The sequence below is a fragment of the Somniosus microcephalus genome, chromosome 11 (genome assembly GCF_052327205.1).
Source record: "Somniosus microcephalus isolate GS21.2 chromosome 11, FLI_Smic_1.0, whole genome shotgun sequence".
In the NCBI taxonomy this organism is placed as follows: Eukaryota; Metazoa; Chordata; class Chondrichthyes; order Squaliformes; family Somniosidae; genus Somniosus; species Somniosus microcephalus.
In genome coordinates, this window is record NC_140997.1 from 93,799,507 (window position 1) to 93,919,607 (window position 120,101).

Sequence of the window (120,101 nt, forward strand, 5' to 3'; positions counted from 1 at the left end):
GGTAAAGGATAACAAACTGAGAAGAACCTTGACAAGGTACAGACTTAGCGAACATAGCCTAGCGATCGAAAAAGGCAGACACAGGCAGACCAGGCTGCCAAGAGAAGACAGGATATGCTCTCACTGCAGTCAGGGAGTAGTGGAGACAGAGATGCACTTCCTCACAGCCTGTGGAAAATATCAGGACATCAGGGAGAATTTCTACCAAAAATTCTCACAAATATGCCCTGAATTCAGAAATCTGAATGACAACCAAAAACTCCCATTCCTACTGGGAGAGGAGAGAAGCTGTGTAACACTGGCGGCACACTATGTTACAGCTTGCCATGAACAGAGGGACAACCAGTAAACGAAGAAATGAATATATATAAAGAATGCGAATGTATATTTATACACTCAGGGATATATCTGTTTATACACTGTATGAATAGAACTGCGTTTATGTGCTCAACCATAAATGTATTTTGATGCTTTGGCAACATAAGATGTAACTTATCATGCCAATAAAGCGATTTGAATTGTGAATTGTGAATTGTGTGTGTGAGGGAGGGGGGGGGGGAGTGTGTGCGTGAGGGAGAGGGGGGAGTGTGTGTGTGAGGGAGGGGGGAGTGTGTGTGTGAGGGAGAGGGGGGAATGTGTGTGTGAGGGAGAGGGGGAGTGTGTGTGTGAGGGAGGGGGGGAGTGTGTGTGTGAGGGAGAGGGGGGAGTGTGTGTGTGAGGGAGGGGGGGAGTGTGTGTGTGAGGGAGAGGGGGGAGTGTGTGTGTGAGGGAGGGGGGGAGTGTGTGTGTGAGGGAGAGGGGGGAGAGTGTGTGTGAGGGGGGGGGAGTGTGTGTGTGAGGGAGGGGGGGAGTGTGTGTGTGAGGGAGAGGGGGGAGTGTGTGTGTGAGGGAGAGGGGGGAGTGTTACAGGCATGTTTAGTTTTTAAAAGTGTTCAAAAAAACTGACTAAACAACCTCATTAGCCTCTCTTCCCCCTCCAGTCGCTCTCTCTCTTCCCCCCCGTCGCTCTCTCTCTTCCCCCGCAGTCGCTCTCTCTCTTCCCCCCCCAGTCGCTCTCTCTCTTCCCCCCCAAGTCGCTCTCTCTCTTCCCCCCCCAGTCGCTCTCTCTCTTCCCCCCAAGTCGCTCTCTCTCTTCCCCCCAGTCGCTCTCTCTCTTCCCCCAAGTCGCTCTCTCTTCCCCCCCCAGTCGCTCTCTCTCTTCCCCCCCAGTCGCGCTCTCTCTTCCCCCGCAGTCGCTCTCTCTCTTCCCCCCCAGTCGCTCTCTCTCTTCCCCCCCAGTCGCTCTCTCTCTTCTCCCCCCGGTCGCTCTCTCTCTTCTCCCCCCGGTCGCTCTCTCTCTTCTCCCCCCAGCCGCTCTCTCTCTTCCCCCCCCCAGTCGCTCTCTCTCTTCCCCCCCAGTCGCTCTCTCTCTTCCCCCCCAGTCGCTCTCTCTCTTCCCCCCCAGTCGCTCTCTCTCTTCCCCCCCCAGTCGCTCTCTCTCTTCCCCCCCAGTCGCTCTCTCTCTTCCCCCCCCAGTCGGTCTCTCTCTTCCCCCCCCAGTCGGTCTCTCTCTTCCCCCCCCAGTCGGTCTCTCTCTTCCCCCCCAGTCGGTCTCTCTCTTCCCCCCCAGTCGCTCTCTCTCTTCCCCCCCAGTCGCTCTCTCTCTTCCCCCCCCAGTCGCTCTCTCTCTTCCCCCCCCAGTCGCTCTCTCTCTTCCCCCCCCAGTCGCTCGCGCTCTTCCCCCCCAGTCGCTCGCGCCTTCCCCCCCAGTCGCTCGCGCCCTTCCCCCCAGTCGCTCGCGCCCTTCCCCCCCAGTCGCTCGCGCCCTTCCCCCCCAGTCGCTCGCGCCCTTCCCCCCAGTCGCTCGCGCTCTTCCCCCCCAGTCGCTCGCGCTCTTCCCCCCCAGTCGCTCGCGCTCTTCCCCCCCAGTCGCTCGCGCTCTTCCCCCCCCAGTCGCTCGCGCTCTTCCCCCCCAGTCGCTCGCGCTCCTCCCCCCAGTCGCTCGCGCTCCTCCCCCCCAGTCGCTCGCGCTCCTCCCCCCCAGTCGCTCGCGCTCCTCCCCCCCAGTCGCTCGCGCTCCTCCCCCCCAGTCGCTCGCGCTCCTCCCCCCCAGTCGCTCGCGCTCTTCCCCCCCAGTCGCTCGCGCTCTTCCCCCCCAGTCGCTCGCGCTCTTCCCCCCCCAGTCGCTCGCGCTCTTCCCCCCCCAGTCGCTCGCGCTCTTCCCCCCCCAGTCGCTCGCGCTCTTCCCCCCAGTCGCTCGCGCTCTTCCCCCCGTCGCTCGCGCTCTTCCCCCCCCGTCGCTCGCGCTCTTCCCCCCCCGTCGCTCGCGCTCTTCCCCCCCGTCGCTCGCGCTCTTCCCCCCCGTCGCTCGCGCTCTTCCCCCCCGTCGCTCGCGCTCTTCCCCCCCGTCGCTCGCGCTCTTCCCCCCCGTCGCTCGCGCTCTTCCCCCCCCAGTCGCTCGCGCTCTTCCCCCCCAGTCGCTCGCGCTCTTCCCCCCGTCGCTCGCGCTCTTCCCCCCCCAGTCGCTCGCGCTCTTCCCCCCCATTCGCTCGCGCTCTTCCCCCCCAGTCGCTCGCGCTCTTCCCCCCCAGTCGCTCGCGCTCTTCCCCCCCAGTCGCTCGCGCTCTTCCCCCCCAGTCGCTCGCGCTCTTCCCCCCCAGTCGCTCGCGCTCTTCCCCCCCCAGTCGCTCGCGCTCTTCCCCCCCAGTCGCTCGCGCTCTTCCCCCCCCAGTCGCTCGCGCTCTTCCCCCCCAGTCACTCGCTCTCCTTCCCCCCCAGTCGCTCGCTCTCCTTCCCCCCCAGTCACTCGCTCTCCTTCCCCCCCCCAGTCGCTCGCTCTCCTTCCCCCCCCCAGTCGCTCGCTCTCCTTCCCCCCCCCAGTCGCTCGCTCTCCTTCCCCCCCCCAGTCGCTCGCTCTCCTTCCCCCCCAGTCGCTCGCTCTCCTTCCCCCCCAGTCGCTCGCTCTCTCTCTCTCTTCCAACAACATGCCCTCGAAAAAGCCTCGGCACCACCGGGCACTCCAGCTAGTTATTTATAAACGGTGTCTGAATGCGCTTCAATAATGTGACGTCACATCCGCAGTAATTATATGCACGTTATTTGGGAACACCATAACCTCCAAGTTCCCCTCCAAGTCACACACCATCCTGACTTGGAAGTATATCGCCGATCCTTCATCGTCGCTGGGTCAAAATCCTGGAACTCCCTACCTAACAGCACTGTGGGAGTATCTTCATCACACGGACTGCAGCGGTTCAAGAAGGTGGCTCACCACCACCTTCTCAAGGGCAACTAGGGATGGGCAATAAATGCCAGCCTTGCCAGCAACGCCCACATCCCAGGAATGAATAAAAGAAAAAATTTGATTTGCATTTGTAGTGTATATGTGCAACTGTTAAAATATAGGCTGCTAAAAAGTCTTGCCTTGCTACGCGGCCTACATTTTCCATTCTGGCTACTTTGTTGTGCTCCCACCCCATGTGACCCCGGATTCGGTTTAGAAAATATAGTCACCCTAATCTCATGTTACTATCTGGTCTCTGGCCACAGAAACTGATGACTAATAATGTATCTCCCAATTTAATGGCTTTAAATTAAAATAGCAGCCATCCTGGTTCTATTATAATAGCAAAATGCTGCGGATGCTGGAAATCTGAAATAACAACAGAAAATGCTGGAAATACTCAGCAGGCCAGGCAGCATCCGTGGAGAGAGAAACAGGGTTAACGTTTCAGGTCTGGGACCCTTCATCAGAATTGGAAAAAGCTGGAAATGTAAGAGATTTTAAGCAGGTGCAGAGACAGGGGGGCCTCCCCTGGTGAAGGGTCCCAGACCTGAAACGTTAACCCTGTTTCTCTCTCCAGGGATGCTGCCTGGCCTGCTGAGTATTTCCAGCATTTTCTGTTGTTAATCCTGGTTCAATTGTTCCCTCCCTCTGCTTCACCATTGGCAGCCGTACCTTCAGCTGTCTCGATCCCAAGCTCTGGTATTCTCTCCCTAAACTCCATCTCTCTGGCTTTATGATGTCATCAGTGCCTGACTTGCGTATTTAAAGATGGACCCCGCCAGCTTTTGGGGATTCTGTTGGTTTAAGAGGAGTAAAACAAGGTTACACTGCAGTAGGAGTAAATTGGCACAGCAGGCAGTGGAAACCAGTTTTCTAACCAATCAGCAGGGGTGACTCATTTGGCTGTAAACAAACAAACAGTAAAAAAAGACAGAGCAAGCACTGAGTGCTAGTCAGCAGAGAGTGCTGTGAGTTTGGGTAAGTGTGAGTTAGGGTAAGTGGGGTGTTAGGTGCTCTTTACAAACTTTAACTCTGTGGGTTGTAGTTAATAAGGCCTTTCTGGTGCAGAGTGACTGTTGGTAAACCAGTTAACTGGTGTAATTAGAGGGATTGATTTAATTTAAATCCAATTAATTAAAGGGGATACTAGCATCTAAAATCAGGCAGAGGGTGTCCATAACTAACAATAAAAAATGTAATTAATTACATAGAATGGAGCAGGTGATGTGTTACTGTTGCGAGATGTGGGAGCCGGTGGACCCCATTGAGGCTCACGGTGATTGCGTCTGTGACAAGTGTCTGCTGCTACAGGAACTCCAGCTCCGTGTTGATGAGCTGGAGTCTGAGCTTCAGACACTGCGACACATCAGGGAGGGGGAGAAGTACCTGGACTCTGTGTTTCAGGAGGTGGTCACACCTATGAAGTTAATTAATTCAGATGTAGCCCATGGTCAGGGACAGAACGGTGTGACTACAAGTGAGGCAGGTACGGGGATCCAGGAGGTAGTGTTGGAGGAGCCACAGCCCTTGCTCTTGTCCAACAGGTTCGAGGTTCTTACTCCCTGTGGGGACAGGAGCAGGGACTGCAGGGAGGATGAGCAACCTGGCCACAGCACCGTGGAACGGGGGGCCATTCAAGAGGGGGGAGTAAATAGAAATGTTGTAGTGGTAGGGGATAGTATTATTAGGGGGATAGATAGAGTTCTCTGCAGCCAAGAGCGAGAGTCCCGAAGGCTGTGTTGCCTACCCGGTGCCAGGGTTAAGGACATCTCCTCTGGGCTGGAAAGAAACTTGCAGTGGGAGGGGGTGGATCCAGTTGTCGTGGTCCATGTTGGTACAAACGACGTAGATAGGACTAGGAAGCCGGTTCTGTTAAAGGAGTATGAGCAGCTAGGGGTCAAATTAAAAAACAGAACCTCAAGGGTAATAATCTCTGGATTATTACCTGAGCCACGAGCGAATTTGGCTAGGACAAATAAAATTAGAGAGTTAAATGCATGGCTCAAAGACTGGTGTGGGAGAAATGGGTTTTGCTTCCTGGGACACTGGCACCAATACTGGGGCAGGAGGGAGCTGTTCCGTTGGGACGGGCTTCACTTGGCCAGTGCTGGGACTAGAGTCCTGACGGATCATATAACTAGGGCTGTAGAGAGGGCTTTAAACTAACTAGTGGGGGGGAGGTTCCTAGAGAGCAAATAATAAAAATGACAACAGAGAAGGTCATAGACTTAGGTAGCAGTGGGGAAATTAAAAACCAGAGCGTGTCAGGAAGGTATGGAGTAAAAGGTAAAGTAATAAAAAGGGCAAAAGCAGGAACTAAGTGGCACAAAACATATTTGAAAGTTCTCTATCTGAATGCACGTAGCATTCGTAACAAAATAGATGAGTTAATGACACAAATAACTACATATGGGTATGATCTTGTGGCCATTACAGGAACATGGCTGCAGGGTGACAATGCCTGGGAATTAAACATACCAGGTTATTTAACGATCAGGAAGGACAGGCAGGAAGGAAGGGGAGGCGGGGTGGCTATGTTAATAAAGGAAGGAATCACTGTAATACAGAGAAATGATATTGGGTCAAAAGATCAGGATAATGAAACAGTTTGGGTGGAGATAAGGAATAATAAGGGGAAAAAACCACTAGTGGGTGTAGTCTATAGGCCTCCGAACAGTTGCAACTCTGTTGGACGGAGTATCAATCAGGAAATAGTTGAGGCTTGTAATAAGGGAACATCTATAATTATGGGGGATTTTAACTATCATATTAATTGGACAAATCAAATTGGGCAGGGCTGCCTTGAGGATGAGTTCATTGAGTGTATTAGGGATGGGTTTCTTGAGCAGTATGTAACTGAACCGACCAGGGGGCAAGCAACCTTAGATCTGGTCCTGTGTAACGAGACAGGATTAATTAAAAATGTCCTAGTAAAGGCTCCCCTTGGAATGAGTGACCATAACATGGTTGAATTCCATATTCAATTAGAGGGTGAGAAGGTTGGATCTCAAACAAGCGTGCTAAGCTTGAATAAAGGAGACTATGAAGGTATGACAGCAGAATTGAGTAGAGTGGATTGGGAAAATAGATTAAAGGGTAAGGCGATACATGATCAGTGGTGTACATTTAAGGAGTTATTTTACAACTTCCAAAAAATATATATTCCACTGAGAAGAAAAGGGTGTAAAAGAAGACAGCCATCCATGGCTAAGTAAAAAAATTAAGGATAGTATTCGACTAAAAACAAGGGCATATAAGGTAGCCAAATCTAGTGGGAGGTTAGAGGATTGGGAAAACTTTAAAAGACAGCAAAAAATAACAAAAAGATTGATTAAGAAAGGGAAGATAGATTATGAAAGTGTAATGAAATCTGTTTGTCTTGCCTGTATTCGTTCTTGCCTGTATTCGTTCTTGCCTGTATTCGTTTTGCACTCATGTATATTACCCTCCCCCACATGGTGTATAGTTTCACTTCCTCTTTCCTGACTAACCTGGAAGGTTCCAGGTCTTGGCTCTTGGCTCCACCCCTGACTTCTCTTACATAAAGATCCCTGGATCTGTATGACTCATTCCTGCGAGCCAGTCAGTGTGTTGAGATGTTAGCTCTGATCTTAGTGATTAAAAGCCAACTTGTTAAAGTCTATAACTTCTAGTTTTGTGGTTATTGAAGGCACATCAGAAAGTAAATTAGCAAAAAATATAAAAACAGATAGTAAGAGTTTTTATAGTTATATAAAAAGAAAAAGGGTGGCTAAAGTAAATGTTGGTCCCTTAGAGGATGAGACCGGGAAATTAATGGTGGGAAATATGGAGATGGCAAAAACACTGAATGAATATTTTGTATCGGTCTTTACAGTAGAGGACACTAAGAATATCCCAACATTGGACAAACAGGGGGCTATAGGGGGGAGGAGCTAAACACGATCAAAATCACTAAGGAAGTGGTACTCAGTAAAATAATGGGACTCAAGGCGGATAAATCACCTGGACCTGATGGCTTACATCCTAGGGTCTTGAGGGAAGTGGCAGTAGGGATTGTGGATGCATTAGTAATAATTTTCCAAAACTCCCTGGACTCAGCAAAGGTCCCGGCAGACTGGAAAACTACTAATGTAACACCCTTATTTAAAAAGGGCAGTAGACAGAAGGCTGGAAACTATAGACCGGTTAGCCTAACATCTGTGGTATGTAAAATTTTGGAGTCCATTATTAAGGAGACAGTAACAGGACATTTGGATAATCATAATTTAATAGGACAAAGTCAGCATGGTTTTATGAAGGGGAAGTCATGTTTGACAAATTTGCTGGAGTTCTTTGAGGAAGTAACATATAGGGTGGATAAAGGGGAACCAGTGGACGTAGTGTATTTAGACTTCCAAAAGGCATTTGACAAGGTGCCACACAAAAGATTATTGCTTAAGATAAAAAATCACGGGATTGGGGGTAATATTCTGGCATGGATAGAGGATTGGCTATCTAACAGAAGGCAGAGAGTTGGGATAAATGGTTCATTCTCAGACTGGCAATCAGTAACTAGTGGTGTTCCGCAGGGGTCAGTGCTGGGTCCCCAACTCTTTACAATCTATATTAACGATTTGGAGGAGGGGACCGAGTGTAACATATCAAAGTTTGCAGATGGGAGGGAAAGTAGTGAGTGAGGAGGACATAAAAAACCTGCAAGGGGACATAGACAGGCTAAGTAAGTGGGCAGAGATTTGGCAGATGGAATACAATACTGGAAAGTGTGAGGTTATGCACTTTGGCAGGAAAAATCGTAGAGCAAGTTATTATCTTAATGGCAAGAAACTGGAAAGTACTGAAGTACAAAGGGATCTGGGGGTCCTGGTGCACGAAACTCAAAAGGTTAGTATGCAGGTGCAGCAAGTGATTAAGAAGGCCAATGGAATGTTGGCTTTCATTGCTAGGGGGATAGAATATAAAAATAGGGAGGTATTGCTTCAGTTGTACAAGGTATTGGTGAGACCGCACCTGGAATACTGCATACAGTTTTGGTGTCCATACTTAAAAGACATACTTGCTCTCGAGTCAGTACAAAGAAGGTTCACTCAGTTAATCCTGGGGATGGACATATGAGGAGAGGTTGAGTAGATTGGGACTCTACTCATTGGAGTTTAGAAGAATGAGAGGCGATCTTATTGAAACATATAAGATTGTGAAGGGGTTGGATCGGGTGGATGCGGGGAGGATGTTCCCGATGATGGGTGAAACTAGAAGGCATAGTCTTAGAATAAGGGGCTGCTCTTTCAAAACTGAGATGAGGAGGAACTACTTCACTCAGAGGGTGGTAGGTCCATGGAATATGCTGCCCCAAAAAGCTGTAGAAGCTACATCATGACATAAATTTAAAACAGAAATAGACAGTTTCCTAGAAGTAAAGGGAATTAAGGGTTACGGGGAGCGGGCAGGAATTTGGATATGAGTCTAGGTTCGGATCGGACATGGCCCTGTGAGTAGCGGAGCGGGCCCAGGGGCCGTGTAGCCTGATCCTGCTCCTATTTCGTGTGTCTAATTCTGTTAGATTCAGGAGATGGTTCTGTGATAGTAGATTGGCGGTTAGGATCAGATCAGCCATGATCTTATTGAATGGCGGAGCAGGCTCGAGGGGCCGATTGGCCTACTCCTGCTCCTATTTCTTATGTTCTTAGCTTCAGGCGGGTGTCCTTAGTGCCTGCAATTTAAAAAAGTTGTATTTATACAGCGCCTTTCACAACCTCAGGACACCCCAAAGCGCTTTACAGCCAATGAAATACTTTTTGAAGTGTAGGATCTGTTGTAATGTAGGAAATGCGGCAGCCAATTTGCGCACAGCAAGCTTCCACAAACAGCAATGTGATAATGGCCAGATAATTTTTTTTTTTTTTTTTTTTTTTAAAAGAGATGTTGATTGAGGGATAAATATTAGCCAGGACACCAGGATAACTCCCCTGCTCTTCAAAATAGTGCCATGGGATCTTTCATCCAAAAGATGGCACCTCTGACAGTGCAGCACTCCCTCAGCACTGCACTGGAGTGTCAGCTTAGATTTTTGTGCTCAAGTCTCTGGAGTGGGACTTGAACCCACAACCTTCTGACTCAGAGGCAAGAGTGCTGCCACCTGAGCCACAGTTGTCATCCCATTTAAAATTGCAGTTGGCCAGATCAGACAGGAACGGAGTGGGTAAGACCCACACTTCATTTTAACTGCTCTCCCCGTCCAGTTTCCGTTGTGCGGGCGGGAGGGGGTGGGTAAAACCCCCCCCATTAATGTCATCTTTATTTTTGAGGTAACCCAGTCTTTGGTACTTTCTGTTATGAAAGAATAAAGATATTTAAATAATTCAATAGTCAAGAGATTCAAAACAATAAAAATAATTTATTCTTGCCAAGCACATCCACATAGAAACTGTGTAAAGCTTCTCCCTGCTGAGATAAGTGCCTGCCGATTTGCACTGTAATCATTGTACAACCCATACTGGTGCCAAGCTAAGATCATGATGACATTTAACATTAAAGAGACAACATATTTCATGGAAAATGTTTGTTAAACCGTAGTTTTTTGTTGATTGCATGAGGAGAGAGAAGTGCCTTGTGTCATCACCATCTGCCAGTGGCCCAGAGCTGCATTTCAATCAGTTGTGCATTTGTAGTTGGGCAAAGGCAGTGCCTCTTTTCATTATGTAAAAGACTGTTTTTTCCATGGTTCAGTAAAGTCTGCAGGCTTTCTTGGGATATGGTACTTTAGTTACACATTGCATGGTACTTGTACTTAGGCAGTCAGGATCATACAGAGATGAATACATTGTGTTCACACTAGGTATTCAGATTTGTCAGGGTCATTCAATGATGGTTTGGGATGAGCAGGTTGAGAGTGTTACTGCAAGCAGGATTTGGACGGTATGCAGCGTTTTGGGCTACTTGGGCCGGGCAGGAGACTTCCTCAAACAATGGCCCTGAGATCTCTTCAGCTACTGAGAGAGGAATTGACACCTCAGTGCCTTGCACAACCTGTGCATTAATTGCTGGAACTGGCAAAAGTTGCCTTGTCCACATTTGCGGTACTGCACCCCTGCAGTAGGTTGCACCTTCTTGGTGCTGGGTGAGTTTATGGCCCATGAGGGGACCTTTCTGCTGTTGGGTGGAGATCGTCAGGTGAATTGTTAGACTGAGGCCTCGCCTGCCTGTTGACATTAAAGAGCCCACGGCACCATTTGAAAAGAAGCAAGAAAGTTCTCTCAATGTCCTCCCTCAACCAATAGCACCAAAATGGTCATTCATCAATGTGAGACGCTGATCCCACAAAACTGCTGCATACCTAACAGTCATTGCACCTTAAGGTCATTAATTATCTAGAGTGCATTGAGATGCTTTGGTGCGTTAAGGTGCGAAAGGTAAGTATTAAGCAGACGTGGGGTGGGGTCTGAGGGGACAGCAAGGCCCATCATGGGCCTGGTAACCTCTTGGTCCTACGTCCAGAGGCACTGGAGGCAGCTATAAACTAGTGACACGATGCTGCTATTCAGTCAGACGCGTCACTGTGTTGTGCGTTTGTAGGCAAGATCAAGTTCGACAAATATGTTTTTGCAACGGCAGTGCCCCTTTGACTTGTAACTGTCCTGCACATATTCTCCCCACCTCCGTGCTTTGTAAACATAACTCAAGTATCCGAGTATGCTGTACCGATGTCTCCTTTTGGTGAAGGACAATGCAGTGAAATAGCATGAAGCTGCTTTTCTTAAACCCATAACCATAAAACGGCAGAATTACATGCAATCAATAATTATAATAAAAACCCACATTGTCTGCAAAAAATATAAAAAGTGCTATTAAACTCAGCCAGGTGCCTGCGATAATAGTACCACAGGCAGCCGATGCAGATTAACACAGACCCGCTACATTATCATTCACAAAGGGCATTCACGCAATGATAAAATAAGGAAGAAGAACTCCCAAGCATTCTGCACAGACACTAAAGGAAGACATTTGACATTTAGTAAACAATAACTGTCTTTTTTTTTAAATGACTTTGACAATGGGCCGTGTGTAGGTCGAAGGTTCATTCCTCCATCATGGCCCAAGCTTCCTCTGCCTGCTGGTAATACTGATTGGCGAGTCTGCCCTTCATGTCCGCCATTGCTGTGTCGGCTGCTTCTGTGAAGAGGTCTCCTGCACACAGCAGCATGCAAAGCACATGGTTAAACGGTGAAACCGGTGAAATATTCACTTACAGCCACTTCTCCTCCCCAGCCCAATTAAATTCACCATGTGTCCCCTGATCGTCATCGCCATCAGTTGTCATGACCCCTGTGGCCTAATGCCCCGCCCACATCCACTGTCTGGGTTCTGGTAAAGAAAGGCCACTGAGGTGAGAGCCAAGCGAAGGGTCAGCGCCTGTGAAACCACACCCCGGCAACACTTAGAGTGTTGATGAGAGAAAGAGTCAGGCTGTGGGGGAAGGGGAAGAGTCACTCAACAACTGCGGTTTAACACACAACTATTAACAGTCCCAGCAAACAGTGGCTGTTGCATTCAGACATGAATGAGGTGACAACAGTAACATCAGGAGCCTGAACAATGAAACACAAGGTTAATTTGACCACAAGCAGGTTAATTTGATCCAATAACACAACCTATTCTTCTGTAACCATTTACACCTCCTCTGGACCCATCTTTTCTTTCTTTACCTGTCCCATTACCTCTCACTTTTGCCTTGTACCATCATTAGTTTTGTCATTTAATCTCTCCTGCCCTCCACGCTATCACAGACCTTCCCTTTGGTTCTAGCATCTTCTGGTTCTGGTGAAAGGTCATCGCCCTGAAACATTAACTCTCTCCACAGATGCTGCCTGACCCACTGAGTGGTTGTAACACAACCTGTACATCGCTAGAGGCAAACGAGGCCCTCTACCTCCCACTGCTGCCGGCAAGAATCAGACAGACGCATAACCCTCGCCAAATATACAGCCAGCCAGCAGGAACCACAGGCAGTTGCCCGGGCAACACCAGGAATGCAAGAGGGACGAGGCAGAGGAGCAGGGATGGGGCCTCGCGTTTTGGCCAGCTCTTCAAACTTGCGTTCTACCGGGTATTGATTACGCGCACTTTTACAGATCTGCAGGTTGGGGCCACCAGCAAGGTTTGTTACTTCAAGAAAAACTTCATGTTCACAACAAAGATTATAATCTCCAATATAAAAAGAACAGCAAATGCTGGAACTCTGAAGCAGACAGACCTTGCTGGAAATACACAGCATCAGGAAGGTGAATGGAGGGGGATCACCAACTAAGGAGGGTCTACAGCAGAACCTGGATCTGCTAGAGTCGTACTGTCAGACCTGGGCCCTGACAATAAACCCCCAAAAAACCAAAGTCCTTGTGTTCCAGCAAAGATCCAGACATCAGGGACCCAGAATAAATTTCACACTAGGAACAACTAAAATTGAACAAACCACTAACTACACATACTTGGGCTTAAAAATCAGTTCTACGGGAAATTTTCATCTGGCTGTGAATGAACTGAAAGAGAAAGCAAGAAGGGCTTTCTATGCCATTAAAAAATCAATCCAAATAGAAATCCCAAATAGCATTTGGCTCAAAATTTTCAAATCAGTAATTGAACCAATTGCACTCTATTGCAGTGAGGTGTGGGGACCACTAACACAACAAGAATTTGCAAAATGGGACAAACACCCAATTGAGATCCTACATGCAGAATTCTGTAAAAGTATCCTCCGGACTCAAAGGAAAACCGTAAACAATGCATGCAGGGCAGAACTAGGCCAATATCCATTAATAATTACTATCCAAAAAAGAGCCACCAAATTTTGGAAACACCTAAAAATGAGCAACCCCCACTGCTATCATTACGAAGCCCTGAAATGCCAAGAGAGGATCATAAAGAAGAATACCCTCAGTCAACTAGTCCTGGGACTCAGTGAAGTAACTACTAACACTACTAACAATAACCAGCCCCAGGACAGTAACATCATAGCACAGAGAATTCGACCCAACACAATTGTCACTAAGCAAAAGGAAAAATATCTGTCATATTGGGCAGAAACAACAAAAACCCAAAACAAACTCAATTGCTACTTGGCCCTAAACAGACAATACAACATGGCTGAATACCTGACCACGGTAAAAGATAGCAAATTGAGAAAAACCGTGACTATGTACAGACTTAGTGAGCATAGCCTGGCTATCGAAAAAGGCAGACACAGACAGACCTGGCTGACAAGAGAGAACAGGATATGCTCTCACTGCAGTCAGGGAGTGGTGGAGACAGAGATGCACTTCCTCACAGCTTGTGGAAAATATCAGGGCATAAGGGAGAATTTCCACCCAAAATTCACAAAAATATGCCCTGAATTCAGAAATTTGAATGACGACCAAAAACTCCCATACCTACTAGGGGAACAGAGAAATTGTGTAACCTTAGCGGCACACTATGTTACAGCTTGCCATAAACAGCGGGACAACCATTAAATCTAAGAAAAGAGTATATAAAAATTATATGAATGTATATTTATACACTCAGGGATATATCTGTTTATACACTGTATGGATAGATCTGCGTTTATGTGTTCAACCATAAATGTTTTTCGATGCTTTGGCAACATAAGATGTACCTTGTCATGCCAATAAAGCGATTTGAATTGAATTGAGAGGGATCGCTTTGGGTGTAGACTCTGCTGCAGAGCTCAGACTGGTTCTGAAGACAGGTCCAGACCCTATACCTTACTGCTATCTGGTCAGGAAAGCTTCTCTTGTAATCCTAAACTGGGCTGGGACCTCTGCTGATATTGTCAAATACGTACTAGGCCGCACAAAGTCCCAATGAGCCCCACGTTTGACGACAACTTGCATTTATGTAGCATCTTTAACGTAGTAAAATGCCAAAGGCGTTTCACAGGGGCGATTATCAAATAAAATTTGACACCGAGCCACCTAAGGAAATATCAAGACAGGTGAGCACAAGCTTGGTCAAAGAGGTAGGTTTTAAGGAGCGTCTTAAAGCAGGAGAGAGAGGTAGTGAGGCAGAGAGGTTCAGGGAGGGAATTCCAGAGCTTAGGGCCCAGGCAGTTGACGGTGCGGCCGCCAATGGTGGGGCGATGGATGCGCAAGAGGTCAGAATTGGAGGAGCGCAGAGATCTCGGAGCGTTGTAGGGCTGGAGGAGGCCTGTAATCTAAGTTTAAGATAAAGTGTCTTAAGAGTACAAAATAGCAGTCAGACAGACACACAGCTCTGATTCTATGACTGAAATTGTTCGTCATTCATTAAAACGAACCAGGTGTCAGTCAGTGGCTTTTTTTAAGATTATTTCCTGCTAGCTTTATTTGGTAAATGTGGATTTATTTATTCCACCTGCTTTCTGTGGGTCTGGCTCCACACCAAACCCTCCTGTCATGTGGATCTCTGCCTCTCGAGCAAGAAGGCAATACTTAGGTTCGTCCCTTGTGCCATCGTACTCTCCACCTTCATCGTAATCGGACATATTCAGAGCAGCGCTGTACCAGTGTAAAGCTTCCTTCCAGTCTCGAGTCCTGCAATGCCAATGGGGGAAAGCTGTTACATTTACACATGGATAACAACATAACATAAGAAATAGGAGCAGGAGTCAGCCATTCGGTCCCTCGAGCCTGCTCCGCCATTCAATAAGATCATGTCTGATCTGTGACCTCAACTCCACTTTCCCGCACTATCCTCATATCCCTTGATTCCCTTAATATCCAAAAATTTATCGCTCTCTGTCTTGAATATCCTCAACGACTGAGCCTCCACAGCCCTCTGGGGTAGAGAATTCCAAAGATTCACCACCCTGTGTGAAGAAATTTCTCATCATCTCAGTCCTAAATGGACGACCCCTTATTCTGAGATTGTGACACCTGGTTCTAGACTCCCCAGCCAGGTGAAACATCCTCCCTGCATCTACCCTGTCAAGCCCTGTAAGAATTTTGTATGTTTCTAAACTCCAGAGAATATAGGCCTAGTCTACTCAATCTCTCCTCATCGGACAAACCCCCATCCCAGGAATCAGTCTGGTGAACCTTCGTTGCACTCCCTCTATGGCAAGTATATCCTTCCTTAGGTAAGGAGACCAAAACTGTACACAATACTCCAGGTGTGCTCTCACCAGGGCCCTATATAACTGCAGTGGATATGGAGGCTGTGATGACCAAACGGACCCTAGAGTTGCCCCCCAACCAGAGCACTGTCCAGTGTGATGCTGACCCAAAGGCCAGGAAGTTCCTGGGCTTCAAAGAATGTTACAGCACAGAAGGAGGCCATTCAGCCTGTGCCAGCTTGTTGAAAGTACTATCTAATTAGTCCCACTCCCCAGCTTTTTCCTCATAACCCTGCAAATTAATCCACTTCAAGTTACATGTCCAATTGCCTTTTGAAAGTTCCTATGGAATCTGATTGCACCATCCTTTCAGGTACTGCATTCCATATCTTAACAACCCCGTGTGAAAAAAATTCTCCTCATTTCCGCTCTAGATCTTGTGTCAATTTTTTAAAATCTATGACCTCTGGTTACTGACTCACTTGCCAGAGGAAACAGTTTCTCCCTGCTCGCTCCATCAAAACCCCTCATGATTTTGAGCACCTCCATTAAATCTCTCCTTAACCTTCTCTGCTGTAAGGAGAAAAATCCCAGATTCTCCAAGGTTTGATGCCCAATTTGTGGTGAGTATTTAAATCCCTCCATGGCCTCGCCCCTCCCTATCTCTGTAACCTTTTCCAGCCCTACAAACCTCCGCGATATCTGCGTTCCTCCAACTCTGGCCTTGTGAATTTACCACTTCCAACGCTCCACCACTGGCGGCCGTGCCTTCAACCGTCTAGGCCCCAGGCTCTGGAATTCCTTCCCTAAACCTCTCCGATTCTCCCCTCCTCCCCCACCATTAAGACGCACCTTAAAACCCACCACTTTGACCAAGCTTTTAGTCACCCCATCCAGTATCTCCTGCTTTGGCTTGGCATCCATTTTTGTCATTATGCCATGGGAGGTTTTATTGCATTAAAGACACTATATAAATGCAAGTTGTTGCATTAACTGATCCCAGGTGATGCTGTAGTTAAGAGCTATGAATTGCTGCAGTGCCCCTGGTCTAGGGGACAGGACAGGGGGGGGGGGGGGAAATCAGCCTAGGCTCATGTTTTTGATTGCTGTTAAGCAGCCCCAGCTGACAAGTGCACGGACATGAGGAGAGGAGAGGATCAAGTTTGCCTGTTCGCTCTCTGTGGTAAACCACTTTTATCGTTCACTATCGTTACACTATAGTTATCACTGTTATATTGTTATCACTGTTCTCACTGTTGTATCACTATACGAGGTCGCCTCTTGTCACACTGTTATACCTGGGCTGACCATCACTGACTCCGCCCATGGCTCCACCTACCTGCCCAGGTATAAAGGTAGTCGACTGGCTGGTATTCCTCCTTGCTGGATCCGATCACCCATGAGGGTGGGCTCTGTTATTTAGTCAATAAAAACCTATAGTTACTTTCCTAACTCGTCGCTTTTCATTGGACGAATTGATAGGTATATCAATTTTATTGACTAAATTTTAAGATGTCTCATCCAGATGCCCCGCCACAACAGCCACAGCAGCCTTCAGACGCCGAGCCGCAACAATCACAACAGCCGGCTTGGCTGCGAGCCCTCAGACCACCGTACCTGGATCTAAATCCACGGGCAGCGAACGCAGCCCTTGACTTCGATCACTGGCTGGGCTGCTTTGAAGCCTACCTGGAAGAGTCCAACGTGCCTCAGAGATCCAAGCTAAGAGTTCTGAACGCCCAACTGAGCCCTAAAGTATTCGCGCTCATCCGGGACCTTAAAACATACGAGGACGCCATCAACCGGCTGAAAAGACAGTACCAAACCCCGGTAAACCCCATGTATACCAGGCACCTCCTAAGGTCCCGCCCGCAACTGCCAGGGGAGCCGGTGGAGGAATTTTTACGGGTGCTACAAGCACTCGGCAGAGACTGTAACTTTAAAGCAGTAACGGCGGCAGAAAATACGGAAGACAACGTCCGCGATGCCTTCGTGAAAGGCCTACGGTCCGACTACTCACGGCAGCGATTACTGGAAGCAAAGGACCTCGACCTGGACAAAGCTGCAGCCCTCGCTCTCTCCCTGGAGGTGGCCCATCGGGACCAGGAGGCGTTCTCCAGGTACTGTTCGCGACCCTGGGACTCGGGCCCGACCCCTACCGCAATACCCTTCACCGCGCCGCCCCCGGGACCTACCTCAGCGTCGGCGTCCCGGACCCGATCGGGACCGCCACCCCCGGTACCGGCTCCGACATCGGACCCCCGCGGCTGCTTTTTCTGCAGCCAGGAGAAACACCCGAGGTCGCGCTGCCCAGCTAGGAACTCCACCTGCTCAACCTGCAGGAAGAAAGGCCACCTTGCTAAGGCCTGCAGAAGTGGATCTTCAGAGGCCAGCAGTGCCTCATGCGAACTGTGGGGGCGGCCATCTTCCTTCAAGGCAACAGAGGCCAGCATCCCCACACGTGAGTCATGGGGCGGCCATCTTTGATCAAGGCAACCGACCCCAATAGTGCCTCATGTGAGTTATGGGGGCAGCCATTTTGTCCAACCTCGTGGGAGACGCCATTTTACCCACCACGCTCGACTGCCACTGTGCCTCCAGACCCGACGACCGCCTCACCCGCAGACGACAACGACTCGCTCAGCTACACACTAGCCTCCGTCACTCTGGATCAAGCCCGCCCGCATCACCTGTCCAAGTCGATGATGGACATCAAAGTAAACGGCCACGCCACGACCTGCCTGTTCGACAGCGGAAGCACGGAGAGCTTCATCCACCCAGACACGGTGAGCCACTACTCCCTCCCCGTCCTGCCAACGCGCAACCGAATCTCGATGGCATCAAGGTCCCACGCCACGGACATCAGCGGCTACGGTGTTGTGACCCTGTCGGTTAAGGGTACGGAGTATAAAAACTTTAAACTCCTCGTCCTCCCCCAGCTCTGCGCTGCCGTCCTACTAGGGCTGGACTTCCAATCCCACCTCCAAAGTGTCACCCTAGCATACAGTGGACCCCTCCCCCCACTCATAGTCGACAACCAGCGGATGTTAAACCGCCCACCGCGTAACACCTGCAGCCTATCCACCCTCAAGGTCCCGCCACCTTCCCTGTTCGCTAACCTAACCCCCGACTGCAAACCCGTCGCTACCAAGAGCAGGCGGTACAGCGCCGGGGACAGGGCCTTCATTAGCTATGAGGTGCGGCGCCTCCTGAAAGAGGGCATCATCGAGGGGAGCAGCAGCCCCTGGCGTGCCCAGGTCGTGGTCGTTAAGACCGGCGATAAAAATCGCTTGGTCATCGACTACAGCCAGACCATAAACAGGTACACCCAGCTGGACGCATACCCCCTTCCCCGCATATCTGACATGGTCAATCAGATTGCACAATACCGAGTATTCTCGACCATCGACCTTAAGTCGGCCTACCACCAACTCCCTATCAGCCCGGAGGACCGCCAGTATACCGCCTTCGAGGCGAACGGGCGCCTCTACCACTTCCTTAGGGTCCCCTTCGGTGTCACCAACGGGGTGTCGGTCTTCCAAAGGGAGATGGACCGGATGGTCGACCAGAACGGACTGCAGGCCACGTTCCCTTATCTAGATAACGTCACCATCTGCGGCCGCGACCGGCAGGACCATGATGTGAATCTGGAGAAATTCCTCCGTACGGCCCAACGGCTGAACCTCACCTACAATAAGGAGAAATGTGTGTTTAACACCTCACGCCTTGCTATCCTCGGCTGTGTAGTAGAGAACGGAGTCATCGGCCCCGACCCCGAAAGAATGCGCCCCCTCATGGAGCTACCCCTCCCCCACTGTCCTAAGGCACTTAAGAGAACCCTGGGACTCTTCGCCTACTATGCCCAATGGGTGCCCAATTATGCGGACAAAGCCAGACCCCTCATGAAGTCCACATCCTTCCCCCTCACGGAGGAGGCGTGCGCGGCCTTCTCCCTCATTAAGGGAGACATAGCCAAGGCCACAATGCACGCAGTGGATGAGTCCATCCCCTTCCAAGTGGAGAGCGATGCATCCGACTTCGCCCTAGCCGCTACCCTTAACCAGGAGGGGAGGCCGGTGGCCTTCTTCTCAAGGACCCTACAGGGCCCTGAGATCCGACACTCGTCGGTCGAGAAGGAAGCCCAGGCGATCGTGGAGGCGGTACGACCTGGAGGCATTACCTGGCAGGCAAACGATTTACCCTCCTCACCGACCAGCGTTCGGTCGCTTTCATGTTTAATAACAAGCTGAGGGGCAAAATCAAGAATGACAAGATCTTGAGGTGGAGAATCGAGCTATCCACCTACGATTATGAGATCTTGTACCGGCCAGGTAAGCTGAACGAACCCCCTGATGCTCTTTCACGAATTACATGCGCCAGCGCGCATATTGATAGACTTCAGACCCTCCACAACGACCTCTGCCACCCCGGGGTCACCAGACTTTACCATTTCATTAAGGCCCGCAACCTGACCTACTCCATCGAGGAGGTCAGGACCATGACCAGGAACTGCCAGACCTGTGCCGAGTGCAAACCGCACTTCTATAGGCCGGACAAAGCAAGCCTGATCAAGGCCACCCGCCCCTTCGAGCGCCTGAGCATCGACCTTAAGGGGCCCCTACCGTCATCCGACCGTAATGTGTACTTCCTCAACATCGTTGATGAGTACTCCCGTTTCCCCTTTGCCTTCCCCTGCCCAGACATGACCAGTACCACGGTCATTAAATGCCTGAACGAACTCTTCGCCTTGTTCGGGTTCCCGAACTATATACATAGTGACCGGGGCTCCTCCTTCATGAGCGAGGAACTCCGCCAGTTCCTACTAGCGAGAGGTATTGCAGCAAGCAGGACCACCAGCTACAACCCCCGAGGGAACGGCCAGGTGGAAAGAGAGAACGCGACTGTCTGGAAGGCCGTCATCTTAGCCTTAAAGTCTAAGGGCCTCCCAACCTCCCGCTGGCAGGAAGTCCTCCCGACAGCGCTGCATTCCATCCGGTCACCACTATGCACTGCCGTTAACGCCACCCCCCATGAACGAATGTTTGTTTTCCCCAGGAAGTCGACTACGGGAACCACTCTACCAACCTGGCTGACCTCTCCGGGGCCCGTCCTGCTGCGAAAGCACGTGAGGGCCCATAAAACGGACCCCCTGGTCGAGATGGTGAACCTCCTGCACGCCAACCCCCAGTACGCCTACGTGGCTTACCCAGACGGGCGGGAGGATACTGTCTCCTTACGAGACCTCGCACCCTCGGGCACTCCGGAGACACCACCTTTACCCCCCCCCACCACCCCCCCAATTCCAGCCCAGGTAGACGGCATGCCGGAACCCCACGAGCCTTCGCCGACCACGCAGACACCAGCATTAACACCGGATAATGTAACACCGCCGCTGCGACGATCGGAGAGGCTTACGAGGCCTCCGGACAGACTGACATACCAGAACTGGTAGTACACTTCACCCCGCCGGACTCAAATCTAAAGAAGGGGTGAATGTGGTAAACCACTTTTATCGTTCACTATCGTTACACTATAGTTATCACTGTTATATTGTTATCACTGTTCTCACTGTTGTATCACTATACGAGGTCGCCTCTTGTCACACTGTTATACCTGGGCTGACCATCACTGACTCCGCCCATGGCTCCACCTACCTGCCCAGGTATAAAGGTAGTCGACTGGCTGGTATTCCTCCTTGCTGGATCCGATCACCCATGAGGGTGGGCTCTGTTATTTAGTCAATAAAAACCTATAGTTACTTTCCTAACTCGTCGCTTTTCATTGGACGAATTGATAGGTATATCACTCTCCATCTTTGAATAGCCCGTCAACTCACCGTTGAGTGTGACAGATGATGGTACCGGAGGGGGACCAGCCGTGCCCCATCCCCATAAGTCATCGGGTGTGGGGATGGTTAGGTTATTATTTGAATGGCAATAGATTGGGAGAAGGGGAAGTGCCAAGAGACCTGGGTGTCCTTGTGCACCAGTCGCTGAAGGCAAGCATGCAGGTGCAGCAGACGGTTAAGGCGGCAAATGGTATGTTGGCCTTCGTAGCAAGAGGGTTCGAGTACAGGAACAAGGATGTCTTGCTACAGTTGTACAGGGCCTTGGTGAGACCGCACCTCGAGTATTGTGTGCAGTTTTGGTCACCTTACCTGAGGAAGGACGTTCTTGCCATGGAGGGAGTGCAGCGAAGATTCACCAGGCTGATACCTGGGATGGCAGGAATGACGTATGAGGAGAGATTGTGTCGATTGGGCTTATACTCACTGGAGTTTAGAAGATTGAGAGGGGATCTCATCGAAACCTATAAAATTTTGTCAGGTCTGGACAGACTAGATGCAGGAAGGATGTTTCTGATAGCCGGGGAGTCCAGAACCAGGGGTCATAGTCTAAGGATAAGGGGTAAGCCATTTAGGACTGAAATGAGGAGGAATTTCTTCACCCAGAGAGTGGTGAACCTGTGGAATTCTCTGCCACAGAGGGCTAGTTCATTAAATATATTCAAGAAAGAGTTGGATATATTTCTTGAAGCTAAAGGGATCAAGGGATACGGGGAAAAGGCAGGGACAGGGTACTGAATTTGGATGATCAGCCATGATCACATTGAATGGCGGAGCAGGCTCAAAGGGCCGAATGGCCTACTCCTGCTCCTATCTTCTATGTTTCTATGTTACGTTACATAAACAATTGTTTCTTTTCTATAGAGTCTTGAACCATGAATTGGTTAAATGGAGGAAGCACATGAATGGTCACTGTATTTCCTGAAACCACACAGGAAAGTTCACAGTTCAGCAGATTTTCTCTTTGCTTACATACACTCGTCCCGATGGTCGAACACAAAGGCAGGGAATTTTCTTGGAGCCGTTCTTGCTCTGCTGCTCAAACGACACCAACTGTGCGGCGGTAACCCTGTTTAAGCCCAGACGCGGGGTTTCCAGCGCACTTCCGACAACGGCAATGGAGCGAGAGCAAAGGAAATTCCCAGCCCAGGTGTGTGAAAGATGTTCAACAGCTCTTCTTAACGATAACACTTTATAGAATGGCCTCATCAGCATTCCTTTCCTTTCCTGCATTTTAACTGATAGATTGAACAATTCTTGCTTTATAGAAAGATCTGTTTGATCAGGTCTGTATCCTTTAACACTGCCGAATGAAAAGGACGCCTCCCTTCTCACGGCTCTGCACTCTCAGCTTTAGTTTCTTGTTTTACTATTGGCCGCTGTCCATCAGTTACTGCCCTACCCTCTGATTCATTCACCACCCACCTCCTTTACTGTTGGGGTACGGTTTCACAGGCACTGCACCCCCTCGAGTACCTCACTCAAGAGATCAGTTTTCAAACACAAGTCCAGATAGGGAGCGCTGGCAGACTATTCGACCATAGAAGGCATCACGGTGACCCTATCCTCAGTGATCACATGCCCACAGTTTCTAGCAAATTTATATACATAATTTAAATATGTTATATATAAACAAGAGTATATGAATATTAATTAAACTCAATACTAATATCTTCCTGGTGAGGCTCCTTCAATACAAGGAACAAAGTAACAGTCATAAAAACATTCGCTACAAAAGGTTAGCAAGCTCTCTGCCCTTGCTGCACTCATTAATAGACAAGAGCCTTTTTGCAAAAGCCGACAACAAAGATGGAGAAAGAAACGCTGCACCTGTCGGGACTCAGATTTACGGCAGTATCAAAGGCTCGAGCTGCGAGAATCATGGACGGACGATCTCCTGCTTCTGCACCCATCAGCAAGTAGTCAAAGCCACTCTTCCGGATCTGTTCAGTATCCTGTTCATAGTTAAGGCAAAATTATGCATTTAATTTAATTGCTGATCTATACTTAATTTACATAGAATTACATCGAGTTTACAGCACAGAAACAGGCCATTCGGCCCAACTGGTCCCGTGCCGATGTTTATGCTCCACACGAGCCTCCTCCCACCCCTCTTCATCTCACCCAATCAGCATATCCTTCTATTCCCTTCTCCCTCATGTGCTTATCTAGCTTCCCCTTAAATGTATCTATGGTATTCGCCTCAGCCACTCCCTGTGGTAGCGAGTTCCACATTCTCACCACTCTCTGGGTAAAGAAGTTTCTCCTGAATTCCCTATTGGATTTATTAGTGACTATCGTATATTTATGGCCCTAGTTTTGGTCTCCCCCACAAGTGGAAATATCTTCTCTACCTTAGTGTAGAGTCAGTGGCTTCAGATGGGGAGGAGAAGGGTTGGGTGAAAGGAACTTTACAGTCGCAGCCAAACCCCACAAAAAACAGCACAGAAGGAAATAGTTTCTGAGGTAGAAAAAAGATACCCAGCAGCAATTAACATCTTGTGTAAATATTCTTTTTTTAAGAAACAATGCATGTTGCCAGAGGGGAAAGTTCCATTTCTGCACTCCAGTGGACAACACTGCTTTACCAATATCTTGTTGTTGATAGAATAATCAGACATACCTCCACAGTGACGTCTGTCAGGATGTGATGAGGCAACTGCAGATAGATTAGGCCAAGGGCGGCAATTGCTTCCAGTTCCCCACAGAGGGCAGCGTGTTCGAGATGAAAGATTGCAGACTCGCGATCCCACTCTTCCAGTTTATCGCAGAATCGACCGGCCTCGTGATAACGTACCATAGCCAAGTGCACCTGCACGGGCAATGTAATTAGTTATCCTGTGATTTAGTGAGACAGGAGATAAGCAGAGAAAAACAGGGGGTATGGGGAGAAAGTGGGCAGTGGGATTAGTTATGGATTGTTCCAGCGAAGAGCCGGCACAGACACGATGGGCCAAATGACCTCCTTCTGTGCTGTAAACTTCTACAACTGTCCCATACACACAAGCTAAAACAATTACAATTAAATATGAGGAAGGAAAGTCATCTAACTCAAGGTGAACTGTACTTCCTCACGTCTCAATGACTGAGAGGTCAGAAAGCCAGCAGAAAAACCTGATACAGCAATTATGATGTGGCTTTTTAAGTGACCACTTTAGTGAAAGTCTCACAATTTAAAAAAGAAACCTAAATACTTGTGTGGTAAACCACTTTTATCGTTCACTATCGTTACACTATGGTTATCACTGTTATATCGTTACACTATGGTTATCACTGTTTACACTGTTGTATCACTACACGAGGTCATCTCTTGTCACGCTGTTATACCTGGGCTGACCACTGCTGACTCCGCCCATGGCTCCACCTACTTGCCCAGGTATAAAGGTGGTCGACTGGCTGGTATTCCTCCTTGTTGGATCCGATCACCCACGAGGGTGGGCTCTGTTATTTAGCCAATAAAAACCTATAGTTACTGTCTTAACTCGTCGCTTTTCATTGGATGAATTGATAGGTATATCAACTTGTCTAGGTGACCCTTGGCATGCCATGTATTTGTTAAAGGAGCTGTCGATTAACAATAATATTTTTGTTTTATTCGGAAAGCCCACATGAATAGTCGAGGCCCAAAGTGCAGGACAGCACCAGGTCTGAAAAGAGTAGGTGCGGTGAGGCAAAGCGAGGATGTAGTGACTGGGTGATCACAATTTAACCCTGTACATTGTAGCAGGAAGAGAATACTGAAGATGACAGTACACCTTGAAGAGGTTGGCCACGCCCCCTTTCACAACCCTCCAGTCAGACACAGGGATAGATACGGTAGTTAGCCTATCACACTTTACCCTCTCCAATACATTACAAAGGAAGTGGAGCAAAGTTCAGGGGTGAGAGTGCACAGCAAAAGCGATCTCATCCAGCCCCGCAGCAAGGGGAGGAGCAGGCAGCAAGATCCCAGTACCGCTGTACCGTCTAGTTTCCCGGAGACACGTGCATGCGACTGAGGGTGAACTGTGTCCTCCCCAAGCTCCTTGCACCCAACGTTGTGTCTTCTGTTGATGGTCTGGAATCATAAAATACAGGTTCTCCAGAGAACAAGGTCAAAGTTGATGTTCTCCTCATTACTGGCACAACAGTTTGGTAACACGAGGCAGTGGCAATATTAAAGTACAATATACCATACTGAACTGTGCAAAGTACACATCTGTGATGATTCACTCTTTGGGCCAGAGGATTCCCATCAGTTTAGAATTACCTTGCCCAGTATGGACTTCCCTATTTTCTTTTCCTGCTTGATGGCATTAAGTCGCTCTACTTCAACAGCCACACACGAAGGCCGGTGCATGTGCGCCCTGGACGTGTGATAATGGTTCCATTTGTCTTCATTGTGTTGATCCTGGACGACAGAGTCACATCGTACATAAATGTGTTGGCTTTGAATTTCTGTCAACAAAGTTTGTCACTCTGCACACTGAAGTTCTACATATAGTGAAGCATTCATTCATCAGGTTTAGGAAACAGATTGCTTGCTTTACCAATTGTATTTTGTGCACCGCAGACCTTTGTTGAAATCACATGTGCAAACACAATCACAGCGTAAAATCATTGATATTGCAATTGTCCAAGCTAGCGATGCTATTTCTATGACATTCCATTAACCTCCTGCTTGAACAGACTCGACAGTCAAGACCCTACAGCTCTCAGTAAATCCAATTACCGGGCTATAATATACAGGTGTAACTTCAGGGAATTATTCAGACTATAACTGTTCCCGCCAATTTTTCTCTCCCTCTCTTGAAGGCACTAGCTGTGGCTGTGACACAGTTCCACGAACATCAACAGCTCTCTGGTAACTTCACATGTGAAGGTGGACAGTGAGAAAAGACAATCCTGTCCTCACCTAGCATCTGCTCACAAGCACGGAGTGTGGAACTGGCTCATATACCCCTCCCTGGCCCGAGAGAGAAACAGTTGTAGCACTTCCTACTGCTACCCCAGCTGAGATAAGAACATTAGAAATAGGAGCAGGAGTCGGCCATTCGAGCCTGCTCCGCCGTTCAATAAGATCACAGCTGATCTACCTCATCTCCACTTTCCCGCACTATCCCCACATCCCTAGATTCCCTTAGTATCCAAAAATCTATCGATCTCTGTCTTGATCTACTAACTCAGTACAGACCAGGGATCAAACCTGGGAGCTTCCTGGCCTGTATGGTTTACTAATACACCTGGTAGTGCCTATACCCACTGGGCAAACAGAGGAAGCATTCTGCACTATATATACACATCATGCATCAACAAAATGCACACAAACACAATAAAATGCAAGGATCAAGCTATCATGCATGATCACCGGTTGAGTTCTATGACTGTGTCTGATGGTGACTAAGGGTTGGTACACATTGGGGATTGCATTTCCCTGATTAAAAACAATAAGGTAAGGAAACGTGGTTAAGAAATAAAACAAAAAGAAAACTTTTAACAAAAGTATACATATCTGATGTATCAAAAAGAAAGTGTGCACTGGAAAAGAACTGAAAGTCACAAAAGATGTTGATGAACAAACTCCTCTGCTTGCACACCGCTCTACGTACCCTTCGAATACTGTCTTCATCGGATTCACAATATTGTCGCATATTTGAATTCACCTGAAGAAAATTGTAAAACAAGAAAACATCACACAAAGCAATGACAGAGGATTCTGTTAAGTACATTTGGTTACAGCTAAAACTTACTGGCCTAGAAATTGGGTATAGCCCCGTTTGAGGCGTTAGAACTGGCGCTGCGCAAAGTTTATAGCCAGACGAAACTTATCGCCGCCTGGCGCGATATTGGGTTGCATCGCCCCCAAAGGTGATTGAGGTGCGAATTCAGACGTTGCACGGGCCTCCTAAGGCGCAAAACTTCCGGCGCTACCCAATATCGGCGCGGACGGGCGCAGCGCAGGTGATCTCAATTACCAATAACCACAAGACTTCCAGGCGCCGGCCAGCTCTTAAAGGGGTGGGTCAGTCAGCCTCAGCTTCCACACTCATCGCCCTGTAGGCCTCAGAATCGGCGCACGCCCTTCTCTGGCGCAAAAAACTTGGTCAAGATGGAGAAGGTGAGACAGAGAGCAGAGCGTTTCAGCACTGAGGCTCTGGAGCAGTTGGTGGCCGCAGTGGAGCGCCGTCGAGAGGCCAAAACAAAAGGACTACCGCCGAGCTTGGAGGGATGTTTGTCAGAGGGTCAACTCCAGCAGCATGGCGACCAGGAGCCCTGTTCAGTGCAGGAAGAAATTCAACGACCTCACTCGGGTCTTTAGGGTGAGTGGGGTTTATGCAAACTTCTGATTCCCTCCATCTGCACCTGACTTCATGGCTACAGGGTGCGCGATGCCCTGATGGCCATGTGTCAGCAAGCACCCATGGCCCTTTCTGCGCACACACATACACATTTGACTCAAGGCGTCATGTAAGGGCTCTTGCACCATGGGGGGCATGAGATGATCACTCAGGGCATCATGTAAGGGCTCTTGCACCATGGGGGGCATGAGATGATCACTCAGGGCATCATGTAAGGGCTCTTGCACCATGGGGGGCATGAGATGATCACTCAGGACATCATGTAAGGGCTCTTGCACCATGGGGGGCATGAGATGATCACTCAGGGCATCATGTAAGGGCTCTTGCACCATGGGGGGCATGAGATGATCACTCAGGGCATCATGTAACAGAACTTCCCCTTCTTTCCCCTGCAGTCCAAGCTGGCGACGATTCGCAAGGACCAGCTTCGAACCGGTGGAGGACCTCCACAAGTGGTCACTCTGACGGATCTCGAGGAGAGAGTGCATCAGATTCTGGGAGGACGTCTGAGTGGTTCTGTTACCACTGCAGCTGCCGACCCCATTGTCGACAGCGATGGTAAGGATCTCACCTTTTTCAGCTGTCTCCTTCCACTTGGTCCCCCCGCCAGCATGCTTTCTCACTGTGGAGCCATGTCATAGCCTTGCCGTAATCTGGCATGCCTTGCTGCCAACCTGTCCTTTTGCGAAAGCCACTCTTCCACCTCCCTGCTTTCAGATGCTGCATCACCAGCTCGGGATCCGGGCCCTGAAGCTGCCAGTGCCAGTGGCTCCGGAGGCGAGGATCAGGAGGAAGCCACACCATCCGTTCCAGCCGCAGGGGAGCCAACACATCTGCAGACTGGGGATAGTAGCTCCCTGGAGGGGAGGGGTGGGGGGCTCTGATGAGGAGCCAGTTGCCGGAACAAGCGGCCTGCATCAACGCAAGGGGGGTAGGCAAGTTCGGGCACCGGCTCCCCGGTGCAGAGGAGGTGCTAGCCTGGCTGAAATGAGCACCCAGGCCCGGCTCAGGCACACTGAGCTTATGGCTGCAGTGGGGAGGATGCCTCAGTCGATAGAAACACTGGCAAAGAGTGTGCTGGACTTTGGCACTGCAATGGAGAGGACTATCCAGGGCTTCGGGGCAGCAATGGAGAGGACTGTCCAGGGCTTCGAGGCCGCTATGGAAAGGACTGTTCAGAGCTTCGGACAATCCCTGGAAAGGTCTGTCCAGGGCTCGTCCGAGGCAGTGGAACGGACTGCTCCGGCCTTGTCCGAAGCAATGGAGAGAACTGTCCAGGGCTTCTCCGAAGCACTGGCACCTGCCACACAGGTCCTCACTGCTGCCACGCAGTCACTTGCTGGCCTCGTCCAGACACAGATTGAAGCAACGCGAACTCTCACTGCTGCCACCCTATCTGCATCAGCTAGGATCACCCCGGGCCCTTCCAGTACCACACGAGGCCAGGAATCAGTGGAGCAGTCGCTTGTGGCGGTGGAGCCGAGCCGGTCCCCTCCGATAGCCAGTGTGTCATCCGACCATGGTGCAGGTGTCCTCTCTCGGCAGGTGACCATTGCTCATGCCACCGCTGGAACGTCTGCAGTGCAGCTGCCACCACCTGCAGTGCACACTGCTTCCAGCCATGGCCAGATCAAGCAGCCAGCCTCCGCACCCTCCAAGCCCAGAGGTCATCCAGGCCGTCCATCAGGGGCTTCTGCGATTCCAGAGAGTCACCAGGCATCCCCCAGCCTTGACCCCGCCACTGGGGTTCAATTACGTAGGAGCAGCAGGGAGGGAAGGGGCCGGCCGCGAAAGAGAAGTCGGTCTCCATCAAGGGGCCAGCAGTAGAGGGAGTTGCTGAGACGTTTCTTCCTCCAAATTCAAGGACGCCCTCACCTGTTGTGATTGTTTGTGATGGTTTGTTTAGTTTTGCGGCTTTGCCAGAGAGTTGACTGTTATTTTGTTAGTTATGGTTTCTGTTGACATGACGTTGTTATGCTGGAAGGAAGCACTTTTTTGACAATAAAGAAAATGTTTTATTTACAATGGTACTCGTAACTATTTACACTCATGGTGGACTTCCTAGGCTTTGAACGATCCGAAGTGCGCAGGACGAATGACAGCCATCATTCCGTCAGAGGGGCCTAGAACAGAGTCCTTATGAGCCTGACGGATGGCCCTTCCACTTTCAGGAGCCCTCCCATCTTCCTCTCCTCCTCCTCCTCATCCGCATGCTCCTCCTCCTCCTCCTCATCTGCCTGCTCTTCCTCCTCCTCCTCGTCCGCCTGCTCTGCTGGACCTTGAGGGTCGGCTGGCATTGGCTGGGTTCGTCGAATGGCTAAGTTGTGGAGCATGCAGCAGACGACGACGATGCGACCCACTTGCTCCGGCGAGTACTGCAGGGCTCCCCCCGAATGGTCCAGACAGCGGAAACGCTGTTTGAGCACACCAATAGCGTGCTCGACAATGTTCCTGGTCGCCTGATGGCTGCTGTTGTAAAGCTCTTCTGCCAAGGTGGCGGGCAAACAGAGTGGGGTCATGAGCCATGGGCAGAGAGGATAGCCCTTGTCGCCCAGAAGCCAGCCTCGTGGGTGAGCCGGGCCCTCAAAAAGGTCAGAAACTGAGGTCTGCCGCAGGATGAACGCATCGTGGCTGCTCCTAGGGAATTGTGCGTTGACTGCCATTATCATCTGGCGGTGGTCACAGACCAGCTGGACATTGAGGGAGTGGAACCCCTTTCGGTTGCGGAACTCCTCTGGATTCTGCAATGGCGCCCGCAAAGCCACGTGTGTGCAATCTATGGCCCCCTGCACCATGGGGAAGTCCGCAATAGCAGCGAAGCCCTGCGCGCGCTCCGCCTGCTTCTCCAGGGTCACAGGGAAGGTGATTAATTGACGCCTCCTTCTATAGAGGGCAGCTGTCACTTGCCGGATGCAACAATACACTGCAAATTGTGTTATATTCGCGATGTCCCCAGTGGCTGACTGAAAGGATCCGCTTGCGTAAAAGTTCAGGGCAACAGTCACTTTGACGGCAACTGACAGAGAGGTCCTGCACCGTAGACGCGGCTGCAGATCCTCAGCAAGCATGTGGCACAGCTCAGTCACAACCTCCTTACTGAATCTGAGCCTTCGCAGACACTGCTCCTCGGACATGGTAAGGTATGACACCTGCTGCCTGAAAACCCTCGCGGCGTATCGTCGGATTGGCCGACCTCCATTGCCCCTCCTCCTTCTGGCCAATCCCGGCCCTCTCTCCCGCCGTCTCTGTGCCCCTTCCAAGTGTCCGGCCACGAGGACGTTCCCCTCCAAAGCAGCTCCCATTGCTATGCCAGACGGGCAACACGCAGTAATGTCTAGCGCTCCAACTGCTCCGGACAGGCCTGCAGGTCCCAAGTCTTCGAAGGCTAAATCCGAAAAATAGTGTGCAACAGTAGTTCACCAACTCTCTCCAGCAACGAACAGAATGAACAGGCCAAGTGCCTGCAGCTTTTATACTAGAGCTGTCCCCTTTAAATAGTGCCCCCCGACTCCGAGAAGGGCCTGGGAACGTTCCATCCAACTGTCACTAATAGCGCCAGGCGGAAAGGTTCCGGGCGCCACCGAATATCCGGTCAGGGGCGCCAAAATGGCGTTGCACACTGAAATGACGTAATTAACTGCCTGCACACGCGGACGCGAGCTAAGAGTTGGCACTGGCACTAAATGGATACGCAATATGGGAGGTGTCGCTATCTTCATTGCGCCCGCCCGAACATTGGGTAACGCCCCAATTCTTGGGCTCTTTAGGCGCTAATCGCTGGCGCAACCAACCGAATTTCTAGGCCACTGAGTATGATATTCTCTAACCACACAAGGTGAGTACTGTACATTTGCTGAACTAAAACACACAGGTCGGCACTTTTTAACTCTGTCTACACAAGAAAAGCGTACTTTAAAAGATGTTATAAATGACGACAATAGCAAGTGCTTTATTTGATTGCTGTTCCTCCTTAGCAGTTATATAATTATGCAGAACTGATAAACTGATGGGTTTCTGGCATTTGGAACATGAGGAGGCCATTCAGCCCCTCGAGCCTGCTCAACCACTCAATTTTATCTGTACCTCAACTCCATCTACCCGCCTTGGTTCCTTAACCCTTAATACCCTTGCCTCATTAAAATCTATCAATCTCAGTTCTGAAATTTTCAATTGACCCCCAGCCTCAACAGCCTTTTCGGGAGAGAGTTCCAGATTTCCACTATGTGTTGATGCTACTGTGGTTCTTTTGTCTTTGCAGTTTTGAAATTCCATAGCACGATCATCACAGGGAGGGATGAGGGAGGCTGTGTTAAAGATCTATTGCTGAAACAGCAGTCAATGTGGATGTAGGAAGGATTATATGGTTACATCGAGTCTACAGAACAGAAGCAGGCCATTCGGCCCAACTGGTCCATGCCGGTGTTTATGCTCCACCAGAGCCTCCTCCCACCCCTCTTCATCTCACCCCATCAGCGTATCCTTCTATTCATTTCTTCTCTTATGCTTATCCAGCTTCCCCTTAAATGAGTCTATACTATTTGCCTCAACTACTCCCTGTGGCAGCGCGTTCCACATTCTCACCACTTTCTGGGTAAAGAAGTTTTTCCTGAATTCCCTATTAGATTTATTAATGACCATCTTATACTTATGACCTCTAGTTTTGGACTCCACCACAAGTGTAAACATTTTCTCTGCGTCGACTCCATCAAACCCGTCATTATCTTTTCTTATTATGATGGAATGCTGTTCATTACCCGATCTGCAGAGTCCCCTTCCAATTCACTCCTCCGCTCACTGGGGCATCCGCTGTCACCACCGCTTTCAGATGTCTGGGGGAAGAAAAAGAGAACCCTTACAAAGGAGGCTCAGATGCAGTCGTCGAAACCATGCGCTGAAATGGTTGTGTGACAAAGCAAGGCATGTGGCAAAAGAGGAAGTTAAATTGTACTTTGGGAAAGGTAGCACAAGTGGATGTACAAAAACAGTCTCCTTGTAGTTACTTCCTGATCCAAATACTGTGCAAGTGCTCTGCTGAAACAAACAGCTAAACTGGTATGCAAACCTGGTTAAGAAAAAAAATTCCCCTCACTTATGAGGATGGGAGGAGGTGGAGATTAGTTTTATCACTCCACTGCACCAAATGAGTGTGGACAAAATGTCTGATTGGAACACAGAAACAGGAGGAGGCCTTTGAGCCTCTTGAGCCTGTTCCGCCATTCAATGAGATCATGGCTGATCTGCGACCTAACTCCATATACCCGCCTTTGCCCCATATCCCTTAATACCTTAAAAGCTATCAATCTCCAATTTAAAATTAACAATTGATCTAGCGTCAATTGCCGTTTGTGGAAGAGAGTTCCAAATTTCTACCACCCTTTGTGTGTAGAAGACTTTTTAGACTATGCCCCCTAGTCCTAGAATCCCCAGCAGAAATAGTTTCTCTCTATCTACCCTACCTGTTCCCCTTAATATCTTGAAAACTTTGATCAAATCATCCCTTAACCTTCTAAATTCTAGGGAATACAATCCTAACTTGTGTAATCTCTCCTTGTAACTTAACCCTTGAAGTCCGGGTATCACTCTGGTAAACCTACGCTGCACTCCCTCCAAGGCCAATATAACCGTCCTAAGGTGTGGTGTCCAGAACTGCTCACAGTACTCCAGGTGTGGTCTAACCAGGGTTTTGTATAGCTGCAGCATAACTTCAACCCCTTGTATTCTAGTCCTCCAGATATAAAGGCCAGCATTCCATTAGCCTTTTTGATTATTTTCTGTACCTGTTCATGACATTTTAATGATCAATGTACCTGGACCCCCAAAGTCTCTTTGGACCGCCACTGTTTTTAGCTTTTCACCATTTAGAAAGTACCTTGTTCTATCCTTTTTAGGTCCAAAGTGGATGACCTCACATTTGCCTACATTGAAATCCATTTGCCACAGTTTTGCCCATTCACTTAATCTGTCGATACCCCTTTGTAATTTTATGCTTTCATCTACACTGCCTGCAATTTCACCTATCTTTGTGTCATTGGCAAATCTGGATATATGACTTTCTATGCCATCATCTAAGTCGTTAATAAATACTGTGAATAGTCGAGGCCCCAACACAGATCCCTGCGGGACACCACTAGTCACATCCTGCCAATTTGAGTACCTACCCATTATCCCTACTACCTGTCACCTGCCGCTCAGCCAATTTCCTAACCAGGTCAATAATTTGGCCTCAATTCTGTGGGCTTCCACCTTAGTTAAGTCTCTTATGTGGGACTACTCTATAAAATGCCTTCTGGAAGTCCATATAAATAACATCCATAGACATTCCCCTGTCCACTACTTTAGTCACCTCCTCAAAAAATTCAATCAGGTTTGTCAGACATGAACTACCATTCATAAATCCAGGCTGGCTCTCTCTGATCAACGGAACATTTGAGGGTTCTATCCTTAATTATAGACTCTAGTAATTTCCCGACAACAGATGTTAGGCTAACTGGTCTATAATTCCCTGGTTTCTCTCTCACCATTCTTAAATAGCGGAGTGACATGTGCAATTCTCCAATCTAAAGGAACGGTCCTGAATCAAGAGAACTTTGGAAGATTATAGTTAGGAACCAATTCTTTTGACCATTTACTTTCCTTTGATTCCATAGATTTGCTGTTGGCACTTAAAAACAAGGCACAGTAAAGGATAGTGTATGGTACTCGAATGGATATACCTTAACGTACTTATCTGCAATTTTGATGCATTGTAAGAGAGAAAGAAGGGCAGAGGGTGTGTGTGTTAACACCATATGTTAAAGAGCTACTTGCAGTTAGTTCTAAAAGATGGAATATTAAGTGCAAAGCTACATGTAATATATTAGAACAGCCACAACTATTAATATATTACCCTTCTTTCAGCCAATGAATCACTGCGCTCATCGCCCAGATTATCAACTTCATTAAACACTGTCCAACCTAAAAGAAACAAGGGAGTGAGTGCTGCAGATTATTAGAATCACTTTAACTTAATTGTGGAAAATAGACTGTGGAACGTAACCCCGAATACACCAATTAAAAAAAAATCCCAGTAATCCCACGTAATGAAAATGGAATTTGAATTATTCAGTCACTTTAAGCAATATTCCCAACCTTTACCGAAGGACGACAGAAACCTCAAGCACGGAAATGGGCGAGGGGAGGAAGGGCGAAAATGGAGAAGAAGAAAAAATCGAAGTTCATGTACAGTCTACTGCTTTCCTTAAAACTGTACATTAAAAAGCCCAAACTCCTCCCAACTCAATTCTATGGAAGAGTTCCATTGAAGGAGGATCGTGAAAGGGGAATGGCCACTTCCAATATTGACGCAATGTAAAAATACTGTTAACCATCTGCTGCCTGTTGGCTGATAGCCTCGTTATCTATCCCCGTATCAAATACATGAGGGACATAGGACCAATCATAGGCCATTCAGCCCCTTGAGCCTGTTACGCCATTCAATTAAATCATGGCTGATCTGTACCTCAACCCCATTTACCCATATTTGCTCCATATTCCTTGATACCCTCACCGAACAAAAATGTTCTCCTGAGCAAATTATAAACCTATTGCAGAGCACCAGTGTTCCCCCAACACTGAAAACAGCCCCAGCCACCCAAGCTACAGTTTAACAAAGCACACGGAAAAAATGGGATTTACCCATCGGAGATTTGCCCAGTAGGTCTTCCTTAGGACTCCACCAAGACGATGGGGAGCAGGGGAGAGAGTCGAACATGCTGTCGCTCATATTTTCATCTGCAGAGTTCTCGGAGAGGCGTGTAAGAATAGGAGGTCTGGAGCCAGAGATGGTCCTCACCCGAGTGCTGCCACAGACTTCCTCCGTGCCTCGAAGGACAGTTTTTGCTGTTTTCTGATTCAAGGAAGACAGAAGCGTATTTATTCAAAGATAAGCACCCACTTGCACATAGGCGAGAAACAAAATGTACGTCAAGAAGCCTGAAGGATATTTTACTAATCAGATTTCCATTGAACTAGTGCCCAGTGGTACTTCATGTAATGTATATTTTCTTATTTAGGAAAGCCCCAATCACTGCTAATTAGTTACATATTTGTTTTCTCATCCAGGCAGCTTAGTGTTGCTTCCTTAACATCGCCTGTCTCCACTCCTGCCTCAGCCCATCTGCTGTCGAAACCCTCATCCATGTCGGTCACCTCCAGACTCCACTATTCCAACGCTTTCCTAGCTAGCCTCACATCTTCCACCCTCCATAAAATTCAGCTCAATTAAAACTCTGCTGCCCTATCCCACACCAACCTGTATTCACACAGCATCATGTACCTGATGACCTCATTTGGCTCTTGCCACCCCCCCCCCTCACCAATGTCTCCAATTTAATATTCTAATCCTTCTCTTTAGATCCCTCCATGGCCTTGGCCCCTCCCTATCTCTGTAACCTCCTGCAGCCCCACAAACCCCTCACCCCAGAACTCGCCATTATTCCGATTTTGACATCTACTGTATGCACTCCCTTTACTCCATCACTGGCAGCTATGCCGTCAGCCGTCTAGGCCCCACACGTCGGAATTCCTTCCCTAATCCCCTCTCCTTCTCCTCCTCCCTCTCTTCCTTTATGATCCTCCTTGAAACCCATTTCTTTGACCAAGTTTTTGGACATCCATCCTAATATCTCCTCCTTTGCCTTGTGGTCCATCCATTTGTGTCTGGTTACATCTGTGAAGCGCCTTGGGCTGTTTTCTACGATAAAGGGGCTATCTAAAAGCAAGTCTGAGTTCAAGAAAGGCGCTGTATAAATGCAAGTTCTCTCTTCCTTCTTTCAAGATAAAATCATCCAATGCGGTACTGAGCCATGCAGGCCGAAGCTTAATTCCCAGTGTGGACGGAGGCATCAGTAGGGATTTTACAATTGGTGCCCTGGGCTAGGGAAAAATAAAATCAGCCTGGCTTGCCGCTCCTAATGGCTATCCCTGTTGGAAAGTGCGTGTGTGTGTGGCTGTCTGGGCTGTGATGCCCTCAATGGTTGATGTTTACAGTCTGGGTTCCCCCATGAAAAGGGTCACTTGGTCAGGTACCACAACTGTAATCTAGCAAGTGTCATTGCCTTCAGGAGAGGAAGGGAGGGACACAAATAGACGACACAGGTTATACAAAGCACTAACCAGCAGATTCTGCGCATGTTCCAATGCTTCCTTTTCCTTCAGAGCCATATCAAATGGCGTAAGTCCCATTTTCTTACAAATACTGTTGCAGGCATGAGAATGAAAAAACAAGGCCATCCCTCGCACACCTGTGGTGAAAAGTGCAACATAAGTACAACGCTCTCTCAGAATGAACCCACTATTGTTTCACATTGTGGGCTGTCTAATGGTTCATTGGGTAAGTGCATCATGTGGTGCAGTGCGGTACTGAGCTATACCGACCAGGAAAGACCCAGGCTCAATCCCCAATCTGTCATGAATTAGATGAGCTCTGCTTTGGTAGTAGCGGAAGTGTGGCACTCGACCTCAGTGCCCAGGGGATGAGAGAGGGGGAAACCCTCACAGTCGAATAGCATGCCATTACTCACTGCCCAGGAACCACACGTAGATGAGGTATCACAGGGCTGCTACCAGCCATAATTCTGAACATCTCTATCAAATCTCCCCTTAACCTTCTCTGCTCTAAGGAGAACAATTCCAGCTTCTCCAGTCTCTCCACATCACTGAAGTTTCTCATCACTGGTACCATTCTGGTAAATCTCCTCTGCACCCTCTCCAAGGCCTTGACATCCTTCTTTAAGTGTAGTGCCCAGAATTGGACACAATACTCCAGCTGAGGTTAAACCAGTCATTTGTAAATGTTTAGCATAACTTCCTTTTAACCAAAACTTCTTACATTAAAACATGCACTGAAATCTAGAAGTAGTTTAAATAACTGAGGTCAGTAAAGGAATAGTTTAACCACAGATGCGTTGGTCACTAGTTTATAAAAAGACATTACCCAAGTTGCCATCTCCAAAGTCTGAGCCACTAAATGTATGAATCTGAGGATCCGTGTACAGGTCTCCCACTCCCTGGATGTCAACAACAATCAGCTGGTGTGCAGAGCGTTCAAAGGTGAAATGACTAAATACCTGTAATGATAAGGCAAGGACAGAAGGAGACCTAGTTAATGGGTTTGATTTCAGTGGAGGAATATTTCACAGTTCAAAACATACACACTTATCACAGACACTGAGATAATATTTGGCCACAGATTTCACAGACCGAATACATTACAGAAAACACAACAATACAAATACATTGCACAACACGACTCCTTTTTAAAATACAGTGAGACTAAATCCTGAAAAATATGAATATTTAAAAACTTAACACGGGCATCACACCATGTAGAAGTTTCATGATTATCATCTGCCCTTTGAAAAAGGTAGAATGATCTTAAATTGGAGGCAACAATTTCCTTTAATCAATTCCAAGGCACATCAAAAACATCCTTTGAAAATAGCACAATTCTTCATGCACGCACGCCTCTTTTCTGATTAGGAGATTTCTATTTGCAGTCGGGCAGTACAATGAGGTTCTACCTGGCTGGGACTGATGCTGTAGAAGTCTTTGACTAGGGCACTGATCTATGCTGCACTATCACCAATCTATTACTCACCTGTGGAGTAAGGCGGAAGTTTTCATCCCTGACAAAGCCCGAGTTGGAGTTGTATTTGATGTATTTACCCTCGATATAGTGTTCCAGGTGGTACAGAGGCTTTTCAGGCCTGTCTTTCATCTCCAAAATACACATCTGCATGATGTCAACCTGTTATTAAGGACAAAAGAATTAGACAACTGTATTCAGCCCTTTTGGAAATGATTAGCATACTCTTGCTAAACAATTTCAAGAGTGATTATTTTTACATTTCTAATATTTATGAACAGATATGCTTTCCCACCCCCCACTTCTCCTGGAGGCACTGACTCATGCTGGGGCCTGCATTCATGGTTGACATTATCAATCCTTCCTGTGTAAATGGAAAAAAAGAGTTGCATTTATATAGCACCTTTCACAATTTCAGGACATCCCAAAGCGCTTCACAGCCAATGAAGTACTTTTTGGAGTATATTCACTGTTGTGATGTAGGAAATGCAGCAGCCAATTTGTACACAGCAAGCTCCCACAAACAGCAATTTGATAATGACCTGATAATGTTTGTGATGTTGGTTGAGGGATAAATATTGGCCAGGACACTAGGGAGGACTCCCCTGCTCTTCTTCGAATAGTGCCGTGGGATCTTTCACGTCTACCTGAGAGGGCAGACAGGGCCTCAGTTTAATGTCTCATCCGAAAGACGGCAGCTCCAATAGTGCAGGGCTTGAACCCACAACCTTCAGCTTCAGAGCCGAGGGTGCTACCCACTGAGCCACGACTAACATGGTGTAAGCCTAGATAGTGAGTGTCGACAGGCTACTCAAACTGCCAGGCGAGAGCATCACAACCAAACATGATTCTGTCCTCACAGCAAGAGCCAGCAGAGAGGAGGGAAGCCATAATAAGACTACCAAAAATACATGTTCCAGCAGAGTGGAGACAAAGGCAACTTATTGGCTGCACAATTGCTGATTGTAAGAGACCAGAATTAATGTTTACCAATTTGCATCTTTTGACAAGTATTAACCTCTACAGTTCCCCCCATGGCCCAGTGACTGTATCCACTGAGTAACTGAGCCATCGAAACCAGGTTTGAGTCTTGGTCTGTGGTGAGTTAGTTGGTCTCAGCCAGGGCAGCAGGGGGCACAGCTGGTCAGTTGGGCAAGGTACCAGAATGCAGTCAGTGCCCACGGGACATATTCATGAAGAGACAGCAGCTACAGAAAAGGAAGAGGGAATGATGGTGTGGCGGGTGGGATGAGGAAACGGTGAGTTTTGTAGTACCCCGTTGACTGGGCTGCTGTCCAATTTTAAGAACTATTTATTTTGCAATGCAGATCCCACACCACTATTCTGACTTCACCAGATTGTATGGTAATAACTTTATATCAGTATGGCTTCATTAACAGTACAAGGTCAGAGAGGCATATCTCAATCACATGACTAAAACAGCAGCACACTATCACTCAAGTCATTCAATCGGGGTTTTCTTGTAACCGTTCATACCCAGATTATTCTTTATAGGTACAGTAAAAATTCAATTGATTTATCATCTGCAAATTATTTCTGGTAAAGTTAGTGACATCCTAGTTGCTAATCCTGCAGTGTGATCATTATCGTGCAGTCCAGCAGTAGTCAATGTCTGTATAAAAACAGATGCAAAGCTGAATAAAACACACATTAAAGGTCATAATCTGATAGTCATTCTGCTAACTGTACTTACAGTTCACAATTTCATTTGAGCGTCCCAATTAGATTACTGTCTTGTAATTCTTTGACGGATTTATTACTGTCTACAATTCGTTTGCACGGACACTAAATCATAGGAGTCTCAAGATGACACACTCCAACAGCGAGAGAACTGTTAAATTAGATCACAAAATTACATGACCAAGATGAGAGTTTTTTGTTAGGCAAGGGTATTGCCTTAGAGGTGGTGCAACGAAGGTTCACCAGATTGATTCCTGGGATGAGAGGGTTGTCCTATGAGGAGAGATTGAGTAGTTTGGGCCTATACTCTCTGGAGTTTCGAAGAATGAGAGGTGATCTCATTGAAACATATAAGATTCTGAGGGGGATTGACAGGGTAGATGCTGAGAGGTTGTTTCCCCTGGCTGGGGAGTCTAGAACTAAGGGGCATAGTCTCAGGATAAGGGGTCGGCCATTTAGGACTGAGATGAGGAGAAATTTCTTCACTCAGAGGGTGGTGAATCTTTGGAATTCTCTACCCCAGAGGGCTGTGGAGGCTCAGTCGTTGAGGATATTCAAGGGTGAGATCGAGAGATTTTTGGGTACTAAGGGAATCGAGGGATAAGGGCATCGGGCAGGAAAGTGGAGTTGAGGTCGAAGATCAGCCATGATCTTACTGAATTGTGGAGCAGGCTCGAGGGGCTGTATGGCCGACTCCTGCTCCTATGTTTCTTATGTTTAAGGGTTACGGTACCAAGGTGGGTAGATGGAGTTAAGATACAGATCAGCCATGATATAACTGAATGGCGGAACAGGCTCGAGGAGCTGAATGGCCTCCTCCTGTTCCTATGTTCAGAAATCACAACCATCCAACGCATTCTGAACCCTCTGATCAGCAGGCCTAATATCTCTTACTTCACCTGTTTTGGAGGCTTGTGCCTGTTGTACTCTTCTCCCCACAGCTTTGCCTCCATTTGAAGCCGTACATCCTCAAAATACACATCACGGTCCACAGAATCTAAGTAGCGTTTTGCAACATAATTGGAGGCAGATTTCCACTGCTGGTGACGTGTGAAATTCGAAAGTTTTTTCCTGTTATAAAAGACCAAATAGCAACAAAATGCAGCATCTGGTGTCGCTAATCTGGAATTAAGACCATTTTTCACTTGCTTTTGGGACGCATCCACATATAGAACCAACACCTCATCACTGACCCAACAGCAGAGGTCCCTGGCTCCGACCTCCCTCGAAGACAGTGGACGGCGCTCAACCCAATCCGTACAGGGCACGGGCGATGCGGTCACCTGCTCCACGAGTGGAAGAGGAGGGACGGCCTGAAGTGCGACTGTGGCCATGAGTCCCAGACCGTGGAAGACATCACATCAATCTGCCCACTGAGATCTGGTGCAGGAGGCACCTCATTTCTCCACTCGGCATCTCAGGAGGCCAGCGAATGGAGAGCCAAACTAGACATCCCATTGTAAGCTTTTCCCATCATACGAAACAACAACAACAACTTGCCCTCTCTGCATTGGTTTTTCAAAAATGTATCAGGAAGAGTGATTTCCTTAATAGGACATATTTTCCCCATTTTCCCCCCTGAAGGTGGCATCTCTTGCTAGGGTAGGTTCCCCCCTACACCCACCCCCCAGTCCTTTCTCACTAATTTCCACCCCCTCCCTGCTACCCTCCATCTCTCCTGAAATTTTTGACTCTTTAGTGAGATATGATTCCACAGGTGAAGATCACGCTCCAGTACCTGGTCCAAGTGGCCATTAATCATGAGTGAGCCTCAAACTGTGTCAGTAGGGCCATTGGGGGCATCACAGTGGAGCCTAAACCCTGTCCTTCCCCCAATGACCACATAAGCATTCCCAGGTACAACACTCAGTGTCAAGGATCACGTATGAATAAAGACCACAGGAACGGTAGCACAGTGGTTATGTTACTGGACGTGAGTTCAAATCCCACCATGGCAGCTGGGGAATTTAAATTCAGTTAATTAAATAAAGCTGGAATATAAAGCTAGTATCAGTAATGGTGACCATAAAACGTCGTAAAAACTCATCTGGCTCACTAATTTCCTTTCGGGAAGGAAATCTGCCTTCCTTACCTGGTCTGGCCTATACTCCTTCCTATATATTCAGTATAATCTACACCCGGTTACAAAGCAAAAATGAGACAGTGTGCACAACAACCTATTATACAAGTAATTTAAAAATAATTCAACCCAGACAGGGTTAAATAAAAAAAGGCTATAATTTCAGTTGATATAGTAAATGTGCAGAAATGACTGCAAACATCTGTAACACATCCAGAGCCCACTGTCTGAGAATCCTGGAGTGCACCTTCAGGTTTGTACTGCTGGCTTAGAAACGTGCAGCAACACAGCACTATCACCAGACTGTAAATCCACATTACGTGTTTACAAAGACACTAATTTAGTGAAATGTCCTGCCTTGTGTCTGCAGAGTTTCAAAACATCAGCAACTCATCTAATCTACTCACAAGAGAAAAATCCCAGATCCCACACAGCTATGATAACCTAAAATAAATGCTCATTGACTGTGCGATTTAAAATAAACAAGATTAAAAGAGACATGTAATAGTCTCCTTCCTCTGTCCAGATCCTAAGTGGAGAACGCTTTCAGATAGGCAGCTTTCACCGGAGGAATGGGCTAAATCGCCTCTTTCTGTGCTGTAAAATTCTGGGATTCTATGAATCCTGAAGGAGAAAGATACTCTTAAAAAATAAAATGAGTTATCGGTTACAACATCCACCAACTCCCCACTGGTTGCGAACCAGTTCCCCATTGCTCACTGCATCCCCAACTCCCACAGTTCCCCTGGGTGCTGTAAATTTTTCCAGCAAGGTGCGGGGGGAGGGGGCCGGAAATAGCAATCACAAACCGGAGTGCTGGCCCCTCGCGTACCCAAGCCAGGAGGAAGCAAGTTTGATTGTAATGGCCTCACCACTATCCCAGATGTGATCTGCTAACAAACTGGGGATTACAACTGGAGCCTCCCTGGCCTGTGTAACTCAGTGTCACAGCAGCTGGTGCACTGAGCCATGCAAACTTATCCCAGGGGAAACTAAAATCAGATGTTTTTATAAAGCGTTGGGTATAGCACCCTGAATTAAATCCTTTCTGTAATGGAGAGGGGTAAATTCAGTCTCCCCCCCCTATAATTCTACCACAATTACTTGTATTCTACTGGGAAGACAACATTTTTAGTTCTCTAGTACCTCCTCACTGTACGACAAAAGCAATTTCACATAGCATATGTTAAATGCACATCCAGAGCAAACAGAAGTAAGCTATGATGGGGAATACACAGTTTGACTTCCCACTCAAGAGAATCCCTGGCCTCTGCCCAAACTGATTTGCATTAATTATATTCAGAGGCAACAACAAAAATGTAAAAACTTACGTTCTGTAACATTCCCGCATTGCGCCACGGCCAAAGGGCTGAAAGGGAAACGTGACTGTCTTAACTTACGCACAAACTTGTATTTTTAGTACAACTTTATAAAGGAGAGGAAAATGTCAAGTACTTATTCCAGAAGTTCCCATGAACTTTTTCTTTGCTTTTAAAATCACACTTTTGGGTACGCAGTCCAGTGAAAGTAAGCACGCTGCAGTGATGTCAGTGAAGTGCTGTAGCAATATATGTGTGCGTGTGTGTTTTTAAAACCCTGTAATTACTTCATTGGCTCAGTGACCCGCTGAGGTGGTGTCACGGGATGATGCTGACCCCGGTTGCTGGAATCGGTGTTTCTGTGCTGGGTTTGATTTCGGCCCAATTTCCACCCATGTAGTCAGTCCAAACACGCAACACATGTGACAATTTGAGGCAGCAGCCAGACTCCAGAGTTTGGCATGACCTGGCGAAGCCCACTTCATTGGGGCACTGAACAAAAGAATTAACTACTAGCTTTTAAAATGCCATTCTTAGATCGTTTTTTCTTCAAAAGGAAAAAACACACGCAAGTGTTATTGCTTAACATCCACAATGTTCATTTATCTCAAGTAGGTGTAACTTTTCCACGCTATAAAAACTCACGGAATAAGATTCCCCACAGTGAGCTCCCAACTTCATCAGTGTTGTTGTGCAAGGTCCCAGCAGAGTGCCGGCACGTCCCGACAGTAAGAGAGTGAAAGGCGCGTGGCCATATCGCAGGTTATGTCTCACTGAGCTCAGAGAGGCTACCCTAGGCCTTGAACTCCGGCAGGTCGCGTTGTTAATGAGACGTGGAATGGGAGATTCATGGAGGAAAGGAAAACTCCCCCACAAATTCTAACAAATATATTTATTAGTATAATAAAACCCTCCTGATATGTTTCCTCCTGCTGCACACAGTGATTCATGACATTCCATCCCCAATCCACTACCATGGGAAGTTGTTCTCTTAGAAAATTACACACAGTGATCGTTTCACAGATTTGGAGGATGCGGGTTCTATTTTTCCCATTCCCCATGTGCAAGTTCAAACCTCAGCAAGGATAGTAGGAGGGTAGGGGGTGTGGGCAAGATCCGCAATCACTTTACAACACTCCCACACACCAGCTAGCTCAATGGGATGGATAGTTACATGACAGGCCTGGGAGCAGGTAGATGCCAGCTCTCTTGAGCTGGCAATGGTGCACTGCATGAAGGGGAGGGGTGAAGTAAGGAACCTGGTGAACTGCAGTGCGCCCACCACAGCTGTTTCAAGGTACATTCCAAGTGGGAAGAATCACTGCACACTCTGCCATGACAACCTGGTCAGAAGAAAAAAAAAACATTTGCAGCAGATGCAATGGCACCTAGTTTCACACAGCAAGTCAAAACAGACGAAAAGTTGCTTTTGTGTAGAACAGGAATGGCTATAGCACTAAAGATTAGTCAATTTTTAAATTAAAACTGCTGAGGAATCTTTCTACATGACAGTACGTGCGTGTGCATGCTAGCCTTTATTAGTATTCGCTCTGCTCTTTGCCTTGAGAAACAAACCATGCTTTTCTTCAGCATCTGTAACAAGAATATTCTATGCCTTACAATGAGAAAAAAAGAACTTGCATTTCTGCAGCACCTTTCATGACCTCAGGACGTCCCAAAGTGCTTTACGGCCAATTAAGTACTTTTAAAGTGTAGTCACGGTTGCAATGTAGGGAAACGCGGCAACCAATTTGCGCACAGCAAGGTTCCATAATGAGTAGATAATTTTTTTTTTTAGTGATGTTGGTTGAGGGATAAATATTGACCTGAATTCCCCTGCTCTTTTTTGAATAGTGGCAATGGGATCTTATACATCCACCAGAGAGGGCAGACAGGGCCTCGGTTTAACGTCTCATCCGAAAGACTGTCCCTCCGACAGTGTAGCACTCCCTCAGTACTGCAGAGGTGTCTCCCGTTATGTGCGCAAATCTCTGGAGTGGGCCGTAATGACTTACTGACTCAGAGGCGAGAATGCTACCACTGGGCAGAAGTCAGAGAGCGAGGGGCGAAGGCTTCTTCGAGGTGGAAATCAATGCTGGCTCAGGCCTAACACCTTGACTAAGTTTAACCTCCGAGATGGATCAATGCTGGCTTATGCCTAACACCTCCAACAGCCCGGGGGACGAATCAACAGAGGCGACTGCTGTTGCTGACTGCAGACTCGCTGACCCAAGACCTCCACGCTGTCTCATCAGACATCTAACCAACCGTCTGTCCGGTTGTGGCGTTCCGCTTCGGGAGTCGTAGGTCACTTTCTACTGTCACGGGTTGTATGTCTATTATACTCAGCTTAAACCATATGTAATATCTGATTATGCTTTAAAACTGTAGCTCTTTAGTAAAAGCCTTGCAACTTCTAAAACCCTTTGGGTAATCTGTGCGTGGCCTGTGATCCTAATCTTACAAGGCTGAGAAAAGAAACACGTGTCCCAGTTATGCAGGCTGCTTGGCAGGGTACCAAGAAGTGTGTTCTGTCCTCTCTGGCGGTTACCAGGTTCAGGAAGAGGCAAGGAGTTTCTGCACAGCAGATCAATTCAACTTTTCTAACCTCCAGCTCAAAAGTGGCAATGGCCTGGGATCATGTTTCTTGCCTACACTCTGACTGGATTAACGCTAGCGGGTTAAAACGAGCAACAAAATACCTGAACGGCAAGATCTGAAACAACAGTTGCTGTCTGAAATAGTATAAAAACATAACATTTTACAATATTGGTGGTATTACCTGTTTTGCCATTTTCATGAATACTTCGTCTTCTACCCATTTTCCTGAAATAGCATTATACCTATTAATACAGAAAATCAAGGGGGGGGGTTATTTGAATTATTAATCATTTCTCCACACCCACCTGTCCCCTCACTTTCCATACACAGCCCCCTCCACCACACTGAGGGGGGGGGGGGGGGGATAGGACATCACTGGTCCATTGGTGGCCAGAAGGTGAGCAAGCCAGATAAGGGCAGCTGTTCCTCCTCCCTTGAGGAAGCTATTCAGGTCAAGTGAATTGAACTCACCCAATTGGGACCAGCAAACCCAAAAGAAAAAGAAAACTTGTATTTCTATTGCGCCTTTCACGATCTCAGGAGTACCGAAGCACTTTACAACTGAAGAAGTATTTTTGACTTGGTCACTCTGTAATGTAGGATAACCAAGTCAGCCCTTGGACTTGGAGCCTTCTGGTTAGCTGTAAAACTCAACAATTGGAGCTTCTCTGTGTTGCCAAAGGTGGCTCTATTAAAGAATCTAATCATTGTAACTCTTTATATATCTTTGATACAGCAGTGCTGGCCACTTCCAGAAGCGGACCCCACGTTCCCTACATTGACAGCTCACCCGCACTATCTAGTATCTCATAATATGCTAGCGTAACTTGAACAAATGGATCTTTGCTCTTTTATGGCTTCTCTGGACAGGGTGACCCTTGATGCATTCCCTGTCCAGGGATTGGCCAATGGAGCTGCCAATTAAACCAGCTAGTGGCTTCTGAAAATTAGATTCCTACCAGCCAACCCCATGTTGTGTAAGCAGAACACAGTTTCTCCCATCATAATATGTATGAATGCCCACTGGAAGAGTCTGAAACAAGACAACAAATGATCTATTGTCCCAGATTGCTATGAGTAACAGTTACAATGTCTCAATTGCACCCATCTGCCTCTCTGTGTCAAGGTGACAGAAAGAATGCTGGACACTTGAGAATGTAAAAATCCTGAACCCAAGTTGATATCAGGAACATATCATAGCTTAAACCAAAAATCTAGGTCAAATAGCCAACAATTCTTAGTCGGTGAAGTGCTCTTGGATGCGCTTAATAGGCAGATTATGGTTGACCATGGTAGATATCTGGGAACAAGCTGCCTGCCTACAATGACCAACGAATACTGCAGGGAACAGAGAGGGTAAAATTACAGGAGAAAATCTGTTGTATGCTGCAGCTTCCTCAATGGTTCAGTGGTTAAAGGCATCACCTGGTGTGGTACTGAGCCATACAGATCAGAAGTTCCTACTTATGAACACTAATCTGTGTTAAGCTAGCGGCTCTCAGTTTAGCCAGCAGTTGGAGTGCTACAATTGGCCCGAGTGTCTCTGGGCTGGAGAGGACAAGCAGCCAGGGTTCCCAACGCTGATTGCTATTCAGTGACTCCCAGCTGGAAAGGCCACCTGCATTGGATGTCAGGCGTCCAGGCGCAGACATATGGTCATTTGGGTGTAGTACCGGAGGAAATAAAGTTATTGACTTCAGGGGGAAAAAGGGAGTTTGTAATCTCAATCTTCCAGCAAAATCCCGCCCCTCCAAAAAAAATCTGTGTCATTTACAGACTATATTTACAGTCTGGGAAAGTAACAGCTGCTACAGGATGAAACTGTTACCAAAAAAAATCCAGGCTCTGCCCCCTACTCAAATCTACCCTCCACGGCACTATATATGACTAGACCAACTTGCTGTTAAATTTTGCAAACAACAATTTTACCCACTGCTCCAAGAAGCTTGGCTGCGCAGCACATCCTATAACCCCATGAGCGGAGTGGGAATAGTGAGGTTACCTTTTTGACAACCAGATCAACAGATTGTTATTTTCCCCACAATAAAAAGTTTTAAAAAGCATTTCACAACTATGCTTGCTGGAACTTCTATTTCCAGTAGAAACTGGCGGGTCTATTTTTGGCTCATGAATAGGAACAGAATTGTTAACAGTCTGAACAGCAGCCACATACAATAGTCAGCAACAGATCTCATTAGCTCTGTTGTGATGTTTTGTAACAACAATGTGCTGGCATTATTCATGAAAGCACAAAGTAATCACTAGATGCTTTAATTACAGGGTGTACCCTCAGATACAAACATGATTGTTCAGTTCCCAGTGGGTTTAACATAAACTGCAGAGCTGCAAGTTGGACTAAGCTGGCAAAAAGCCAAGTTCAATAATAAATCTAGAACATACTGTGTGGCTGTAGCTTTGCAGCAGTTATTAATGCTTGCTTACAATATTGCTATTTAAAGGTTGCCCTCTCCTACGCAGGAGTTTTCAGCCCTGTTTTAATCAGCAAAGCGGTCCAAGCATGTTTTAAAACAACAGAATTTCAATTATAGTGAAATACAAAGCAAGAAATAAGAATAAATCTTTTGAGCTGAAATTCCTTCAACGGTTTAGTGTATAATATTTATGAAGCTTAATTAAATTCTAGTAGAAGCATTTTTTCTCTCCTGAAGACACCATGGTCTTGGAGAGGGTGCAGAGGAGATTTACTACAATGGTACCAAAGATGAGAGACTTCAGTGACGTGCAGAGATGGGAGAAGCGGGGATTGTTCCCCTTAGAGCAGAGAAGGTTAAGGAGAGATTTAATAGAGGCGTTCAGAGTTATGAGGAGTTTTGATAAGAGTAAATAAGGTTGTTATGATCTGGAATGCACTGCCGGAAAGGGTGGTGGAAACAGATTCAAAGGTAACTTTCAAAAGGGAATTGGATCTCTACTTAAAAAGGAAAAAGTTGCAGGGCTATGAGGAAAGAGCAAGGGAGTGGGACTAATTGGAAAACTCTTTCAAAGAGCTGGCACAGGCACGATGGGCCGAATGGCCTCTTTCTATGCCGTATGATTCTATGATGGCTATGATCCATTCTGGGATATAGTACCACAGGCACCAGCTGTCTTCGGGTACCTTGACCCAAGTGACCATTCTTCATGCGAGAGCCTAGACAGTGGGCACAACTCAGCCCAATGCTGGCCTCACCCAGCTTCACTTTCCAGCAGGGGTCACTGGATAATGATCAGAAAATCCTGCCAATATTTCCTCTCCCTAGCCAAGGCACGAAGGACAACTGTAGCATTCCAACTGTTGGCCTCAGCACAGACTTGCACCCTTCCTAGTCTGTATAATTCACCAGGCTGATACCTGGGATGGCAGGAATGACGTATGAGGAGAAATTGGGTCGATTGGGCTTGTACTCGCTGGAGTTTAGAAGAATGAGAGGGGATCTCATTGAAACTTATAAAATTCTAGCAGGACTAGACAGACTAGATGCTGGAAGGATGTTCCCGATGGTCGGGGAGTCCAGAACCAGGGGTCACAGTCTAAGGATAAGGGGTAAGCCATTTAGGACAGAGATGAGGAGGAATTTCTTCACCCAGAGAGTGGTGAACCTGTGAAATTCTCTGCCAAAGAAGGCAGTAGAGGCCAATTCATTAAATATACTCAAGAAGGAGTTGGATATATTTCTTAAGGCTAAAGGGATCAAGGGATATGGAGAGAAGGCAGGAACAAGGTACTGAATTTGGATGATCAGCCATGATCTCATCGAATGGCAGAGCAGGCTCGAGGGGCCAAATGGCCTACTCCTGCTCCTATCTTCTATGTCTATGTCTATGACTTGGCACCACACCAGCAGTGCATTTCCCCATTAAGCTATTGTGGAAGCAGTTGTAAGTTAGTGAGATAACACATACTGCTTGCAGTCCTCAATCAAACAAATAGCGCGAATAGGTCTACCCATCTCCGTTTTTGATTAAGGGAGAACACTTCCTAAATAACAACAGAAAATGCTGGAAAAACTCAGCAGGTCAGGCAACATCCGTGGACAGAAATTTGAGTTGACGTTTCGGGTCGAACCCTTCTTCCCAAGTTTGGTTGACATCTGGTCAAACAACTTGAGGAGAGAAGCTTGTGATCTCAGATAGTACCACAACATTAATCCTCCTCTATTTAAAACAGTACAGGGTGCAAGGAAGAACCAAGACTTTGCCTTTTGTACAGGAAAAAGTTTCAACACTGTTGTTGCTTTATTTCAGTAGAGCACTTGAGAAATGCCACCTGGCAGCGCAGTGAATTTATGTTTTGGCACATCCTAATGGCAGCTCTTGAACAGCATTTAGAATAATGCTTAGACAGACTTCCTGCTGGTCCTCAGCTTCAACAGATCCCAACTCTGCTGTTCTCAATTGTGTTTACTGTGTGTTAAACTCTGTTTCTCACGCAGAATCGGTTATTTTTTAATAACACACCAAGGCACACATTTCAGACTCACGGGAATCAAAAGATGGAATTAAAGCAACACGAGATATAGACCTGTAACGAGTTGCTGACTCGGTCTCAATTTCTTCCAGATGGAATTCTGCCCAAGGATCAGGCATGTGTTTGGCTTTTTCCACTGCATGTTTCCAAGCATCCTGCAAAACAGACGAAACAGCTCAGTTTCCTGATCCAAGCTCTGGTGCCAAAACTGCATTTCATTTATACAATGCATTCTACATAGGCTACTCTGGTTAGACCACTTTTGCAATTGTAAATCGTGATCTATTATCACAACCATAGAAGTGGTGGAAGCCACCCCATCCTGTTACTGCAATGGTACATAATTACATGGTACAAGGGTTCCTTTAATAAAAAAGGAAAGGTTCAATAACAACATGGTACTGAAGGGGGAGTGTACTGTCATGCATATTCAGAGCCATGTATTTACAGTATACACACATTTCCTTTGCAGATTGCAGTGCAGGGAGAAACTTCAACAGTGCAGGGAGAAACTTCAAATTGGATTTGAGAAGATCAGTAAGTGTACAAAAATGTTACATTATTTTAGCCTGCTCCAAACTGAATTTCAGAATTCACCTTATAAAGCATGATGTTAGTTAAAACAGTAAAGGTTAGTGTCTAGATAATTGTTTCACTGATCACTGCTGTATTTTAAGAAAAAAAAGAGAAACTCTAAACTCCTGTGAAATAAATTTAGGTAATTTTACCATAAAAGTACAATGGATGTGGATTTACTTCTCATTTTATCTCGGATTTTTATGGGCAGCAAAAAGGTGTCTATAGTTTTCTGATACTGCATATGCCACCTATGTCAAATCATTTTATCCATTCACCCAGTCATAAAAATAAGTACAACTGACAAGTCAGTAATCTACCAGATCCCACTTCCACTCCAGTAAAAGCTCCTTTTCAAATGCAGAACTGAAAAGTTAACAGAACCAGCAAACTGTTTCTTACAAAGCCGGTTCACTGAGCCCAGTTGAGCAAGCTTCTGGTGCATTGTTTTCATGCAGTGAGCATTCAGGCACATGCCTAAGTTAGGTGCAATATTTGCTTTCACATGCTAGTTTGCACCATAGCTGATATTTATCACAATAAGTATGTAGCACCAAGTAAGCAGCCAAGACCAGAGTCAAACTTACTGATCCTCCTATTTCAACTTTATTTTTTCTCCCATTGTCCAGTCTCTTCCCACCTACATCCGCGACTCTTCCAACAAACGCCCTCCGCCACTTTAACAGTTTCCAATTTCGTGGCCCTAACCGTCTCCTTCACCATGGACATCCAATCCCTCTACACCTCCATCCCCCACCAGGATGGCCTGAGGGCGCTCCGCTTCTTCCTTGAACAGAGGCCCAACCAGTCCCCATTCACCACCACCCTCCCCCGCCTGGCTGAACTTGTTCTCACATTGAACAACTCCTCCTTTGACCCCACTCACTTCCTCCAAATAAAAGGTGTTGCTATGGGAACCCGTATGGGCCCCAGCCAATGTTCCCTCTAATTTTTATTTTAGGTGAGTAGTTCCTTTAAATTTGCTGTGTGGCCGTGCATGCACCATATCTGTTCCAGCTTTACAGCTGGTGAGCGGCCTGCACGGGACCTCCCGATCGCTAGCTTGGGGGGGGGGGGGGGGGCGGCAGGGAATGTTGGTCCTAGCTATGCCTGCCTTTTCATGGGATATGTGGAACATTCTTTGTTCCAGTCCTACTCGGCTCCCCTCCCTCACCTCTTTTTCCAGTACATTGATGATTGTATCGTGCCGTTTCCTGCTCTTGGCCCGAAGTGGAAAATTTCATCAAATTTGCTTCCAATTCCCATCCTTCCATCACCTTCACATGGTTCATCTCCAACTCTTCCCTTCGCTTCCTTGCCTTCTCTGTCTCCATTTCTGGGGATAGGCTATCGACCAATATCCACTATAAGCCCATTGACTCTCTCAGCTACCTTGACTACACTTCCTCCCACCCTGCTTCCTGTAAGGACTCTAGTCCATTCTCCCAGTTTCTCCATCTCCGCCGCATCTGTTCTGATGATGCCACCTTCCATACTAGTGCTTCCGATATGTCTTCCTTTTTCCTCAACCGAGGATTCCCCTCCACTGTGGTTGACACGGTCCTCGACTGTGTCCATTCCATTTCCCGTACTACTTCTCACCCCTTCCCCTCCCTCCCAGAACCACGATAGGGTTGCCCTTGTCTTCACCTTTCACCCCACCAGCGTCCACATTCAACAGATCATCCTCTGCCATTTCCAACACCTCCAGAGTGATCCCACCACCAAACACATCTTCCCCCTCCCCTCCTTTTTCAGTATTCCTCTATCACCCCAACACCCCTTCCCCTGCAAGCGCAGGAGATGCAACACCTGCCCTTTTACCTCCTCCCTTCCCACCATCCAGGGCCCCAAATACTCCTCCTAGGTGAAACAGCGATTCACTTGCACTTCTTTCAATTTAGTATACTGTATTCGCTGCTCACGATGCAGTCTTCTCTACATTGGGGAGACCAAACGCAGATTGGGTGACCGTTTTGCGGAACACCTCTGTTCAGTCTGCAAGTGTGACTCGGAGCTTCCGGTCACCTGTCACTTTAATTCGCCGCTTCACTCCCACTCTGACCTCTCTGCCCTCGGCCTCCTGCACTTTACCAACGAAGCTCAATTTAAGCTCGAGGAACAGCACCTCATCTTTCGATTAGGCACTTTACAACCTTCCCGACTCAATACTGAATTCAACAATTTCAGACCATAACCTCTGCCCCCATTTTTTCAAACGGCAGCTGTGGTTGATGATTCTGCCATTTCCATTTACACCTCCTCTAGGCCCATCTTTTGTTTCTTTACTTGTCCCATTACCATCTCCTTTTACCTTGCAACATCATCCCTTTTGTCATTTAATCTCTCCTGCCTTCCACCTTATCACAGACTTTCCCTGTTGTTCTTTCCTCCCCTCCCCTCTTTCCCTGTCTTTGTACTTGCTTAAAACCTGTTACATCTTTAACCTTTTCCAGTTCTGATGAAAGGTCATTGATCTGAAACATTAACTCTATTTCTCTCTCCACAGATGTTGCCTGACCAGATGAGTGTTTCCAGCATTTTCTGTTTTTATTACTGATCCTTCTTCTGATTACCGAGCGGCTGCAGAACATTCTGAGGCGGGAAGGTGAATAGCCAGAGATCGTAGTCCATATCGGTACTGTCTTTCGGATGAGACGTTAAACCAAGGCCCCATCTGCTTTCTCAGGTGGACGTAAAAGATCCCATGGCGCTATTTCGAAGAAGAGCAGGGGAGTTCTCCCCGGTGTCCTGGCCAATATTTATCCCTCAACCAACATAACAAAAACAAATTATCTGGTCAGTATCACATTGCCGTTTGTGGGAGCTTGCTGTGCGCAGATTGGCTGCGCGTTTCCCACATTACAACAGTGACTACACTTCAAAAATACTTCATTGGCTGTAAAGCGCTTTGAGACGTCTGGTGGTCGTGAAAGGCGCTATAGAAATGCAAGTAACAACAGAAAATGCTGGAAAAACTCAGCAGGTAATGGGCCATCTCGTCTAGCTTCTAATACCTTTTATTGTCTCTTTTACTTCTTTTGTTTCTTTTATTCTTTTGTCCGATCGCAGCCCTGCCTCCGATCTATCTTCTTTTCTTTCCAGTTTTGAAGAAGGGTTCGACCCAAAACGTCAACTCAAATTTCTCTCCACGGATGTTGCCTGACCTGCTGAGTTTTTCCAGCATTTTCTGTTGTTATTTCAGATTTCCAACATCTGCAGTATTTTGCTATCATAGAAATGCAAGTCTTTCTTTCTTCTTTCTTTCAATGACATAGGTAGAAAGAGGGAGGAGGTCCTGCAGGCAGATTTCAGGGAGCTAGGAAAGAAATTAAAAAGCAGGACCTCAAAAGGTAGTGGGGGAGGTGGGACCTGTACAGGTCAGACATGTTGCACCTCAACAGGGCCGGAACCAATATCCTCACGGGGAGGTTTGCTAGTGCTGTTGGGGAGGGTTTAAACTAATTTGGCAGGAGGATGGGCACCGGAATGTAACATTAGAAAGGGGAAATAAAGTGCTCAAAGGATTGGGAGAGGCAGAGAACACTAAAGTAAGAAGTAGTAAGGTATTAGGTGGGGTAAAACTAAGAGAGAATACAGGCTGGTCTAAGATGGGTTTACAGTGTATGTGAACGCACGAAGCGTAGTAAACAAGGTAAGTGAGCGACAGACACAAATAGCCACATGGGAATATGATGCTGTGGCAATAACTGAGACATGGCTCAAAAAAGGGCAGGATTGGGTATTAAATATTCCTGGTTATAAAGTGTTCAGGAAAGATAGGAGGTGGTGTGGCAGTATTGGTCAAGGAGAATGCTACAGTGCTGGAGAGGGAGGATGTCTTGGAGGGGTCAAGGACAGAATCTATATGGCTAGAGTTAAGAAATAATAGAGGTGCCATTACACTACTAGGTGTATTCTATAGACCACCAAATAGTGGGAAAAATATGGAGGAGCAAATTTGCAGAGAATTTAGAGAGAGGGGCAAGAATTATAGAGTAGTGGTAATGGGGGACATACAAACATACGAATTAGGAGCAGGAGTAGTCCACTCGGCCCTTCGAGCCTGCTCCACCATTCAATAAGATCATGGCTGATCTGATTACTCCACATTCCCGCCTACCCCCGATAACTTTTCACCCCTTGCTTACCAAGAATCTATCTACCTCAAAAATATTCAAAGACTCCGCTTCCACTGCCCTCTGAGGAAGAGAGTTCCAAAGACTCACAACCCTCTGAGAAAAATGACTTCAAATATCCTAATATAGACTGGGATCGTAATAGTGTTAAGGGCAAAGAAGGGGAAGAATTTCTGAAGTGCGTTCAGGAGAACTTTCTTGATCAGTATGTTTCCGGCCTGATGAGGGAGGAGGCATTACTGGATCTGGTTCTGGGGAATGAGGTAGGTCAAGTGGAGCAAGTGTCAGTAGGTGAATATTTAGGGAACAGTGATCATAAGGTTTAGATTAGCTATGGAAAAGGACAGGGAGCAATCTAGAGTAAAAATGTTTAACTGGGGGAAGGCCAATTTCAGTGGGATGAGAACGGATCTGGCCCAGGTAAACTGGAATCAAAGATTGGCAGGCAAAACTGTAATGGAACAAAGGGCTGTCTTTAAAGAGGAAATAGTTGAGGTACATTCCCACTAGGGGGAAAGGCAGGGCAACTAAAGTCAGGTTTCCCTGGATGACAAAAGAGATAGAGAATATGAAGAAGCAGAAAAAGAGCGCATATGACAGGTGTCAGGTTGCAAATACATCTGAGAATCAGGCTATATATAGAAAGGTCAGAGGAGAAGTGAAAAAGAAAATTAGAGGGGCAAAGAGAGGGTATGAGAATAGAATGGCAGTCAACATAAAAGGTAATTCAAAAGTCTTCTATAGGCATATAAATAGTAAAAGGGTAGTAAGAGGAGGGGTGGGGCCGATTAGGGACCAAAAAGGAGACCTATGCATGGAGGCAGAGGGTATGGCTGAGGTACTAAACAAGTACACTTTGCATCTGTCTTCACCAAGGAAGAGGATGCTGCCATAGACATAGTAAAGGAGGAGTGGAGATACTTGATAGGATAAAAGTTGATGAAGAGGAGGTACTAAAAAAGGCTGGCTGTACTTAAAGTAGATAAGTCACCAGGAGCGAGTGGGATGCATCCTAGGATGCTGAGGGAATCAAGGGAGGAAATCACGGAGGTACTGGCCATAATATTCTAATCCTCCTTCGAAACGGGATTGGTGCCAGAGGACTGGAGAATTGCAAATGTTACACCATTGTTCAAAAAAGGGTGTAAAGGTAAACCCAGCAACTACAGGCCAGTCGGTAGTGGGGAAGCTTTTAGAAACAGTAATCAGGGACAAAATTAACAGTCACTTGGACAAGTGTGGATTAATTAAGGAAAGCCAGCACGGATTTGTTAAAGGCAAATCGTATTTAACTAACTTGATTTGAGTTCTTTAGAGGTAACAGAGAGGGTTGATGAGGGTAATGCAGTTGACATAGTGTACATGGATTTCCAAAAGGTGTTCGACAAAGTTCCACATAATAGACTTGCCAGCAAAGTTGAAGCCCATGAAATAAAAGGGACAGTGGCAGCATGGATACAGAATTGGCTAAGTGATATGAAACTGAGAGTAGTGGTGAACAGTTGTTTTTCGGACTGGAGGAAGGTATACAGTGGTGTTCCCCAGCGTCGGTTCTAGGACCACTGCTTTTCTTGATAAATATTAATGACTTGGATGTGGGTGTACAGGGCACAATTTCAAAATTTGCTGATGACACAAAATTTGAAAGTATAGTGAACAGTGAGGAGGATAGTGATAAACTTCAAGAAGACATAGACAGGCTGGTGGAATGGGCGGACAAGTGGCAGATGAAATTTAACGCAGAAAAATATGAAGTGATACATTTTGATAGAAAGAATGAGGAGAGGACATATAAACTAAATGGTACAATCCTGAAGGGGGTGCACGACCAGAGAGACCTGGGGGTATGTGTGCACAAATCGTTGAAGATGGCAGGGCAGGTTGAGAAAGCAGTTAAAAAGGCTTATGGGATCCTGGGCTTCATAAATAGAGGTATAGTGTACAGATGTGTGGAAATTATGATGAACCTGTATAAAACATAGGTTCAGCCCCAAATGGAGTACTGTGTCCAATTCTAGGCATCACACTTTAGGAAGGATGTGAAGGCCTTAGAGAGGGTGCAGAAAAGATTTATGAGAATGATTCCAGGAATGAGGGCTTTCAGTTACGTTGATAGACTGCAGAAGCGGAGGTTGTTCTCCTTGGAACAGAGAAGATCGAGAGGAGATTTGATAGAGGTGTTCAAAATCATGAGGGGTCTGGACAGAGTAGATCGAGAGAAACTATTCCCATTGGTGGAAGGGTCGAGAACCAGAGGACACAGATTTAAGGTGATTGGCAAAAGAACCAAAGACGACATGAGGAAAAACTTTTTTACACAGCGAGTGGTTAGGATCTGGAATGCACTGCCTGAAAGGGTGGTGGAGGCAGACTCAATCGTGGCTTTCAAAAGGGAATTGGATAAGTACCCGAAGGAAAACATTTGCAGGGCTACGGGGAAAGGGCGGAGGGATGGGACTGGCTGAAGTGCTCTTGCAGAGAGCTGACACGGGCTCGATAGGCCGAATGGCCTTCTTCAGTGCTGTAATCATTCTATGATTCTATGGTTCGTTTCTTTTAAGGCCACAATACATAAATTGCAATAAACTTTTAAGATTATAGTCGCCAAACACAAAAGGGCAGATTCTGCAAATCCTGCAACAAATGAAAAACAAAAAAATTGTTGAAAAACTTTTTAAAAAATCATAACTTGACAATGCAGTAGATATAAAGGAATATAAATGCAGTATACTATCTCAATCATTACAAACTTTAACAAATGGCCGTACAGTTGCTATTTGAATTATTACCTAATCACTTTTGAAAGTGGAGTCTTCTGCATAAAATTTAGCATCCAAAGCACTAACCTTTTTGTGGCACATTATACACTTAACGGAGACAAGGCAAGAATATTTATTCTGGATCTCTTTAACTTTACAAGCTGATTTACACTGCATTTGAGGTCAACTCGACAGCGAATAACATGGTTTTACGCAGAAGACCCTACTTTCAAAAGTGATTAGGTAATCATTCAAATAGCAATGGTAAGGCCATTTGTTAAAGTTTGTAATTATTGAGATAGTATACTGCATTTATATTCCTTATATCTACTGCACTGTCAAGTTATGATTTTTTTTAAAAGTTTTTCAACAATTTTTTTGTTTTTCCATTTGTTGCAATTTTAACAATTTCTTCGGAGAAAAACCAGTCCATTTTCACTTGAAATTTTGCTTGAACATTTTCTGCTCAGTTTAAGCTCTAATGTCATTGAAAAAATAGCTCGCCAATCTGGAATATTAAACAGTGGAAGAAATTAAAAATGTGTCAATACATGATTCAATTTTTGGGAATACAAGGGGACCATCTACTGGAAAATGTGAACTGAAAGATTCAGTTGCTGTTGGAATCCGTACATAGAATATGACTTAAGTTAGGATAACTTGGCATGAGCAGGAAGCATTACGGATGAATGCCTCATGGATGACTATGGTTACTATGGGATATCTTTGCTTGTAAGAACAACAATGAGTTCTGTGAGAAAACAGGCTCGAGAGCGACCTCGAGGCAAGGAACTGTAACCATCCGAAACAGATACGGTTAGAACAAGAGAAGCAAAGACAACATTTGAGGAGGCAGAAACAGGAGAAGACAGGACTGTTTCTGGTTAATCACAATGTAGCCTAAATCAAAAAGAAAACGGCTTGTATTTCTATTTTGCCTTTCACGACCTCAGGATGTCCCAAAGCACTTTACAGCCAATGAAGTACTTTTTTGAAGTGGAGTCACTGCAATAAAGTAGGAAATGTGGCAGCCAATTTGTGCACAGCAAGCTCCCATAAACAGTAATGAGATAAATGACCAGATAACCTGTTTTAGTGATGCTGGTTGAGGGATAAATATTGGCCAGAACACTGGGGAGAACTCCCCTGTTCTCCTTTGAATAGCACTGTGGGATCTTTTAAATCCAACTGAGAAGGCAGATGGGATCTCGGTTTAACATTGCATCTTGAAGATCATTGTACCTCCGACAATGCAGCACTCCCTCAGTACTGCACTGAAGTGTTAGTTTAGATTATGTGCTCAAATTCTGGAGTGGGACTTGAGACTTTCTGAATCAAAGGCAAGAGTGCTACCACTGAGCTGCAGAATGAGCGCAAAAGACCAGGAACCAGAGACAAAAATCAGGAGAACCCGAAAGCCTGGCAGGAAAAGGGTGATGTGAGTGAAAGCAACAAAAAGGGAAGGAAGAGGGAAACAGTCAGTGTGAGAGCAGCAGATGGCATGGGACAGGCTGAGTGGAACAGAGGACCCAAGGCACATTTAGCCTCAGGCAATTACAGTCAACAGCAGGGACAAAGCTCTCCTCTTAGTAGCACCTGCAAGCATAAAAGGAGGCAACCAATGGAGTTTTGATTGCTTTGGAGTGAGATTTTAGGGGGTTGTGTGGTCTTCCATTGGATTTGACCCCCTTTCACTCTTGTTCTTAGCTTTTAAATGCTTGCAGGTGTTTCTGCGTGCCTGCAAGCTTGCATCACGATGCAGAACAAGCAGACACATTGAACCAACTCCACATTAATTACAGCCCTATATGTGCCGTAAAGTCAAGTCTCTGTCCCACAAATCAGCTTGCAACAGGCCTACATGGGAGAGCAGTGCCACAGCAAGAGTGATAACAATATAAATTGGACTGTTGGGTAGAGGAGTGCATCTCTCCTCAGTGAACTGATCAATAAGGGTCTTAACACCGACTCAGTGGGCAGAAGTGCACGTAACTCCAGGTGGTCCATCAATTTACCCTGCCTAAGGGTGGCTGAGCTGCCAGTTCAGCCATACGGCTCAGCAATGTGCTGCTGAGATTGCTGGCCTATACGGACCTACCTCTAACGATGGGGAGCCTCTGCATCTGACACGGTAAAGTGACAAATGTGATTCCGTAGCACGTACTGTTGTTCTGATTTTGCAGAATCTGCTCTGCAATATAAACAGGGTGAATTTGGCACCACAGGAACCGGGCAATATCGCAGGACTGTTATTAGATATAAATAGGTTATTAGACTCCTCAATTACTAGCTGTAAAACATTGCAGTGTGTAGCACAACTTCATGTAAACTCCTCTGCATCACTCTTTCAAATTCTCCAAACACATGACTGAAAAGGTTAAATGGAACTGCATTTCTGCCCCCGTGTTTGACTGGATTAATACAGCCTTGGAACTATACGAAGCACACCCTTGTCCTGCTGCCTCGGCATCAGCATAATAGGGCTTTTAAAAAGAAAGTGGAAACAATCATGTGCTGTCTACTCCTGCTCTTAGTGTACACACTGGGGCGCTAAAGCTCATTCACTTCAGATTATTTTTTTTTTGTTTTCTTCCCCACCTTTCCTGAATGCATCGACTCTGACTGCAGTACAGGTCCACTGGCTGCTGTGCACAGCTCAGTCTTTATGTATGAGCCTAGGCAGCAAGTGGCATCCACAAAGGCATCATCATCATCGAGCCCTCATTCTGTTCTTTACTCAATGCTCAATGTCCTTTCTGGGTGGGCGGGAGAGAGGGAGGAGAAAGGGGATCACTGGATAGTGATTGCCCTGAAATTAAAGACCGGGGCTTCTTCAAAATAATGGCTCTCCAATTTGGATTTGAGGACAGTTAATAACCTACCACTCCCAGCAGTGTTTTGTCAATTCTATTTGTTTTTAAACAGCCAGACTAAAAGCAAAGCCACAGCTGGTTTCTGCTGTGTTTTGGAGCCTTGGTGCTCTCTGTGTCATTGGCACCGTCTCAAATAAAGTAGCACAGCACATTCTTCACATAAACACCGATGTACTAATCACATTGTTGTAACGTTCAACCCCTATTTGTGACCTTTGACTGTACTTTGTGTGACGTGAGCAGTTGACTCATGTAATGGACAGTACAACCCAAGTTCCCGCACATCGACCACACCCAAAATACACATAGTAAATGGAGGCATTGGACTGGGTTTAACGAAATATTTAACCACTGCAGTTATTAGGGAGGAAAACAGTTGTCGTTGCGACTAAGAGACTTTTTTTTTAAATTGACAAACCACATGAAATCGAAAACTAGTGATAGGTGATGCCAAGCTTGGATTTCAATACTGAAGACAACAACAACTTGCATTTATATAGCGCCTTTAATGTAGTAAAGCATCCCGGGGTGCTTCACAGGAGCGAAATCAAACAAAATTTGACACCGAGCCACATAAGGAGATGTTAGGACAGGTGATGAGGTAGGTTTTAAGGAGCGTCTTAAAGGAGGAGAGTGAGCTCGAGAGGTGGAGAGGTTTAAGACTGCGGAGGGAAGGAAGGGTTTGAGGGAGGCAAGGAGTTTTCCAGTGTTGAGATCCAGGAAAAGAATGAGGCAACGAGAGGAGTCTCGGTTCGAACACGGCGAGAATGAAAAGCAGAATTAAATGATGAGTTATGAAGACATGCAGGGAAACAGACACCACAATATAAATAGAGCGGGCACAAGATGGTGAAAGTTCAGAATACGCAGTGAAATAATTACATATATAGGACCTACCCGACCTTGGTCAGTTAATGAGCCAAACTTAGGAGGGGTCTGGTGATTCTGAAGGATACATGGAAGATAATTTAGAAATACAAAAATTTACAAAAAGCAAATACAGGCAATTTTTATTTGAATCAAAAGCATTGCCTGTCAGATTTATCTTTGGCCTAGTTACAACATTTCATTATGTTTCTGATTATGAGAAAGTCCCCATCTATATTGTTGGTTCCTCCAGTCAACACTAATAAAAGGTTATTCTTGTTTATAAATGAGGAAAGACCCCAACAGTTAACTGATTGTTTACTGCACAAAATGCTATGATTTGGTCAAATTATTTCTCTGAACTCATATTGATTAATTAAAAAGTAACACTTAAATATTGGAGTAAAACTAACTGGTGAATGTTTCAGTATTTTTTAAACCACTTATATTTTAGGACTAATATGGGGGACTTTTATTTTTCCATCTCAGTTTTAAGATTTGTAATCTTCTAAAATGTTTCAGGCAAGTTTGGTGCATCTTTGTTTATAGAGCTCTGTTTCACTTATTTCACCAGAACAGATAACTACAAGTCTTAGATAATCCCCGAGACAACAGTCAACAGACGTAAACACGACAGATGTGTGCATCAATAAAACCTCCCTAATACAGCAACATACGCTATGTAAAATAGAAACCAAGGTTGCAGAGATGACGTTATCATCAGTTTATGATATTAAGTGCAGCTCTAGAGTAGTGTACAAGTAAAATAGAATTATCCAGATACAGGGACTTCCAAATGAACAGCATTATTCTAAGAACACAGCGTCATTCTAATACCCCTAAAATAATCAGTTGTTGAACACCCAATATTTGAAAGAAACATACCACTGTAGTTTAAAACACATAAGCAATTGTTTCTTGCAAATAACCTGCTATTTCTGTCTGAAAAATAAGACCAAGTCCCATTTACGCAACGAGTGGTTAGGATCTGGAACGCACTGCCTGATAGGGTGGTGGATACAGGTTCAATAGTAGCCTTCAAAAGGCAATTGGATAAATACTTGAAGGAGAAAAAATTGCAGGGATATGGGGAAAGAGTGAAGGGGAGTGGGACTAACTGGATTGCTCTTCGAAAGAGCTGGTGTAGACATGATGGGCCGAATGGCCTCCTTCTGTGCTGTACACATAGATCCTTAATCCTTTTGTTTACACTTTTAGGAAAACAAATCAAAATCCTTTAATATTTTTTTAAAGCAGGAGATGGGACTTTCCCACTGCTGTGCAGTCCAAGAAACAAAATGCCTAAAAAGGTTAACCTGCCAGCAAACTTCCCCACTTGTTCCTACACAACACACATTCTCACCCCCTGCCCTCACCATCCCCAAATCCCCAAACCAATAACAAACTGATCTGATGGTGTTGGGATTGAAATCCCACTGTGTGATATTAGTAACAAAAGCATGCCAATGAAATTCCTTTATCTGCTACTAACAAAGATGTTAACCCATTTACTTCAAACGCATTAAGGTCTTTTTTAAAACAGCAGAAAAAGGAATGTCATACGAATGAATGTGTTTGTTACTAATATCCCACAGCGCAATTTCAATCTAACTACAGGTATAGCATGACTAAACCCTGCCAAGCACATCATTAATTCCAACTAGGAAACTATTATAAATACTGCCAGGCTAACCTGTAAACATCTAAACCCGGATATCAAGCTGAGTAAAATGAATGCTCACCGACCTCTGCAATCTCAAGGAGCCATGATGGCCATTATGTGTGGTGGACACAATAAAGTCTGAGTTTATAAACAGCCAAGCTTTCATTTATCAGTGTCATATAAGCATTTGCAAATGCACATACAAGGCTTTCATTTATTGCTATATAAATGCTGTTTAATACCACAAGCATCGTTTGTTAGTAAACATACATGTAATGCACTAGTCAAGGGCAAGGGGCACAAAAGCAAAATGAGGAATCTGCAGACCATACCTTAAAGTTGAAAGACTTTAAAGGGGAGCTGGAGGTTTCACAAAATTTGTTCTTCCTGAAATTGTGGTTACAGGTCTTACTTGGTTTATTATGGTCGTCATAATCCGTAATGGAGCAAATAAGATACTGTTCGTCATCATCACTATCATCGCTTGAGTCTCTATTTCCATCGCCAACTCCTTCAATGTCAAAGATCAGATCGTCCTCTGCCATGCTTAAATGTTGATACTCCCAGCCTTAGAATTCTGTCTTGCAAAACAGGTTTGCCTGTAAAGAGCAAACAGATTGGCACATCATATACTTGCGACACAAATCGACTTTGCTTCATTATCGGACTTTTGTTTTAAGGAAACTATTTAGTAAGTAAAATGTTCGGTGTAATAATGTTCCTCAACAGTTTCAGTGAATTTTTTTTTGAGAGTTTACATTATTTATACAGCCACTGTCCACTTTCAGTTTCGGTTTTGTTGGAGGAGTAGTCTCAAACATTTCAAATCATATTCCACCCACACAGGCATATTTAATACATATCAGGACCATCTGTTAATGTCACACCCCCTCTCCGTTTATGCCTTTATTTTTACCTCCCCTCTCGTGCAGCTCTCTACCACACGGACTATTCCTGCTAGGAGGGCAGGGCAGGGCAGTCCAGACTGCAGACGAGTCAAAAACTGTCAACTGAAACCAGTGAGGTTGGGCGACAGCTGGATCTAGCCTCGGATACGTGACTGAGGAAGTAAAAAGGTGGGACTATGAATCGATAAAGTACATTGAGTACCTAGTGGTGCAGCAACATGGAGTGTCCCAAATAGAGAGCACGTACCCAACTTCTGGAACTTCTCACTAAAGAATGCAGTGCCCAGCTGCTAAAAGACCACTCTATAGATGTGTCTTGAAGCCACCTCTTTGACACTGAACATTTCTGCCAGTCCTGGGAATGATCAGTGGACAGTGATATTAACAAGCACACCAAAAGAATACCCAAATAAAGCACCGACAAGCAATGCTTGTGGGGCTGGGTGCACGTATATATTTATATAATGTAAGCCAGCTGCTCCACAAATGCTGTGCACAAAGTGATTTCCAGAGCTTTACTGCAACAGTAGATTCCTATAGCAGAGTCATTAAAGCATTTGCTGCTGTGGAATCAAACTCACAGAAGCTCAGGTTCGACACAAAAGGTGCTCACCTTCACATTCAAACTTCATTTCATTCATAAACTCATACGGCACAGAAAGAGGCCATTCGGCCTGTGCCGGCTCTTTGAAAGAGCTCTCCAATTAGTCTCACTCCCCTGCTCTTTCCCCCAAACCCTGCAAACTTTTCCTTCAAGTATTTATCCAATTCTCTCTTGAATGTTACGATTGAATCTGCTTCCACTGCCCTTCCAGTCAGCACATTCCAGATCACAACAACTCGCTGTGTAAAAAAAAATTCTCATCTCCCCCTCTGGCTCATTTGCCAATTACCTTAAATCTGTGTCCTCTGGTTACTGACTCTCCTGCCAGTGGAAACAGATTCTCCCTATCTACTCAATCAAAGCCTTTCATAATTTTGAACGCCTCTATTAAATCTCCCCTTAACCTTCTCAGCTCTAAGAAGAACAATCCCAGCTTCTCTAAGTCCCTCCAATATAACAGAAGTCCCTCATCCCTGGTACCATTCTAGCAAATTCAGCCAGACACAAATTGATTTTTTATTCTGACCCACCCTGCCCCCACTACAATTTTCTTCCCTAGTCACCAAAAGGTACTGCCAAAGGTCCTTTTTTAAAATAATTCTCTTCCTGAAGGCATTGCCGCTCACTGGAGTACAGTTTCACAAGCATTAAGTGTCGTTCAGTACACCACCCAAGTGGCCATTATTCGTGTGAGCCTAGCTAGTGAATGTGGGCAGGCTACTCCCCTTTGTGGGGCATCACAACAAAGCCAAATTCTGTCCTCCCCCAGCACCCGTGTGGCCTGCCTGCACCTCCTCCAGACTGTTCCAAGGTAACTAGGAACTCCATGCATCATAAATTGGAGGGACAACTGTGCATAGTTTACTGATGCACAATACCAAAATGCAAATGTTACACCGTTTACTAAAAAAAAGTGTATCCATTCTTGGCATTTGGGGCTTTTGTTGGGTCTCCTAAAACCCAGGCTCATGCCATCACATCCAACACGGTGAAGACAGGCACGTGGCCAGCAGCAACTGAAATATCACAGAGTGCTGACACTTATGCTGTGAGGCAGTTCGCCAAAAACTCTCGCAAAGTAAAGCCGATTTGCACGTTCTGATCGATGCAGCTAGCTTTGCTGCAAACACTGCCATGTCAGAGGAACTTACACTGCCACTCTGTAGTGTTTGTGAGTCACACGCCCCTTTCCTCTAGGCCACTGGAGCTGCCTTTCAAACCTCTGCTGCTGATAGCCTGCCAGCTTTGCAAACGTGTGAGCAGAAAGAACAGTGCCAGTACTCAGAGCGTCTCCACACCGGGTGTTTACAAAACTCAAGGTGAATTGCTTGTGAGCAAAAAACAATGACCAACTCATAACCTTGGAAACCAAAAAAAACCCTCACTTTCCTACCTTAGAAGATTCAATATTACTGGTTAAGAAATGTCAAACAAACACTTACATAAATCCTTGAGCTCAGTCATTGCAATATTTTTCATTTCTGTTTCAATCGTGTTGTTAAAATCCATTACCTGGATTTCTGTTTGTAAAGAGGCTAATTTACACAAAGCGCACTACTAATGCTGATCTTTAGACACCAACCTGCAAGTTTTGATGATACACTAAAGCTATTTGGATTTAGCCATAAACACTTTCTTTAGAGGGCTGATGATATCCATCATTATCCACTGAACCATACCACAGCAACCTGAACTGTGAATTGAAAAGCATAATCCTTTGAAATACACACATTGTTTCATCCATAATATATCTGTAAAGAGTTTTCTGATTTTTTTTAAGTTTCTATAATTAGAGGGTCAGCTGTAGACTAATTGATAGGGATTGAGTGAGTCAACAACTCCATTATCGTTGTATCATGCAACTATGGTAGAAGGCGAACTAGGTGGATCTTGATCTTTTTTCATCTCGCAATTCCTTCCTACGTTCATATGGCGTAATGACACTGCAGCCAGAGGCAACTGTGCCAGTTAAATGCGTCAGGAGTTTAGGACACCAGGAGAACGCCCCTGCTCTTCTTCAAATCTTGTATGTCACCTGAGGGGGCAGACAGGGCCTCCATTTAGCGTCACATCCAAAAGACAGTACTAAAGTGTCAGAATGGATTTTGTGCTCAAGTCTCTGGAGTGGGGCTTGAACCCATGACCTTCTGACTCAGGAAAGAGTGCTACCACTGAGCCAAGACTGACACTCCTCCAACCTACTCCTGAAAATAGATTCCATTATTTTGCCTGTTACTGAAGTTAGTCAAATGGCCTGCTGTTTCCTGGGTTATATTTGCCCACTTTTTAAGTATACAGATACAGGAAACTTTCTGGTATCCGGCACTGACGGGACCGAGCTGGTGCCGTACCATCAAAACTGCCGTAGAAACCAGCGCTAATGTTAAAACATACGGAGCTTTTGAGCTCCATGTGAATCAACAAACCCTGTTGCTTAGCAACAGCTTCAAAACAGTCGGCCGCAGCTTAAAAGCATCTCTGTAGCTAAGCAACAGCTTCAGCTAGACCTTGCAGAGCCTGACTGGAAAAAAAAGTAACGAGAAGTAAAAAAAACTTATAGGAAACGGCTCCTGAATTTTGCCGGTAGATAGAGCTTTCCGACATTTAACCTCTGGTTAAACGAAAGTTTCCTGTACTTTGTTTGCCTGTTTCCAGCACTCCAGAGCATTACTAGCAGCCAGTGATTCTTCCATGACATTAGACAGTGTCCCACACATTGTTTCTGTGGTGCTATTCAGTGGGCAGCACTCTCGCCTCAGTCAGAAAGTCGTGTGTTTGAGTCCCACTCCAGTGACTTAAGCATATACTCTAATCTGACCCATCAGTGCAGTACTAAGGGAGTGCTGCACTGTCGGAGGTGCCGTCTTTAAACCGAGGCCCTGTCTGCCCTCTCCGGTGGATATAAAAGATCCCATGGCACTATCCGAAGAAGAGCAGAGGAGTTCTCCCAGTGTTTTGGTCAATATTTATCCCTCAACCAACATCAACAAAAACAAAAACCGGTTATCTGGTTATTCATCTCGTTGCTGTTTGTGGGACCTTGCTGCGTGCTAATTGGCTGCTACATTTCTCTAATTGGCTGCAAAGTATTTTAGGATTTCCTGAGACTGTCAAAGTTGCTATAGAAATACAAGTTATTTCTTTCTTGGGTTCTTTCTGGTATCCCTCAGCATCTTAGGATATATACATTCGGGCCTTGGGTTTTGTTCGCATTAAATCTTACCCCCCATTTATCAAGTACCCCCCGCACTGCTGACTTCAAAATCCTCCAGGATACTGGCAGTGCGACAGAAACTGGACAGCAAGTTAGTGTTGTCTTCACCAATGAATACTCGCTTCATAATTCAACTATTTTATCTACGTAATTCGATGTAATTTTATCTTCTTTAATTTCACCTCTACTTTTATCTTTTAGTGTTAATTTCTTTTCCAACTACTCCACTTAGTCTTCTAACAGGCAAACCTTTCTCAATCAGATATTCAGCAACTTCCTTCTTAACAGAGTTAATCAGCAACAACACTCTGACGGGAGTGTATTTCCGATAAGTACTGGTTCAGTGGGTAGCGTTCTTGTCTCCGAGTCAGAAGGTTGTGGGTTCAAGTCCCACTCCAGAGACTTGAGCACAAAAATCCAGGCTGACACTCCAGTGCAGTACTGAGGGAGTGCTACACTGTCGGAGGGGCCGTCTTTCGGATGAGATGTTAAACTGAGGCCCCATCTACTCTCTCAGGTGGGCGTAAAAGATCCCATGGCACTATTTCGAAGAAGATCAGGGATGTTACCCCCGGTGTCCTGGCCAATATTTATCCCTCAATCAACATCACTAAAACAGATTATCTGGCCAATATCACAGTGCTGTTTGCAGGAGCTTGCTGTTTGTAAATTGGCTGCCGCGTTTCTTACACTAACAGTGACTACACTCCAAAAGTACTTAATTGGCTGCAAAGCGCTTTGGGACGTCCTGAGATCGTGAAAGGCGCTATAGAAATACAGAAAATGCTGGAAATACTCAGCAGGTCAGGCAGCATCTGTGGAGAGAGAAACAGAGTTAACGTTTCAGGTTGATGACCCTTCGTCAGAACTGGAAAAAGCTGGAGATCGAACAGGTTTTTAAGCAAGTGCAGGGGCAGGGAAAGGGGGGAGGAAAGAACAAAAGGGAAGGTCTGTGATAGCATGGAAGGCAGGAGAGATTAAGAGACATTAAGAGATGGTGCAAGGCAAAAGGAGATGGTAATGGGACAAATTAAGAAACAAAAGATGGCAAGTTTTGGTAGATACCTGATCAAACACGAGAATGGAGACAGAAAGCAATGAAGACGTCATCGACCTGAAACGTTGACTCTGTTTCTCTCTCCACCGATGCTGCCTGACCTGCTGAATATTTCCAGCATTTTCTGTTTTTATTTCCGATTTCCAGCATCCGCAGTATTTTGCTTTTGCTATATAAATACAAGTGCTCTGTGGGGTGATGGGAGTTCTCCCTGCTGTTCGCACTCCAAGGTTGCCAGTTTTGTACTTTACACTAGTACGATAGCAAAATACTGCAGATGCTGGAAATCCGAAATAACAACAGAAAATGCTGGAAAAACTCAGCAGGCCAGGCAACATCCGTGAAGAGAAATTAGAGTCGACGTTTCAAAACTGGAAAGGAAATAAAATAGATCGAAAGGCAGGGCTGCGATAGAACAAAAGAAGTAAAAGAGACATTAAGAGGTATTCAAAACCAGACGAGATGGTAATAGGACAAGTGGAGACAAAAGACGGCTGAGATTAGGTGTGAAGTGTACTGGCAGGATGGGAGACAGCTGCCATGTGGGAGAGAGAAAAAAAAGGAAGGGGGGGGGGGAGGGAAGACCCAAAACAAAGGGGTGGAAAAAAATATAAGTAAAAATGTACCTCTTAATGTCTCTTTACTTCTTTTGTTCTATCGCAGCCCTGCCTTTCGATCTATTTCATTTCCTTTCCAGTTTTGAAAAAGGGTTCACCCGAAACGTCGACTCTAATTTCTCTCCACGGATGTTGCCTGGCCTGCTGAGTTTTTCCAGCATTTTCTGTTGTTATTTTGTACTTCACACTGGTAATTGGAATGAGATAACCTGTTTACATCCACATTGCCTCCCCACCCCCCTCTGCCCTGCTCCATGCTCTTGAAGGAGCTGGATCGAGGCTTCTTCAACCTCTTTTCTCCAAAGAAAATAATTCTGTCTAACTAGTTACTAATAATGAAACACAAGATAAACACAAAATGCAAATGTATTTGTAATACCATGCTTAAAAACTAAACAAGTGGCGGGTGTTGTTCCTGGTTTTATCGCAAGCAGCACTGGTGCAGTCTTCAAACATCTTCCCAAAAATTGTTGCTTGTTTGCAATATTTCACTACTTGCTATTCTTGAATTTAAAACCCCTACTTTAGTGGCACTATTGAAACTGTGCAAAGAAACTGTTGCAGATATTTTATATGCACGTACTGTTCCACTTGCACGGTATATATAGTACAGAGACGAAGCTGTTTACTACTCTGGATTGCGTCCATATTATATAAGCTGCAGCAAGCATCGAATGCACAGCTCCTAAAGGCAGTTACAATCGACCAAGATTCTGCAAAGAAACATAAATCGATACAAGATCGGCCGACAACGTGGTAGCGGACTTGAAAGTGACAGCCGCTTACCGCAAGACTTGGAATCTGACAACCACCAAATGACAGCGGAGGCAGGGAACGGCTGTGCAATTGCATGAAATCCCACGTAGCTGAATGCCAATGTGAAGAGGGCCTCGCTGCTCGCAGGCTGACTCGGAGGGGGAGGGAAGGCGTGGAAGAGACATCCAGCTTGTACCCTTCCCCACACACACACGCGGCGCCGACCCGCCCAGGAGGAGGGCTTGGCTTCGGCAAGTGTACTCAGTCCACAGCGCGCCCGTTTCACTGCACGTACACAGCTCCAACAGGAACATCGCTCACTGACAACAGCACATTCATTGCAAACCCCTCCCGCACACCCAGCGTGCGCCTGTCGCTGGAGAGACATCAAGAGAACGGACAGCAAAAACCTCAAGTGTTGTTGGGCTGCATTTAAATCAGAAAACCTGTGCGAGACGGTTCTGCAATACTTACAGCCGCCCCGTGTCACATATATTGTTCAGCAGCAAGTTAAAGGATCTTCCTCTTTATTAAAAGGGTGTTTTCAAACTCCCCCACACACCCCGTATTTGTTTAATTCCACGCAACCATGTAAATTGCACTGTGCTTGCAAATCATATCGACTTAAATAAGACTCCTCAAAAAAAATTGACCACATTTCCGTGAAACCAGTGCCTTTTTAAAGAGACAGTGTTATCACAACTGTTTTATTGACACTGCCATAGTCAGGCTCCCTCTTTTGTTAAGAGACTTGCATTTATGTAGAGCCTTTCACAACCTCATGATCCTTACTGCCAAACTGAAGTACTTTTGAAGCATAGCCACTGTTAAACTGAGGCCCTTTCTTCCGTCTCAGGTGGACATAACAGATCATAGAATCATAGAAATTTACAGCACAGAAGGCGGCCATTCGGCCCATCTTGTCCACGCCGGCTGAAAAGAGTGATCCAGCCTAATCCCACTTCCCAGCACTTGGTCCGTAGCCCTGCAGGTTACAGCACTTCAAGTGCATATCCAAGTATTTTTAAATGCGATGAGGGTTTCTGCCTCTACCACCCTTTCAGGCAGTGAGTTCCAGACCCCCACCACCCTCTGGGTGAAAACATTTCTCCTCAACTCCCCTCTAAACCTCCGACCAATTACATTAAATCTATGACCCTTGGTTATTGACCCTTCTGCTAAGGGAAATAGGTCCTGGCTATCCACTCTATCTAGGCCCCTCATAATTTTATACACCTCAATTAGGTCTCCCCTCAGCCTCCTCTGTTCTAAAGAAAAACAACCCCAGCCTATCCAATCTTTCCTCATAGCTAAAATTCCCCAGCCCAGGCAACATCCTCGTAAATCTCCTCTGCACCCTCACAAGTGCAATCACATCTTTCCTGTAATATGGTGACCAGAACTGCACACAGTACTCTAGCTACGGCCTAACTAGTGTTTTATACAGTTCAAGCATAACCTCCCTGCTCTTATATTTTATGCCTCAGCTAATATCTGAGGAAGGATGTTCTTGCCATGGAGGGAGTGCAGCGAAGATTCACCAGGCTGATACCTGGGATGGCAGGAATGACGTATGAGGAGAGATTGGGTCGATTGGGCTTATACTCGCTGGAGTTTAGAAGAATGAGAGGGGATCTCATCGAAACTTATAAAATTCTAACAGGATTAGACAGACTAGATGCAGGAGGGATGTTCCCGATGGTCGGGGAGTCCAGAACCAGGGGTCACAGTCTAAGGATAAGGGGTAAGCCATTTAGGACAGAGATGAGGAGGAATTTCTTCACCCAGAGAGTGGTGAACCTGTGGAATTCTCTACCACAGAAGGCAGTTGAGGCCAATTCATTAAATATATTCAAGAAGGAGTTAAATATATTTTTTAAGGTTAAAGGGATCAAGGGATATGGAGAGAAGGAAGGGACAGGGTACTGAGTTTGGATGATCAGCCATGATATCATTGAATGGTGGAGCAGGCTCGAGGGGCCGAATGGCCTACTCCTGCTCCTATCTTCTATGTTTCTATGAAGGCAAGTATCCCGTATGCCTTCTTAACCACCTTATCTACTTGGCCTGCTACCTTCAGGGATCTGTGGACATGCACTCCAAGGTCCCTCTGATCCTCTACACTTCTCAGTGTCCTACCATTTATTGTGTATTCCCATGCCTTGTTAGCCCTCCCCAACTGCATTACCTCACACTTTTCCAGATTAAATTCCATTTGCCTCTGTTCTGCCCACCTGACCAGTCCATTGATATTTTCCTGCAGTCTGCAGCTTTCTTCTTCATTATCAACCACACGGCCAATTTTTGTATCATCTGCAAACTTCTTAATCATACTTCCTACATTCAAGTTCCACGGTATTTCGAAGAAGAGCAGGAGAGTTCTTCCCAGTGTCCTGGCCAATATTTATCCCTCAACCAACATCACTAAAACAGGTATCTGGTCATTATCTCATTGCTGTGTGTGGGAGCTTGCTGTGCACAAATTGGCTGCCGCATTTCCCACATTACAACAGTGACTACACTCCAAAAATACTTCATTGGCTGTTAAGCACTTTGGAACGTCCCAAGGTCGTGAAAGGTGCTATATAAATGAAGGTCTATCTTTCAAGTCTTTATTTTTAAAAACCCCTGCCAATCCGCTGCAAATTCTCCCAGACAGGATTGTGGTTTGTGGTAATATGTACAGGTATCAGGGATCGAGCAGTGTGGCTTCGGACTTTATGAAGAAATACATTTCTAAAGGTAATGCTCAGTTAAACTGACTATCTTTACTACGGGCCTTACTATTTTGGTATTAAAAGCTCAATTTTAAAATTCTCATTCATTTTTTCAATTCATTCCATGGCCTCGCCGCTTCCTATCTCTGTAACCTCCTACAACCCTCAGAGATTTCTGCGCTCCTCCAATTCTGATCTCTTGTGCATTCCCGATTTTAATCGCTCCACCATTGGTGTCCGTGCCTTCAGCTGCCTGGACCCTAAGCTCTGGAATTCCCTCCCTAAACCTCTCCGCCTCTCTACCTCTCTCTCCTCCTTTAAGACTCTCCTTAAATCCTAGCTCTTTTCCCAACCTGTCCTAATATCTCCGTATGTGGCACGGTGTTAAATTTGGTTTGATAACGCTCCTGTGAAGCGCCTTGGGATATTTTACTATGTTAAAGGCGCTATATAAATGGAAATTGTTCTTATACTTCCCCTTCCCTTAAGAAAAATCAGCAAATCTGCCCCCATTCCATGACTGCCATTATGATTGATTTACAAGGAAAAAGCTTTGTCAGACTAAATCATACCACATTCAAAGCCAAAAATCCCTGCTTTGTAAAATCTCAATAAGTCACTGTGCTTGGCAACTCTTAATCCATACAGTGAATTTTCAGTTTGGAAATGTCCATTTATTTAGCTGCATTTACTGTTCTTAATGGTCACTACATAAGGGTGAAAGTTACAGCACGAGGCAAACAAGTCAAATGTCACAGCTGCACACAATGGATAGGCGCACCAACGTCAGTGTTCTTGCTCAGGCCAACATCCCCAGCAGCGAAGCTCTGACCACGCTCAATCAGCTCCGATGGACGGGTCACATTGTCCGCATGCCCGATACGAGATTCCCAAAACAAGCGCTCTATTCGGAGCTCCGGCACGGCAAGAGAGCCCCAGGTGGGCAGAGGAAACGCTTCAAGGACACCCTCAAAGCCTCCTTGAAAAAGTGTAACATTCCCACCGACACCTGGGAATCCCTGGCCCAAGACCGCACAAAGTGGAAGAGAAGCATCCGGGAAGGCGCCGCACACCTCGAGTCTCTTCGCCGGGAGCAAGTGGAAGCCAAGCGCAGGCAGCGCATGTCAACCCAAGCACCCCACCCACCCGCCCCTTCAACCACCGTCTGCCCCACCTGTGACAGAGACTGTAGGTCCCATACTGGACTCATCAGTCACCTGCGAACTCATTTTTAATGTGGAAGCAAGTCATCCTCGGTTCCGAGGGACTGCCTAAGAAGAAGAAGAACAACACAATGTTCACATAATATGCCAGGCCATAATCTGTGACCTCTTGAACATTAATGTGCTTCAAATTGCAGTAGTTATTAATCTGCCACCCAAAAAATAAATAGAAACGCTTAAACTGACTTACTTCGTGAATCAAATTAAAGGTATGAACCAAAGACTGACGGCATATGCAGCTCTCAATGCTACCAGTTTTAAACTGTAGCCACCGTCAAATTCAACAAATAAATTCATAGAATTCATTCAAATTTACAGCACTTTCGCCCTTGTGCCCAGACCATTCTGGTCTATGCCAGTGTTTATGCATCACACGAGCCAACTCCATTGTTATTAGAACAGAGTTGGGTAAAACTCACAGCAGCAGTGACTGCCCAGGGAGCCTTCAGCATGCAGCATGTAGCCCACGATAGTCCAAACTCACCACGAACAACTTGGGAAGTGGAAGCATCTCTGACAGCATCCCCAGATATCAGTGCTCCCTGCTCCTTCAGCGGGAATAGGCTCCTGAAATATAAAAGTACAATACTTATTGTTCAGTGTTGTAGCCAATATTCTGTAGATGGAGGTGTACTTGATTTATTATGGGTGTTCATAACACAACTTGGAAAATAGCTATAATACACAAAATGTGACACCATTCCTTCCTGTACGCTGTAACCATATTTAGCCCTTTCGACTAGAAGAGTCAACCCAGCCAAAGGATCGTTCTCCTACTGTGAAAGAGAGGAGAAAAGTGTTTTTGGACCCCACCCCCTGCACAAATCAACAATCTGCAAGTCTCATCTCTTTTACACAATGATTGCTGAGATGGTCCCATCTCTGTAATTTCCTTCAGCCCCACAACGACCCCCCCAACCCCGAGATCTCTGCGCTCCTCCAATTCTGGCCTCTTGAGCATACCCTGATTTTGATCACTCCACCACTGGCAGCTGTGCCTTCAGCTGCCTGGACCCTAAACTCTGGAATTTCCTCCCTCAACCTCTCTATCTCTCTCTCCTCCTTTAAGACGCTCCTTAAAACCTACCTCTTTGGCCCAAGCTTTTGGTCATCTGTGCCTAATCTCTCCTTATGTGGCTCAGTGTCAGATTTTGTTTGATAATGCTCCTGTGAAGCGCCTTGGGAGGCTTTACTACATTAAAGGCACTGTATAAATGCAACTTGTTTATTTACAAGATCCTGTTCTGCTGCAGTGAATTAAATTACTGCTACCCCACTCAATGTCAAATTTCCAAGACCCGACTTTTTAAAAATTAGTTTATGGGATCTGAGTGTCGCTGGCAAGGCCAGATTTATTGCCCATCCCTAATTGCCCTCGAGAAGATGGTGGTGAGCCGCCTTCTTGAACCGCTGCAGTCCGTGTGGTGAAGGTACTCCCACAGTGCTGTTAGGGAGGGAGTTCCAGGATTTTGACCCAGCGACGATGAAGGATCGGCGATATACTTCCAAGTCAAGAAGGTGTGTGACTTGGAGGGGAACTTGGAGGTGATGGTGTTCCCATGCGCCTGCTGCCCTTGTCCTTTTAGGTGGAAGAGGTCGCGGGTTAGGGAGGTGCTGCCAAAGAAGCCTTGGCGAGTTGCTGCAGTGCATCTTGTAGATGGTACACACTGCAGCCACGGTAAGCCGGAGGTGGAGGGAGTGAATGTTTAAGGTGCTGGATGGGGTGCCAATCAAACAGGCTGCTTTGTCCTGGATGGTGTCGAGCTTCTTGAGTGTTGTTGCAGCTGCACTCATCCAGGTAAGTGGAGAGTATTACATCACACTCCTTACTTATGCCTTGTAGATGGTGGAAAGGCTTTGGGGAGTCAGGAGGTGAGACACTCACTGCAGAATACCTAGCCTCTGACCTGCTCTTGTTGCCACAGTATTTATGTGGCTGGTCCAGTTAAGTTTCTGGCCAATGGTGACCCCTCAGGATGTTGATGGTGGGGGATTCAGCGATGGCAATGCCGTTGAATGTCAAGGGGAGGTGGTTAGACTCTTGCTTGTTGGAGATAGTCATTGCCTGGCACTTCTGTGGCGCAAATGTTACTTGCCACTTAGCAGCCCAAGCCTGAACGTCGTCCAGGTCTTGTTGCATGCGGGCATGGACTGCTTCATTATCTGAGGAGTTGTGAATGGCGCTGAACACTGTTCAGTCATCAGTGAACATCCCCATTTCTGACCTTATGTTGGAGGGAAGGTCATTGATGAAGCAGCTGAAGCTGGTTGGGCCTAGGACAGACACTGCCCTGAGGAACTCCTGCAGCGATGTCTTGGGGCTGTGATGATTGACCTTCAATCACCACAACCATCTTCCTTTGTGCTAGGTATGACTCCAGCCAGGGGAGTGTTTTCCCCTGATTCCCATTGACTTCAGTTTTACTCGGGCTCCTTGATACCACACTCGGTCAAATGCTGCCTGATGTCAAGGGCAGTCACTCTCATCTCACCTCTGATTTAAGAGCGTAAGCAAAAATGCTATTTTGACTATTGTATCATCTGACATTTCGTCAAACTTGATCCTCTGCTGGTGATTTTACAGCAAAGACTTGGCCATAAGGATCCATAAGTGGCTAAATAAACAGCTGCCCCCCAGCATCACTAATCCTATGTAAGCAGTTACTTAAGGATCCACCCTTTGCCCACAGCATCACAGGAGGACAGTGGGAGCTAAATAAAACACTGTGCACAGGTCCACTCCTGCAAGTGTGGAAATAGGAAACAGGTCAGTTATGTTCTGGAGTCTATTTACTCTTTTAATCTAGATATACTTTCAGTTTCTTTGTTTCAGACTGCTTTCGAATAAGAACCCTCACTGTCTACATTCTTGAGCATTTTTATACTTGCCCCAGACAGCTATATAAATTTGATAGCATGCCCGAGAAACAAACATAAAACTTCTATAAATTGCTTTAGTTACTGATTCTATCCCATGCCACCACAGGATCCTCCTGAACTTAAAGAAGCAACAGAATGTCGCTTCAACACTATACCTAGTTTCAAGCTTAAACTGCCAAACACCAGTACTGAACAGTAAGTGACCATGCAAATTAATTACAGTAAAATGCATTATTTAGAAAAGAAAGATTTTGCATATATATAGCGCTTTTCACGACATAAGGTTGTTCTCCTTAGAGTAGAGAAGGTTAAGAGGAGATCTGATAGGGGTGTTCAAAATCATGAATGGTTTTGATAGGGTCAATGAGAAACAGTTTCCAGTGGCAGGAGGGTCAGCAATCAGAGGACACAGGTGATTGGCAAAAGTACCAGAGGCAACACGAGGAAACATTTTTTTTAAACAGCGAGTTGTTGTGATCATAAAATCAAAGAATAGTACAGCACAGGAGGCCATTTGGCCCATCAGGTCTGTGCCGGCTCTTTCGAAGAGCAATCCAATAAGACCCACTCCCCCACTCTTTCCCCATATCCCTGCAATTTCTTCCATCTGCCAAGAATTCTACCTGGAGACATTTCTTGCACTCGTGGCTTACAAACTCTCTCATCATACCAAGTTCCCTCCACAGTCTTGCCCCTTCCCTATCTCCAAAACCACCTCTGAGATCTCTGTGCATCTCTCAACCCTCTGAGATCTTTGCGCATCTCCGATTTTCTTCGCTTACCATTGTTGACTGTGCCTTCAACTGCTTAGACCCCAAGCTCTGGAATTCCCTCCCTCCCTAAACCTCTCCGCCTCTCTCTGCTCTTTTAAGGCACTCCTCAAAACCAACCTCTTTGACCAAGCTTCTGGTCACCTGTCCTAATATCGGTGGCTCGATGTCAAATGTTGTTCAATAATCACTCCTGTGAAGCGCTTTGGGACATTTTACTACGTTAAAGGCACTATGTAAATGCAAGTAATTGTAGTTCCACACAACACGAGTTTCAATTGTTCTGCCACACTCATACTCAACATAAACTATCTTCATCTGGCATGTGCTGCCTGAAAGGGCGGTGGAAGCAGATTTAATAGTAACTTTCAAAAGGGAATTAGATAAAAACTTGAAGGGACATGATTTACAGGGCTGTGAGGAAAGAGCAGGGGAGTGGGACTAGTTGGAGAGCTCTTTCAAAGAGCCAGCACAGGCACAACGGGCCGAATGGTCTCCTTCTGTGCTGTATCATTCTATGCGTAGTCCTGGATACTGAACCATGAATGAATTTAAGGTTCTCGCCTCCACTACCCTACTTGAAGGGCCATTCCAAGGGTTGATCACAACACTTTGAGTGAAGTTCTTCCTGACATTTGTCTTGAACTTTCCTTTCACCAGCGTTAGCCTATACCCCCTTGTTCCTGGCACACCATATGGTATATGCCTCCCCCCGCTCAGATCACAAGATAATTATGGCTGAGGAAGGACAGTCGGCCCATCTTAATCCACCCATCCAGAACAATCCTACCCTCCCCCCCATCGAGTTGTTTTTTTCTTAAATGATTCCTGGGTTGTCGCCTCCACCACAGCTAACATGGAGTTTGGTCACAGCTCAACCATCTCATCAGTGAAGGACTGAATGGCCTCCTCCTCCTGTTCCTAAGTGTTGTTCACTCTCTGCTGACTAGAACCTCCTGATAGCAGCCCAAAGGGGAGTTCTCCCCAGTGTTCTGGTCAATATTTATCCCTCAACCAACAGAACAAAAACAGATTATTTGGTCATTATCTCATTGCTGTTTGTGGGAGCTTGCTGTGCGCAAATTGGCTGCCGCGTTTCCCACATTACAACAGTGACTCCACTTCAAAAGTACTTCATTGGCTGTAAAGCGCTTTGAGACGTCTGGTGGTCGTGAAAGGCACTATAGAAATGTAAGTCTTTTTCTAAGGGTACCTAGATTCGTCCTGTGGCACTCCCGTTGGCCGGCCTTTCCCTCTCCCCCCTTGTCCACCGCTTCCAGGGCCGACAGGAAACAACCACCCAAACACTAAACGATCAACCTACCGACAAACCGGGGTTCGTATGGAGCGAAGGCCCAGGCCCGAGCGCCGCTCCCAGGACGCTGTGGTAACCGCGGGCCAAAGGCGCGGCCTCTGCTTGGGCTGTAGGCACTGCGGTTGCGCGGTGACGGGGAAATAACGGCTGAGAAGCGCATTTCCCACCGTGGTAGCGTGGCCGAGTGGTCTAAGGCGCTGGATTTAGGCTCCAGTCATTTCGATGGCGTGGGTTCGAATCCCACCGCTGCCAGTGTTTTCTTTTTAAAATTATGCTTCAAAAAGAGTAATGATTAACTTTAACTTTCTTTATTTACCATTAAATTTTATATAAAAGGTCAAAAATGATATTTCATACTCAGCTAGTTATTTTCAATTTCACACCTAAAAGTAAATGCATGGAAATAATATTGGAGTGGTGAGGTGGACAGAAAAGTTCAATCCGGAGAAGTGCAAAGTAATGCATTTGAGGAGAGCTAACAAGGTGAGGAATACACAATAAATGATAGGCTACTGAGAAGTGCAGAGGATCAGAGGGACCTTGGAGTGCATGTCCACAGATCCCTGAAGGTAGCAGGACGGGTAGATAAGGTGGTTAAGAAGGTATACGGGATACTTTCCTTTATTGGCCGAGACATTAGAATATAAAAGCAGTGAGGTTATGCTTGAACTGTGTAAAACACTAGTTAGGCCACAGCAAGAGTACTGTGTACAGTTCTGGTCACCACATTACAGGAAAGATGCACTAGCGAGGGTAAAGAGGAGATTTACAAGGATGTTGCCAGGACTGGAGAATTTTAGCTATGAGGAAAGATTGGATAGGCTGGGGTTGTTTTCTTTGGAACAGAGGAGGCTGAGGGGAGACTTGATTGAGGTGTATAAAATTATGAGGGGCCTAGATAGAGGGAATAGAAAGGACCTATTTCCCCTAGCAGAGGGGTTGATAACCAGGGGGCATTGATTTAAAGTAATTGGTAGAAGGATTAGAGGGGAGTTGAGGAGAAATTTTTTCACCCAATAGGTGGTGGGGGTCTGGACCTCACTGCCTGAAAGGGTGGTAGAGGCAGAAACCCTCATCGCATTTAAAAAGTACTTGGATATGCACTTGAAGTGCCAAAACCTACAAGGCTACGGACCAAGAGCTGGAAATTGGGATTAGGCTGGATCGCTCTTTTCCTGTCGGCACAGACATGATGGGCCAAATGGCCACCTTCTGTGCTGTAAATTTCTATGATTCTATGAAGATTGTGTAAATAACAACAACTTGCCTTTATATCGTGCCTTTAGCATAGTAAAAGGTCCCAAGGCACTTCACAGGAGTGTTATCAGACAAAATTTGACACTGAGCCACATAAGAGTTATTAGGACTGGTGACGTAGGTTTTAAGGAGCGTCTTAAAGACTGAGAGTGAGGTAGAGAAGCAGAGAGGTTTAGGGAGGTAATTCTGGAGCTTAGGGCCTAGGCAGCTGAAGGTGCGACCGCCAATGGTGGATCAACGGAAATTGGGGATGCGCAAGAGGCCAGAAGAAATTTCATTATAGTCAGATGGATCGTAGTCACACTTTAATGCTGGCATATTGACTCCAGGAATGGTGTTGAAATAACTGAGGATGAAGATCTTGGACTCTCAACACTTCAACATGTCCAACCAATGCAGAGCAGCAGTCAATGAAGCCAGTATGGTGCTGAACTCCAATAGCCCAAACAGTAGTGTGTAAGTCAGAGGAAGTCATAACCAAACTGTACAGGACAGCACGGTGGCATAGTGGTTAGCACTGTTGCCTCACAGCGCCAGGGACCCGGGTTCGAATCCGGCCTCGGGTGACTGTCTGTGTGGAGTTTGCACATCTTCCCCGTGTTTGCGTGGGTTTCCTCCGGGTGCTCCGGTTTCCTCCCACAGTCCAAAGATGTGTGGGTTAGGTTGATTGGCTATGATAAATTGACTGTTAGGGGGATTAAATACGTGGGGTTACGGGGATCGGGTGGGATATGTGTCGGTGCAGGCTCGATGGGCCGAAATGGCCTCTATCTGCACTGTGGGGTTTCTGTGATTTCTGTGACTCTGGTCAGACCGCACCTTGAATATTGCACCCAGTTAGGGTCACTGGGACACAAGGGCAAGCATTAGATGCAGTGCAGAGAAGACCCATAAGGCTAATCCTTACTTTTGGAGATCTCAGTTCATATGAATATCATAGAATCGTACAACACAGAAAGAGGCCATTCGGCCCATCGTGCCTGTGCAAAGCCTCTTTGAAAGAGCTCTCCAATTAGCCCACTCCTCCGCTGCTCTTTCCCCATAGCCCTGCAAATCTTTTCCATTTCAAGTATATATCTAAGAGGAGATTTGATAGAGGTGTTTAAAATCATGAAGGGTTTAGATAGAGTAAATAAAGAGAAATTGTTTCCAATGGCTAAAGGGCCGATAACCAGAGGGCACAGATTTAAGGTGATTGGCAAAAGAACCAGAGTCAAGATGAGGAAAAACCTTTTTAAGCAACAAGTGGCTAGGATTTGGAATGCGCTGCCTGATAGGGTGGTGGATACAGATTCAATAGTAGCCTTCAAAAGGGAAATGGATAAATACTTAAAGGAGAAAAAATTGCAGGGATATGGGGAAAGAGCGGGGGAGTGAGACTAACTGGACTGCTGTTCAAAAGAGCCGGCACAGACTCGATGGGCCGAATGGCCTCCTTCTGTGCTGTACTATTCTATGTTTCTATATATCCGATTCTGAGGAAAGACTTTAGAAACTTGAGCTTTCCACCTGGCTAGGAAACAAATGATCTTACAGAAGTGTTTAAGATGCTCGAGGGAATGGAAGAGCAAAATCCAGAATATTACTTCTAATTAAACTGCAAGAGTAGTTTCAAATTAATAAATAGGCAAATTTCAGACTGAGATCAGGAAAATGACTGGGGCGGACTGGCCATAAGATAAATCAGGAGCTGGAGGATGATATACCTATCAATTCAGTTCATGAAAAGCGACGAGTTAAGTTAGTAACTATAGGTTTTTATTGGCTAAATAACAGAGCCCACCCTCGTGGGTGATCGGATCCAACAAGGAGGAATACCAGCCAGTCGACCACCTTTATACCTGGGCAAGCAGGCGGAGCCATGGGCGGAGTCAGCTGTGGTCAGCCCAGGTATAACAGCGTGGCAAGAGGTGACCTTGTGTAGTGATACAACAGTGTAAACAGTGATAACCATAGTGTAACGATATAAACAGTGATAACCATAGTGTAACGATAGTGAACGATAAAAGTGGTTTACCACAGAGGAGAGGGCGGATCTCATTGTGTGGCGACAGCAGTGATTCGAGGAATGTTAGACGTTGTAAATAAAAATGAGTTTGATCTTTACATTGACCTTTCTTTGAACTCTTTCTCTTTTCCTTTTGCTTGGATTCTCGCTGTGACCATCCCTTTAAACTCAAACTCACAGACTGTCTTTCCTTGTCTCCAGCAGAGGACACTGTCGCTCAGCTCCCTGCCTGCCAGTCCCTCAGCCACAGAGCGCCATCCATTACATTCATTGTCAGGTTGTAACATAACCTTCAGCCCCAGCCCCTTCTGTCCTCTTCCATTGCTTGCTGCACTTCTGCGCTACCATTGAGTGAAAAATAAATAACTTGCATTTATATAGCGCCTTACACAACCTCAGGACGTCCCAAAGCGCTTTACAGCCAATGAGGTACTTTTGAAGTGTAGTCACTGTCAGAATGTAGGAAATGAGCCAACCAAATTTGGGCACAGCAAGCTCCCACAAACAGCAATGTGATAATGACTGGATAATCTATTTATTAGTGGTGTTGATTGAGGGATAAATATTGGCCAGGACACCAGGGAGAGTTCCCCTGCACTTAGAGTCATAGGGGTTGATTTTATCAATGGGAACTTGATGGAGGCGGGACTGCTGCTTGTCGGGTTTTAGTCCCGCCTCCATTGACGTCCAGCCAACCCACGCTATTTTTCCTTGATTGACCTTGTTAAGCCCGCCCAGCTTAAGGGGAAGCCGGTGACAGGGAACGTCAGCGTATGATGTTTCATCTGTCAAGATTTTTTGAAGCTGTCAAACATTGACAAGCATAGAAAGCTTTCCTGAGCAGAAAGCAGAAGGCTGCTGCATTTAAGAATGCTGCAGCCATCCTGCTTTCTCTGCCGGTGAGATGAGGCAGCTCCGCAGCCTAAAGGGATGAAGCCTGGAGGAAGAAGAAAAGGTAAGTAATCTTATTAAAACACTCCACACTCACCTCACACACTTACCTCTCCACACTTGCACTCATCACTCACCTGCACACCGGACATTTCGGCCCCTCCGACCCCCGCAGACCCACGCTTGCCTCGCGGACCCTGGCGATGATCGGAGCCGTCGGGAAGCCCACACTTTAGGTTGCAAAATAGGGATTAGCCAAAAAGCTGCCTGTTAACTACCTGCAGTTAATTGGCACTAATCCCCTCCCCGCCTTGAGGAGACAGGACCCGGCGCGGGTCAGGTACCCGCCTCCTGGGAAGATGGCACTGAGGCGGGTTGGGGGCAGGATGGGTACCCACTCCCAGATTCTGCCATTTTCGAGGCAGTCCCGCCACCATACCCGCTTCCCCAGGGCTGGCAAAATCGCCCCCATAGAGTCATAACGGCACAGAAGGAGGCCATTCAGCCCATCGAGTCCGTGCCGGCTCTCTGTAGAGCAATCTAGTCAGCCCCATTCCCCCGCTCTATCCCCGTAGCCCTACAAGTTTATTTCCCTCAAGTGCCTATCCAGTCTCCCCTTGAAAACATTGAGTGTCTCTGCTCCCACCACTTCCATTGGCAGCGAATTCCAGGTCCTCACCACTCGCGGCGTAAAAAAGTTTTCCTTCACATCCCCCCTGTATCTCTTGCCCAAAACCTTAAATCTGTGTCCCCTAGCACTTCTACCATCAACTAGTGGGAACAGCCCTTCCCCGCCTAGCCTATCCAAACCCGTCATAATCTTGTACACCTCTATCAAATCACCCTTCAACCTCTTTTGCTCTAATGAAAACAAATCCAGCTTCTCCAACCTGTCCTTGTAGCTAAGATCCCCATCCCTGGAACCATTCTGGTAAATCTCCTCTTCACCCTTTCAAGGGCCTTCACATCCTTCCTAAAGTGTGGTGACCAGAACCGGACGCAATACTCCAGTTGTGGCCTAACCAGCGCTTTATAAAGGTTCAGCATAAGTTCTCTACTTTTGTACTCAATGCCTCTATTTATGAAGCCCAAGATCCCATATGCTTTGCTAACCACTCTCCCAATATGTCCTGCCACCTTCAGGGACCTATGCACATTAACTCCCAGGTCCCTCTGTCCCTGCACACTCTTTAAAACTGTGCCATTAAGTGTATATTGCCTCTCCCTGTTCCTTCTGCCAAAATGCATCACCTCACACTTCTCTATATTAAATTCCATCTGCCACTTGTCTGCCCATTCTGCTAGCCTTTCTATGTCCTGTTGTAGTCGATTGGTATCATCATCACTGTTTGCCACACCCCCAAATTTGGTGTCATCGGCAAATTTAGAAATTCTCCTCTGTATTCCAATATCCAGGTCATTTATATATATCAAAAAAAGCAGTGGCCCCAACACTGACCCTTGGGGAACACCACTGTCTACCATCCTCCAGTCTGAAAAACAGTCATTTATCACAACTCGCTGTTTTCTGTCCTTAAGCCAATTCCTTATCCAAGCTGCCATTGACCACCTATTCCATGACCCTCAATTTTGTTAAACAGCCTTCTATGTGGTACTTTGTCAAACGCCTTCCTAAAATCCATTGCATTCCCTTCATCAATCCTCCCTGTTACTTGAGCAAAGAGTTCAATTAGATTAGCCAAACACGATCTGCCTTTTACAAATCCGTGTTGGCTCTCCTTAATTAGTTTAAACCTCTTCAAGTGCCTGTTAATTTTTTCCTTGATTATTGTTTCTAAAACTTTACTCACCACTGATGTTAAACTGACCGGCCTGTAGTTACTAGGATTGTCCTTACACCCTTTCTTGAACAATGGTGTCACATTTGCCACTTTCCAATCCTCAGGCACCTCCCCCACATCTAGGGAAGATTGGAAAATTATGGCAAGCCCTTCTGCTATCCCCTCCCCCAATTCCCTTGGCAACCTGGGATGCAAGCCATCTAGACCAGGTGACTTATCCACTATAAGCCTTTCTAGTACATCCTAGCTATCAATTTTCACCCCTTCCATTGCTTCTACCTTTTCCACTTCTACCGATATTTTGTCAGCATCCACCTCCTTAGTAAACACCGATACAAAGTACTCATTGAGTGTTCTAGCCTTGCCCTGTGCCTCTAAGCATATATCACCTTCTTTGTCCCTAATAGGCCCCATCCCGCCTCTTACTACCCGTTTACTGTTTACATGCCGGTAGAAGATTTTTGGGTTCCCTTTTATGTTAACCGCCATTCTACCCAGAATGGCAAATCGAATAACTAGGGCTGTAGAGAGGGCTTTAAACTAAATAGTGGGGGCGCAGGGGGGGGGGGGGGGGGGTGGTGGGGTGAGGATCCAGGTGAGCGGGAAAATAAAAAGTCAATGGGAAATGAGAAAGCAATAGAGCAGGCTAGAGAGGGGGAAAATAATAACCAGAGTGTGACAGGAAGGGACAGAATGTTTAAAAATAAGAGTGTAACAGAAAAAAAGGCCAAAACAAGGAAAAATGGTAAAAAGACAAAGTTAAAAGCTCTATATCTGAATGCATGCAGCATTCATAACAAGATAAATGAGTTGACGGCACAAATAGATACAAATGGGTATGACCTGATCACCATTAGAGAGTCGTGGTTACAAGGCGACCAGGGCTGGGAACTGAATATTCCAGAGTATATGATAATTCGGAACGATAGAAAGAAAGGAAAGGGAGGTGGGGTGGCTTTGTTGGTAAAAGATGGGATCAGTGCAGTGGTGAGAAGTGATATTGGCTCAGAAGATCAAGATGTAGAATCGGTTTTGAAGGAAATAAAAAATAATAAGGGGAAAAAGTCTCTGGTGGGCGTAGTCTACAGGCCCCCGAACAGTAGTAATGCTGTTGGACAGGGTATAAATCAACAAATAATGGAGGCCTGTAAAAAAGGTATGGTAATAATCATCGGTGATTTTAATCTCCATATTGATTAGACAAATCAAACTGGCCATGGTAGCCTGGAGGAGGAGTTCATAGAGTGCATCCGGGATGCTTTCCTAGAACATTATGTATTAGAACCAACCAGGGAGCAGGCTATCTTGGACCTGGTACTATGTAATGAGACAGAATTAATAAATGATCTCATAGTAAAGGATCCTCTAGGAAAGAGTGATCATAGCATGGTTGAATTTCAAATTCAGTTGGAGGGTGAGAAAGTTGTATCCCAAACCAGTGTCCTGATCTTAAACAAAGGCAATTATAATGGCATGACAGCAGAACTGGCTAAGGTGGACTTGAAAAACAAATTAAAGGGTAAGAAAGTTGAAATGCAGTGGTGGACATTTAAGGAGATATTTCATAACTCTCAACAAAAATATATTCCAGTGAGAAAGAAAGATTTTAAGAGAAGGGAGCACCATCCATGGCTAACTAAGGAAGTAAAGGATGGTATCAAATTGAAAACAAAGGCATACAATGTTGTCAAGATTGGTGGGAGACCAGAGGATTGGGAAATTTTTAAAAACCAGCAGATGACTAAAAACATAATAAAGAGAGAAAAGATGAATTATGAGAGTAAGCTGGCAAGAAACATTACAACAGATAGTAAGAGCTTCTACAGGTATATAAAAAGGAAGAGGGTAGCTAAAGTAAACGTTGGTCCCTTAGAGGATGAGACTGGGGAATTAATAATGGGGAACGGGGAAATGGCAGAGACTCTGAACAAATTTTTTGCATCTGTCTTCACGGTAGAAGACACTAACAACATCCCAATAGTGGATAATCAAGGGGCCACAGGGAGTGGAGAACTAAAGACAATCACTAAGGAAATAGTACTCGGTAAAATAATGGGACTAAAAGATGACAAGTCCCCTGGTCCAGATGGCCTGCATCCCAAGGTCTTAAAAGAAGTGGCTGCAGAGATAGTGGATGCATTGGTTGCAATATACCAAAATTCCCTGGACTCTGGAGAGGTCCCAGTGGATTGGAAAACCACAAATGTAATACCCCTATTTACGAAAGGAGGGAGACAGAAAGCAGGAAACTATAGACCAGTTAGCCTAACATCTGTCGTTGGGAAAATGCTGGAGTCCTTCATTAAGGAAGCAATAGCAGGACATTTAGAAAAACATACTGCAGTCAAACAGAGTCAGCATAGTTTTAGGAAAGGGAAATCATGTTTAACAAATTTGCTGGAGTTCTTTGAGGATGTAACAAGCAGGGTGGACAAGGGTGAGCCAGTGTGGTATATTTGGATTTCCAGAAGGCATTCGATAAGGTGTTACATAAAAGGTTACTGCCTAAGATAAGAGCTCATGAAGTTGGGGGTAATATATTAGCATGGATAGAGAATTGGCTAACTAACAGAAAGCAGAGAGTCGGGATAAATGGGTCATTTTCTGGTTGGCAAACGGTAACTAGTGGGGTGCCACAAGGATCGGTGCTGGGGCCCCAACTATTTACAATCTACATTAATGACTTGATTGAAGGGATCGAGTGTAATGTAGCCAAGTTTGCGGATGATACAAAGATGAGTGGGAAAGCAAGTTGTGCAGAGGACTCAAAGAATCTGCAAAGGGATATAGACAAGCTAGGTGAGTGGGCAAACATTTGGCAGAATGGAGTATAATGTGGGAAAGTGTGAGGTTATCCACTTTGGCAGGAAAAATAAAAAAGCAAACTATTATTTAAATGAAGAGAGGTTACAAAATGCTACAGTTCAGAGGGACCTGGGAGTCCTTGTGCATGAAACACAAAAAGTTAGCATGTAGGTACAGCAAGTAATCAAAAAGGCAAATGGAATGTTGGCCTTTATTTCAAGGGGGTTGGAGTATAAAAGCAGGGAAGTCCTGCTACAACTGTACATGATATTGCTGAGACTACACCTTGAGTACTGCGTACAGTTTTGGTCTCCTTATATAAGGAAGGATATACTTGCATTGGAGGCAGTTCAAAGACGATTCACTAGGTTAATTCCAGAGATGAGGGGTTTGACTTATGAGGAAAGGTTGAGCAGGCTGGGCCTATACTCATTGGAATTTAGAAGAATGAGAGGTGATCTTATGGAAACATAAGATACTGAGAGGGCTCGACAGCGTAGATGCAGAGAGGATGTTTCCCCTCATGGGGAAATGAAGAACTCGGGGGCACAGTCTCAGAATAAAGGGTTGCACTTTTAGAACTGAGATGAGGAGGAATTTCTTCTCTCAGAGGGTTGTAAATCTGTGGAATTCTCTGCCCCAGAGAGCTGTGGAGGCTGGGTCATTAAATACATTTAAAGTGGAGATAGACAAATTTTTGCAAGACAAGGGAGTGAAGGGTTATGGGGAGCGGGCTGGGAAGTGGCTTTGAGCCCTAGATCAGCCATGATCTTATTGAATGGCGGAGCAGGCTCGAGGGGCCAAGTGGCCTATTCCTGCTCCTATTTCTTATGTTCTTATGTACTCTCATATTCTCTCTTTACCAACCTTATTTTCATCTTCACATCCCCTCTCAACTTATTGTATTTGGTCTGGTTCTCCCTTGAAGAATTTACCTGGCATTCATCATACACCCTTTTTTTGTTTCATCATTTTCTCTATCTCCCTCATCATCCAAGGAGCCCTTGCTTTGGTTCCCTTACCCTTCCCTCTTGTTGGAATGTACCTAGCCTGTACTTGGAACATCTCCTCCTTAAAGATCACCCATTGTTCCATTACAGTTTTTCCTGTCAGTCTTAGGATCTAGCCAGGGTAAAATGGAACCATTCACATCCCATTGAAGTTAGCCCTAGTCCAGTTTAGAAGTTCCACTCTAGATTGTTCCTTGCTCCACTGCATTGCTCATCTAAATCTTATGATACGATGATCACTCATACCCAAGTGTTCTCCCACAGACACTTGGTCGATCTGGCCCACCTCATTCCCCAGCACCTGATCCAGCAATGGCTTCTTCCGATTACAAAAAGAAAATACTGCAGATGCTGGAAATCTGAAATAAAAACAGAAAATGCTGGATATACTCAGCAGGTCAGGCAGCATCTGTGAAGAGAGAAACAGAGTTAATGTTTCAGGTCGATGACCTTTCATCAGAACTGAAAAAAAGCAGGAAATGGAACAGATTTTTAAGCAAGTGTGTTGTGTATGTACCTTTAAGAGAATAACTGGTCTCAGACTGCAGTACCGGCAGCGACCACCCCTGTATAAAAGGCGCTAGTGAGCCTCTGTTGTTTCAGTTTCACTATTGACTTCCATCAGTAAAGACGTGTTTTGTTCCACTCCTGCTGTCCATGTCTCAATCATTCACGGACGTAATACTGGCGACGAGCAGATACGAACCTACCTACAGTCTGCACCACCTCCTGGGATCCATTCCTACAGCGAAGTGAGCAGAGGTCGAGGCCAGAAAGAAAAGAAAGTAAGAGGCAGTAGAAACGGGCATCGACCGTGGGCATCCGCCCTGTGTTGCGGAGTTGTCGGAAGCGGGGCCTGGTTCCTGTCGACGGTGCTTCAGCTAATCGGGCTGGTGGCAGGTAGTGCACTGATCCTTCCTGGGCTGCGGCGGTTGTGAACTCGAGCGGGTGGTTTGCAACGGGGCCGAGCAGCGTTGTCGGGAAGAAGAGAGAGAGAGGGTGGAGCACACAAGGCGCGGCCGGTGCTACGAAGCCGGGCTGCGTATAGACCCGCGAAGAGGGAGGCAAGAGTCCCACAGGGTTGTTCCACGACGGGAAAATAATAAAAAAAAGAAATATTAAATGCGCAAGAAACCGCGAGGAGCTGCAGGTTGCAACGGGAACCGCGGAAAGCAGCGCTAGCAACAGCGGGGAAGAAGGCAAAGCGCGGGAGGCGCCATCTTAATCAGCGGGGAAGAAGGCAAAGCGCGGGAGGCGCCATTTTGTTAAATCGGGGAAGAAGGCAAAGCGCGGGAGGCACCATTTTAGATTTGCAAGCTGCCGAAGACTGGCTGTATCACTGCTTTTGATAATACAATAGAGGACTGGACCACGTATGTGGAAAGAGTCGAGGTATATTTCGAGGCAAACGAAATAGCGGAGGAGAAAAAGGCATCGATATTGATAAACTTAATGGGCGCTAGAACGTACGGCCTATTGCGGGACCTGATTACTCCAGCCAAACCGAAGGCGAAGAGTTTTAACGAAATTGTTGCTGTCCTACAGGAACACCTAAACCCTGCACCGCTGTTGATAGCAGAAAGATTTAAATTCCACAGGAGAACTCAGCATAAAGATGAGAGCAATGCTGAGTACCTTACGGAACTACGCAAGCTATCAAAGCACTGCCAGTTTGGAGCAGGACTGGCAGATACCCTACGGGACAAATTTGTCTGTGGACTCCTGAGTGAAGGAACACAGAAGAAGTTACTCTCAGAGAAAGAGCTGACGCTAGAGAAGGCTTTCAGCGTGGCAGTATCGTATGAAGCAGCAGCCAGGGGAGCTGCAGAAATTCAACAAAAACCACAAGAATACGGCACCCACGAAATGACATGGGGATTTGCAAAATGTTATCGCTGCGGCAGAACTAACCATGACCAGAAGGACTGCTGGTCCAAAGACAAAATATGCAGGCAATGCGGGAAGATGGGACACATTGCACGAGTTTGCAGGTCTGGGAAGAAGACCAGCGACAACAAAAAGGCAACTAAGGAACCGTACAAGAAAGTACAAAAGATGACGGACAGTAGTTCCGAAGACCAGATGAGCGATAGTGAATCCGGGAACAGGAGACTAAGCTGTCTCAAACTTCACAATGTAATCGCAAAAGAGGATCACCGAACCATTTGGGTCACCCTCACGATAGCAGGGTCCCAAGTTGAAATGGAACTGGATACAGGATCAGCGCTAACCGTCATGAATCGACGAGACTACGAACGGCTATTTTCACACATACCCTTGAGAGAGACATCCATCGTCTTGACGACGTATACGGGGCAAAAAGTATACCCCAGAGGAAAAATAAGGGTGCCTGTCGAATACAACAGCAAGAAAATACGGAAATTGTATCTCTACATACTGCCAAATGGTGGACCACCGTTATCGGGACGGGAATGGATCAGGAAGATAAACTTAGATTGGCACTCCATTCATGCAATGACGGTGGACGGTAAAAAAGATGACGACGTCACTCCTGGACGATTGTCAACAATCTTAGCTAACGCCAAAGAGGTATTTCAACAAGAACTGGGCACGCTTAAAGGCGTAACCGCCTCGATAAAAATAGAAAAGAATGCAGTTCCCAAGTTTTTCAAAGCAAGACCGGTACCATATGCAATTCGCCCAGAGGCAGAGCTGGAGAATCTGGAGAAGGCAGGCGTGTTGTCTAAGGTCGACTGGAGCGAGTGGGCGACACCCATCATTCCTGTCATGAAGAAAACGTTAAGCAATAAGTTCGGGGAGCCAAGGAAGATTCGCATCTGTGGGGATTTCAAGGTGACGGTGAACCCAGTCCTTCACACAGTACAATATCTTCTTCCAAGGATAGAAGACATCTTCGCCTCACTGTCTGGAGGGAAGCGTTTTACAAAAATTGACCTAGCACAAGCATATTTGCAGATGGAGGTTGAAGAGTCCTCTAGGAAGTATCTCACGATAAACTCTCACAAAGGTCTTTACCAGTATCATCGATTGGTATTCGGAGTAGCATCGGCTCCGGCGATATGGCAAAGAGCGATGGAACAAGTCCTGCAAGGGATTCCGGGGACTCAGTGTTACATGGACGACATCCTTGTGACAGGTGAAGATGACAGTGAACACCTTAACAACCTAGAACAGGTGCTCACTAGACTACGGGAACATGGGCTGCGAGCCAACCGCCCCAAGTGCGAATTTTTAAAGAAACAGATATCGTATTGTGGCCACGTGATTGATGAAGAGGGGTTACATAAGTCCCCTGACAAAATTGAAGCGGTTGTTAAGGCCCCAGCGCCTGAAAATGTGTCGCAACTGAGGTCATTCCTCGGATTGGTGAATTACTACCATAAGTTTTTGCCAAATTTGTCAACAATTCTGCACCCACTGAACGCCCTGCTACGAACGGGGGTAGCATGGAAATGGAGCGATGATTGTAAGCGGGCCTTTCAGAAGAGTAAGGACTTAATCACTTCAAGGGAAGTATTGGCTCACTACAACCCAGCACTGCCGATCAGACTGGCATGTGATGCGTCTCCCTACGGCATTGGGGCGGTACTGTCACATAAATTCCTTGATGGTTTAGAGAGGCCGATAGCTTTTGCGTCACGCTCGTTAACTTCTGCCGAGCGTAACTATGCCCAGATTGACAGAGAGGCCCTCAGCCTAGTGTGGGGGGTGAAGAAGTTCAATCACTACCTGCACGGTCAAAAATTTACTCTACTAACCGATCATCAACCTCTTGTCTCCATTTTCAACCCTCAGACGGGCGTACCGATAATGACAGCACAAAGGCTGCAGAGGTGGTCCCTTTTCCTAGGGGCACACCAATATGACATCGAGTACAAAGGAACTAAACAGCATGGAAATGCTGATGGATTGTCACGCCTACCGTTGCCGACGGTGGAAGAAGAAGACCTTGCAGTGGATCCAATGGAGTTATTCCACTCGACCATAGTCGAATGTCTCCCAGTGACGAATGCAAACATAGAAAAGGAAACACGGAATGACCCGACACTATCACGGGTCTATGATTTAACGGTGAAGGGATGGCCAGCACATGGCGAACCACTGCTGCCCGCATTCTCGCCGAGAAGAGAACAGCTGTCAGTGTGCAGAGGAACCTTGATGTGTGGATCCAGAGTAGTAATTCCACCTAAGTTGACGGATAGAGTGCTCAATGAGCTTCATGAGGGTCATCTGGGTGGGGTAAAAATGAGGAACTTAGCCAGAGCGTTTGTGTGGTGGCCGGGAATCGATAGAGAAATCGAAGAGATGACCAAGAGCTGTGCAGGATGCCAGAAGGTCCAAAACGCCCCACCACAAGCTCCTCTGCATCCATGGGAGTGGCCCTCATCTCCATGGCAAAGGGTGCACATCGATTTTGCTGGTCCCTTCATGGACTCGATGTTTTTAATTGCGGTGGATGCACATTCAAAGTGGCCAGAGGTAATAAAAATGTCCTCAACCACCACGGAAAAAACTATCACAGTTTTACGAACCATGTTCGCCAGGAATGGGCTGCCTGAACAGATTTGCTCTGACAATGGACCACAGTTTGTGTCTGAAGAGTTCCGGAGGTTCTTAAAGAACAATGGTGTTAAGCATTACACATCTGCCCCATATCATCCAGCCACTAATGGATTGGCCGAGAGGTTTGTCCAAACATTCAAGAAGGCTATCAAGGCAATGTGTAATGAAGATATACCCCTACAACACAAGGTGGACAACTTCTTGTTTGCCTACCGGAATGCGACACATGCGGTTACCAACCAAACTCCAGCCATGATGTTCTTCAATCGAAGACTACGATGCCACTTGGATTTGGTTAAGCCAAACGTCCGAAGAGATGTGGAGAACAGGCAGTTTCAGAATATGAATGAAAGGCCGACCAGGAGTTTTAAGATAGGTCAACCAGTTTTGGCCCGGGACTACCGCACTGAGAAATGGCAGCCAGGAACGATTTGTACATGACCTCTCATGTATACCGTGGACGTTGGGGAGAGCATTGTAAGACGCCGTGCTGACCAGATTCTAGAGTCACTGGAAAATGTCAACTCCACACCACGATCTGATACACCTGGTAATGAAATCGACGTTCCAATTGCAGCTACCGCAGAATATTGGAAGCAGATGAACCAAACAACGACATTGATCCCGACTCAACATTGCCAGAAGAACCTGATACCCCAAAGAGGCGTTATCCAGACAGAATCAGGAAGCCTCCTCAAAGACTGAACTTATAATTGCTTAAACTTAACCAATGTATCTAGCAACCGTGATTGTGATTGTAATTAGTTATCATTTAGTTGTTAAATGAATGTTATGTACTGTTCATCTAAAAGGGGAGGAATTGTTGTGTATATACCTTTAAGAGAATAACTGGTCTCAGACTGCAGTACCAGCAGTGACCACCCCTGTATAAAAGGCGCTAGTGAGCCTCTGTTGTTTCAGTTTCACTATTGACTTCCATCAGTAAAGACGTGTTTTGTTCAACTCCTGCTGTCCGTGTCTCAATCATTCACGGACGTAATAAAGTGTAGGGGCTGGGAAAGGGGGAAGGGGATGAAAGAACAAAAGGGAAGGTCTGTGATAGGAGAAGGCAGGAGAGGTTAAGAGACATTAAGAGATATTCAAGGCAAAAGGAAATGGTAATGGGACAGGTTAAGAAACAAAGGATGGCTCTAGATGAAGTGTAAACTGCGCTGGCAGAATGGAAGACAGCTGCCATGTGGGAGAGAAGAAAAGACACAAACGAAAAGTGTGGATAAAAAATATATGTATGATAGGGGCCGAGGTTATGATCTGAAATTGTTGACCTCTATGTTGAGTCCAGAAGGCTGTAAAGTGCCTAATCGAAAGATGAGGTGCTGTTCCTCGAGCTTACGCTGAGCTTCAGTGGAACAATGCAAGAGGCCGAGGATGGTGAGGTCTGAGTGGGAATGGAGCGGAGAATTAAAGTGACAGGTGACCGGAAGCTCGGGGTCACCCTTACGGACTGAACGGAGGTGTTCCGCAAAGTAGTCACCCAACCTGCGTTTGGTCTCCCCAATGTAGAGGAGACCACATCGTGAGCAGCGAATACAGTATACTAAATTGCAAGAAGTACAAGTAAATCGCTGTTTCACCTGAAAGGGGTGTTTGGGGCCCTGGACAGTGGGAAGGGGGGAGGTATATGGGCAGGTGTTGCATCTCCTGCGCTTGCACAGGAATGTGCCAGGCGAAGGGGAAGAGGTGTTGGGGGTGATAGAGGAGTGGACCAGGATGTCGCGGAGGGAGCGGTCCCTTTGGAATGCTGAAAGGGGAGTTGAGGGGAAGATGTGTTTGGTGGTGGGATCACGCTGGAGGTGGCGGAAATGGCAGAGGATGATCCATTGAATGTGGAAGCTGGTGGGGTGAAAGGTGAGGACAAGGGGAACTCTATCGTGGTTCCAGGAGGGAGGGCCAGGGGTGAGGGCAGAAGTGCGGGAGATAGAACGGACACAGTCAAGGGCCATGTCAACCACAGTAGAGGGGAATCCTCGGTTGAGGAAAAAGGAAGATATGTCAGAAGCACTGGTATGGAAGGTGGCATCGTCAGAGCAGATGCGGCGGAGATGGAGAAACTGGGAGAATGGAATAGAGTCCTTACAGGAGGCGGGGTGGGAGGAAGTGTAGTCCAGGTAGCTGTGGGAGTCAGTGGGCTTATAGTGGATGTTTGTCAATAACCTATCCCCAGAGATGGAGACGGAGAAGTCGAGGAAGGGAAGGGAAGAGGCGGAGATGGACCAAGTTAAGGTGAGGGAAGGGTGGAAATTGGAAGCAAAGTGAATGAAATTATCTAGTTCAGGGCAAGAGCAGGAAACGGCACCGATACAGTCATCAATGTACTGGAAAAAGATGTGAGGGAGGGGACCTGAGTAGGACTGGAACAAAGACTGTTCCACATATCCCACGAAAAGGCAGGCATAGCTAGGGCCCATGTGGGTTCCCATAGCGACACCTTTGATTTGGAGGAAGTGAGTGGAGTCAAAGGAGAAGTTGTTCAATGTGAGAACAAGTTTAGCCAGGCGGAGGAGGGTGGTGGTGGATGGGGACTGGTTGGGCCTCTGTTCAAGGAAGAAGCGGAGCGCCCTCAGGCCATCCTGGTGGGGGATGGAGGTGTAGAGGGATTGTACGTCCATGGTGAAAAGGAGGCGGTTGGGGCCAGGAAACCGTTAAAGTGGCATCGGGCGTTGGAAGAGTCGAGGATGTAGGTGGGAAGAGACTGGACAAGGGGAGAAAAAATAGAGTCGAGATAGGAAGAGATAAGTTCCGTGGGGCAAGAACAGGCTGAAATGATGGGTCTACCAGGGCAGTCCTGTTTGTGGATCTTGTGAAGGAGGTAGAAGCAGGCTGTGCGGGGTTGGGGGACTATGAGGTTGGCGGCCGTGGGGGGAAAATCTCCAGAGGAGATGAGGTCAGTGACAGTCTTGGAAACGGTGGCTTGATGTTCAGTGGTGGGGTCATGGTCCAGGCGGAGGTAGGAGGAGGTGTCGGAGAGTTGGCGTTCAGCTTCCGCTAGGTAGAGGTCGATTCGCCAAACAACAACAGCACCACCCTTGTCAGCAGGTTTAATGACAATGTTGGGGTTGGATCTGAGAGAATGGAGTGCTGCAAGTTCAGTGGGAGGTAGTTGGAGTGAGTGAGGGGAGCAAAGAAATGGAGACGGCCGATTTCACGCCAGCAGTTTGCAATGAAAAGATCTAGAGAGGTTAAGAGGCCAGAGGGAGGGGTCCAGGTAGAATGAGAATTCTGAAAGCGGGAGAAAGGGTCAGCCGGGCGGGGGGAAGACTCCTGGCCAAAGAAGTGGGCATGGAGACAAAGGCGACGGAAAAAGAGCTCAGCATCATGCCGAGCTCAAAATTCATTGAGGTGGGGGCATAAGGGGATGAAGCTCAGGCCTTTGCTAAGGACTGATTGTTCGGGGTCAGAGAGGGGAAGGGAAGAGGGGATAGTGAAAATGTGGCAGGGGGTGAGATTGTGAGAAGGGATGGGGCCAGAGGAAAGTGAAGGGGAAGAAGGTTCCGGAGGGGCGTTGGTGTCCAAGAAGCTTGCAATCCTTTACACCTGAAAGGAAGAAAAAAAGTTTTTTTTAAAGCGCCGGATGAGGCGAAGGATGAAATGGAACTTGGACAGCTTTGAGGTAGAGTGAGTCAGTGCTGCTGAAGAGAGAGGTCGAGAGTGTTCATGTGGCGGCGCATGGCATTCAGCATGGATCTCAGGATACGGCAAGAGCAGTGGTTCGAGGAACGCTGAATATCTTGGAGATACCTGTAGTCCTGGGTGGATCGAAGGGTGGAATTTCAGTTGGAATCCACGTGGAGTAAGTCGGAGCTGGAGACAGTTGCCGAGGAAAGATATGTGGCTATGAAAGCGAGTTTTGGTAGATACCTGATCAAACACGAGAAGGGAGACAGAAAGCAATGAAGATGAACAAGGTAAAAGAGATAAACGGAAATCCCGTCGGAGAGAAGAGCAGAACTTCTTCAAGGTGGGCATTCCTGGAAGAGAGGTGGCAGTGAATTAAACACTAATACAAAAAGAAAATTCTGCAGATGCTGGAAATCTGAAATAAAAACAGAAAATGCTGGAGATACTCAGCAGGTCAGGCAGCATCTGTGAAGAGAGAAACAGAGTTAACGTTTCAGGTCAATGACCTTTCGTCAGAACTGGAGAAAAGCAGGAAATGGAACAGATTTTTAAGCAAGTGTAGGGGTGGGGAAAGGGGGGAGGGGATGAAAGAACAAAAGGGATGGTCTGTGATAGAAGAAGGCAGGAGAGGTTAAGAGATATTAAGAGATATTCAAGGCAAAAGGAGATGGTAATGGGACAGGTTAAGAAACAAAGCAGGAAAAATTCAGTTGTTTGCACCTCCCGTTAGCGCCTTAAGAGGGCGCTAATGGGGCGCAAAGCAACTAGCGCCCGGGCGTGGCAATGTTTGCGCTGCTCGTGAAATTAACTAGACATTTTGCGGCGGCGTTAAACACTATCGCCACGATCTCCTGCGCCGGCAGATTGTGACGTCAGTCGAGTGCGCAACGCCCCGTTAGCGCCCCGGACCAGATATTGAGTGGCGTCCCCTGCCTTACCGCCTGCCGCTAGCAACGATGGGTTGAGGAGAGCATTATGCTGTCAGAAAGGGACTAGGGGAGCGCTATTTAAAGGCGACCGCTTCCTGCCTTTTTTTGTCGGTGACATTTTTGCATCACGCATTCTGAGAGAAAGAGAGAGACTTCTGGAGAGATTCAATGCTGTGTGAAGGAGTTTTGAGTACTGAGCAGCACTTTGCAGGTTTATTTTGATTGGCCCTTCCTTGCTTCGCCAGCGCTCTGAGGTTGCACATCACTCCTCGGCCTTTGCGCCTTAAGGCAGGTGTGAAGCGCCTGATTTAGCGCTCCAATCACCTCCAGGGGCGATAAAAGCCAAGTTTGCTGTCGGAGGCGATAATTAGCGCCAGGCGCTAAACTTTGCGCACGGCTGATAATGGCGCCCCATATGGGGCGATACTGAATTTTTTCCCCATAGGATGGCTCTAGATGAACTGTAAATTGCGCTGGCAGAATGAAAGACAGCTGCCATGTGGGAGAGAAGAACAGACACAAACAAAAAGTGTGGATAAAAAATATATATATGATAGGGGCTGAGGTTATAATCTGAAATTGTTGAACTCTATGTTGAGTCCAGAAGGTTGTAAAGTGCCTAATCGAAAGATGAGGTGTTGTTCCTCAAGCTTACGCTGAGCTTCAGTGGAACAATGCAAAAGGCCGAGGACGGTGAGGTCTGAGTGGGAATGGAGCGGAGAATTAAAGTGACAGGCACCTTTCACCCCACCAGCCTCCACATTCAACAGATCATCCTCCGGCATATCCGCCACCTCCAGCGTGATCCCACCACCAAACACATCTTCCCCTTACCTCCCCTTTCAGCGTTCAGAAGGGACCGCTCCCTCCGCGACACCCTGGTACACTCCTCTATCATCCCCAACAACCCTTCTCCTTTGCCCGGTACCTTCCCGTGCAAGCACAGGAGATGCAACAAATGCCCTTATACCTCCCCCCTTCCCACTGTCCAGGGCCCCAAACACCCCTTCCAGGTGAAACAGCAATTTACTTGTACTTCTTGCAATCTAGTATACTGTATTCGCTGCTCACAATGTGGTCTCCTCTACATTGGGGAGACCAAACGCAGATTGGGTGACTGCTTTGCGGAACACCTCTGTTCAGTCCGTAAGGGTGACCCCCGAGCTTCCGGTCGCCTGCCACTTTAATTCTCCGCTCCACTCCCACTCTGACCTCACTGTCCTCGGCCTCTTACACTGTTCCAACAGAGCTCAGCGTAAGCTCGAGGAACAGCACCTCATCTTTCGATTAGGCACTTTACAGCCTTCTGGACTCAACATAGAGTTCAACAATTTCAGATCATAACCTCGGCCCCTATCATATATATATTTTTTATCCACACCTTTTGTTTGTGCCTGTTCTTCTCTCCCACATGGCAGCTGTCTTTCATTCTGCCAGCGCAATTTACACTTCATCTAGAGCCATCCTTCGTTTCTTAATCTGTCCCATTACCATCTCCTTTTGCCTTGAATATCTCTTAATGTCTCTTAACCTCTCCTGCCTTCTCCTATCACAGACTTTCCCTTTTGTTCTTTCATCCCCTCCCCCCTTTCCCCGCCCCTACACTTGCTTAAAAACCTGTTCCATTTCCTGCTTTTTTCCAGTTCTATTGAATGGCGGAGCAGGCCCGAGGGGCCGTATGGCCCACTCCTGCTCCTACTTCTTATGTTCTTATGTTAACTCTGTTTCTCTCTTCACAGACGCTGCCTAACCTGCTGAGTATCTCCAGCACTTTCTGTTTTTATGCCTCCTTCCTAGTTGGGCCAAGAACATATTGGTCAAGGAAATTCTCCTGAACACATTTCAGAAATTCCTCCCCCTCCTTTCCCTTTACGCTAGCATTATCCCAATCGATATTTGAAACATAGAAGATAGGAGCAGGAGTAGGCCATTCAGCCCCTCGAGCCTGCTTCTCCATTAAATGCGATCATTGCTGATCCGAACCTAGACTCACGTCCACTTCCCTGCCCACTCCCCGTAACCCCTAATTCCCTTATCAGCTAGGAAACTGTCTATCTCCGTTTTCAATTTATTTAATGTCGCAGCTACCACAGCTCCCTGAGGTAGCAAATTCCATAGATTTACTACCCTCTGAGTGAAGAAGTTTCTCCTCATCTCAGTTTTGAAACGGCAGCCCCTTATTCTAAGATTATGCCCCCTAGTTCTAGTCTCACCCATCAGTGGAAACATCCTCCCTGCATCCACCCGATCAAGCCCCCTCACAATCTTCTGGCCTAGAAATTCAGTTGGTTGCGCCAGCCGGTAACGCCATAAGAGGGGTATATTTCCAGCGCTAGGCACTTAGCGCCCGGGCGCAGACCGATCTGCGCCAACGCCCAAATTCAGTTGACATTTAGCGCCGGCGCAAAGTGTTTGCGCCCGCTCAGCTGCGCGCGCAGCTTATGACGTCATCTCGTCGTGCAACGCTGTTTGTGCGCCCCAAACCGGAAATTCAGTGGCGCCCGCCCAATGTGGGCGTGGCGCTGCTAAGAACTGTGAAGTGGAACGCAACAGAGGCCCTGTGGGCCTCGGGGAGCGCTAATTAAAGGGCACTTACACTGACCTATAAAGCCCAGCCATTTTGCTGCAATGACTTTACTGCTTTGGATTTCTGGACAGAGACCAAGGGACAGAGCTTACTGATTTGGGACAACATAGGAGAGGTATTTTTGGCTTCTGGCCAGTGCTTTGACATTTGATTCATTTGATTTCACTGTTTTCAACTTTATTATGGGGGCTGTATGGGGGTCCAACCCTCAGTTGCAGCATTATGTGCGAAGGGCTCGCAGACGCTGTGAGAGAGGGCCAGCCATGCCTAGACGCAGAGGGGCCATCAGGCGTCGGCAACGTAGGCCTTACCCACTCAGGCAATACCGGCAGCAGGTGTCCTATCTCACCATGACTGCGGCGCATTGTGTTAAGAGGCTGCGCTTCAGAAGGGAGGTGGTTGCAGAGATCTGCCAGCTGCTTCACAGAGATCTGCGTCCACAGCTGATGTGCAGGACGTCTCTCTCGGTGGAAGTGAAGGTCACGGTGGCTCTGAACTTTTATGCAAGCGGCTCCTTCCAAGCCGCTGCTGGGGACATAGTGAACATCTCCCAGTTCGCCGCGCATCGCTGCATCCGGCAGGTCACCGATGCACTTTTCGCGAGGAGACACCAATTCATCTCCTTCCCCATGACCCGACAGAGGCAGGAGCAGCGTGCAGTCGGATTTGCCAGGATCGCGCGCTTCCCCATGGTGCAGGGCACCATTGACTGCACGCATGTGGCTATACGGGAACCTATCCACAATGCCGAGGATTACCGCAACCGGAAGGGCTACCATTCCCTAAATGTACAGCTGGTGTGTGACCACAGGCAGCGCATCCTAGCTGTCAATGCCCGCTTCCCAGGAAGCAGCCACGATGCATTTATCCTGCGCCAGACTACTGTGGCTGACATGTTCGAGGCACAGCCTCCACCAAGGGGATGGCTTATCGGGGACAAGGGCTACCCTTTGTGTACATGGCTCATGACCCCGCTCCGCGCGCCCAGGACCCCAGCGGAGGAGGCATACAACGAAAGCCATCAAGCCACAAGGAACATCATAGAGCAAACGATAGGCGTCCTCAAGCAACGGTTCCGCTGCCTGGATCGTTCCGGCGGATCTCTACAGTATTCGCCGGATAGAGTCTCCCAGTTCGTCGTCGTGTGCTGCATGCTGCACAACCTGGCTATCCGCAGGACTCAGGCACTGCCACCTGACATTGCACCACCACCTCAGGAGGACGAGCAGGAGGACCATGAGGAGGAGGAGGAGGAGGAGGAGTACCAGCCCAGGAGGGAGCCACAAGGTCCAAGGGCCGTCCGCCGGGGGCTTATTGATCGACACTTCTAGGCCCCCCTGTCAGGGAATGGGCTGTGGCAATGAACGCACCTGAAGGCAGCTGCACCGCAAGCCCTCAGCCGGTTAACGCAACAACCACTTGAAACCTGAGACGTGGACATGCTGAATAAATAAAAAGCTTTATTTCACAAACTCCGGGCCCTTCCCACATGAAACAGAAAAACAGACAAGACCCCCAAAAAACAGTCAAAAACATCTGTCACTCCCAAAACCTGGGGAGGACTAACAAAACTTGCCCATCCAAATGGCCTTCATCATCGGCCTTACAAAAATAAGCCCCCCCTCCACAACACAAACACCCCCATAAAAACAAAAAATGCCTTGATCCTCGGACTTACCAAAATAATGCCCCCCCAGAACACAAGCCCCCCAATATAAAAAAAACCGCTATCACCACACTCTAATGGGTGTGCCAAGAGGGCGAGTCCTTAGACAGGCTTCTCTGGCCCCTGCCCGACCTGCTGCTCCGCCTCAACCTGGGCCCTGCGGGTGTGGCAAGGCTGGGGGAAGGCTCATGAGGGCCACAATGCGCGTCGGCAGATGCCCTTGGGGGTCGGCCTAGACGAGGCCTGGCCCGGGAGGGGCCGGCTGCTGACTGCTGCAGCTGTGGCTGGCCAGCATCAGTCTCAGCAGCAGCTCGTCGCACCTTGGCTGGGGGAGTGGCAGTGTCGGCTGCACCAATGGGGGCAAGCTGGCTGATGGCAGGCGCGCGCTGCTCGCCAGAGACACTGGCACTCGGCCGGGCTGGTAGTGCAGCAAGCGCAGCAGTCTGGTGGAGGCCAGACCGCTGTGCTGCAGCAGGGCGGCGGGTGCCCTGGCGATGCTTCCGCGCCACAGCGAGTGTGGCAGAAGTGAGTGCCCGAACTGCCCTGGTATGTGCCCGCATCAGCTCTGCCAGTGTCTGGACGGCACCACTCATCTCGCGAGTCGCGTCCTGGGCTGCCGCGAGTTGCTGGACACCCCTGTCGTGCGCTGCCGCGAGTTGTTCGACCCCCCTGGCCTGTGATTCCCCGAAAGCGACCACACTATGAGCCAGGGACTCAATGGCCTGAGGCATCTGTTGCACAACCCCCATGAACTCCTGGTGGCGCCGCTCAGACGCCGCCGACATCTCATCGAGGAGGCGCACCTCCTGGGCGAGGACGTCTCCGGACTGGAGGGCGGACTCTCCCTCTGGGGAGAAGGCCGCCGAGCTGGCCGACCCTTCCTGCGTGCCTCGAGCCCACTGGGCCCAGGATCTGCCCTCCCCTGCAACACCTCCCCCCTCTGGGGAGAAGGCCGGTGTGCTGCCGGACCCTTCCCGCGTGCCTCGAGCCCACTGGGCCCAGGATCTGCCCTCCCCTGCAACACTTCCCCCTGGCTCTCCTGCAGGCCAGACGTCTCCCCTCCATTGCCATCCCCTGGCGCGGATGAGGGTTCCCCCGATGTGCCGCCTTCCTCCTGGTCCTCGTCGTCCTCCTCCTCCAAGGGCCTGGCACTCTGAGCTTCAGGGACCACCTCCTCCTCACCAGCTGAAAGCAGGAAGGCACAAGAGTAGCTTTAGAGTGAGGACAGGGCGTCAGCGAGGGAGGCCTGAGTGGTGGCATTATGCGCATTTGTCGGTCAGTGCGAAAGGATGTAGATCTGAAGCGCAAGGGCAACGACAGAGGTCCAACCGGTCATGTCCTTACCAGTGGGTCCCAGTACAGGGTCCGCATCTCCGATCGCAACAGGGCCAATCACCCGGGCACGCATGAGTCGAGCCACGCTCTCCTCCAGCTCACTGAGCGCCTGGTACTGGGGACGGCCTCCCCCGGTGGCAGACTGGCTCCTCAAATTCCGCGCCAGCTTGGCCTGCAAGAGAAAGGACGGCCTCTAAGTACAGTGTGGTGCCCTGTTGCTGTGTGCACTGCCTCCCATGGTCGAATAGCTTGGCCAGTGTGGTGCCCTGTTGCTGTGTGCACTGCCTCCCATGGTCGAATAGCTTGGCCAGTGTGGTGCCCTGTTGCTGTGTGCACTGCCTCCCATGGTCGAATAGCTTGGCCAGTGTGGTGCCCTGTTGCTGTGTGCACTGCCTCCCACGGTCGAATAGCTTGGCCAGTGTGTTAAGTGCAGAAAGTGCTATTGATGATCATGCCAGTGCCATTGCTGCGGGAGGAGGGCTGCCCATTAGTCCTTTGAGGTCCCTTTGCCCATAATGTGAGGTGCACATGCAAGGATGAGGAGGACACTGGAAAGGGTACTCACCTTCACCATCCGAGTGAGGTCGTTGTACTTCTTGCGGCATTGGTCCGCACTCCTGGGGACATCGCAGGTGGATGACACCCTGCGGGCGATTTTCCTCCAGGCTTTCCTGTACTGGCTCCTGGGAGCCTTCTTGCCACTGTCCGGGCACAAGATCTCTCTTTTGTTTTCGACACCATTAATCAGCACCCTCAGAGCATGCTCTGAGAAGCGCTGCGCTCGTTCACGGGCCCTCTCCATGGCTCCAGGCGCTATTTTGGCCCACCAGCAGTGTTGAGGCCTAGCTGCAGGGCTCCAGTATGCAGGGCGTGGCAGCAGTCAAAGTCGACCCTTCCCCCTTTAAGAGCTGGCCGGCGTCAGGGTGTCTGCTTTCAATCAAAACATGACCGCACCTGCGCTGCGCCCGGCCTCGGCGTTATCAGGCCGCATCGCCGGCTTAGCGCCTGAAGAGAGCATTGCAACGCCAGTTTCAGCGCTCGGCCAAACTCTTGGCCAACTCTACTGAATTTCGGCGATGTGGCCTACACTTTCCGGCGGGCGCTAACTTTAGCGAACGCCCGACTTTAGCGCCCCAAAAGTGTCCAGACTGAATTTCTAGGCCGATATTGTAAAGTCTGTGGGTTGTTTAGTTAATTAATACACAGACTCCAAGAGTAACTTAAAACAGGACTTTACTATTCGAAGGTCAGGGCGAATCTGCCCAATAACTCCTGGCACAACACTTATATACTGGTGTGGTCACCGTCGGTATTACCGTATACAGAAGCCAAACAAAGTAGTGCCACACCTAAAATAGTTCTCTTAAAGGTGAACGGTTACATACAATAGTTCTCTTAAAGGTAGACGGGTACATACACTACAATCCTCCCTTTTTAGCTTACAACATACTTATTCCCCATTAAACATAACATATAATCAACTTCATGTAAAACAATTCACAGATATAGTCCCTGCGGGAAACAGTTCACAGATTCAGTCTCTGCGGGAACAGTTCACAGATTCAGTCTCTGGTCTTGACTCGGTCCGAACAACATCTCTGTGGTGTAGCCAGTTCACATTTCTAGCGTGACTCATCCAATAGTCTTTTCCTTGGCTTAACAGCTTGAACTTCCGTCCTGCTGAACCAGCAGTGCTGACTTTTACAAACAGCTGGACTGCCTTGGTAATTTTTCCTACTTTCCAACTGATTTGGTCCCCTTCGTAGGGCCCACGTGCATGATCTGATAGAAGTGATAATGATTTAGATGGTTACCGTCTTCTGCTTTGCCTTTTTCTTTTCTGCTTCTTGGAGACTCTCGGGGCTCCCTTATCCGCTGCCAGCTGTAGCGCCACCATCTCCCTATGTTCCTTAGACTTTAAGTGCTTCATCCTGATTTCTGCACTTTGGGAGTTTTCATCACAAGCTGGGCAGACCAAGTCATCGTAATATTCCGTGTCACTCAACAGGTCATGGTAATATTCGGTGTCGTCCTGAGCTAGTCTAGCGAGAGGGCCTGCTACTTCTTCCGTACCCAACTGGACGTTAGCCGACTGTTGTTCCCTCCCTAGACATCTTTCCTGAAGAGACTTCTTCATGCGTTCATATTCATCCCGCTCTTCCTGGGTTTCCTGCAAATCCTTCACTAATGACCTCGTTTGTGATTTCAACACTTCCCCTTCCCTCGGGGATTGATTGATCAGGCTATTCAATCCTTCTACTGGAGCAGCTGTTTCAACATTCTGCTGTTCACATTGACGTGATTCAGCGTACTTTTGGCATCCCTGTAAAATCTGTGTTGCAACCTCAGCTATTTCCATAACTTTTGAGAGCTCCGAACTCCTTCCCTTTGAAGATTGAAGCTCGTGTTCAGATTGTTCCCATGGTAGAGTCTTGTCCTTCAGCATATGAAGGAGTTGGCTGACCGTTAACTCTTCCACAGGAACACTGTGGGTCAGAGTCTTCTCCATTTCATCCACCTTTTCCTCCAATGCTTTCACCTTCTTTTCCTCTTGTACTTTGGCTTCCAGCGCTCGGAGAAGTTGCGCATTGATGCTCTCTAGCTCATGTTCAGAGGCCATTCTTACAGTCTCTGTGTTTCTTACAGTTCCCTTTTCTCCCACTGAACGGATTCCCAGTTGAATCTGTTCTTCAAGTTGTTGAATCTCGGTCATTGCCGCCCCATATTTGTCTTGGGTTTCCTTTAATATTTTTATGAGTTCTTGTACATCTTGTCTTTCATGTTCTGCCATGTCTTTCACCTCTAATTTCTCATCTATGGATGGAACTTCTACCGATGAGTCTGTCTTGGCCTTGAGCTCATCAAGAATTTCCTGCAGCCTTTGGACTTCTTGCTCATGTTCAACCTTCAGTTGCTCATATGCTTCCACTGAAACTAGCTTTTCGGAGGTTGCCGAGTTAACCCCTTCCAGAATTGTAGCCTGGGCCTGTTCATACTGTTCTTTCAACTTCTCACACTCTGCTTGTAAGGAGTCGTAGAGAAGAACTGGAATAAAATCCTGGCTTCCTGAAGATTCCTCTTCATTTGCTTCTTCCTGCAAATATTCTAACTCCTGAACAGCATAAGGGAGATGTGATCGGTAATTGGTCACGATGGCTCTATGGTCGCTCTCTGCTTGAGCTAGCTGCTTCTGTTGTCTTTCCAGATTCTCCCATTCGGTGTCATAGAACTTTTTCCTTGTTTTCATCTCTTGTACGAGACGGTAACTCAATTGTTCTAATTGTTATCGTAATTTGAAATAAGTTTGAGTCCGAGCTCGGTGTTCTTCCGTCATGGATATGTCCGTAACTTGAACAGGCTCAGAATTTTCTGTCAAACTAGGTTGTCGTTGTTCGGTGGAGTTCTGCTCTGAAACTTTGTTCTTCTCTGGAGCATAAGCCTTTATGCATGCCTTCGTTTTTCCAACCTTCGTCGGCAAGTCCATTTCAGCCTTGTCTTTCATATTTGGGTTGGTCTTATCGTCATCCGTTTCAGAATCTGAGCTGATTGTCTGCACCGAGTCCTCACTCGTTATGGCTTTTAGATAGTGCCATTCCATGTCTATTTTCTTGATCCACTCCCGTCCTAGAAGTGGTGGTCCTCCCTCATGTAGTACGTATAAGTTCATTCTTGGGTGTTCTTTACCCCTATCTCTCACTTTGACTCTTATCTTTCCCATGGGGTATACTTTATGCCCCGTGTATGTCTGCAATACGAACTTGGTATCTCTTAAGGGTATATGTGAGAATAGCCGGTGGTAATCCCTTCGATTTATGACTGATAGAGCTGATCCAGTGTCCAACTCCATTTTCACTTGGATTCCAGCTATTTTTAGCATGACCCAGATAGTTTATAGGTCAGCTTCCTTACTCACATTGTGAATTCTCAGACTACCCAGCTCCTGGCCGTTTGGGTCTGAGTCTGAATTCTGTTCGTCTGAACTCTTCTCAGCCACCTTGTGTACCTTGTTGTACTTTTCCTGTGATGGCTTCCTTTGGTTGTTGGTCCTTTTCCCTGACCGGCATACCTTAGCTATGTGACCCAGTTTGCCACATTTCCTACATTCCTGGTTCTTAAACCAGCATTGGTTCTGGTCGTGTGTTGTCTTCCCACAACGATAGCATTTTGTTGTTGTCAAGGTAATTTGATCCACACTTAGTGCTGCTGTCTTTAGCTGCATTTCCGCAGTTCCCTTCGCTGCGGCTTCGTGCGATGCTGCAATAAGGACAGCCCTGTCAAGTGTAAGGTCGTTCTCTTCGAGCAGTCGCTTTTGCGTTCCTTCCTTTGCCAACCCGCACACGAACTTGTCTCGCAATGCCTCTGTCAGATTCCCTCCAAACTGGCAATATTTCGCTAGTCTACGCAGTTCGACCAAGTATTCTGCGTTGCTTTCGTCTTTCCGTTGCGTTCTCGCATAGAATTTGAATTGTTCCGCCAACATCAACGGTGTGGGGTTCAAGTGATCCTTCAGAACAGCCACAATATCATCGAAAGTCTGATCCGCCGGTTTAGCTGGTGATAGTAGATGCTTCAAGAGCCCGTATGTCTTCGCGCCCATCAAGTTTAGCAAGGTTATAGCTTTGTCATCTTCTTCTATTTTATTGGCCTCACAATAGATCTCGATGCGTTCCACGTACGTGGCCCAGTCTTCTACCTCGGCATTAAAATCGTTGATGTTACCACGCTTAGGCATCTTCCTCTCTTTCTGATAACACCCCGAATTATTTCTTTAACTTATTTTTTTTTCTCAGATGGCGGTTTTCCCGCGAAAATGGCGGTTTCCCGCGCTTATCTTCTCTCCCCGCCCACTTCAATGGCGGTTTCCCGCTTCTGTCTTCTTCCCCGCCTAATGGCGGCTTCCCGCGTTTCTTCCCTAGCGGGAGGGGTACACTTTCCCCCACAGGCGACGGCCGCTGGCTTTCAGGTTCACAGCCTGCGCGTCGGCTTCAGGGCTTTCCCTTTTCTCGGCAGGGCAACCGACGCTGGGTACACCCCGTTGACGGCGAACAGTTTCAGCCGCTGGGCTGGCTCTCGCTCAGTTCCCCTTGCTCGGGCTCTGCCTCTCCCGCTCGCTCGGCTCTACCGGCGCTGGGTACACCCCGTTGACGGAGAACAGTTTCAGCCGCTGGACTGGCTCTCGCTCAGTCTCCCTTGGTCGGCTCTGCTTCTCCCGCTCACTCGGCTCCCAATCGCGCCTCCCAGCCCTCTCGCAGTCCGGTGCTTCCCTCCCCGGCTGCGGCTGAGTTTATCTCTTCCCGCGCCTACGCTCCCGGTCGCAGCGCTTCGTGGCTTCGGTCGCTGCCCGGCCTTTTTTGCCGGTCGCGGTCTAGCTGTCTCACGACGCTGTTGCGTCCCCAGCCTGTCTGTACCGCGGCTTCCTTGCTCCACGCTGCCCCAGTCTCAGCGCCTCTGGGCCCGACTTCTGTCCGGCTCCTTTCCCCCTCGACCGTGGTCGAGTGCACCGCCCTTATCCTCCGGTTATTCTTTTTACTTTTCCCTTACTCACAGTCACCGTGGCCGCCTTGCTTCTCGTGCTGATCGGCTCACTCCTCACCGTGGCAGAAGGGACAGTCAGTGCCTGTTGCTGATGGAAGTCTTTGTCTCTGAATTCTTCCTCCTTTCCAGCTCTGCAGACTCGAGTTTTCTCCCAGCAGAATGACGAGGGCGGTTGCCTCTTCTCGACGCTCGTTAACTGCTTCGGAATTATTGTTGCCGCAGGGTACGATCGGACTCGTCGCCACTGTAAAGTCTGTGGGTTGTTTAGTTAATTAATACACAGACTCCAAGAGTAACTTAAAACAGGACTTTACTATTCGAAGGTCAGGGCGAATCTGCCCAATAACTCCTGGCACAACACTTATATACTGGTGTGGTCACCATCGGTATTACCGTATACAGAAGCCAAACAAAGTAGTGCCACACCTAAAATAGTTCTCTTAAAGGTGAACGGTTACATACAATAGTTCTCTTAAAGGTAGACGGGTACATACACTACAGATATGTTTCGATAAGATCGCCTCTCATTCTTCTGAATTCCAATGAGTACCTTTCCTCATAAGTCAACTCCCTCATCTCCGGAATCAACCGAGTGAACCTTCTCTGAACTGCCTCGAGAGCAAGTATATCTTTTCTTAAATATGGAAACCAAAACTGCACGCAGTATTCCAGGTGTGGCCTCACCAGTACCCTGTATAACTGAAGCAAGACTTCCCTGCTTTTATACTCCATCCCCCTTGCAATAAAAGCCAAGATTCCATTGGCCTTCCTGATCACCTGCTGCACCTGCATACTAACCTTCTGTGTTTCATGCACCAGGACCCCCAGATCCCTTTGTACTGTAGCACTTTGTAGTTTCTCTCCATTTAGATAATAACTTGCTCTTTGATTTTTTCTGCCAAAGGGCATAACCTCACACTTTCCAACATTATATTCCATCTGCCAAATTTCTGCCCACTCACTTAGCCTGTCTATGTCCTTTTGCAGGTTTTTTATGTCCTCCTCACTCACTGCTTTCCCTCCCATCTTTGTATCGTCAGCAAACTTGGATACGTTGCACTTGGTCCCCTCCTCCAAATCGTTAATATAGATTGTAAAGAGTTGGGGTCCCAGCACTGACTCCTGCGGAACACCACTAGTTACTGATTGCCAACCCGAGAATGAACCATTTATCCCCACTCTCTGTTTTCTGTTAGATAGCCAATCTTCCACCCATGCCAGTATATTACCCCCATCCCGTGATTTTTTATCTTGTGCAGTAATCTTTTGTGTGGCACCTTGTCAAATGCCTTTTGGAAGTCCAAATACACCACATCCACTGGTTCCCCTTTATCCACCCTGTTTGTTACGTCCTCAAAGAATTCGAGCAAATTTGTCAAACATGACTTCCCCTTCATAAAACCATGCTGACTGTCCGATTAAATTATGCTTATCCAAATGTCCTGTTACTGCTTCCTTCATAATGGACTCCAACATTTTACCAATCACAGATGTTAGGCTAACTGGTCTATAGTTTCCAGCCTTTGGTCTACCTCCCTTTTTAAATATGGGTGTTACATTAGCAGTTTTCCAATCTGTTGGGACCTTTCCTGAATCCAGGGAGTTTTGGAAAATTACCACCAATGCATCCGCAATCCCTACCGTTACTTCTCTCAAGACCCTAGGATGTAGGCCATCAGGTCCGGGGGATTTATCCGCCTTAAGTCCTATTATCTTACCGAGTACCACCTCCTTAGTGATTTTAATCGTGTTTAGCTCCTTCCCCCCTATAGCCCCCTGTTTGTCCAGTGTTGGGATATTTTTAGTGTCCTCTACTGTAAAGACTGATACAAAATATTTGTTCAGCGTATTTGCCATCTCCATGTTCCCCACTACTAATTTCCCGGTCTCGTCCTCTAAGGGACCAACATTCACTTTAGCCACCCTTTTTCTTTTTATATAACTGTAGAAACTCTTGCTATCTGTTTTTATATTTTTTGCTAGTTTACTTTCATAATCTATCTTCCCTTTCTTAATTAATCTTTTAGTTATTCTTTCCTGGCTTTTAAATGCTTCCCAATCTTCTATCCTCCCACTAGATTTGGCTACTTTATATGCCCTTGTTTTCAGTCGGATACTGTCCTTTATTACTTTACTTAGCCACGGATGGCTGTCTTCTTTTACGCCCCTTTTTCCTCAGTGGAATATATTTTTCTTGAAAGTTGTGAAATAACTCCTTGAATGTACACCACTGCTCATGTACCGTCTTACACCTTAATCTATTTTCCCAGTCCACTTTAGTCAACTCTGCTCTCATACCTTCATAGTCTCCTTTATTTAAGCTTAGTACGCTGGTTTGAGATCCAACTCTCTCACCCTCCAGCTGAATTTGGAATTCAACCATGTTATGGTCACTCATTCCAAGGAGATCCTTTACTAGGACATTTTTTATTAATCCTGTCTCATTACACAGGACCAGATCTAAGATTGCCTGCCCCCTGGTTGGTTCAGTAACATACTGCTCAAGGAACCCGTCCCTAATGCACTCTATGAACTCTTCCTCAAGGCTGCCCTGCCCAATTTGATTTGTCCAGTCAATATGAAAGTTAAAATCTCCCATGATTATAGCTGTTCCCTTATTACAAGCCCCAACTATTTCCTGATTTATACTCCGACCAATAGAATTGCAACTGTTAGGAGGCCTATAGACTACGCCCACTAGTGACTTTTTCCCCTTATTATTCCTTATCTCCACCCAAACTGTTTCACTATCCTGATCCTTTGACCCAATATCATTTCTCACTATTGCAGTGATTCCATCCTTTATTAACATAGCCACCCCACCTCCCTTTCCTTCCTGTCTGTCCTTCCTAATAGTCAAATACCCCTGGATGTTTAGTTCGCAGTCATGCTCACCTCGCAGCCATGTTCCTGTAATGGCCACCAGATCATACCCATGTGTAGTTATTTGTACCGTCAACTCGTCTATTTTGTTACGAATGCTGCGTGCATTCAGATAAAGAACTTTTAAATATGTTTTGTGACAATTTATTCCTGCTTTAACCCTCTTTACTACTTTACCTTTATCTTTATACATTCTGTCCCTTCCTGACACGCTCTGGTTTTTAATTTCCCCACTGCTACTTTGCTCTATTGCCTTCTCCGCTGACATTGGAAATCATCCAATTTCAGTACCCGGTCCCTGCTTTCTCCCCATACCCTTGATCCCTTTAGCCTTAAGAAATATATCCAACTCCTTCTTGAATATATTTAATGAATTGGCCTCTACTGCCTTCTGTGGTAGAGAATTCCACAGGTTCACCACCCTCTGGGTGAAGAAATTCCTCCTCATTTCTGTCCTAAATGGCCTACCCCTTATCCTTAGACTGTGACCCCTGGTTCTGGACTCCCCGACCATCGGGAACATCCTTCCTGCATCTAGTCTGTCCAGTCCTGTCAGAATTTTATAAGTTTCAATAAGATCCCCTCTCATTCTTCTAAACTCCAGCGAGTAGAAGCCCAATCGACCCAATCTCTCCTCATACGTCATTCCTGCCATCCCAGGTATCAGCCTGGTGAATCTTTGCTGAACTCCTTCTATGGCAAGAACATCCTTCCTCAGATAAGGCGACCAAAACTGCACACAATACTCAAGATGTGGCCTCACCAAGGCCCTGTACAACTGCAGCAAGACATCCTTGTTCCTGTACTCAAACCCTCTCGCTACGAAGGCCAACATACCATTTGCCTTCTTAACTGCCTGCTGCACCTGCATGCTTACCTTCAGCGACTGGTGCACAAGGACACCCAGGTCTCGTTGCACTTCCCCTTCTCCCAATCTATTGCCATTCAGATAATAATCTGCCTTCCTGTTTTTGCCACCAAAGTGGATAACCTCACATTTATCCACGTTATATTGCATCTGCCATGCTTTTGCCCAATCACCCAACCTATCCAAATCATCCTGGAGTTTCTCGGCATCCTCCTCACAGCACACACGCCCACCCAGCTTTGTGTCGTCTGCAAACTTGGAGATATTACATCTAGTTCCCTTGTCTAGATCATTAATATATATTGTGAATAGCTGGGGTCCAAGGACCGATCCCTGCGGTACCCCACTAGTCACTGCCTGCCACTCGGAAAAAGACCCGTTTATTCCAACTCTTTGCTTTCTGTCTGCCAACCAGTTCTCTATCCAAGTCAATACCTTGCCCCCAATCCCATGTGCCTTAACTTTACACGCTAATCTCTTATGCGGGACCTTATCAAAAGCCTTCTGAAAGTCCAAATACACCACATCCACTGGTTCTCCGTTATCTATTTTACCAGTTACATCCTCAAAAAATTCCAGTAGATTAGTCAAGCACGATTTACCTTTTGTAAATCCATGTTGACTTTGTCCGATCCTGTCACTGTTTTCCAAGTGCTCTGCTATTACATCTTTTATAATGGACTCTAGCATTTTCCCCACTACCGATGTCAGGCTTACCGGTCTGTAATTCCCCGTTTTCTCTCTACCACCTTTTTTGAATAGTGGGGTAACATTAGCTACCCTCCAATGCATGGGTACTGTTCCAGATTCCATCGAATGTTGGAAGATGATCAGCAATGCATCTACTATTTCTAGGGCCACTTCCTTATGTAGATTATCAGGCCCTGGGGATTTATCGGCCTTCAATCCCATCAATTTCCCTAACACCATTTCCCTACAAATACTGATTTCTTTCAGTTCCTCCCTTTCATCAGACCCTATGTTCCCCGACATCTCTGGGAGGTTATTTGTGTCCTCCTTTGTGAAGACAGAACCAAAATATGTATTTGGGTAATTAAAGTTCCCCAATATCACCTCACTATAGCTCTTGCATATCTCTGCGATTTCCCTGCAGGTTTGCTCCTCTACCTCCCTCTCACTATTTGGAGGCTTATAGAATACCCCCAATAGCGTGATCATACCCTTTTTGCTCCTCAACTTTATCCAAATGGATTCTGTTCTTGTCCCCTCAAGAACATCCTCCCTTTCCAACACTACAATGTCTTCCTTAATCAGCGCTGCCACCACACCTCCCTTTTTTCCTTCCCTATCTTTTCTGAACACCTTGTACCCTTGAATATTAAGTGCCCAGTCCTCACCGTTTTTAAGCCATGTTTCCATTATTGCCACAACATCATATTGCCACACAGCTAATTGTGCTTGTAGCTCACCAACCTTATTCACCACACTTTGTGCGTTTACGTACATGCATTCTAAACCCAGTTTTGAATTTTTCGTAGTATTTCTTAGACTGCTCCTATCTAATATGGTACTACTACTGCCTCTAGTACTATCTTCTCTAGTACTATCCAACACACTCACTCTTTTATGCACCTTATTCCTCTTTTCTACTCCTATATGCTGGTGCCCATCCCCCTGCCAAGCTAGTTTAAACCCTCCCCAACAGCACCAACAAACCTCCCCGTGAGAATATTGGTCCCGGCTCTGTTGATGCGTAACCCGTCCGACTTGTACAGGTCCCACCTTCCCCAGAAATGGTCCCAATGCCTCAGGGATCTAAAGCCCTCCCTCCTGCACCATCTCTCCAGCCACGCATTCATCTGTTCTATCCCCCTATTCCTGTACTCACTAGCACGTGGCACCAGGAGTAATCCAGAGATTACTACCTTTTGAGGTCCTGCTTTTTAATCTTTCTCCTAGCTCCCTAAACTCTGCTTGCAGGACCTCATCCCTCTGTCTGCCTATGTCATTGGTACCGATATGGACAATGAACTCTGGCTGTTCATCCGTCCCCCTCAGAGTGTCCTGCAGCCGCTCAGTGACATCCTTGACCCTGGCACCAGGGAGGCAACATACCATCCTGGAGTCAAGTCTGCGGCCGCAGAAACGCCTGTCTGCTCCCCTAATTATCGAATCCCCTACCACTATTGCTCTTCCACTCTTTTTCCTCCCCCCGGTGCAGCTGAGCCACCTGTGGTGCCATGGACTTGTCTCTGGCTGCACTCCTCAGAGGAACCATCGCCCTCACAGAATACTGGTTGGAGAGCGCGATGCACTCCAGGGATTCCTGTACTACCTGCCTGGTGCTCCTCTTCTGTCTGGCGGTCACCCATTCCCTCTCTGCCTGCATACTCTTAAGCTGCAGGGTGGCCACCTCTAGAAACGTGCTATCCACATAACTCTCAGCCTCGCAGATGCACCGCAGTGACTCCAGCCGCCGCTCAAGCTCCGAAACCCGGAGCTCGAGTTGCTGTAGCTGGCGACACTTCCCGCACATGTGGTCGTCCAGGACTTCCCACATGGCACAGGATGTGCACTCCATGGGACTGAGCTGCCCTGCCATGCCTCTAGTTGATAGACTAAGAACTAACCCAGCAGAAATAAACTTAACAAAAACCACTCCCCAGCATCTCATAAATCAGCTCTTTCCTCTACTTAATAGGCTATTAACTAACTTAGCAGAAATAAACATATAAACTTAAAATAAAATACACTCAGCAGCTAGTCATAGAGTCATAACGGCACAGAAGGAGGACATTCAGCCCATCGAGTCCATGCCGGCTCTCTGTAGACCAATCCAGTCAGTCCCATTTCCCCCGCTCTATCCCCGTAGCCCTGCAAGTTTATTTGCCTCAAGTGCCTATCCAATCTCCCCTTGAAAACATTGAGTGTCTCCACTTCCACCACTTCTGTCGGCAGCGAGTTCCAGGTCCTCACCACTCGCTGCGTAAAAAAGTTTTTCCTCACATACCCCCTGTATCTCTTGCCCAAAACCTTAAATCTGTGTCCCCTAGTCCTTGTACCATCAACTAGTGGGAACAGCTTTTCCCCGTCTAGCCTATCCAAACCCGTCATAATCTTGTACACCTCTATCAAATCACCCCTCAACCTCCTTTGCTCTAATGAAAACAAATCCAGCTTCTCCAACCTGTCCTTGTAGCTAAGATCCCCCATCCCCGGAACCATTCTGGTAAATCTCCTCTTCACCCTTTCAAAGCCCTTCACATCCTTCCTAAAGTGTGGTGACCAGAACTGGATGCAATACTCCAGTTGTGGCCTAACCAGCGCTTTATAAAGGTTCAGCATAACTTCTCTACTTTTTTACTCAATACCTCTATTTATGAAGCGCAAGATCCCATATGCTTTGTTAACCACTCTCTCAATATGCCCTGCCACCTTCAGGGACCTATGCAAATTAACTCCCAGGTCCCTCTGTCCCTGCACACTCTTTAAAACTGTGCCATTAAGTGTATATTGCCTCTCCCTGTTCCTTCTGCCAAAATGCATCACCTCACACTTCTCTATTATTAAATTCCATCTGCCACTTGTCTGCCCATTCTGCTAGCCTTTCTATGTCCTGTTGCAGTCGATAGAATCATAGGAAGTTACAGCACGGAAGGAGGCCATTTCGGCCCATCGTGTCCGCGCCGGCCAACAAAGAGCTATCCAGCCTAATCCCACTTCCCAGTTCTTGGTCCGTAGCCCTGCAGGTTAGAGAATCCCAAGTGCACATCCAGTACTTTTTAAATGTGGTTAAGGTTCCTGCCTCTACCACCCTTTCAGGCAGTGAGTTCCAGACCTCCACAACCCTCTGGGTGAAGAAATTTCCCCTCAAATCCCCTCTAAACTTCCCCCCAGTTACTTTAAATCTGTGCCCCCTGGTTTTTGACCCCTCTGCTAAGGGAAATAGGCCATTTTTATCCACTTTATCTATGCCCCTCATAATTTTATACACCTCAATAAGGCTTCCCCTCAGCCTCCTCTGTTCCAAGGAAAACAGACCCAGTCTTTCCTCATAGTTAAGATTCTCTACTCCCAGCAACATCCTTGTAAATCTCCTCTGTACCCTCTCTAGTGCAATCACATCTTTCCTGTAATGTGGTGACCAGAACTGCACGCCTAACTAGTGTTTTATACAGTTGAAGCATAACCTCCCTGCTCTTATATTCTATGCCACGGCTAATAAAGGCAAGCAATCCGTATGCCTTCTTAACCACCTTATCTACTTGGCCTGCTACCTTCAGGGATCTGTGGACATGCACTCCAAGGTCCCTTTGTTCCTCTATACTACTCAGTGTCCTACCATTTAATGTGTATTCCCTTTCCTTGTTAACCCTCCCCAAATGCATTACCTCACACTTCTCCGGATTGAATTCCATTTGCCATTGTTCTGCCCACCTGACCAATTTATTGATATCTTCCTGCAGTCTACAGCTTCCTTCTTCAGTATCAACCACACAGCCGATTTTAGTATCATCTGCAAACTTCTTAATCATGCCCCCTATATTCAAGTCAGGATCGTTGATATATACCACAAAAAGCAAGGGACCTAGTACTGAGCTCTGCGGAACCCCACTGGAAACAGCCTTCCAGTCACAAAAACACCCATCAACCATTACCCTCTGCTTCCTGTCTCCGCGCCAGTTTTGAATCCAACTTGACACTTTGCCCTGGATCCCATGGGCTTTTAACTTCGTGACCAGTCTGCCATGTGAAACCTTATCATTGGTATCATGATTGGTATCATCCTCACTGTTTGCCACACCCCCAAGTTTGGTGTCATTGGCAAATTTAGAAATTCTACTCTGTATTCCAATATCCAGGTCATTTATATATATCAAAAAAAGCAGTGGCCCCAGCACTGGCCCTTGGGGAGCACCACTGTCTACTATCCTCCAGACTGAAAAACAGCCATTTACCACAACTCGCTGTTTTCTGTCCTTAAGCCAATTCCTTATCCAAGCTGCCACTGACCCATCTATTCCACAAGCCTCAATTTTGTTAGCCAGCCTTCTATGTGGTACTTTGTCAAACACCTTCCTAAAATCCATGTAGACAACATCCATTGCATCCCCTTCATCAATCCTCCCTGTTACTTGATGAAAAAATTCAATTAGATTAGTCAAACACGATCTGCCTTTTACAAATCCGTGTTGGCTCTCCTTAATTAGCTTAAACCTCTCCAAGTGCCCGTTAATTTTTTCCTTGATTATTGTTTCTAAAACTTTACCTACCACTGATGTTAAACTGACCGACCTGTAGTTACTAGGATTGTCCTTACACCCTTTCTTGAACAATGGTGTCACATTTGCCACTTTCCAATCCTCAGACACCTCCCCCCATCTAGGGAAGATTGAAAAATTATGGCAAGCGCCTCCGCTATCTCCTCCCCCAATTCCCTTAGCAACCTAGGATGCAAGCCATCTGGACCAGGCGACTTATCCACTATAAGCATACCCAGTCTTTCTAGTACATCCTATCTATCAATTTTCACCCCTCCATTGCTTCTACCTTTTTCACTTCTACCAATATTTTGTCAGCATCCACCTCCTTAGTAAACACCGATACAAAGTACTCTGAGTATTCTAGCCTTGCCCCTGCACTCTCTAATAGGCCCACCCCACCTCTTACTCCCCGCCTATTGATTACATGCCAATAGAAGATTTTTGGGTTCCCTTTTATGTTAACCCCCATTCTACTCTCATATTCTCTCTTTGCCAAACTTATTTTCATCTTCACTGCCCCTCTCAACTTATTGTATTTGGTCTGGTTCTCCCTTGAAGAATTCACCTGACATTCATCATACACCCTCCTTTTTTTGTTTCATCATCTTCGCTATCTCCCTCGTCATCCAAGGAGCCCTTGCTTTGGTTCCCTTACCCTTCCCTCTTGTTGGAATGTACCTAACCTGTACTTGGAACATCTCCTCCTTAAAGATCACCCATTGTTCCGTTACAGTTTTTCCTGTCAGTCTTTGGTTCCATTTTACCCTGGCTAGATCCTTTTGTATCCCATTGTTAGCCCTAGTCCAGTTTAGAAGTTCCACTCTAGATTGTTCCTTGCTCCTCTCCATTGCTAATTTAAATCTTATGATACAATGATCACTCATACCCAAGTGTTCTCCCACAGACACTTGGTCGACCTGGCCACCTCATTCCCCAGCACCAGATCCAGCAATGCCTCCTTCCTAGTTGGGCCAAGAACATACTGGTCAAGGAAATTCTCCTGAGTACATTTCAGAAATTCCTTCACCTCCTTTCCCTTTACCCTAGCATTATCCCAATCGATATTTGGGTAATTAAAGTCCCCCAATATCACCACTCTATAGCTCTTGCATATCTCTGCAATTTCCCTGCAGATTTGCTCCTCTACCTCCCTCTCACTATTTGGAGGCCTGTAGAATACCCCCAATAGCGTGATCATACCCTTTTTGCTGCTCAACTCTAACCAAATGGATTCCGTCCTTGTCCCCTCAAGAACATCTTCCCTTTCCAACACTACAACACTTCCCTTCCCTTTCCTACACTCCTTAATCAGTGCTGCCACCCCACCTCCCTTTTTTCCTTCCCTCATCAATCTGCTCCTTCCCTTGTGCCAACGTCACTTTTTTTACTCTGACGTCACTTTTTCAAAAACTGCCTCAGTTGAGTTGCTGCCGCTCCTTTTAACTGCTCCGCTCTCACTGTGCTCCCTCCAGGTCCACTCCTTCCGGTCTCTTTCAAAATAGTGCCGTGGGATCTTTTCCGTCCACCTGAGAGGGCAGATGTCTTGGTTTACCGTCTCATCCGAAAGACGGCACCTCTGACAGTGCAGCACTCCCTCAGCACTGCACTGGGAGTGGCAGCCTGGATTATGTGATCAAGTCTCTGGAGTGGGTATTTAAACATTGCGCAGTTGGATGTTTATTAGGCAGGCTCTCGGATTCTCAGCCACTATCTGGGGTGAATGAAAGGTTTTCTTCCCCTCTTTGAAGATGTTCTTTTGCACCTGTCACAAAGTGTGACGTTCAGTGTGTGATGTCTGTTATGCAATGACTCCTATATTATCCTTTTAAGGCCAAAACATCTAATGTCGTTAAGCAAACATAGGGTGAGCTTGATC

General features: G+C 46.9%; 1 protein-coding gene and 1 non-coding gene across 16 annotated transcripts; one reads left to right on the forward strand and one right to left on the reverse strand.

Annotated features, from left to right (window-relative positions):
* Positions 1-9,618: 9,618 nt before the first annotated feature.
* Positions 9,619-79,361, reverse strand: eef2k (eukaryotic elongation factor 2 kinase). 15 transcript variants are annotated; one of them, XM_086001054.1, is made up of 22 exons: positions 79,250-79,360; positions 74,760-74,842; positions 63,512-63,778; positions 61,547-61,594; positions 59,875-59,967; positions 50,357-50,457; positions 46,016-46,076; positions 43,246-43,283; positions 40,734-40,905; positions 38,146-38,295; positions 37,483-37,615; positions 36,663-36,790; positions 35,184-35,394; positions 34,396-34,463; positions 32,264-32,338; positions 26,760-26,813; positions 26,519-26,584; positions 25,421-25,561; positions 23,795-23,983; positions 23,002-23,126; positions 14,627-14,805; positions 9,619-11,428 (listed from the first exon to the last, which is right to left on the reverse strand). In XM_086001054.1, the coding sequence occupies exons 3-22, from the start codon at positions 63,722-63,724 to the stop codon at positions 11,319-11,321; spliced, it is 2,355 nt and encodes a 784-aa protein (XP_085857180.1). In that variant the 5' UTR covers positions 63,725-63,778; positions 74,760-74,842; positions 79,250-79,360; the 3' UTR covers positions 9,619-11,318. The 15 variants fall into 15 exon arrangements, 14 of the variants coding, with proteins under 14 accessions (XP_085857180.1, XP_085857181.1, XP_085857189.1 ...); XM_086001055.1 differs by lacking the exon at positions 79,250-79,360 and adding an exon at positions 79,139-79,233; XR_015079984.1 differs by lacking the exon at positions 9,619-11,428 and adding an exon at positions 18,017-18,211 and having other exon boundaries at positions 14,692-14,805; positions 79,250-79,361.
* A 49-nt stretch (positions 79,362-79,410) lies between these two features.
* On the forward strand, positions 79,411-79,492 carry trnal-uag (transfer RNA leucine (anticodon UAG)). Its single transcript has one exon. It is a non-coding gene; the product is annotated as a tRNA-Leu (tRNA).
* Positions 79,493-120,101: the final 40,609 nt, after the last annotated feature.

What these genes read in the sequence shown, in the direction of transcription:
- eef2k (XM_086001054.1), bottom strand. Translation starts at nt 63,724, where the DNA reads ATGGCAGAGGACGATCTGATCTTTGACATTGAAGGAGTTGGCGATGGA. An exon ending in ATGCGGGAATGTTACAGAAC is followed by an intron (nt 40,906 to 43,245) that starts GTAAGTTTTTAC and finishes CTTTTATAACAG; the next exon opens with GAAAAAACTTTCGAATTTCA. An exon ending in ACTGGGCAAATCTCCGATGG is followed by an intron (nt 34,464 to 35,183) that starts GTAAATCCCATT and finishes TGTTTCTTTTAG; the next exon opens with GTTGGACAGTGTTTAATGAA.